At 37.7% G+C, this 144,179-nt stretch overlaps 1 protein-coding gene and 2 long non-coding RNA genes across 4 annotated transcripts; 1 reads left to right on the top strand and 2 right to left on the bottom strand.

Moving 5' to 3' along the window:
- The first annotated feature begins 32,991 nt into the window (after positions 1–32,991).
- On the top strand, positions 32,992–121,858 carry LOC108134810 (unextended protein). Its single transcript, XM_041707195.1, has 8 exons — positions 32,992–33,606; positions 49,934–50,267; positions 53,557–53,745; positions 53,797–54,012; positions 90,756–90,929; positions 90,994–91,639; positions 91,698–91,964; positions 120,937–121,858. Exons 1-8 carry the CDS (start codon positions 33,248–33,250, stop codon positions 121,494–121,496), a joined length of 2,745 nt encoding a protein of 914 aa, XP_041563129.1. The 5' UTR covers positions 32,992–33,247; the 3' UTR covers positions 121,497–121,858.
- On the bottom strand, positions 83,410–85,149 carry LOC121466792. 2 transcript variants are annotated; one of them, XR_005976981.1, is made up of 3 exons: positions 83,934–85,142; positions 83,659–83,858; positions 83,410–83,599 (listed from the first exon to the last, which is right to left on the bottom strand). It is a non-coding gene; the product is annotated as an uncharacterized LOC121466792 (long non-coding RNA). The 2 variants fall into 2 exon arrangements; XR_005976980.1 differs by having other exon boundaries at positions 83,659–85,149.
- Positions 110,067–112,055, bottom strand: LOC121466794. The gene is made up of 2 exons (XR_005976982.1): positions 111,974–112,055; positions 110,067–111,916 (listed from the first exon to the last, which is right to left on the bottom strand). It is a non-coding gene; the product is annotated as an uncharacterized LOC121466794 (long non-coding RNA).
- Positions 121,859–144,179: the final 22,321 nt, after the last annotated feature.

Below are 144,179 nucleotides of genomic sequence, written 5' to 3'. Positions count from 1 at the left end.
ATTTCATAAGAAATAAGAACCATCAATATCTTCCACCTTGAATTCCTCAACCTTCTTTATGTTGTGATTTAATTGTGTCCTTAAACTCGCGATTTCATTCCTCAAAGGACTCAATTCATTATTAAATATTTGTGCTATTAAATCGATTACATTAACCGTCTGGCTGCTAGAAGCCATTGCAGGTAAGGGTGGAGTCATGTTTAGAATTTTTTTAATGTCGTTGATTAATTCTTCCACCTTGTTCGTTTTTATTTAAATTTTTTGAAGTAATTTCTTATATATATAAAACTAATTAAACAGCTCACTAATTGTTCTTCTTTGTTTCCTTGGATATGAGATGTCTTCTTTTTGCCTGATGATCCTGTTTGGGGTCTTCGTATAGCGAGGGATGGCCCTCAGCTCTTCCTTTATTTTATTTCTCGGCACTTCCTTTTTTGTTGAATTTGTATTTGATTTTTAACTAATTTTTTATTTATCCGTTTGATTTTTTCAATATCTGTTTTTTTCTTATTTTTGTTTAATATTTGTTTTTGAGAGTAATAGTTTTTTGAGCAGTGTGTTGGATTGTTGTAAACAAAGGGGGATTATTGCATTTATTGTATTTCTACTATAGCTATTTTCACGAAGTAAACACTTTTTATTATGTCATCGGTTAGGTTTTTGAGCGGCGCGAATTCCCTTTTTGGTTTCGAAAACTGTTTTGTTTTAAAACTTATTTCAGGAATTTTTTTAAAATAGCGCCCACGTTGGCCACCATTTAAATTTTCGCCTAGTAAATTTTTAAAAAATATATATTTTTATTTTTCATTTCTTATTCACTAGCTTACACAATTGTTATTATTATTATTAGTATCGGGGTGTTTAGTGTACCGCGACCTGTAAGATCATTGTACCCCCATTCAGAGCCTACAGCTCAGATATCAACCCACTTCCTCGAATAAAGCCGACGAGTTTTAGTGGGCTGATTCTTCCTTGAACCTCTTCTTGTTGTAGTTATTTATTTGAATTTTGGCTTGCCTTAGGCCTGGGGTATTCCTCCAGTGTTCTTGTCTCATGGCGCCTTCCTCTTTCCTAAGGTATTCTTTTATAGTGTGCCTCCCTATGCCACAGTAGGGCTCTGGTCCTATCAGGGGCTGTTCGGCTCCTAGTTTTGTCATTTTATCGGCAAGTTCATTTCCGGATATATCCTTATGTCCCGGAATCCATCTGAGGGCCAGCCTGTTTCGGCTGCCCAATATATTTAGCTTACTCTTCACCTCTAGGACTAGCTTCGAGGTGATTTTGTTACTATGTAAAGCAGTAATTGCTGCTCGGCTGTCCGAAAGGATCGATATGTCCTTTTCCTTGTATCCACGCTGTATGTTGAGCTCTGCACAACATCCAATGACACATACCTCAGCCTGGAATATGCTGGTATATTGGCCAAGGGATTCGTGGTATTTTATGCGAGGCCTACCCGTGCCTTGTTGTGTCAGGGATCCATCTGTGTACCATGCTATAGTGTGTTTAGCCATAGGGTGCACTTCAGACAATGTGGACCAATCTTTCTTATTGCCTAGGTGTGCTGAGAAATTCTGCTCGAAGATTAATTCGGCTGTCATTTCATCCCTAGGGTGGAGTATTAGGGGCACCTCACCTAACAGATTAGTCGCATCCCTGTTATTTAGAATGCAACCACTACCTGTGCCCTCAGTTCTTATTCTCAGGAGTGTAGCTTTGAGTTGAATTTCAATTACACAGTGGAGTGCTGTTAGCTCCATCAGAATTTCTGAGGCAGCTGTAGGACAGGTCCTTATTGCCCCTGTCATGCATACGCAGGCAAGTCTTTGCAGCTTTCCTAGCTGGTTTTGCATGCTGGTGAGCTTAGCTCGTTTGCCCCATGCAAGTGCTACGTATGTGAGGATTGGTCTCACGATCATTAAGTATAGCCATCGTATTATCTGAGGCCTGGTTCCCCAGGATTTCCCAGCAATTTTTCGACAGGTATAGAGTGCTTTGTAAAACTTTTCCAATGTCTTTTGGACATGGGAAGCGAAGTTTAGCTTACTATAGGGTGGTTCCTAGATATTTAACCTCTCGGCTAGTTTATATAGGAGTTCCTTGCAGTGAGATTTGTCTCATTCTCTGTAGTTTGTACTTCCTTGTGAAGGGAACGATGACTATCTTAGCAGGATTTAAGTTGAGTCCAACCTACCTGCACAAGTCTAGCGTTGTCCTTAGTCCGAGTTGGACGATGTCGCAGAGTGTCGCTTCAAATTTGTCCCTGGCGATTATCACTATGTCATCGGCGTATCCCTGACTTTGGATTCCTTTTCCAACAAGTTTGCTGAGAAGGTCATCTACTAGCAGACTTCATAGCAAAGGGGACAGTACTCTTCCTTGCGGGCAGCTTCTGCTGGTTGCAATTGTCACTATCCGAACCCAGTGTACATGTTGCTTGCCTGAATTCAAGTAGGTTGCCAATCCATTTGCTCGTACTGCATCATGTGATGTGTTGTCGAAGGCTCCCTCTATGTCTAGAAAGGCACAGATAGCTATTTCTTTGCTGTCAATTGCCCCTTCTAGGGTGCGACATAGTTGATAAAGTGCAGTGTCTGTTGAACGGCCTGCTCTGCTGCACCATGCACTTGGGATGTACCCAAGGGCTAGGCTGCTCACCATTAGTCTTCTTAGGCGGGTTAGGAGTAGTTCCTGCCCCTGCTGTAAGAAAGCTGGAGAGATCATGTCTAATCCCGCTGATTTAAATGGTTGGAAGGTTCCAATAGCCCATTTGAGTTTCTCGGGCGTAACTATAGACTTGGCTGCTTCCCAGTCACTAGCTACTGTGCTAGCGGTTCTATGTTGATCACGCATTAAGTTTCCCGTAGTGGGAGTACTCCCCGGGAAAAGCGTGTCAAATAGCAATTATAATTTCTCCCGATTCGTGGAGGTGAAGGTGTTATTCCCTTTCCTCAGGGCTATATTACTATCCGTTGCACTTTTAGCCATTGCTTTTTGCAGTCTCGCGCCCTCGTTGACGTTACTTATTGCCTCACAGAAGTTCCTATAGTTTTTCCGTTTGGCCTTCCTGATCTCTTTGTTGTAGAGCGTCAGGCTTTGCCTGTATAGTTCTCAGTTCCTATCAGTTTCTGGTTTGTTGAAGAGTTTCCGAGTGGTTACTCGTAGTCGTTCAAGACTAGCATTCCACCATGGTGCGTCTGTTACTCGCTTCTGTCTGCCTAGAGGACATCTGCCTTCAAAGGCATTCACTATTTCGTGACCTAGGTTGTCTACCGCTCTATCTAATTCCAAGGGATGTCTAAGGTATCCTGACGGTTCGTTGGAAAGATTGAGCTCTAGAGTTTACCTTAATTTGTCCCAGTTTGTTTTCCTGTGGTTTCTTTTAGGGTTACATCTTTTTGTATTGAAGGCTACCTCAAACAAAATTGTCCTGTGGTCGGACATGGATTCTTCTGGTGACACATGCCAGTTCCTAGTGTGGGGTTTAAATGAATTGGTTGCTAGAGTTATGTCTAGCACCTCTTCCCGTACCCTAGTAACAAATGTCGGCCCCCACAGATCTCTAGGTTATTGTTTAAAATAAATTCTAGTAATTGCTCTGTTGTTGACATCCGTGCTGCCCCAGATCACATGGTGCGCGTTGGCATCGCATCCTATGATGAGGGGGATCTTGTTCGTCCGGCAGTGGTCCACGAGCCCGGGTATTCCTGGCGGTGGATAGGCCTCCTCCACGGCAAAGTAAACGGAGGCCACTGCTAGCTTTGGTGCAGCTCCTGTGCCGCTGATGGCTACGGCGACGCAGTCTCTGCTCATGAACTCTGAAAAGATACTGTAATTGATATCTTTCCTCATAACAATGCATGATCTGGGAGGTAATCCTTCTGGATCGCATATTACCTTAGTGTCTTTCGTGTACAGGCCTTTTATGCCATGGTGCCACCATGGCTCCTGTACAAGGAGGTGTTGGTGCCCGAGGTGTTGGGACTAAACATCCTCGCCAAGACAGCAGATACTGCTTTGGCCCGATGGATGTTTACCTGGGCTAGCCGAGTGCTGCTTGTTGCAGCCATCACTCTGAGGTTTGGAGCTCCGTGATGTCTGGAAAGAGAGAGAGCAAGTCTCTCCACCACCGTCTATCACGGTAACCTCAGCCTCCTCGCAGCTGTCGTCCAAGAGGAGCTCCTGGGCCAGCTCCTGGGATGCCATAGGGTGTCGATCCCCTTGGTCGTCCCCAATGTCCATGTTTCCGTGTCCGTGTTTCTTCCCACTCTGCGACGTCGGCTCCGCATTCAGTGGTTCGAGGGTATCCTCGACAGCCTCGCAGATGTCTTCACTGGGCGTCTCTTCCGGAGCTTTCTTGGTCTTTTTCATACCGCTCACGGTGACGTGGCCAAACCGAAAGTTGAGCTTGTGGTCACGCTCCACTATCTCATCTCTTCCGGTCTGGTCCATCCCTACGACCAAAAGTGCACCAGCTCCGTCGTTCTTCCTGGAGATGACTTTCCAGGCGCCCATCTCGACACGGTTTTGGAAACCAATGAAGGCTAGTATCTCCTCATTGGTCTGGTCTGAGCTCCTCGGGCAGAACAACGTGGCGTTGTAAGCTGCCGGGATGTCTGCTCCCGTGCGGGTTTCTAGAGGTACTCCCTTCCACGTCCGCAGCTGAGGTACGGCAGTCTTAAGCCACTCAGCCAAGCCTTCATCCAGGCAGTCGATAATCAGGTAACCCACCCTGAAGTGGATTCCCCTGAAAACGACCGGACCGCTCCACGCTGACGTGAGCATCTCGTCCATGACCCATTCCTGAAGCCCGGATAGTTCCTCTGAGGTCAGACTGGCCGCCAGGAAACCCTCCGGGAGTATGGCCACCCTGATAAGCGTGGCTTTCTTGGCAGCCTCCGCGTATGTCGGACGGGGTCCGATGACCGGTGGTGCCGAGCTGGAGGGTCGTCCTCCGGCGGTTATCGGCTGCTGGTTTTGGCGGGGCTGGGAAGGTATCTCACTAGAAGACGTCTCACTAGCCCCTGTGCCGTGCCTAGACCTCTTGGGGGTATCTGTTGGTGGTGTGCGGCTGGTGTTCAGCCGATTGCCAGCCGGCGCTGCCCCAATGCCGGCTACTCCCTCGGCTCCTTTGCCTTCTTCAAGGCCTCCTCCGGTGTCATGCCCTGCATGAGATACCTAAGGTACCACGTTACCTTCGACTCTGGGCTGTCCTAGCGTCCTGCTTCTTCAGCTGTCTGATAGTGGTTGTCCTATTTAAGTTGTCGACCGATCAATTCGGATTCAAAAACGGACGGCCTCAATAATCAATAATCAAACCTCGACTTAAGAGATTTATCTCAAAAATCTGTTTAAGAGAGTCATCCAAGAGAGTCGAAAAATAGGATGATGAAATTTGTCATTTAAATTTGAAATTGATATTTTGCAGAATAGAAATTCTGCCGAAATCTGGAGTTTACAATATCGGCTGAGAGTGTGAAACTGATATGGGTTGGAATCGATTGGAGGCTTTGTTTAAAGAATGGAAAAAAGCTCTTGGCTTAAAGTTGTTTATAATTTGGGCAAGGGCCCCTAAGTAATGTGTCATATAACATATATGGAAAAAATTTTACTGGTACCACTGATTTGAATTTGTAAACAACAAGAAAGGAAGCAAACTTCGGCAAGCCGAAGTTCATATACCCATGCAGCATTTGCAAAAACTAAATATTCTTAAAAAACCTTAAAATTATGATTTACTTGCGTATATGTCTAAAAACATTGAAGCTATGATGATATGCAGCTCAATTATTAGATTGATTTTAATGAAATTTAAACCGTAATTCTGAAATATTTAACTATTACTATATGTCGGCGTTTGCCTGATCGTCCTGCAAGAATAGTACAGGTCCTGGTGCGACTAGCCCAGAAGGACGCGCCTTTGTTCAGCTAGTGTCTCGAAAGGCGTATGCGTTGAGAGCACAGCAGTCCTGGAGCAGTCTGGAGTGCTACGTCGGCAAGGAGCGGAGCCAATCAACATATCCGGAAGCAGAGCAAGGACGACGAGGACATTAAGGACGAAGAACGACAAGCGCCGTGCGAGCAGCAGATACTTTGACTTCTAAAGTCTGCGGCAGAGAGGTTAGGCGTTCGTCTAGGACATGGCGTTTGACCCAGGGACTGCGTTAGCGGCTTCCGGCGTACGCTTGAACCGCCAGGTCCGGCGTCCGGTGCGACCGGCAGGGACAGAGCAAGGGACAGGATGCTGCGGCTGCGAAAGGCGTACGCCTTGAGAGCACAGTGCCTGTTCACCCTAGTCTGGGAACTGTGACATATCCCTAAGCCCTGTTAGCCCGCCGAGCCAAAGGCAGCAGAAGGCGCCACAAGCATATCAGGCGACGGAGACATCACTCCGGAGCAGTCATAACCCAGCAACCTGTTTCTACACTGTCAATACCAAACCTAACCCGAGGGTCAAGTCGACGAATAAAGATCCTTGTGTACTCCTAATCTTTTCCTGCGTTTTTACTGATCAGTAGGATGGTCACGTTTATATAAATTTGGTGGGATGAACACATACATCTTCTGAGCTAGCCGCACGATATACGTAGCGAGCAGATAACCAATAAAATCAGTTCGTAACAAGTCTATCCTCATTCACTTAAAAACCCTAGAAAAGCCGATAGAAACCCACATTCGAACTACACTAAAGAAAGAAAATGCATATCGATCGCTGAATCGATAGCAAGACGCATTCTCCGTAAATCCGTTTAAAAACCCGAAAACACAACAAAACCCGGTTTAAAAATTATCAACTGCTAAGTGTGGGAATATAAGATCCTTCCTTCTGAAGCATACGTTTTTAAAAAAATAATTAACTCTTATAAGCAACAACAGAATACCGAACACACAATAACAGTAACTCACAAAAAACTTAAACAAACCACAAAATGATAAAGCAAAATAAAAACGTATAAACAAAACACTCAGAACAACGTAAAGCGTTAAATGAGAAAAAAAACAAACACCACAACAACATCAAGTTTGTAGCAGCGAAGCGGTCAGGAAAGAAACTCAGTCAGATCTGAGGGGAGCCCAAGATTTAGATGAACAACTTTTGCGATTGACCATACATTTTCCGAGTTAAAGGAAAGTCATTCGAGGGAGATTCGAGACGGCGAGGCACGTGTTACCGGCAACCTAGGGGAGAAGTTAATGTTGATGTCAGCTGAATTCAATAAATTTTGTCAGCGAGTAATCCAACTGGAGAACTGGAGAAGCGGGTCCAAGAGCTGGAGTCCAAATCTCCCTTCAACTGACCCCACCGCCAAAATTACGATCTATTTTTCGGGTACGGCCCCGAATGCCGTCCCAATGAATTGTAGATCCAATTGTTATTATAAAATTGGATCACGAGCACGATAAGGCAAAAACACTGCCTGCGATCGGGGCTTACTGGCGAAAAGAGAAATCGCAACTGAGCTTAAAGCTATGGCCCTAAAATCGCCATCGTTTACATACATAAAAGTACAAAACCCAAGATATTCAAACGTGCAATGCATCTCTCAGCTGTGTTCTCACGGCGTGGTTTCGGAACCGATATGTGTGCAGAGCTTGGATGAACTAGCTCAAACGGAGATAAGCACCGAAGATGAACCAGCCGCTTTGGAAGCTTCACGTTCAGGCGGTCCTAGCGATAATACATTTCGCTCTTAAAATACATTGTTTATCTATTCAAAAAATGTTATTAGAATGCTAGAAATATTAATACCTAGGATTACAATCAGTCGCTTTAATAGTTTTATTGTCCTACGTGCACAGCTAATTTCAAACAATATTAATTAAATATGGGAGATTATAAAGATTAAAATTGGTCAAAAAGTCATGCGCTATTGCGAATACTTGCAAAGCAATGAAATGGTCTTAAACTTTACCATATAAACGCACAAGGTCTCACGCGTAAAATTGAAGAATTAAGATATATATTTGTCATTTCGGGCGTAGATGTTATATGTATATCTGGTTCGTCCCGGATTTGTTTGATGTTCTTGTAGAAACTGATGGTTGTAATTTGTATCGTTCTGATCGTGATAGTCATGGGTGAGGGGTTTGAATATAGGTAAGCAGTAGACAAAAGTCCAAGTTTATTTGTAAGCATGCAATCGGTAGTGCAATAGAACATATAATATATTTGTAGAAATCAAATATAATTGTAATGCTGCAAAGCTGCTGGTTGGGTGCTTTTTATCAACCCAATTGTCGCATAAACTATGATAATGTTCTATATTTCATTCTCGAAATATCTCTAAAGTATAAAGAATTTATTTAACAGGAGAACTTATTAGTGATCTTATTCGAGAGTCTCACCTTACGTTGGAAATGATTATGACCTCATTTTCCGGACATACTCTTTCGACCTACAATACGATGACAATACATTAGTTTTTATGGATAATAAACACATAAACTATGACCTTTTAAACATAACGCAGCAGTTGATGAACAAGTAAACCAACTAAAATATATTATTCTCTACAACAACGCTTGCATACATGTGCGTAGCAGAATGATCCGAACCTCGGAGAAACCATGGTTTTATAGAAACATTCAAAAGGCAAAAATACAACGGGACAAGGCATATAAAAAGTGGAAACGGTACAGAACACCGCAAGCTTACTCTTTATTAAAGTCTTTTAGACAATCAGTAACTAAACTTATTGACGCAGCTAAAGCCAGTATATATTCCCGTTTAAGAATGCCAACATTGGACAAACTTGGAACGTTATTAAGAGTATGGAAATAGTAAAACGCAAAGCTAAACTTGATCGGAATATTAATATCACAGAGTCAAACAAGAAATTTATAAATTGCCCGTACATCAGGTCACTTAAAATAATAATTTGAGCCCAGAACTTGTAACTGAAATCGTCTGTGCTAATAGGTTTTGGCGCATATGTGTAACTTTAAAGTATACTTAAAATTAAGAGTGACGCCACTGCTTTATGGGGCCACCGAACACATTTTTTGGCCAAAACCAATTTTTTAAAAGTCGCTAAATATAATTTTTTAATCGCGATGGAGAGGAATAACCCTAATCTTAAATGTTGCAGAAACAAAATTTAAACAGGGCTAGCATCTCTGCCGGCGGGCAATGTTTCATTACTAATTCAAGCTGCAAGTGCAACTGCTCGAAAGCGCGCTCAGCCCTACTTTGCCTTAACTTCTCCCAAAAGAAAAAACCTGTTATATCCTAACACAAATTTTCAAAAAAAAATGTTGCTTTCTGTATCATAAACTTAATTTAAAAAACAAATCCCGAAAAAATTGCTTCATTTTTAAGTTATTAATTAATGCCACAAAAAGTAGTTGTTTGCCCCCTAGTGCACTGAACTTGACGACATTAATCCAAAATTTATTAAAGTACTATTATCCAAGATGTTACCACATATCGTGCACATTTTTAATACGGCATTGACCATGTCTATATTTCCGAATTGTTGGAAATCGGCTAAATAATTCCGATTCCAAAATTGAACAATGAATATTCTTCCCTACCTGTTAAAAGTCTTTGAAAATGTAATGGCGAATTAACCACTATGTTTGCGCACTTGGCGCGTTTATTTAAATTGAAGTCACTAGTTGTGGGGCGAGAGCGGGAGCCAATAAAGCTTTCGTCCGTTCGCTCTTGCGAATTCGCCCGGTCTCTCGCCACCTTAGCATAAGTTAGGTTCTAAGAGAAATTATTGGAACATTTAATTAAATGATCATTTGAACTCCATCGAAACCACTCCCTTTCGTCGTCGCATTTTCGCAAGCTTTACACAATTTATTATAGCAAATAAATCAGCCGAATCCTAATGCAGTCACACAAGTTTCGCGTTCATTAATACAAACTAGTATAAAATTTTCATGGTGACGCCGACGTGATCACAGTATAGTTCGCGATTTGTATGCCAATTTTTTTCGGTGGAAAACTAGAACAATTACCAACAAATACACACAAGCAAATTATTCGTGTCGGTTCGGCTTTATATGAAATATTTAACTATTACTATATGTCGAAGAAAAAACAAAATAATTAAAAAACAGAAAAGTTATAATTTTTTTTTATTTATTTTTCCGATTGTTCCTATGGGAGCTATATTATGTATTTGTCCGATTTTGATGAAATTTAAACCGTAATTCCGAAATATTTAACCATAACTTTATGTCGAAGAACTAAAAAAAAAATTAAAAAACAGCAGTTATAGTTTTTATACCCCTGCAGAGGGTATTATAATTTCAGTTAGAAGTTTGCAGTGAAGGAGACATTTCCGACCCTATAAAGTACATATATTCTTGATCAGCATCACTAGGCGAGTCGATCTAGCCATGTCCGTCTGTCCGTCCGTTTCTACGCAAATTACTCTCTCAGTTTTAAAGCTATCTGCATGAAACTTTTCCAAAAGTTGTCTTTCTATTGCAGGTATATATATATTATATAGTATATAGCTCCCATAGGAACAATCGAAGAAATAAATACAAAAAAATTATAGCTTTGCTGTTTCTTAATTTTTTTTTAGTTTTTCGACATATAGTAATGGTTAAATATTTCACAATTACGGTTTAAATTTCATCAAAATCGGGCGACTATAGCATATAGCTCCCAAAGGAACAATTGAAAAAATATATTTAGCTTACTCTACACCTCTAGGACTAGCTTCGAGGTGATTTTGTTACTATGTAAAGCAGTAATTGCTGCTCGGCTGTCCGAAAGGATCGATATGTCCTTTTCCTGTATGTTGAGCTCTGCACAACGTCCAATGACACATACCTCAGCCTGGAATATGCTGGTATATTGGCCAAGGGATTCGTGGTATTTTATGCGAGGCCTACCCGTGCCTTGTTGTGTCAGGGATCCATCTGTGTACCATGCTATAGTGTGTTTAGCCATAGGGTGCACTTCAGACAATGTGGTCCAATCTTTCTTATTGCCTAGGTGTGCTGAGAAGTTCTGCTCGAAGATTAATTCGGCTGTCATTTCATCCCTAGGGTGGAGTATTAGGGGCACCTCACCTAACAGATTAGTCGCATCCCTGTTATTTAGAATGCAACCACTACCTGTGCCCTCAGTGCTTATTCTCAGGAGTGTAGCTTTGAGTTGAATTTCAATTACACAGTGGAGTGCTGTTAGCTCCATCAGAATTTCTGAGGCAGCTGTAGGACAGGTCCTTATTGCCCCTGTCATGCATACGCAGGCAAGTCTTTGCAGCTTTCCTAGCTGGTTTTGCATGCTGGTGAGCTTAGCTCGTTTGCCCCATGCAAGTGCTACGTATGTGAGGATTGGTCTCACGATCATTAAGTATAGCCATCGTATTATCTGAGGCATGGTTCCCCAGGATTTCCCAGCAATTTTTCGACAGGTATAGAGTGCTTTGTAAAACTTTTCCAATGTCTTTTGGACATGGGAAGCGAAGTTTAGCTTACTATAGGGTGGTTCCTAGATATTTAACCTCTCGGCTAGTTTATATAGGAGTTCCTTGCAGTGAGATTTGTCTCATAACAAATAAAAAACAGCAAATTATAACTTTGCTGTTTTAATTTTTTTTTAGTTCTTCGACACATAGTAATGGTTAAATATTATAGAGTTACGTTTTAAATTTCATCAAAATCGGACGACTATATCATATAGCTAACATAGGAACAATCGGGGAAAAAACACAAAAAAATTATAACTTTGCTGTTTTTTAATTTTTTTTTAGTTCTTCGGCATATAGTAATGGTTAAATATTTTATAATTACGGTTTAAATTTCATCAAAATCGGACGACTATATCATATAGCTCCCATAGAAATAATAAAAATATGTCGGAGATGTATAAGAAGTAAAATGTAAATTAAACTGTAAAGCGTTAAGAAAGAGAAAGAATATAGAACAAAAGCAACGAGTTATTTGTGGTTCTTTTTATTTGAATAATTGCTGAGAGCGAGGATTGAGAACGAGAGAGAGTGTCGTCTCAACCGAGTGTGGCGCGGTCGCGTGTTGGTTGCCTTTGAGAGAGAGAGAGATCAAAAAGGAATGGATGAGGCAATGCTGCATGGCGCGTGCCATGGAAAGGGTGAAGAAGGAAGAAAAGGCAATTTGCTCTGACATCTAAGATAGAGAAGTACACGTTGACCGCGACTAACTGCGCATCAGTACCAAATAACAACGGGAAGAACAAGAAAAGTCTCAGCCTCTGACATCAGAAGTGGGATCGGCTCAGGCCCAGCGTGATAGTGAATGGCGATCGCTGTTAGAAGCACAAAATCTACGATCGAAATACTAAAAACAATGCAGCAGCCTGCTTCAACAAATTCAAGTGAAAAATTGATTAGATTGCCAAAGTTCCATCCAGACGTGGCTGAAGCTGACGCCAGCGCCTGGCGCAAAACAGCCGATAAGATTTTCACGGAACATCCCCTGGAAGGCAGTGCGCTAGTTATGTCGCTGAGCGGAGCACTAGAAGGGAGCGCTTCCCAATCGCTAGCACAGATCAGCTATGCTGACATAACCTGGCCAAAATTCCAAGAATTATTTGTTCTTCGCTACGACGACTCCGAGACGCCGGCCATTATGTTAAATATTCTCAACGGACGGCCGAAAACAGGCGAGTGCTTGTCAGCATACGGTAGCCGATTAGTAACGTCTCTTCTGACGAAATGGAAGGCGATGGACATCGAGGAGATACCTGTCTCTTTCGTACTTGCACACACGTCGCAAATCGACACTAGACTGCAGGGTCTGCTGTTTAACACCAATAAAACGAACAGAAATGAACTGCAGCAGCAGTTGAAGGCGTATGCATACAGGAAGCAATGTAAGCATCTGGCTTCAGATCATTCGATCGGCCCCGACAGGAAGAGATTCAAGGCAAACACATCAATGGAATTTTCGGACACAAAATGCTGGAATGCCGTAAGAGGAAGGCAGAACAATCAAAACCAAGTCAATCTTTTGGAAAACCACTGGCGGGACGAGACAGGATTAGAATGACTTGCTTTAAATGTGGAGTCGTCAGTCACATTGCATCCGCATGTATGAAGGGGACAGCAGCAACGAGTATCAGAATGAACGAGAAGCGAGTAGATGTCTGTGCAGTGTTAGAGCCCAAAGGAATTTTATATCAATTTGGTGGGGCCTTTCCATTCTTTTTCGACTCAGGTGCCGAATGCTCCTTAATGAAGGCAAAGCTAGCAGAGAAATTCGCGGGAAAAAGACTTAATAATTTAGTCATTCTCAAAGGAATTGGCGCAAATACTGTACACTGTAATTTACAAATACTGTCCACCATACAATTTTGTCAATTTAATTTGGAAATCATGTTTAATGTAGTTGAAGACGAGTATTTGAAACATGACATAATGATTGGTCGTGAAATCTTGGCACTAGGCTTTGGTATAACATTGAAGCTGATAAATTTAATATTTTTAAAAACTAAAGTAGTCAATTCAATATCTGATGAAACTATTATAAGTTATGATGAGCTATTTGATAAAAATTATGATTTAAGTGATAATGATAAGTTGAAGTTGAAGAACATTATTGATCCATACACTGAACATTTTATTATTGGAATACCGAGTAGGCATGTCACGACTGGAGAATTAGAAATTCGTTTATTGGATGCCAACAAGACTGTGCAGAGACGCCCATATCGACTTGGCGTAGATGAGAAAGAATTAGTTAGAGATAAAATCAAAGAAATGTTGGCGGCATATATAACTCGTCCAAGTAATTCTCCATTCGCGAGTCCAATTTTGTTAGTGAAAAAGAAAGATGGCAGTAATCGGTTGTGCATAGACTATAGAGAGCTAAATGCAAATTCAGTGACTGACAAATATCCATTGCTTCTAATATCAGATAGGTGAACGTTCCTGGCAGGATGCACTTAGTGAGGTGCAGTTAGCCATGAATTGTACGACGAACAGGGTGACAAAGTATAGCCCATTGGAATTATTGATTGGAAGAGGGGCCAGACCGATGGGTTTATTGCCAATAAATGGAGAAACTAAAATAGATTGTAAGCAAGCCCTCGGGCTCAGGCCAAAGAAAATATTGAAATTAATGCGAAATATGAGAATAATCGAGTTGATAAGAATAAGGCCAAGATTGTAAAACACAAGGTTGGGGATCATGTCTTGCTGAGAACTGAAGAGCGGCATCATACCAAACTGGATACTTAGTTTAAAGGACCTTTTGTGGTTGCCGAGTTGTTGGAAGGTGATCGATATCTGTTAAAATCGTTGAATAGCAAGCGAACGTATAAGTATTCACACGAAAGTTTGAGAAGGCTGCCAGACGAGCAAATCTCTAATGAGACCATTGAGAGAGGTGACGGTGGTGAAAAAGACACTCGTCGTGGGTCATCAAACACAAGGGCTGATCAACAATAGTCATGCCTGGTATGGATGATATTGTGTGGTGCAGGTTGGATCTGAGTAGATCGTGGCACTAAAGGTGCAAAGGGTCGTGTGAGGCGGCAAGAGCCTGTAACTGTGGTTTGATGACGAGGATAGCCAAGTGGGCGTGTTTGCGCAGGAGAGTACTAGCTACTGAGAGAGAGTTATACCAGGTTAAGCCGAAAGCACAAGTGTGGAACCAGGGGTGTTCTGTCATGGCGTGTTTTGATAAGAATGATGTTGAGAGATAAAAAGAGAAATGAAGCAAGAATGGTACCAACCTAGTGTCACAGTACGCAAACGAGGACGTGAGAAAGTCAGGAAGGCCGTATCGGAGATGTATAAGAAGCAAAATGTAAATTAAACTGTAAAGCGTTAAGAAAGAGAAAGAATATAGAACAAAAGAAACTAAGCAACGAGTTATTTGTGGTTCCTTTTATTTGCATAATTACTGAGAGCGAGGAATGGGAACGAGTGAGAGTGTCGTCTCATCCGAGTGTGGCGCGGTCGCGTGTTGGTTGCCTTTGAGAGAGAGAGAGATCAAAAAAGAATGGATGAGGCAATGCTGCATGACGCGTGCCATGGGAAGGGTGAAGAAGGAAGAAAAGCCAGTTTGCTCTGACATCTAAGATTGAAAAGTACAAGTTGACCGCGACTAACTGCGCATCAGTACCAAATTACAACGGGAAGAACAAGAAAAGTCTCAGTCTCTGACAAATATTTAAAATAACTATCTAATAATTGAACTGCAAATCATCATAGCTTCAATGTTTTTCAACATATACGCAAGTAAATCGTAATTTTAATGTTTTCAAAAGTATTTAATTCTTGCAATAGCTGCAAGGGTATATGAACTGCGGCTTGCCAAAGTTTGCTTTCTTTCTTGTTTTAAATTTATTTTTACGATTGTTCCTATGGGAGCTATATACTATAGTCTTCCGATCCGTCTCGTTCCGACTCATACACTACCTGCAATAGAAAGACAACTTTTGGAAAAGTTTCATGAAGATAGCTTTAAAACTGAGAGACTAGTTTGCGTAGAAACGGACGGACAGACGGACGGACAGACGGACATGGCTAGATGCTGATCAGGAATATATATACTTTATAGGGTCGGAAATGTCTCCTTTACTGCATTGCAGACTTCTGACTGAAATTATAAAGGTATAAGGGTATAAAAATAAATTTATAAAACATAGTCGATACCAACAAAATACAAATAAACGCATTGGAAAACAAGGATATCGAAGATGTTTGCATGAAAAGTATTAACCGAACGTATCGCCATTTAAAAGAAGCCAAATTATCTGATATCCAGTTGAGCTTGAGTGTCGATTTCAGATTCTAAATATGCAAATTGAAAATGCTTGACTTTTGCAAAACAAAATAGAAGTGAAAGATACAAAGATGTATACCGCGAAGAGTTGGAAGTGAAGGCCGTATTGACAAAGTCATTGCTGATTTCTATTTTAAATGAATGCAAACAAAATAATATCGAGAAATCAGCTCCGTTAGCAAATCGCCCGCCTCAATGCCGCCTGCCGAGCGTTGCTCTTCCAACTTTTAGCGGAAACACTCCGAATTTAAAAAATTTATACGCCTTTTTGAAACTGTCGTTGACGAAGGCGACACTTTACACGATATTGAAAAATTCAATCATTTAATTTCGTGTTTAGCTGGAGACGCTTTAGATACAGTTTGGGCCTTTCAAGTCACAGCGAAAAAGTAACCCAAAGACCTTGCTAACCTGAAGCGGGTGTACGATAATGATTTTCATATTTTTTTGACTACATATCAACACTTATTAATTTGCAAAAAATTTCCAAGCTTTCAGCTACAGCCTTGAAAACCCAGATCGACACGGTCACAACCTTGTATGGCTCCTTGCTGTCTATTGGGGATGATAGACGCATTAATAATACTATTTTAATACATATGGTAATGAGCAAGGTCGATGCAGGAACTAAAATAAAATGGAAAGAACTTTCGATTATACTTCGCTTCCACTTTGGAGCGAATGTGAGGCGGCCCTCAACAAGCGATACCAACACATGGTAGCGGAAGAGGCTTCCAAGCCCAAAACTGTTCAGCAGACCCAATCTAACCCAAAGAAGAATGGAAAAGGAGTTTTTCGTTTGTCGCTGCCAGGAACGACTCTGCTCAATGCGTGTAATGCAACTCAGCTGAACAACAGATTGGAAACTGCGCTTCCTTCCCAGCCCTAACAGTTCAGCAAAGATTCGATTTCGCTAAAAGAGCACCCTTATGCATTAATTGCTTATGAAAGGGTCACGCGGTAAAAAATCGAACAGATGTAGAGTGTGCAATTCCTAACATCACACGTGGCTACACATTTATTCCCCAATCACAAATCTCGCGTTGCCACCCCCTTCTCAGCCCACTCTCCATCCACTTCGCATGTGTTGCATGCGACTGCATCGGATCGAGTCATTCTGGCAACTGCTGTTGTGATCGATCAAACCAAAAGTGACGAGTTTGTATTAGCTAGAGCGTTGCTCGACTCCGGTTCACAAATAAATTTTGTGACCGATGAGCTCACTTAGAGGCTCAAAATTACAAGAGAGGACGTGTGCATGAGCTTGCGAGGCATTGGTGGATCTAATGGCCAAGCCACAAAAAAATACACACGATTGTGAAGTCGCGATTAGGGAACAGCCAGTTGTCGTCCGATTTTTGGATCATAAAAAATATTTTTGGTTATCATCCGGATCAAGCGGTGAACACCAGCGGGATGAGGGTACCTGAAAATATACAGTTTGCGGATCCATTCTTTTCAAGCCCCAAAAATAGATATGCTTATCTATTCATGCTTATCTATTTCATTCCGCACCAATGCGTTCTACGGCCACAAAGTACTTCAACTAAGTTAAGAGTAGTTTTCGATGCATCGAGCCGTACTTCCACGCAGGAAGCGTTGAATGACATCTTGATTGTAGGGCCAACTATCCAAGAGGAGCTCGACTCTGCTTCGGTTTATAATACATAAGTTTGCCCTGGCGGCCGACGTCAAAAAGATGTATCGCCAAGTGACGGTGGACGAAGCTGACCGAAACTCCAGCTCATAGTATGGAGACAAGATCCTTCCGAGTCCCTGATGCGGCTAGGAGAGATGGTGCAAGCAACTCATCCAAAAGCCGCAAAGGTTATTCAGAATGATTTTTATGTTGACGATTTTTTGACTGGCGCCGGATGCTTTGAAGACCTGCAAAGTCTTCGAGACGAAGTTTTTCAGGTCTTACAAGAGGCAGGTTTTGAATTGGCAAAGTGGTTTTCAAACTGCCCAGAGTTCTCCGCATCTGATAGCGCTGTAATGCCACTTATGGCAGACTCAGACGTAACTAAGACCCTTGGCGTGGTTTGGTTATCGGTTAAAGATTACTTTAAATTTCGGTTGGATGATATTGATGAAATTTAAACCTTAATTCCGAAATATTTAACCATTACTATATGTCGAAGAACTAAAAAAGAATTAAAAACAGCAGTTATAATGTTTATACTTTTGCAGAATGTATTATAATTTCAGTCAGAAGTTTGCAACGTAGTGAAGGAGACATTTCCGACCCTATAAATTATATATATTCTTGAGCAGCATCATTAGTCTATCTAGCCATATCCGTCTGTCCATCTGTCCGTCCGTTTCTACGCAAACTAGTCTCTCAGTTTTAAAGCTATCTGCATGAAACTTTCCCAAAAGTTGTCTTTCTATTGCAGGTAGTATAAAAGTCGGAACGAGCCAATATCGGACGACTATAGCATATAGCTCCCATAGGAACAATGGCTGTCCTTTGGTCACAAAGGCAAAGATGTTGTTGCAGGAACTGTGGCTTCGAAAATTAGATGGGGACGAGTCGCTACCGATGCAGTTGCTTACATCGTGGGAGACGTTTAAAGCGACGAAAATTAAGGTATCGCGATTCGTCAACTCCGATCCACAAGTCCCGATTTAAATACACGTTCGTACTCAAACTGCTGAAGGTTTGAAAGTGTCTGTATTGACCGTCAAATCGAAAGTAGCTCCCCTCAAGGCGAAAACTTTGTCTCGCCTTGAGCTGTGTGCAGCTTACCTTTTAGCAGATCACTATAATCGTGCCAGGCCATTGCTAAATTGTCCCATTGAGAATGTTTTACTGTGGATAGACTCCGAATCACTTTACACTGGATCAAAACCCATCCCTCGTCGTTGTCGAAAGTCAACTCAGAAGACATAGTGCCCCGAGGATGTGAAGTAGAGGAGCTTACAACATCCATTTGGTTCGGTGGGCCTTCAATCTTGCTAGATTTAGAAAATAATTGGCCTGTAAATAGACATTTCGAACTGCCGGCTGATGTAGTGTCGATGGAACTACGCAAATCGGCACTAGCTCTCGTAGTCAGCCCAGAGCCAAATTATTTGCTTCAGAAAATAGAGTCCTTTTCGACGCACCTAAAGCTTCTGAGAGTGTGGGTTTTCCGTTTTATTCAAAGGTGCAGAAAGGTGTCGAAGCCCTTTGAAAAAAGTATTTCGCCAAGAGAACTGGATTTAGCTTTTGAGAAAATTGTTGAAGCTCTCCAATTTCACGAATTCAGGGACGACATAAGTAAAATTCAAAACAATAAACCTGTAGCAACATATATTCAAAAGCTAAGCCCTTGTCTTCAAGAAAATAAATTAGATTGGTGTTTCTCGACATTGCTACAAGTTGGGGGTCGGTTATTATACCCTTGCAGAGGGTATTATAATTTCAGTCAGAAGTTTGCAACGCAGTGAAGGAGACATCTCCGACCCTAAAAAGTATATATATTCGTGATCAGCACCACTAGGAGAGTCGATCTAGCCATGTCCGTCTTTCCGTCCGTCTTTCCGTCTGTCCGTCCCTTTTCTACGCAAACTAGTCTCTCAGTTTTAAAGCTATCTGCATGAAACTTTCCAAAATGTTGTCTTTCTATTGCAGGTAGTATATAAGTCGGAGCGAGCCGGATCGGACGACCATAGCATATAGCACCCATAGAAACAATCGAAAAAATAAATAAAAAAAAATTATAGCTTCGCTGTTTTTTAATTTTTTTTTAGTTCTTCGAAATATAGTAATGGTTAAATATTTTAGATTTACGTTTTAAATTTCAGCAAAATCGGACGACTATGTCATATAGCTCCCATAGAAACAATCGGAAAAAATACAAAAAAAATTATAACTTTGCTGTTTGTTAAATTTTTTTTTTTAGTTCTTCGACATATAGTAATGTTTAAATATTTTAGAATTACGGTTTAAATTTCATCAAATTCGTACGACTATATCATATAGCTCCCATAGAAATAATAAAAATATATAAAATAACTATCTAATAATTGAACTGCAAATCATCATAGCTTCAATGTTTTTAGATATATACGCAAGTAAATCATAATTTTAAGGTTTTTTAAGAATATTTAGTTTTTGCAAATGCTGCATGGGTATATGAACTTCGGGTTGCCGAAGTTTTCTTCCTTTCTTGCTGAATGCTCCTATTCTGTACGAAGCCGAATTCCCGTTTTTGCTGTCTAAAAGCTCACAGTTCGTCAGATCCTATGTGTCATACCTGCACGGTACGAATTTTCACGCTGGCCCACGAGCTCTCGTTAGTCGTCTGCGCGAGAAATTATGGCTAGTCCAAAGCGGTCCACTTAGAATTTTTGTCTGACCTAACCACTAATGAGTTTTTGTTGGCATTTCAAATGTTCGTGAGTCGTCGCGGGATTCCGGAGAAGGTGTGGTGCGATAACGCTACCAACTTCGTCGGCGCTGAGCGGCACATGAGGGAGTTCCGGAGCCGTCTGGAGAGGCAGGGGGGCGGTATCGAAACATTCCCATCAAAAAAAGGATGCGAGTTTGCGTTCATACCGCCCAGAGCACCGCACTTTGGCGGATTATGGAAGGCAGGTGTGAAGTTTGCAAAGCACCTGTTCCTTCGGACGGTAGGCCAAGACCTCTTGACCGCGGAGGAGCTCGGCACTCTGCTCACCAGCGTGGAGGCCGTGCTCAACTCCAGGCCCTCGGAGCTCTACGCAGCGTCCCGAACGACGGTGAAGCCTTGACCCCCGGACATCTGCTCATCGGCGGCCCTCTTCTGGCCCCACCATCAGCGGCTCTCCCGGACCAGATCAGCCTGACCTGCTTGCGACGATGGCGAGGTGTCTCGTCTCTCAGGCACAGGTTTTGGCGGCGATGGTCCCGGGAGTACATCTCCAGCCTCCAGCAGCGGTCCAAGTGGCACCAGGGGGAGCCCAACATCGTCGTGGGAGCGCATGTCGTCGTCGCCGAAGACAACTTTCCGCCCCAGCAGTGGAGGATAGGCCGTGTGGTAGCGGTGAACGCCGGAGCCGATAGCAAGGTTCGCGTGGCGGACGTCAGGTCGCAGGAGGGGGAGTATCGACGAGCAGTCCACCGACTGAAGGAAGTCGTCCCTTCAGAGGGGGCGGTGTTTGCGCACTTGGCGCGTTTATTTAAATTGAAGTCACTAGTTGTAGGGCGAGAGAGGGAGCCAATAAAGCTTTCGTCCGTTCGCTCTTGCGAAATCGCCCCGTCTATCGCCACCTTAGCATAGGTTAAGTTCTAAGAGAAATTATTGGAACATTAAATTTAGTGATCATTTGAACTCCATCGAAACCATCGAAACCATTTCGTCGTCGCATTTACGCTAGCTTTACACAAGATATTATCGCAAATAAATCAGCCGAGTCCTATTGCAGTCACACAAGTTTCGCGTTCGTTAATACAAACTAGTATTAAATTTTAACTGATAATGCATTGCTTAACAACAATCGGTCTGGATTTAGTAATAATCGAAGCCATTTTAAAAATTACTGAAAATATTATAAAGCAATTAGACGGTGATTGTGTTACTTTTTTAAATATACTTGACTATGGTAAAGCATTTCATACAGTAAACCATGATGTACTGTGTGCTAAGCTACATAATATATTTAACTAAGGCTAAAGGCTTAGTCAAAACTCGTTACCGGATTATCGGAAACAAAAAATGTATATGCATTTTAAAGCTGATGTATTTTTTGAGCACTTTGAAGTAAATCACACAATTTATTCATTGTTTAAAAAAAAAAAAATGTTCGTTACCTGCTGATTTATGTGTTGCTTCTTCACATGTTCAAATTTTTAAAAATATCTGTTCAGTAAATTTAGAGTTCTGATTTTCACGATCTGCAAAAAAGGTTTTCGTACGTGAACAATAGGGCGGTTTTTTATATAGAATTTTAATCTAACCATTTTAAATAGTATTTATTGGTTCAAAATAAATTTAATAAATATCCAAACAATTTTAAACTAAGTCTAAGGCCTTGCGCAAAGTTTCAATAAAGTTTCAAAGTTTCCATAAAAATTACTCATACGGCACGTAGCCAGTGTGAGTTTTGGGCAAGCAAATCTTTTTCCATTTCTATGCTTGTCAAATTTTTGATGTCGTTCACAAAAGGTAACAAAATGAAGAACAGAACAAAATGTTTTTGGTTGGAAATCTCAATTCCATTTTTGAAGAAACAACGGACCGTCCTTTGCTTTATAGGAAACTTCTTCTAACGCGAACCGTGTCTGAAAGTGCTCAAATTGCTGCCAAGATTTTACTTACGCGTACGACCATTCATCACATTAAGGAGCGAGTTTACATAAAGAATATTTTAATATTAAAAAAATATTAATTATACAAGCGCAACGCTGCCCTTCACCTCTTCAAAAATTCCAAGAAAACTGGTTTTCACATTCCAAGATGCTGGAAGCTCATTCAAAAAAGAAAAAGAGCAACTTCAAGACGGACAAAAACGGAGCGATTATAAAGAACTCTTGAATTTATCAATTTTATTCTTTAATGGAATTTGATACTATAGTCCACGCAGTTGTCCTGAATTTGCTTAAGAACTACAATAATAACCTCAAGTAAAACAATTGCGTTTTAATATAACCTTAGCAAATGTTTCTTTTGGCCACGATAGACACTTAATTGGGTCACCAAACGTTATATATTTTAGAAAATTTAGCATATATTGTAAATATAAGATAATAATAAATAAGATATATAAGATAAATAAGAAATAAAAGAAATTCGAATTCAAATGGATTTCAAATTTCTTTAGCAGTTTGCAAAAAGGACTAGCTTCCTCGTCGTTTTAAACGGATTGACTTGAAATTTTTACAGAATATTCAATATTCAAATATTAACTAAACAGCCACCTAATTTATTTTAGGTCCTATTTAATAATAGTAAGCATTTTGAAACACTTTGTGACTAGCGCGCTAATTTATAGGTTTTAAAAATTGTATCGTTAGGATTAAACCTTTATAATAAACTAACACACATAAAGCAGCGATATTATCCAAAGAACACGGCCATGCACCGGGTAGTTGATGACAAGGTGGATGAGCTTTTACGAGGGGGTAAGATGGAGCAAGATCTAGGAGTCCACATAGCGCCCCATTGGTGCTGGTCCGTGAGAAATACCTGCGCCTAAATACACGGACCGTTTAAGGTGATGAAGTTTCTTTAGCCGTACGTCGTGAGCACATGGAATAGTGGAAGAGACGAACAGCGGAAATTGGCGATCCGAAGGAGTACCACCAACGCGTCAAAAGAGAAGACCCCAGCGCACACCGATGAGGAACGGCGGTAGAGCTCCCAACCTCACCTCTATAGCAGACGTAAGTGAGGCGGAATAGCGAGGTAGGCTAATTTCAGTGTTGGGGTGTATCTAGGTACTTGTACCTAGGTATGTACCTAGGTAATTTTTTTCGGTATCTTTTACCTTACCTAGGTAAAAAAATATTTGGCTACCTTTTACCTTACCTAGGTACGAATTTTCGTTTACCTTAAGTTTTAGCTATGTAAGGTATTTAGGTACTTCCATACGTGTGTGTAAATATTGTGCATATTAGAAATAGCCCTGCTTCACAGCAATGCAATCGAAAACTTAGAAATATGATAGTTCCACCACTTACTCACAGAGGTCTTTATGGTAAGAATGCAAAAATATTTTTCGTTGGAATTTGGTATAATACTAAATTAGCAATGCCGTTGCTACCTAAACAGTGCACTTTTGTCGATGACATTGGTTCCTAGAAAACGTCACAACAAATCTTAAAATGAGCAAAGAAGACGCAGAAAAAAAGGAGCTACCATTAATTTTAAATGCTACTTTCTTTTTACCGGACGGGAAGTGCAAACTGTGTGTGAACAAAACTATCAAATTTGATGAAAAGTCAACCGGCAACTTGCATAAACATCTGAAGGTAAGTGAACTGTGAAGTGAATTGATAAATTAATTTTCGCGCGAAAAAATGCATGTGCGTAGACATGCACATGTGCTTTTAAACATATGTATATACATATGTGCTTATTCATACATTTATGTGGTGCAGTCATCAATGTGAATATGACCATATGTATGTATTTATGTATAGATTGTGCCTATTTCATTAAAACATTTAAACAATCATAGCATGAAGCAGCACGATTCCCGCAATTTTTTTTAATGCACCTTCGAATTATTTGAGTATGTGAACAAGCACATATTTATGTATGTGTCGGCGCACACTAAGAGTGTGTGGATGTTGGTATGAGTGTATGGGTATACAGTCTCTAGAAAATTCCAGAAGACTAATTTCATCAGTAAAGTAATATTGCATCGGCCTCTAACGGTGCTTTGTTTGGTTGTATGCGTGTTGTCGCTTAAGAAGTACCGTTTTAGCGGGGCGACAGCGTTGTGCCGCTGTCGCCGAGTGTGGTTCGGTGGAAAGCACAGAAAGAGGAAGGGATGACGCCAGTAGTTGCGTTCAGGATTTCGTGCGTGTAAAACCGAAACTCGCTGCGCTATTACAATGTCGGAAAATAATATCAATGCTGCAACATCAGAAGTGGGATCTGGCTCGCTGCCTAATGAATCAGATGGACCATGGCGAATTTTAATGGAAATGCAAAATAAAAATTTGATCGAGCTTATTAAAGCTGTACAATCATCGACACCTGAAACAACAAATAAAAAACAATTGTGCTACCAAAATTCAACGCGGATCTTGATGGCGCTGATGCATCGGCGTGGTGTTCTACAGTGAATATAATTTTGACAGAAAATACCATAAAAGGCAGTGCGTTGGTGATGGCCTTGAGTGCATCGTTGGAAGGTAGTGCGTCGCAGTGGCTTGCACAAACATGTTATCCTGACATAACATGGGACGAATTTAAAGAACTCTTCATGCAGCGTTTTGGCAGTGTAGAAACGCCAGCGGCTATGTTTCTGTCAATGTTAGCTAATTCTCCGGCCGATGGCGAATGTCTCTCTAATTATGCTAGCCGTATGATGACGACACTTCTCACAAAATGGCGAGACATGAATGTGGAGGAAATTGCAGTTTCGGTAACGCTTGCCAAGATGGCTCATGTTGATAACAGATTGCAGCGCCTAACCTTTACTTCAAATATGCGCACCAGAAGTGAGTTGCAAACCGAGCTTAAAGCATTCACGTTCAACAAAAGAAAGAAAACTTTGCAAGAGGAAATATCTTCAGCTGACGTAAAGCGTCCGAAACTTTCAACAATCAAGTGCCATTTTTGTGGAAAATTAGGCCACAAAATGATGGAATGTCGAGTTAAACAGCAACAAAATCATCCTTCGTCTCATGGAACATTCTGGAACAATAGCGACAGGAGCGCACTTGCTCACCATAAAAAAGTGAACGTAACCTGCTTTAAGTGTGGTGAACTTGGCCATATTTCAACACATTGCAATAAGTTCAAGATGGATAAACACAAGGATACACACCAGATGAAAAGAGTGGAGCTATGCGAAGTGGTTGAGCCCAAAGGAGAGATGGTTCATCAAGGCGAGACGTTCATAACAACTTTCGATTCTGGATCGGAATGCTCATTGATTAAGCAGAAGATAAGTGTCAAATTAGTTGGTAAAAGAATTAACAATGTAGTGATGTTGAAGGGTATTGGTAGTGGTGGCATATGTAGCACATTACAAATACTTAGCAACGTAAAAATTAACCAACACTGTATTGAAGTTTTGTTTCATGTTTTGGACAATGAGTATTTGAAGAATGATATTGTTATTGGTCGAGAAGTACTGTATCCTGGATTTAATGTTATAATATCACCAGGAAAATTTGAAATTGTTAGATCAAAAACTGTAAATTATTGTTCAAATGATGAGAAATTTTGTGAATTAAATACCGATCTTGTGGGAGAAGATAGAGATAAATTACAAGATATATTAGAAAAATATTCAAAAGCTTTTATTAATGGAATTCCGTCGTCTAGAGTTAGTTCGGGTGAAATGAAAATAAAATTAGTAGATCAAAGAAAAATTGTTCAAAGAAGACCATATAGGCTTAGCCCAAATGAAAGAGAATTGGTACGAGACAAGATTAAGGAATTATTACAACATAAAATCATAAAACCAAGTTGCTCACCTTACGCCAGTCCCATAATGTTGGTTAACAAAAAAGACGGCACTCATCGTTTGTGTGTTGATTACCGCGAATTAAATTATAATACAGTCGCAGATAGGTATCCCTTGCCACTTATATCAGATCAGATAGCCAGACTTTATGGAGCAAAATATATTACATGTTTAGACATGGCAAGTGGGTATTATCAAATTCCCATGCACAAAGAATCGGTAGAATGTACAGCATTTGTCACACCAGACGGGCAATATGAATTTTTGGCAATGCCTTTTGGGGTCAGAAACGCACCTTCAGTATTTCAACGCACAGTCATGCAAGCTCTTGGAGACCTTGCAAATACGTTTGTTGTCGTTTATATGGATGACGTAATGGTGGCTGCTGCAACAAAAAGTGAGGCTTTGGAAAGGTTGCAAATTACTCTTAATTGTCTCACGGAGGCTGGATTCTCATTCAATGTAAAAAAATGTTCTTTTCTCAAGTCAACAGTTCAATATCTGGGGTATGAAGTGAGTGCAGGTGAAATCCGCCCGAATTCGCATAAAGTTACAGCGTTAACTACCTTGCCACCTCCTAAGACAGTATCTGCTTTACGCCAATTTATTGGATTAGCGTCTTACTTCAGGCAATTTATGCAAGGATTTTCCTGTTTTATGAAACCGTTATATTTTTTGACTTCGGAGAAGAATGATTTTGTTTGGAAATCGGAACATGAAGAAATTAGACAAAAAGTTATTTCTATCCTTACACAAAAGCCAGTTTTAGTAATTTTTGATCCGAACCATCCGATCGAATTGCATACTGATGCAAGTTCTCGGGGATACGGTGCCATCTTGTTACACAAAATCAATAACAAGTCTCATGTCATTGAATATTTTAGTAAGGCTGCTTCTCCGGCTGAATCACGGTATCATTCTTATGAGTTAGAAACTCTTGCTGTTGTTTTGTCTATAAAACATTTTCGCCATTATCTATTGGGTAGAAATTTTGTTGTCTTCACTGATTGTAACTCACTTAAAGCATCAAGAACTAAAAAGGATCTATGTCCCAGGGTACAAAGATGGTGGGCGTATTTACAGTCCTTTACATTTGACATACAATATAAAGAAGGCAAACGAATGTCTCATGTTGACTTCTTTTCAAGAAATCCGCCTTCAGCAGAATTGACTTGCAAAACTCTAGAAAAACGAGTAAATTTGGCGGAAATATCTGACAATTGGCTTTTGGCCGAACAGCGTCAAGATTCTGAAATAGTTAATATTGTAAATAAATTGAAAGAAAATTCTCTTGCTGAGGACATTGCTAAAACTTACGAATTGAGAGCAGGAATACTTTATCGAAAAATTCAGCGAAATGGTAGAACTCGAACCTTATCAATTGTTCCTCGACCATTTAGATGGTCCGTAATAAATCAAGTTCATGAGTCCATCATGCATTTGGGATGGGAGAAGACTTTAGATAAGGCCTATGATTATTACTGGTTCGATAATATGTCCAAGTATATTCGGAAGTTTGTTGATAACTGCATTACATGTAAAATGTCGAAGTCTTCTTCGGGTAAAGTTCAAGTAAGTCTTCATCCAATACCAAAAGTAAATACACCTTGGCACACAATTCACATTGACATAACTGGAAAGTTGAGTGGGAAGTCTGATCAGAAGGAATATATCATTGTTCAGGTGGACGCTTTCACTAAATTTGTTTATTTAACCCATTCGCTTAAAATTGATGCCGAAAATTGCATAAATGCTGTCACGTCCGCTATTTCTCTATTTGGAGTACCAAATCGCATAATAGCGGATCAGGGCAGATGTTTCGCCAGTACTAGATTTAGTGAGTTTTGTTCACAACAAAAAATTAATTTACATTTGATTGCGACAGGTGCAAGTAGGGCTAATGGTCAAGTTGAACGCATTATGAGCACCTTAAAGAATTTATTAACGGCCGTTGAAACTAGCAATCGATCTTGGCAAGATGCATTAGGAGAGGTTCAATTAGCCTTAAACTGTACGGTTAGTCGAGTGACAAAAGCAAGCCCCTTGGAATTGTTTATCGGCAAAGTTGCTCGCCCGTTGGGGTTGCTTCCACCCTGCGATATGGTAGAAGAGGTCGACTTGGCAGAAGTAAGAACACGCGCAGGTCAAAATATTTCAGCTGCAGCAACATATAACAAGGAGCAATTTGATAAAAACAAGGCTAAAATTGTTGGATGCAAGGTTGGAGATTTCGTATTGTTAAAGAATGAAGAAAGGCATCAGACAAAGTTAAGTCCAAAGTTTAGGGGGCCGTTTCAAATAACTGAACTATTAGAGGGGGATAGGTATATGCTCAGGTCTTTGACAAATAATAGAAAATATAAATATGCTCATGATGACATAAGAAAAATGCCAAATGCTCAAATACCAGTTGAATTTGAAAGTTGTAATAAGGATTTAAATGTAATTGAAACTGAAACTGTTGAAAGAGACAGTAATAAAAAAGTTGAATCAGAAACTGTTGAAAGAGACAGTAATGTAATAGTTGAAAAGGACACTGTTGAAAGAGACAGTAATGTAGTAGTTGAAAAAGACACTGTTGAAAGAGACAGTACTGAAATAATGTAAAAATAAACTGTTGAAAGAGACAGTAATAAAGAAAATGAGTTGAATCAGAAACTGTTGAAAGAGACAGTAACGAAGTAGTTGAAAAGGACACTGTTGAAAGAGACAGTACTGAATAATGTAAAAATAAACTGTTGAAAGAGACAGTACTGAAATAATGTAAAGATAAACTGTTGAAAGAGACAGTACATTTGTTTTTAAGAGTTAATAATAAAATCTGTTATAATAATGTAAGCACAAGTGCAAAACAATTGTTTTGATCATGGCGTGTGGCGCATTAGATAATATTTTTGAGAAACCTGAGTGGTTAATGATAATGTAAAAATGAGCTGTATCAATAGGAAGATGTTATTTGTAATGAAAATAATAGATTTAGATGATAAATTAAAAATTATATTTGAATAAACTTTTATAAGGTGTTGAATGGTAACAAAGCATTTTTGGTAAAATTGCACGAGGTCGTGTAATAGTCAGGATGGCCGTGTCGGCGCACACTAAGAGTGTGTGGATGTTGGTATGAGTGTATGGGTATACAGTCTCTAGAAAATTCCAGAAGACTAATTTCATCAGTAAAGTAATATTGCATCGGCCTCTAACGGTGCTTTGTTTGGTTGTATGCGTGTTGTCGCTTAAGAAGTACCGTTTTAGCGGGGCGACAGCGTTGTGCCGCTGTCGCCGAGTGTGGTTCGGTGGAAAGCACAGAAAGAGGAAGGGATGACGCCAGTAGTTGCGTTCAGGATTTCGTGCGTGTAAAACCGAAACTCGCTGCGCTATTACAATGTCGGAAAATAATATCAATGCTGCAACATATGCATCATATATGTATGAATATGTGCTTATTGGAGTGTATGTTTAAATGTAAATGTGCATATCTATGCACATGCATTTTTTCGCGCGAAAATTATTTTCCATAAGTTTAAATAATCTAAAAGTGCATTTTAATAAGAAATTGACGGATACATAAATACATACATATGGTCATAATTTTATGGACATTGATGGGGTGGTCATTCTTTATTTTTATTTTTTATTTTCCACCAAAAAATGTAAAACTATTTTTTTTATTAAACCACATTTTTATAAATATATGTATGACTAAGCACATAATAATGTTTAAATTAAAGAAGTATAATGAAGACATTAAAACATTATGAAACTTTTTTTCAGAGGGTTCACCCGAACAGTTATTCTTCGTATGAAGCTTTGAAAGCGAAAAATTCAAAAATAGAAGTGAAAATTTCCGGTGATCTCAAAAAAAGAAACCAATGTGACTTATGTTTATATCTTTGTATCTCAGAAAAAGAAACTGATAATAAAAATTTCAAATTTAAAAAATTTTTAAGTTGTATTTTTTACCTTTTACCTTTACCTAGGTACAGAAGAAATTGCATACCTTTTACCTTACCTAGGTACAAATATTTGCAACTACCTTTTACCTTACCTAGGTAAAAAAAAATGGTACCTGTCTCAACACTGGCTAATTTACGAACTAGGCTAATTAGAATAGGCTAATCTAATATAGACCTAGCCACACGTTGAAGCACCCTGCAAACATTTACGATGGACCCATACAATTAATACGACGTCGAGGAACCCTATGGTAGGAAGCAGCCACGACTCGGTCATCTTCGACACCCCCAAGATATAGCCCTTGGCTGGGCTTATCACCGCCTTAAGGTCTTTCCGAGAACACGCCTCCGCAAAACACGTACTCCACCTCCGCCGTGCCCCGCTCACCGGCAGCCATCGTGGTCATCCGCGCGGAGCCCCCGGAAAAGTTTAAGGCAGGGACGGAGCACGAGGTCAACAAGCCGACCGCTCTCACGGTGGCCCTGCTAGCCCGACTCTAGGTCGTGAAGGCAGCGGATCCCGAAACGGTTACGGCCCACTAAGGGTTCGCACCCGAACACCTGGAGAGGTGCTTCCACGAGACCTACCAACGGGCCAATGTTAGCCCGTAATCGTCGGACGACTCATCCGTTGGGACAGACGTCCGGTTTGGGCCGGCGCGCCCACGAGCAAATAACGATATCCGCGGCTGCTACGTCGAACGAGAGCCGGATGACTCCGGGCCAGAAAACGGGGTCAGCTCCCAACACGGTCATCATAAACCTCAACCAGCCCGACGGACCGTTTCCACCTACACCTGATGCTCCCGAGGTGGAAATACCTGGCGGCGCTGCTGGGGAAGGACGCGTCTCCCCCCACTCCACCACGCGCAACACCACTCGCACTAATCCGTGCATCACCAAGCGCATCGCCCGAGACGCATGAGTAACCCCGCACTCATTTTTTGTGTTATAATATAAAATCTTAGCTACGAAAGCAACATGTACATATTATGAAGTAAATTTGCCATGCCCTAAGCCCATATACTTCTTCAATATCGGCGCGCACTCACCCAGCGAAACCCACCTAGTGTTGGCCACCGCGGTATTGGCTGTTCGATAGCGATAACGCTACCATCGGTAACAGGAGTGTTGGAAAACGGATGAGGAAGTCCGAACCGAGCTTACATGCCGCGAGGTCTGAAGCTCAATCTCTTTGATTGGCGGCAGTGAGGAAGAGCAGTGGTAAGGTGAAAACGGAAAAAACAGCCCATGGACTAGCTGGGTAAGTCTACGGTCCTGTAGATGATCGAAGAGAATAAAAACAAAGAGAATAAAAGTCTGCAGAACGCCAAGAAACGGAACTCCCGCCCTTCTGGGTTTTCGTGCACCTTATTTTACGCAATTGGGACGCCTGGCTAGACACTAGCCGAGCAGCTTACTCTGTGTAAGACGGGGGTTTCACTGCCCGTTTTCCCAGAAAACTTTCCGGCAGCTCACTCTCCGAATTTCATTTCTGTATTTCTACAATTTTAACTGTAGAGAACCCTGGCTGGACTCGGTTCCATCTAAGTCTAAGAAAAGGTCCTTTATACGTATTTAAAGTATATAAATACCTGTCAGTTTGACACAAAGTAAAAGAACGCGCATACGGGCAACAGCGAGAGAGCGCGAGATAAAAACACTTCTGCCGACGGACCGTGGCTTGTGACACACTAACAACTATGTACGTCAAGGCGGAAGAAACACAGGTAAGCTTAGCTTGCTTATAAGAACAAACCTTTAGGAAGTTTATTAAAACTGAATAATCGATAACAAGCGATGCTAAATCGCTACTAGCCATGCTACTTATTAGACTTTGTAGTATAATAACAATAATAAGTCAACCACTTATCTCTTTTTTGTTGAGAAGCAACAACTAAACTTAACTGAGTAAAATTTTAAAACTAAAGCTAACTGAAGCGATTCAAAGTGGCCAATATGCTGTGATCGACAGCTGTGGAAGACCACCTGGTCAATTGTTACACAAGCGATTTGGCCTGTTGACTTGTGTTAACTTACACATGAGAGTTCTGTCTTGAACAACTGAAACCTCCACTCTAGCAATGTGCTGTTTTATAAATAATATCTACAAGTTTAAAATTGTAAGCAAATTTGCCTGCTCCAGTGCTTTAAGTTTGTTACATTGCGTCTTTTTCGTTGTGGCTGACAACTTTTTTAAGTAATGTGCTATAAATATACACAAAATACTCTGTGAAACTCGGTTGAGATGGGAACAGCACACTGTTTTGAAAAAATAGCCACGACAAGTTTCTATGTTCTATCATTGACAGGAGAAAATAGGTTGGTAATAGCCCTATTCCACAGGGCCCGTGGGTTGGGATTTGTAATAGATGCGAAACTCTTGCTCCCGGAAACCCAGCAGCCATGATCCCCTATCCTATCCTATCCACCATCGAAAAACTGCCTTTAGCAGTCATAATGGAGTGAGTAGAATGTTTAAAACCAATGTATGGCCTTGTCCCACAGAGCACCATCCACCATTCATAATCTCTTTCAAAGGTGATCCGTAAGGATTTGCCTTGCTAAAAATTTCCCTGTTATTCCTTAACGGTGGAATTAAATAAATCAAAATATAAGTCAGATCCAATCAATTTTAATTTTTTTAATAATTTTTGGTTGAATTTCACTTTGTTTTGAGAACTCGGAAGAAAAAGACGTTGACGGTAGTGTGAACTGGAGTTTCACTTTTTCACCGTCTTCCCATCGTTCCCCCAAAAAATTACTGTACTGTGAATTGGCTATAAGCAAGTACACCGGAAGTACTGCATACATATCTGTTAAAAATGTGTTTTAGCTTATCATTGCTATTCTTTTTCTTGCTATAAATCATAATTGTTGCAAGATTTACTGTTGCTTTCCTAGATTTTGTTGGTTTTCATTTACAAATCGAAACTACCATCGCCCTATTTTTGCAGGCAGACGGATATACTCTCGACTGCCCAGTGTGAGCGATAAATCTGCGTCATTGCGTCTAGTCCGATATCAATAGGAACCTGCAGTGTAACAAGGCTATTATGTAGGATTTGGTTATTATGGACCGTCCCGTTAATGGATGGTGCTCTGTGGGACTAGGCTATACTAAATACTGAGCTTTAGCAGGGATACTAAAACTTAAAATAGAGAAAATTTAAGAGAAAAAAATGAGAGCAAGGTATAGGTAAAAAGAGTGTAGGAAAGGGGCGAACTTAAAGTATTTAAACAACAAGCAATACCCGAAACCTGCGTATTTGTTATTTTTTGTTCAAACGCTGCTGTTGGATTCGTTTTCTCTCGTAAAATAAAAATTTTTAAATTCACGTGTTTTTTTATTTATGTTACGTTATTTTACGCAACGAAAAAAACAAAGTGTACGGAATTAATAAACGCGACAGTGAATTACAGTAACCGGTTATTCCCAAGAGCGTAGAATGGAAAAGAGTAAACATTCTTTTGGCCAGAGTCAGAAGCGGACTAAATGGGCAGAACGCCTTATATTTGCTAACAGTGTTAGTATCTTGGAAAAGTTTCTGAAAATTGTTCATTGCTTGCTCCAAGAAGCAAATTGCATAAAAACACGTTTAAAAAATGATACAACAATTGAACGAGTATTTCTGGTGCTTGGTTGTGGATCTATGAAAACCACTTATATTGCATCTTTACTTACAATTATCCTTTTTGCTAATGGTGTAAATGGAACTTCCTTTGATGAAACTAGAAACAAAACCCTCCATCAGAAATCTTATGACTTTAATTTTGAATTAGTGTCGACCTCACAAAATCTAGCAAGGCAAGTTTTTCGCATCAACAAAATTTATAACAATTTTTAAGTTTGTCTGTACAAATTATTACTATTATATCATAATCCAATACAACAGTTTTATATACATATATTATCGTTTGTACATATTCATGTACGAACATACGCAAATACGTTTTCTTTATCTACATACATACATGCTAACGTTTAACTATCCAGATATAACTGGTTGTGTGCTACTTATAAGCAGCCTGAGACATTGTGCATACGGCTGACTCACTAAAGTTTTACCTCATGATTGACATATGTACATATGTATGTTTTCTAACATTTTTTCTTGTCTGCTATCTATATTTTTCGGTAAAAATCTCAAAAGAAAAAGATTAGAAATGTTGAACAACCAAAAAGATTGCAAGTCTGTTTAAATTAATGCACAAATATATTCAAATGTAATTTCAAGTACCTATGTATGGAGGTATGTACATCACAATGTTAGCAGGTAAAAATATTTATGTAGGTATGCACAATATGTACAAATTACATTATTATATACATATCTAATATTACTTATAGATAATAAATTGCGGCATTTTATTCTATAAAAAATTATATATATAAATAATTGATAAATGTATTTACATATATTAAAAAAATGTTATGAGAAACAAAAATTGAATCATTTGTTAAATAATTTTTTTAAAGGCGCTTTTTGTTCTTGTCATCGGTAAATTATTATAATGGTCTCTAAAGAAAAACCTCATTACTGGTGACTTAAAATTAATTCATTACATTTTCTGTTTTCAGTCAGCGGATTTGTAATTGGTGCTTACATATGTACATTTACAAAATGGGCTTTTAAATTTTTTTTGTTTCTTAGTAACAAGACTGAAAACCCTTTCGGGACCAACTTTGCCTGTAGGCAAGTTTTTAAGTTTAGAGGATAGCTGTAAGAGCGCCGTTTGTTTATATCTGCTTGAAATGTAGTTTGTAGGCTACATTGGACAATTGTCTTCATAAAAAATGTAACAAATTTTATACATAGATATGAAATCAAAAGTGAAGGGCTTGTTAAAAGAAGACCTTGAGAAAATTATTAATTTTGACTGGAATGTCTCTACTGACAAGGAGAGTGATGATAAAATGGAAGACATTTCTGAAGACCTGAAAAAAAATTGGAAGGGATAATGGAGAGTCGAGAAACTTTAGAGATTTAAAACTAGTCATAAGCTGTTATCTAAGAAACATAAATATTTTTGTTTACCACAATGGCCCAACGTTGTTCACTGGCAACTTTCGATAGCGCCCAAAATACTGGCGTGGCGACTTGAAATCTTTTGTAAAAAACCTAAGCCAAAACAAAAAAAATTGTATTCCTGAGGGAAAATGTTGGTCTCGAATGGGTTAAAATAATTGTTTTTTGTATAAAAAGTGTGCGAAATATGTTATAGCCTGATTCCATTGCCGCATTAAAACGCATTTAGCCAAATGCGCATTTATTTACACAGGGAATCCCATAAGGCTAAATGCCGCATTTAAAATAAATGCGATTTTTAAATGCGATTAAAAACCATTCGCCCCGAAAGTTTTTAGAAAAAATACTGGAAAATACCGATGTTTAACGATATTTTGTTCGTGCCACCACTACAACAGCTGTTTTTTATAAGCAAGGTTGGCGCAATTTTTGATTTTTTTTTAATATAAAATCTATTCCGTATAAAAATGACTGAAACCTAGAGCGCACGCTGCAAATTCTGCTCGCAGTACCACAATGCATTACTGCTGGACCTCTGGAATAAAATTACTCCCACATATACGGGGATCCTTGCCTTTTTTAGAAACTGTGGTGGCCTTCATTGCAAACCCGTCATAACAACGCAATCAGCTTCTCTTCTTTGTCGTTCAAGTTGGCAAATGTTTCGGTCGCAATATGGATGTCCTGCTGAGCATTACAGAGTTTAGTAAACTCACTCATGTTCATTAATTTTAATTTATTTCTTTTGGATTTGCCAAAATTCAAAAGTAAACAAGCCCAGATCAGCTGTTCGTGCCACTCACATGTCGGAGTAGCATTAACTAAATGCTAATGCGCCAATGGAATCAGGCACATTTAAAAAGTCCACTAATGCGGCAATGGAATCAGGCTATTATCCTAACTTGATTGTATTTGTATTCGGTACTGCTATAAAAGCAAAATGCGTAGTTTGAAGGTCAGTCGAGCCCCAGCTCGTATTGCTCCGATTGTGATGATTTCTATTCCAAAATTTTTTGCTAATTTGGTGCTAGTTATGACCCAAAAAAGCGAATTTGGTGCTCGACGGGAAACCCTTTTTTTTAAAACGTAGAAACTGCGTGGGCTCCTTAAATCCGTAAACACAACTTTCTTACTCAACAGGAATTTTTTTTTGCTTAAATTTCGAAAATGCGGTGTGCAGCTCGATACGGGCTACACCCCGCACTCTATAACTTTGCTTCTGGGAAAGATCGATTCTAGACTTTCGCATTTTAGCAATTCCGCCGCCCCTGTTCAAGTTTCCGAACGAGTGGAAGGGAAGGCTGCAAAGGTTTTTTAGCACGCTTTTTGTGTTCGATTAAATATGGTAGATAGGCATTTAATGAGTGTAAAATTTAAAAGTTTTTTTGTTCTTATTAACGCTTAATTTAATGTTCTTTTTCTGCGACACGTATCTCGTTGGGATCTTTTTTATCGCCTTTGGCAACTCTGGTTCTCAACAGTTCTTGTGAATATTTCACAACACTGACACCACAGGTTTCTAGCCCTGGCGGCATACAAAAATTTGAAAATTTGTATTTGTGGCCGTCAATGCCAGTTTCTTCGATTTTATGCGTTAATCTTGTATAATCTAGGGACACCAGGGTACCAAAACTCTGAAAAATCAAATGACTGTGTCAATAGGGGACAGCTGCCAGTCAGCTGGTTTTGTTCAAAAACAAAAAGGACCAAAAGAAGGAACATTTTCCTTGTTTAAGGGAAATCCGAAAATCTTATCAAATTCACTTCCGATTGAAAACTGGAACAGGCCTGTATATTCCCGTTACCCATTAATTTCAAATAAATATGCCCCCAGATAACAATCGGCTTTTAGGTGGCGACATCTGCCGAACTACAGGGTCGAAAGTACCATCAAGGACCGCCGCCCCCGCTAACAGTTCTTTCGCCAGTATCCTCTTGAATCAATAAAATAAATTGTCGATAAATATTCAAATCATATATACACATCATCACGTCACTTTCCGCTAATTGCTCTAGAAATTTGTAAAACTAATTTTGAGATAGACCCTTGACCAGAGCTGGAAGAAACATCGGTTTTTTTTTTTTTTTTTTGTTTATTTTCCATCACTGACAAACGTGCTAGGAAAAAGCTACTTAAGTAGGAAATAGGACTACTATACATTTTTTTTATAAATTTGATAGTAAGCATTTGCATTAATTTTATTTGATGAGGATTTATTAAGTAGTATTTGTGTAGCCGGCCCAAGAATGGAGTAATTTATAAAAAAGTTTAGTTATTTGTCCTTAGGCGAGGATGGAGAAATTTTTAAAGGCGTACAATGGAAAAGGTTAATTTACTTTTTATTCATTTCCATTGTACGCCTTTAAAGATTTCTCCATCCTCGCTATTTTAAACTATTACGTTTAGTTCATTTGTAATGTATGTATTCTGTTATGCCTTTAAATTAATAAAAACCATCTTTACGATCTTCCTCAACAATTTTTAAAAAAAATAACATCGATGTATCGATACATCGAAGGTTTTTTTTTTGAAAACATCCAAGCAAAGATGTCTGCAAACATTGATGTTTCTCCATCGCTTCGTAATTTCCAACATATATTTTTTTCAAAACATCGGAAATAATGATGTTTTAAAACATCGATGCTCGCAAAATTTTTTTGCCAGGAAAAAAATTAGAGCCTCAAAAATGTTTTTTTTTTTTTTTTTTTACGTTATGAAAATACGAAAACGGTTGACATATTAATTTTGGCCCGGAAAAATCATTAGAGGCTTAAAAATTTAATTTATGGTTTTTTTTGTTATGTTTTGAAGGAATATTAACTGGATCTCAACTTTCTTGTTAAAGGGTATATATATTTTATCCCATTCTTTTTCGATTTAATCGATATTTTTCACAAAAGATCGAAAAGAATCGATGATTAGTGAATCGATTTTTGCGCAGCTGTAATGTGGCAGAGTGACATGACAGGATTTCGCGATTCGTGGACCTTAGTGTGGTGGTGGCCAAATTTGTGGGTATGCACAACTAGAATCTGAATTTTAGTCCCCAAGTCCAAAATCTGTACGAGTAACAGGTTTGATAATTTTAAAATCTATTTTTAAATTAGCCAAAGCTTATGGTTTATCGATATTCAAAATATTAAAAATATCATTGTAAACAAATAGTTTGTAGAGGTTTTTGTGTCAAAATATAAAAAAATCGGGGCCCAAACTCATCTCGATAAATGTAAACTGAATACAAAAAACCCAACTGAACTGATGACTTGAAATAAACTATTACTAACTACAAAACCGGTTTCAAAATCGTACACATAAATGAAAAAAATTTACTTAAGAAAATTAATAAGTTTAAATTAATTTTTACCCAAATAAATGTAGATGTGATATGTGTGTCGTTTTTGCCCGATTTATGTAACTTGACAATTGTTTGTAATGGTTATGTTGTTTATCGTAAATGTCCAATAGAATATCATGCCTTTTCTGGTTTTCACTCTGAAGTGAATTTGATGACATTTTCGGGTTTCTCTTAACATATCCCTTTTTTTGGTCTTTTTTGTTCCCAAACAAAATCAGCTGACTGGCAGCTTTCCCCTATTGACAAAGGCGTTTGATTTAACAAAGTTTTGCTGCCTCAGGGCTAATTAAATTTTGGCCAGCTTATGTCCATCAGCTAATGGGATTAATGGTATACTAGTTTAGCGCATGAAATTGAAAGATCTGACATTGGCGGCCACTAATACAAATTTTTAAATTTTTGTTTGCCGCATTAAGCCAGTTCTAGAAAATGCTGGTGTCAGTGTTGTGAACTTTTCACAAGTAGTGTTGAGAATCAGAGCACAAATAGAACATTAAATTAAGCAGTAATTAGAACAAAAGCACTTTTAAATTTTACTTTGATTAAATGCCTTTCTCACCATATTTAAAGCAACACAAAAAGTGTGCTAAAAATAAGTCCCTTGCAGCCTTCTCTTCAATTGCTAAAATGCCGAAGTCTAGAATCGAATCGACTCTGAGACGCAATCACAAAATAATTTTTAATAGGTCAAATATGTTTTTATAACCCAAATTTGTAAAGCAATATTGTTCTTAAACCATTTAAGAAAAAGGAAAAATTAACATCTGCACTTTAACGCAAAGTATTTTAAATCAATTAATTTCTGTGCTTGCTGAATTGAATCCGCCAGCCAATTGCTTGGCGGAAAGTTTCCATGAAATTTTTATGGAAGTTAACAGAGAATTAAAAGAGTGAATTAAGATTTCGTGTGAATATGGAACAGGACTGGGAAATTCGTATCCTTGTGAATCTTTCGGAAGTGAAAACTGGAACAGGGCTGCATATTTTCCTAGAAATAAAAGGTAAAGTACATAAGCAAATTCTACTTAGTTGTATATACCGACCCAACTGTATCATCGACTATGGGCCAATATTCAATATTATCTTTTATATTTCGGTGTCCTACACTGACATCATACTGGCAGGCGATTTAAAAGCAATCTCTTAAAAGAGAGTCCCATCTTGTTAACACACACTTGGAAAATATCTGTGATTCACTTCTTGACTTATTTTTTAATAATAACCATGTAAATCTACCAGCTTTGAAGTATACAAGTTAGGTATAAGGAAATCCTTACTAGGGACTGAACTTACAGATGTTGAAAAACTGAACCACAAGTTTATGAAAATTTATCTACCTGAATCGATATAACAGTTTTAAGTGTGAAAATCCATGTGTTGTCCTTGCTAGTAATTTCAAGGTGAAATCTAATGGTAAAGACCTCGATGATATGAGCCCTAAACTTGTAAAACTGTTAGTTCCTTGCTGTTCACCCACATCTCAAATGTTTTTAACACCATATTAACTACGTGCTTATTACCAACAGTATGGAAAAAACAAAGATAATGATTTTTAGATAATGATTATTAAATATCAATATTTCCAAAAGTTTTCTAAAACCTTATGTCTTCGTCTTCTCAAATTCATATATACTTTTTTAACAACAACTCACAATTACAAAAAAAAGTCTGGTTTCCGGAAAAATAGAAGTTGTATAAGTGCGATAACAGATATTGTGAAAGACGATAGGCAGCAACTTGACAACAACTTTTTACTTTTTTAACGCTTCTGGATTACAGTATAGCCTTGGTTTCGGTGAAACTAGTGCATTCATACACTTACTGTGCACAAAAATTCAGAGTTTAAACAACTTCACTAGCACTAGCAACTGATCGCCTCAAAATTATTCGTACCTGAAGAAATAAGGTCATTAATCTTTAAAGTCATTTTAATTCTCACTCTCTTCTATGGCATATCAATTTTTGGTTACTGTGTGTGCGTAACATGCACACTTTTAACTGAATTGTTATGACCATGTTTCACATTTATCTTATGGAATTCTTGACCTTAAGTATATTTAAAAAAAATTGTGACGACCCGAAAACCGATTTACCTTTATCAAAAACTTGATCCTTCTACATCTCAAAGGACAAATGATTACAATTGCCCTCGTACTCAAACGTTTTCTTCGAAGAGACCTTTTTTTTTATTAATGGATTTTGTTTATGGAACCATCTCAAAACAATTAGGAGCGCAATTCAATTCTTCATTAAAATCAAAGAATTTTTAAAAACCGAAAAGTTATATAAGCAAACTAAAGCTAAAACTAAAATATTTTAAAACAAGAAAGAAAGCAAACTTCGGCAAGCCGAAGTTGATATACTCTTGCAGCTATTGCAAGAATTAAAAATTTTTGAAAACATTAAAATTATGAATTACTTGCGTATATGTTTAAAAACATTGAACCTATGATGATTTGCAGCTTAATTATTAGACAGTTATTTTATATAATTTTATTATTTCTATGGGAGCTATGTGATATAGTCCGTCCGATTTTCATGAAATTTAAACCGTAATTCTAAAATATTTAACCAATCTATAAGTCGAGCAATTAGAAAAAATTAAAAAAACAGCAAAGTTATAATTTTTTTGTATTTTTTTCCGATTGTTTCTATGGGAGCTATATGATATAGTCGTCCGATTTTAATGAAATTTAAACCGTAACTCTGAAAAAGTTAACCATTACTATATCTCAAAGAACTAAAAAAAAAGAAAAAAACAGTAAAGTTATAATTTTTTTTAATTTATTTATTCGATTGTTCCTATGGGATCTATATGCTATAGTCGTCCGACCCGGCTCGTTCCGACTTATATACTACCTGCAATAGAAAGACAACTTTTGGGAAAGTTTCATGCAGATAGCTTTAAAACTGAGAGACTAGTTTGCATAGATACGGACGGACAGACGGACATGGCTAGATCGACTCGTCTAGTGATGCTGATCAAGAATACATATACTTTATAGGGTCGGAGATGTCTCCTTCACTGCGTTGCAAACTTCTGACTGAAATTATAATACCCTCTGCAAGGGTATAAAAAAATTAATAAAATACAATACAACAAAATACAATATAACAAAACACAAAATAAAAGAAAATAAAATTAAATCAAATCAAATACAATAAAATAAAATAAAGAACCCCCATAGGTATTACTAGTCCAAAAATCAAGTTTATCAATTTATAATTTTTTATCTTAATACTATTAAAAATTGTTAGCTTTAAGTATTAGATTTAAATGATTGGAACTTATGTCACTGTGATAAGCGCTTATGCTTGCAGCGCTGGGATATCATATTAAGCAAATAAAATTAACATTTCTGACAAAATTATTAAATATGTTTGTACACTGTACACCGATCATGTTAAAAAAATTTGAGGACTGACGTCTATATCCTATAGCTGCTAAAAGGAACGATCGTGTAAAATTAGCTAAATTTTAGTGAGCGAATGTTTTGCTGTTTTTTTTGCCTAGCATGATGGTGCTACACCATTTCGAATCGAACCTTTATTTGACTATATACTGTAACTTTTATATTGTTATACGTATGGGTATAAGCAGAATATAGTTTTGTATGACTGCAAGGAATAAAAACTTTGGCTTGCCGATGTAAGCTTCCGTTCGCATTTTTCCATTGTATGCTTAAAGATAATTTATAAAACTTTGTATATAAATACATACATTTATATGTGAAGTTCAAGTAAACAAGTGTTCATAGCTTTGTATTGCGTTCCCTGAGTTTTAATACGTCATACTCATCCAAAAATAACTGGATTTTGTTGGTCAAAGCCGATTTGGTTTGTTGATTTATGATTGGGTCCGGGCTATTCGTTCACTCATCATTTTCTTTTAATCGATAAGAAAGAATATGTGTGCATCCATACAAATGTAATTAGCTAGCACTCGATATCATTCAAGTTATAATTTGCGTTGATGAGCTGGAATCGTTCTTAAAAAACTAAATTGTTGCAAAGAACCAGGAGAAATGACCTTATAAAGAAAATAACCACTTTATGTTTAGTTCGACATGCCCTATGGTTTTTACTTCTTTCTCAACTCCCTGTCGCTTAAATAAATATGTTTGTCAAAAAAGTCGTATCCAACTGCAATATGTTGAAACCAATAAGTTCCAATAAAAGAAAAATTTTAAGGCCACATTGTGGTATTTAAAAAAAAATTACTTTTTATACTTTACTTTTACTTTTAATTTATCATAATGCTTACTAACCAACAAACAAAATAAGACTTAAATGACCTTTGATCTTTTTTTAGCTTATCAAAGAAATGGAAATGGAATATACTTTAAAAAAATACTATTTTTACAATTTAAGAAAATAACCACAAATAGTCGTTCATATGCAATGTTTTTAATATATGACCTATTTTTTAAATTAAACATTTTTTGTTTTCAAACTTTTAAAAAAATATTTAAAAAATAATTATACCAATGGTAAGTGGAGATTTTTATACCCTTGCAGAGGGTATTATAATTTCAGTCAGAAGTTTGCAACGCAGTGAAGGAGATATTTCCGACCCTATAAAGTATCGTATATGTATATATATTCTTGATCAGCATCACTAGGCGAGTCGATCTAGCCATATCCGTCCGTTTCTACGCAAACTAGTCTCTCAGTTTTAAAGCTATCTGCATGAAACTTTCCCAAAAGTTGTCTTTCTATTGCAGGTAGTATATAAGTCGGAACGAGCCGGATCGGACGACTATAGCATATAGATCCCATAGGAACAATCGAATAAATAAATTTAAAAAAAATTATAACTTTGCTGTTTTTAAATTTTTCTATTAGTTCTTCGACAAATTGTAATGGTTCAATATTTCAGAGTTACGGTTTAAATTTTATCAAAATCGGTCGACTATAAAATATAGCTCCTATAGAAATAATAAAAATATATAAAAGAGCTCTAATAATTGAGCTGCAAATCATCATAGCTTCAATGTTTTTCAACATATACGCAAGTAAATCATAATTTTAATGTTATCAAAAATTTTTTATTTTTGCAATAGCTGCAAGGGTATATCAACTTCGGCTTGCCGAAGTTTGCTTTCTTTCATGTTTTTTTAGTTCTTCGACATATAGTAATGGTTAAATATTTTAGAATTACGGTTTAAATTTCATCAAAATCGGACGATTTCTATTAGTTCTTCGACATATAGTAATGGTTAAATATTTCACAATTACGGTTTAAATTTCATCAAAATCGGTCGACTATATCATATAGCTTCCATAGAAATAATAAAAATATATAAAATAACTCTAATAATTGAGCTGCAAATCATCATAGCTTCAATACTTTTAAACATATACGCAAATAAATCATAATTCTAATGTTTTCAAAAATGTTTAATTCTTGCAATAGCTGCAAGGGTATATAAACTTCGGCTTGCCGAAGTTTGCTTTCTGTCTTGTTTATTCTTCGCGTAGATCATCCTTATAAATACATTTTCCATATTTAGAATCAGCTGTCCAAACTAGAATGTTTCTCCAAAATACACTTACGTTGCCCATTGGGCAAACATCTTATTTAAACCTTTTTTGCATTTTTGTTTGATATTATATTGAGAATAGTCTGTACAAATTTCAAGTCAATCCGAGTAAAACTAACGGAGTGTCAGTGTTTCAAACGACCGGCTGTGATACCAGATTGTTTACGTATGATAAACTTTAAATCGATTATCGATTTTATCCCAAAAAATATATTGAACTGATACTTTTGAAAATTGGAACATTACTTCCTCACATAAATCAGAAAAAAATAACGCTGGTACCTCGAAAAATTTATCAGCTTTAAAATGCATATCGATTTTTTTTTTCTGATAATCCAGTCACGAGTTATGATGTTCACCGCAACCAACTTTTATTTCAAGGCGCCTCCGAAGATTCGCGGTCACCGCCTTATTATTCATTTTTTTCTTTGAAAATTTTTCTTACATTCTTTAAAAGTTGTAAAATAATATGTAATTAAATTTAAAAAAATAATATTATAGGCCGCAAAAAAAAACGGAGCGGAGACTTGGGGGAGAACTAGAGCGGGAGAGCGTAGGGTCAGCGGATAGAGAGTTTTAAGGAATTGTCGCTCTACACGCTGCTGTTCCTAATCTTTGTGCATACTTGTGCAAATAACGAGTTGAGAAGACAGTAACTCTTTGACATAAAACGCAATAACCAAAATTTGAGATGCAATGCTAATATTTTTTATTTGCCAGATCTGTCACCTTTCACAAGCCCCCGGGCAATGCCCACGTTCTCCTCCATAAACTACATAAATATGACGTCTTGTTTGTTTGGTTTATGTTTCCTCCTAATAAAATTAATATTAAAAAAAAAATAAAAAAAATTCGTTTTTACATTTTGTATTTTTAATTTTGTGTGTAAATCAGCTGCTTGGCAATAGTGTTGGGATAATAAGAACAAAAACACTTTTAAACTATACTTAGATAATAAACTCTTCTAACCATATAAAAAAAACCGAAAAGCTCTTGCTAAAAATAAGTTCGAAGAAAATAATAATAATTCTGCCACTGCCATAGTTCAAACTTTTTTGTTGTTGTTTATTTCGAAGTAATTCGGAGCAGCGGCTGATGAAGGGAGAGGGTTGGACGGAGAGAAAACGGAGAAAAAAATCAAAATGTCAAGAAGAAAAGGAACTGTGTAGACTTTTGAATACCCTTTTTTCGAAGCGATAGTATATTTATTAATTTTTAAGATGATATATAAATGATTTTTATTGATTAAATGTAATAACATTTTGGAAGTTATTGTAAAGTTGCAATAGACGCCAAAATGTTAATATTTGATTATCTGCCTTATGTGATTTTAACTACAAGGCATTGTTATGGTCGGATATACCCTGGCACGCGTCAGGCAGAAATTTCGGTTTCTTTTTTCGTTCTCCCCATTCCCTTTGCACTTCAATTCGAGTGCAACAGAGTTAGGAAGTGTTTTTAAAAGTGAAACTTTTAGGCAATTCTTAATTAATCAGGTAAGTGCATAAATATAAATAAATAAACAATAAATAAATAAATATATTTGCACATTAGTATAAGTTGACGGCCGTGCTGCAGATTTTCCTTAAGGGAAAGTCCAAGGTACAGAGGTACCTGATTCCTTCCCGATCGAAAGTGAGGAGGAGCTAGTGGCGTTAAGTAAAATATTTATGAAGAAGATGAGCGTGCAATTAATTCTGTGTTTTTTCTACAGATTGAGACCATCACCGCAATTCTTAGGCGAAATAATTTGCCTAAGTCTATTAAAGGAGTTTTGGCAGAGCCCCTTCTTATTCAGTATTAATTGCAATTTTTCCCAGGAATTCCTGGGGACTTTTAAGTATTTTCTTCAGGAATTCCTTGCGAATTTGCTATTGATTAAGTTCCATATTCCTGAGAGATTCCGGGTGGAATTCAATAAAAAAATCCCAAGGATTTTGAACAAAAAATTTAAGGAAAAAAACTTAAATGCTTGTAACTTGTATGAGCTGACACGAAATCTATCACTTCATTTTAAAAAATGACTTGTTTGCTCTTTCTATGAGTGTACTAGACAGGACTCTTAACGATTCTTATTCATTATAGCTGTATATATGTATACTTTGCTCAGAAGTTTGCTTCCCAACTTTACACAAAATACACTATAATTTAAGTTACTGTTAGTTACTTCACCTATAATAAATCATATTTTATGAAAAAAAAAGTTTAAATTTTAAACCGAGCAGAACAATATTGACGAAATTAAGAATTTTTGAGCATATTTTGTTTCATATTTCTTTCATATTCTTTCATATTCTTTCTGATAACAAAGGATTAATTTGTCTATCGAAAAAGGAGCTTATAACATATAAGTTCATTTGAATAACATTCTCATAAGTTATTTAGAAGAGACTGCACTTGCTGCGGAGAAAATTGTATTGTAAGATTTAGCAAAGGTATTTAAGTTCCTGATTTACAAATATTTAATTGAAATCTATAAATTAAGTATTTATAAACATAAATATTTCAAAATTAAATGAACTTTCGGTAGCGCCCTAAATAATGGGTGTGGTCACTTCATACTTTTTCAAACATTTTCTTAAATTATTACCACCAAAAAAAAAGCAAAAAAAAATATCAGTCTAAACGAAAAGATTTGTTCCCGAAAATGGGTTAAGCTAAAGAAGACGTCAAATTAAAAAATATCTGAATTTCAAGTTCTTACATCAAAACAAAAAAAAACAAGAGTTCCCCGTCCAAGAAATTTCAAAATAAATATCCACCAGAAAAAAAAGTGTGCTTTCGGTGGCGCCATCTGCCGAACTGCGTTGACAACACTACAACCAAACAGCGAGAAGCCACTCCACCAGCTGCTACAGCGACCCTATCTTATGCAGAGCAGCGGCAAAGCACACTCGAACAGTATAAAACAAAGTTAGAACAAATTAAGTACGAGCATTTAATAGTATGTGAGCTCTCCGGTGCTCTTCTTGCTCGAACTCCGTTTTCCAAATATGTAGTGTTGTCATATCAAAACATAATTGCCAATAACTTCTAAAATTATAGCTTGATCTTTAAAATGTTTGTGCCTACCAATATATATGGCCGAAACACACTCACAAAGTCTAGTTATTAGGTCTAATCTGTCTCAGAGTTACATGACAGCCTTTTGCAATTTGTGGAAGATAGAGTGGGCGTAAGAATTACTAGAATCTGATAGTCATGTCAAATCCGAAAGCTTTTGAAGTTTCCGAAATCTCGTCGTTCATACGGTCGGACAGACAGTTGGACATTGCTAAATCGATTCGTCTTTTGATCCTGATCCAAAACGCTTCTTTCTTTCTGTAACAAACTTTTAAGCGTATACAATATACCCTTTTACTCTACGATTAAGGGGTATAACTAGATGAAGCTTATTAAAAATATTATAAAATTTTTGTTTTTATACCTAAAGATATTTAACCATTCCACACTGGGCGAAATAAACCATATTATCTTCATACAAATAGTAATATTTTGTTAATTAAATAGAAAATAAATTGTTCTCCTATGCTGAGATTTGAACCCGACCCTGTATTGCTAGCCAATGTGGGCTATAAAGAGCATTGACTAAAATCTCGCAAAATTATCGCAAACGGGCTCAAAGTAAAAAGTGGACATAAAGGTGAAATGATATGGTCCGGTATTAGTTCACTACACATACTTTTCTAAATATGTTTAACAAACGGTAAACAGTGGCCTAAATAAACAGGCCTAGTGCATGAAGCTGGAACAGTCGTTTGTTACCAATCAACAAGCACCAGTCTTACAGTATTAGTGGATCAGTAATAAAGTAACAAAGTCAACAAGAAGCAAGCTCGCTACTTCGAAACGATCGGGTCTTAGAGTTTGAAGGTTCCGAATTAAGACACAGGTAGCTGGGTCCTTAGGGGGCAACACTCGGTTAAGTCTAAACGCTTTGTTACAACTTCGGTTGCACAAAAAGATTCCTTCGACAAGTAATCGTGAGTTCGAAAGGGAAGTTGCTTAAAAATAGCTTCTCGCCACAAGGATCGTATTGGCGAAGTCCGGCTTACGCCTGAACGTCCATCGAGAGTTGTACAGGTCCTAGAGCGACTAGTCCGGAAGGACGGGCGTTAGATCGGCTGTTGTTAAGAGCCCAGCAGTTCACCGCTAGAGTCCAGCGGCCGCTTTAAAGCTACCTATTTGTCATTATCAGCCCCAGGCCGAGGGTCAAGTGGGGAAATAAAGATTCTTTCGTGCGTTCTTGTTGTGCTATATATATTATTCGTTGCAGTAATATTTAATGAAATTCTTAGAAGTGTTAGCATAAATTAGCTTAATATATATTAAAAAGGTCCCAAAACTAATTTTCTCAAACAGAAATAGGACTTTTGACCAAAATCTGGCCCAGTGTGCATTGTATTAGTTCACTACACATACTTTTCTAAATATGTTTAACAAACGGTAAACAGAGGCCTAAATAAACAGGCCTAGTGCATGAAGCTGGAACAGTCGTTTGTTACCAATCAACAAGCACCAGTCTTACAGTATTAGTGGATCAGTAATAAAGTAACAAAGTCAACAAGAAGCAAGCTCGCTACTTCGAAACGATCGGGTCTTAGAGTTTGAAGGTTCCGAATTAAGACACAGGTAGCTGGGTCCTTAGGGGGCAACACTCGGTTAAGTCTAAACGCTTTGTTACAACTTCGGTTGCACAAAAAGATTCCTTCGACAAGTAATCGTGAGTTCGAAAGGGAAGTTGCTTAAAAATAGCTTCTTGCCACAAGGATCGTATTGGCGAAGTCCGGCTTACGCCTGAACGTCCATCGAGAGTTGTACAGGTCCTAGAGCGACTAGTCCGGAAGGACGGGCGTTAGATCGGCTGTTGTTAAGAGCCCAGCAGTTCACCGCTAGAGTCCAGCGGCCGCTTTAAAGCTACCTATTTGTCATTATCAGCCCCAGGCCGAGGGTCAAGTGGGGAAATAAAGATTCTTTCGTGCGTTCTTGTTGTGCTATATATATTATTCGTTGCAATAATATTTAATGAAATTCTTAGAAGTGTTAGCATAAATTAGCTTAATATATATTAAAAAGGTCCCAAAACTAATTTTCTCAAACAGAAATAGGACTTTTGACCAAAATCTGGCCCAGTGTGCATTGTATTAGTTCACTACACATACTTTTCTAAATATGTTTAACAAACGGTAAACAGAGGCCTAAATAAACAGGCCTAGTGCATGAAGCTGGAACAGTCGTTTGTTACCAATCAACAAGCACCAGTCTTACAGTATTAGTGGATCAGTAATAAAGTAACAAAGTCAACAAGAAGCAAGCTCGCTACTTCGAAACGATCGGGTCTTAGAGTTTGAAGGTTCCGAATTAAGACACAGGTAGCTGGGTCCTTAGGGGGCAACACTCGGTTAAGTCTAAACGCTTTGTTACAACTTCGGTTGCACAAAAAGATTCCTTCGACAAGTAATCGTGAGTTCGAAAGGGAAGTTGCTTAAAAATAGCTTCTTGCCACAAGGATCGTATTGGCGAAGTCCGGCTTACGCCTGAACGTCCATCGAGAGTTGTACAGGTCCTAGAGCGACTAGTCCGGAAGGACGGGCGTTAGATCGGCTGTTGTTAAGAGCCCAGCAGTTCACCGCTAGAGTCCAGCGGCCGCTTTAAAGCTACCTATTTGTCATTATCAGCCCCAGGCCGAGGGTCAAGTGGGGAAATAAAGATTCTTTCGTGCGTTCTTGTTGTGCTATATATATTATTCGTTGCAATAATATTTAATGAAATTCTTAGAAGTGTTAGCATAAATTAGCTTAATATATATTAAAAAGGTCCCAAAACTAATTTTCTCAAACAGAAATAGGACTTTTGACCAAAATCTGGCCCAGTGTGCATTGTACCACATTTCTTTAAAACAATGTTCTTTTTCAATTATCAAACTTTCAGTATCGGATTGAATTCTTTATAACAAATTTTTGGGCATTGTTTAGAAATATCTTACAACCTTAAGCAATTAAAAATATTAACCAAATGGAAATTTCTTTTGAATACTTTAATAAGTAATAATTAAAAATTGTAATTCACATTATACATTTGATTTCGCTCATGAAAACTAACATTATTCCTACTTTTATAATTATAATTTATAGTATAATTCTTAAAGAAAAAGAAACATACCATTAATTTTAACTTAAACTTATTTATTTATTTTTGCTTTACAGTTCACGTTTACGTCGGACCGTCGCAAGTTCAATTAGAATAGTGGGCATTCGCTTGGAAGACGATACAGTAGAGACAAATGAAGGCATACCAAGTGTGTTGATAGACCAGCAAAAAACTTTTCGAGTTTTCGGTAGCGGTTTACAAAAAAACACTGCAATAACGTTTACCACCGAAAATAATGATTATGGTGGTGCATGTTTAAAGCCAGCAACTGACCTGTTTACCCCTATAGAAGTGGCCAGCGATGGATTTTCAGCGACGTACTTCGTAAGGTTTCCGTCATTTATAAATGAATTTTACATTTGTGCAAAATCTGCTGAGGAATCAACAAATGTAAGTGCTTTACTTTATTTAATATTGGCATGGAGACCCAAAGCTCTCACATTTAAATGCATTAAGGGGGGGTTCTCATTCAAATGACCACAATGTAAGCGAAATTTTAGAAGAACATATCAAAAACGGTTTCAGGATTCAAAAAGCGTATAGTTAGGTCTTCATTGAAAAATTTTTTCATGATGAAAAACTGAAAATGGCGCCCTTGGCATTTCTTAGATTTTTCCAAACATTCTTCTGGCCTTGGAAGCTTATTCCGATAAAGAATTCCTTTAAAAGAAAGCCCATCTGGGTCAGGGTGGCTTTCATGGATGCGAACTAGCGCCCATCGACCTGGCGGTGAGTTGTCCTTTGCAATCAACACAATTACTAGGTATAAAATGAAAGTTAATGGAAGGCAGACTACATGGATTTTTAATCAGCTGCTTGCTGTCTTAGTCCTACACATTCAGTTCGCTTTCAGAAGTGGCCAATTCCCTTGAACCTTGTGTCGCGTTATCGCAATAAAGCTCAGCACAAAATCAGTGTGTGCTGAGATCAAGTACGAGCTCCAGATGGCAGGCCTTTGTTAGGAAACATACGAAGATGCATAAGTACACTTTCATAGGCCTCCGTCGTCCCCTCTGGTTAAAATTCATCCAAAAAGGTTCAGTCAAATCGAGACCAGTCCATTCGAATGAGTGACTCCTCCTTGTACCCCGCTTGCTGGTAATGTTCTCATTATCTGACGAGCTGAGACTGGGCGCCGGCAAAAGCTTGAATGCAATTTTACACTGTTCTGCGAGCTAATTTTTTCGCAGAAATGCTCACAATGCATGCGCATTTAACTAAAAAGTGACCTTTCAGCAACGTGATCTTTTCGCAATATGGGTGTTTTGTATCAAATGGTACATTGGCTAAAGATAATCGGCCACCCACTCTAATAGTTTCTATACCGTTGATCTTGTCAATAAACGGAGCTACCCTTTTATTCTTGCTGATCGAACAGCTTATGGATTGTAAATTAAACGCTATATAGATAAGACTGCCCTGCACTTCAATGCCGTCAATGTTTGGCTATTTTATATATTAATTAACTTGCAAGGAGACCGCGAGATAGGCTTTGCTTCAGGACTTCCATTTAGCGACCAATTCAATTGTCTTACAAAGTTTAGTTGGCATCCTGAGTCTAGCACGCACCTGCAGGGGAAAAACCGGCAATCTTTTGACTCAACCAAATAACAACGCACTATGCACCGAACTGGAATTGGGTTGATTGTCAACAGAAGGGCTAATTTCACTTTTCCTCTTTGTGGCTTATTACAACAAGAGAAACGCTCACCAGTACACTCCTTTGTTTTGTGCTGTTTGCTATACATACTAGGTATAGTCCATTCCTTTTTACTTCATAGTATCTCTGCATAGGTTTAAAGGATTTAAACTACGGACAGAACGCTCTTCTTCACTTCGCGTCATGCTTAATGAATGTTCTAATATCAATAAAGGTGCAAAGTAGCCGCTATGACGGCCATTTAAATCAATTGAATTTGCTCTCCCACCTTTCCAACGTTTAGTCATATTGTTTACTGCGAGCCAAGTGAAACACAAGGTCATCCAGAATTTCGGAGTCGGAATTCGGCATTGGACTGCAAGATATTACCGTGTTTTCGAGCCGATCCTTAAGAAGCTGAAGCTCTTTTTATACCCTTGCAGAGGGTATTATAATTTCAGTCAGAAGTTTGCAACGCAGTGAAGGAGACGTTTCCGACCCTAAAAAGTATATATATTCTTGATCAGCATCACTAGTAGAGTCGATCTAGCCATGTCCGTCTGTCCGTCCGTCTGTCCGTCCGTTTATATGCAAACTAGTCTCTCAGCTTTAAAGCTATCTGCATGAAACTTTCCCAAAAGTTGTCTTTCTATTGCAGGTAGTATATAAGTCGGAACGAGCCGGATCGCACGACTATAGCATATAGCTCCCATAGGAACAATCGGAAAACTAATTGAAAAAAAATTATAACTTTGCTGTTTTTTAATTTTTTGTTTAGTTCTTCGACATATAGCAATGGTTAAATATTTCAGAATTATGGTTTAAATTTCATCAAAATCAAACGACTATAGCATATAGCTCCCATAGGAACAATCGGAAAAATAATTGAAAAAAAATTATAACTTTGCTGTTTTTTAATTTTTTGTTTTGTTCTTCGACATAAAGCAATGGTTAAATATTTCAGAATTATGGTTAAAATTTCATAAAAATCGGACGACTATAGCATATAGCTCCCATAGGAACAATCGGAAAAATAATTAAAAAAAAAATTATAACTTTGCTGTTTTTTAATTTATTGTTTAGTTCTTCGACATATAGCAATGGTTAAATATTTCAGAATTATGGTTTAAATTTCATCAAAATCGAACGACTATAGCATATAGCTCCCATAGGAACAATCGGAAAAATAATTGAAAAAAAATTATAACTTTGCTGTTTTTTAATTTTTTGTTTTGTTCTTCGACATAAAGCAATGGTTAAATATTTCAGAATTATGGTTAAAATTTCATCAAAATCGGACGACTATAGCATAAAGCTCCCATAGGAACAATCGGAAAAATAATTGAAAAAAAATTATAACTTTGCTGTTTTTTAATTTATTGTTTAGTTCTTCGACATATAGCAATGGTTAAATATTTCAGAATTATGGTTTAAATTTCATCAAAATCGGACGACTATATCATATAGCTCCCATACAAATAATAAAAATATATAAAAGAACAATCAAATAATTAAGCTGCAAATCGTCATAGCTTCAATGTTTTTAAACATATACGAAAGTAAATCATAATTTTAATGTTTTCAAAAATATTTAATTCTTGCGATAGCTGCAAGGGTATATGAACTTCGGCTTGCCGAAGTTTGCTTTCTTTCTTGTTTATAATTCGGCGTAGACAATTCCAGATACTCAACCGTTTTTAATGCGACAAAATTTTAAATGGATGAATTTGGTGAGCACATAAATGCTAGTATCCGATTCGATTAAAGTGGTAAATGAATTAAACCAGCTGGTCCTCTCTGTATATTTTCCGCAGAACTCCGGTAATTTCAACGAAAGCAACTTAGTTTTTCGAGGCGTGGGGTTCGGCCGTTATTTAGAATCAAAGCGTTTCCTGTTGGTTATTCTCTTCTTTTATCAATAAAAGAAATTAATTTGATAGTTTAAATATGTTGTGAATTATGATTTGGGTCCTAAGCTAATCATCTATAAAAATAAAAAATAAAACCTCAAAATAAATCGATATTATTTCCTATTTTTAGCATAGCAAAGCCGCAACAACAAAGCCTTTAGAGCATCAAGGAAATTCTGATTGTTTGAAAATAAAAACACACGAACCCTTATTACCGGTATGGGTGGCAATAATCATTATTGTAACATGTCTATGCTTTTCGGCTTTATTCTCTGGACTTAACTTGGGTTTAATGTCAATGGACCGCACAGAGCTAAAGGTGATAAAAATAACTTAATTTATAGCACCTTATAAAATTTTAAAGTACTAGATACTGCGGAACACTGGCACAGAAAGAGAAAAAAAATATGCATCGAAAATTGCACCGGTTCGAGATCAAGGTAATTATCTTTTGTGCAGTATTCTCTTGGGTAATGTGTTGGTTAACTCAACCTTTACCATTCTACTGGATGGTTTAACTTCTGGACTGTTTGCTGTTATATTCTCCACGTTGGCCATCGTACTTTTTGGTGAAATTACGCCACAGGTAAGTTTTAAAAAGTCAAAAAAGCTTACTAACTTTAGGGGTCCAAGTCTATTATAATATTATGTAATGAATTCATAGCTACTTTTAAATAAAACACTTTAAGAAGATACACTTGTTTTGGTAAATACCTTTTTAGACCTTTGCAGAAAGGATTTTAATTTTGGTCGAATGTTTGTAAGGTAGTGAAGAAGATAATTGCGCAACCTTATAGTATATATATTCTTGATCAGATTAACTAGGCGGCAATAAAGTTTTGACCGTAGAGATTACCTTAAAAGCTAGATACTTATAACTATTTATTTACTTAAGTGTTATTTTTTGGGTAAGTGACAGAACGCACATTGTTATAACGTCTTTTGAAAATGTCATAAAATCAATTCAAATCTATTTAGGTTAAGACACAGGCAAAAAAGATTTTTGGACCCGGTACTTTTGATATTATTTTAATAATGGAAGAGACGAACCTAGTCAGTTCCGTCAGTTCCAGGGTCTAAGAAGGTTATTCAAACCTACAGTCATTCTTGGAAGGTTGATTGTCTTCATGTATCAGGACAAACTGGTCATTTTCCTTCTCAGCTATTCATTTAGGGCAGTGATCAACACGGCCCTACGCCAGCAGTGATCAGCACATGTCTCGGAGTGACATGACAGACTCTAGCGATTTGTGGACGTTTTGAAAAAAAACTTGCGCTGCCTAAGATTAACTAAAATCCGAATGTCAACTCGCAAATCTTTAGCTTATATTGTTTCCAAAAAAGTACTTTAATTGCGGACATGTCGGGGGGTTACTTAATAGGGTCGGAAACACTTCCTTACACATGTTACATACCTTTCACCTAGCGAAAATACAGAAAGTTTTTTTCGACACCCTTATTCATAAAACTACAGGGAAATTATAATTTTCGATATAAATTACATAATGGGTAATGACCTGGAAAAACTTCGGAATTGAGAATCTCAGATTTTAACCTGGTTTTTTTGAACACAATAACATGGTATTAAAAGGGAAAACTATCAGAGAACACTTAAGTCAGCTTTCCAAGTAACCCTCTTGTGTTTTGATTGGAAAGAAGAAAGGTTTTTTTTGCGACAAAGGGGATGTAAAAGGCGGTGGAGATGGCACTTCAACGGTATTAGCTTCGTATTCTTGCACATAAGGCGAATCTATATTATCATCCAATCTTAGTACCATTGTAGCGACACCTAGGATCGGCAGTTTCGGTGCGGGAGCGGGTTCCACGGCGATTGCCAAAGACCTACGTCGACTTTTTTCAAGCGGAAATCGGGCTCGGATAGCATAGGGCTGGAAAGCTGCGATTCGGACGCAAAAAGTAAATTCATATTTTATTTGCAGTTATGGATTACTTCCGCAACACAGTCCTTTCTGAGACACTTAATTTCAAATGCGATGCTTTCATCACTGAAGTAGCATAAGCCACTTTTCTTTTTGCGATGCCATGCAAACCATGGTAGAATAGCCAAAGCACTTGGCATGAAAATTGTTTTCACATGAATGGCAGGAAATACAAGGCAGTCCAGTCGAGATAACTTTAACATGCACAAAATTATAACTACTATGGAACCCTCATATTTATTTAACAAGTTTACTCCACCATTTTAAAAAGGACAAATAATTTTTTGTTTCCAAGGATTAAATGTTTAAATTCAAAAAGGCAATTTATTATAAACGCTATTTTCCTGTGAAACAATCTAGTATTAAGCCAATCAGAAGCGCAAATCAGTTTTTGGCAAAAATTAAAGAATTTCTGGAGAATCAAAATACAGTTCATATCAGAATTATAAGACAGTTCGATTTTTTTTTAGATATTTTATATAATATCAACCAAACAACATTTTAATAGTTTATGGCAGAACCTTGACAAATACCAACACCAAAAAATTGTTTTTTCATTGAATTTATGAGGTTTTTCAAATAAACTTGGCTCAAGTTGGCTCCATTCAGACAAAATAGCTTTTTTAATGTCCTGAACGCGCTCATACTTGGCCTTATCTTTATAAACTCGTTTTACTCCCCAAATGTTTTCTATAGGCTCAGATCCGGAGAGCACGCTGTCCAGTCCATAACTTCGACCGAACAATCTCACGAAAACTGTGTGGTTTGACGGCTCGTATGGATTCGGGCATTGTCCTGCATAAATATATGCGGCTTTTCCCGATGTTCCATCAAATATGGAAGCAGGCTATTGTTCAGTACCCGTATGTACTCACTGCCGTCCATCCTGGAGCTTGTGAACTACAAATTAAGAGTTCCAAGCTTATTAAAAGCGCCCCAAACCATGACTGATCCGCCCCCGAAAATTCTCCTTGAAAAATTAAGGGGCTCCTTTCTCAAATCTTGCCAATAATGTCTAAATCCATCTGGTCCATCGAGATTAAATTTTTTTTCATCCAAAAAAATTACCTTATGAAAAAAAATGATAAGGGTAATATTAAAGATATATGTTAAATTGAATTTACTGAGTTCCAGTTAGTATCTTAATTGCGGTTAGCAAAACTAGTGCGAGCCATATTATGACGCTTAGTAATTTGAGGTATTTTTTTTAAATACTTCTGACAATATGTCCCCTAGTTTTTTAGAGTCCTCCACACAGTCATTTGAGAAACTTTTCGACTGCTGAGAGCAGCTAGCTGGGAGCACAACGCGTTAGAATTACTGGCTTTATGTAATATACGCCTTTTTTCGCAGTCAGAAAGTATTGGCTTTCGACCAGTGCTTCGTTTTTTACCATAATTGTCTGGATTCTAGAAAAAATTTGTTGGAACGGTTCGACTCCTACCAATATTTCTAGATATTTGGCTCACATTCAAGCCGAGCCGAAAATAGGCCAGACCCTTTTCTTGGTCTGTCAAGAGCGTATTTTTTTTTTATTTATTGATTTATAGTTAACAATGAACTGCTAACTTACACATATATGCTAAAAATAAATATAACTTAAACTAACTAAATATTATATGACTCAAGAAAAGCATAAATGTTAGATGATATCCGATCAATAGAATTTTCCAAAGATATTGCAGGGTATACTGCATTATAATTGGAACAAAGCACCCGAAAGGGCTCATGAAGGGCAAAGTTGGATCTACAAATTGGCAAGTGAATAGGTCGAAAAGTACGAGTAAATCTTGAGGGAACAGCGATGTCAATAATGCTTAGGAGGAGGCCAGAATTCACCTCACCTATGAGAAGCTTATACAAAATAATTACTCCGCTGCACATTCTACGATGTTTTAAAGACTTTAGATCAATTAACATTAACCTTGAAGAGTAAGGTGGCAAACGCCTCACCGGGTCCCAATTCAGCTGTCGGAGAGGAAATAATAAAAATTGCTTTTGGACTGAATCGATTAATTTTTGTTGATCAATATATTGAGGGCTCCAAACACATGCGCAGTATACCAAAATGGGGCGAACCATGCAAATGTAAAGAGTCTTTGTTGTACACGGGTCGTCAAACTCCTTGGCCCAACGTTTTATGAAGGCTAAAACACCCTTAGCTTTACCAATGATGAAAGAAATATGGCTTTTGAAACATAACTTGCTATCAAATAGGACACCAAGATCAGTTCCTTGCGTAATACGTTCTAAAGTAGAGTTTCCAAGATGGTAAGAGTGTATGTGGGCTGCAGTCCGGTAAAAGGACATACATTTGCATTTAGTGTGATTAAGAAGCAGTAAATTGTTGGAACATCATAATTGTAATTGATCAATGTCCGACTGTAGGCGAAGGTATGACATTTGGTTAAAGAATGATAGGCAAATTTTTACGTCGTCCGCATACATTAGAGTAGATGCAAATGACACTACTTTTGGAAGATCATTAATAAAATTAACGAAAAGTAGTGGCCCCAGATGACTTCCTTGGGGGACACCAGAAAAAACATTTACGACGAAGGAAAGTTGATTATTGAAGAGAACGCGTTGAGTTCTGTTTGAAAGAAAGGCAGACATCTATTTAAGTAAATTAGGTGGAAAACCAAGAAGAGATAGTTTATGAAGGAGAAGGCTATGGCTTACTGAATCAAATGCACACATATGTTGAAGTTGACAAGTGACCAGCTGACCAAAAAGCTTAGGTATGGCAGAAAGTTTGGCTATACCACGATAATTTTCGACATCGGACCTTGAGCCTTTTTTATGAATTGGAATAATAAAATTTTCATTCCAAATTCTCGGGAGCTCTGCAGATAATAAAGATAAGTTAAATAGAAAAGTTATTGGTCAAGACAGAGCTTCGGCACAGTTTCTTAGAACACAGCTAGGGATGTTATCAGGGCCCGTGGAATATGACGTTTCCAGCGACAGAAGGGCTTTAAGAACATCAAATTAAGGAACATAAATATTATTGATGCAGGGCAGATCATAAGGGTAGGGAGTGGAAAAGTCATAGGATTGAAGAGCGTAGGTTGACTGAAAAAAGTTTGCAAAAAGATTAGAAATGTCTAAAGATGATGATTCAGTTCGGGTGTGTAAACGAAAAGATTTAATGACGACTGCAATGTCAAATTAAAGGATGACACTCCAGTTTCTATGTCATTACATGATTTTAAGAAGGACCAATCGATAGCACTCAAATGATGGTGTAAACCAACAAAATTGGCATTGCGGAAACATTTTACGCGTAAGGTCGCCTTAGTCTGAATTTCTGCAACGATCTCAACATTCAACAACAGGGTTGGATGATAGGGGTCTTCAGGCAGAGAAAAGGGAGGGCTTCTGAGGACATTAGCTAGAGTGTCGTTATTAACAAATATTAAGTCGAGAAGTCTATCCAAATGGTTCTTTACAAAGTTTATCTGGCCCAGAGACAAGTCCGTCAGGCCGTCGATAAAGTCGTGCTGGAAGAGATCCAAGACACGTTAGATATGTTAAAATCTCCCATTATAATTAGGTGGTCCTCATAGGCAATAGAAGAGGATACTAATTGAATGGCAGACAAGTGCATTAAATAGAGAGAAGTATCAGATCTAGGAAGAATGTAAGAGCAAGTTATATAAACATTAATGTTATTGATATTAATTTTAACTGCAACGAATTCAATGGAAAGAGGGTTTTAAAAAGGAAAAATCTCCGCTGAAAGTGAGTTGTGAACTGCAATTAACACGCCACCGCCCAGGGAGAGCCGGTCAGTTCTATAGATAACAAACTTATCAACGAATATTTCTTGATCGGAAACCGAAGAGTTTAGCCATGTTTCAGTTAAAGCAATGACGTCGGCGTCGATGGAAAGACTATTAACATACACCTTATCAGTTTACCCAGTAGGCTGCGCACATTTTGGTATAAAATTGACAGATTTGTTTTTCTTAGTTTTTTGAAACAGCTGAATTTGAGCCACGAGGCTGGTTTTTCTGAAGATACTCATGTACTAAAGTATTAACTGGCCAAAGTGTAGAATCAAGTGCCTCAGAGAAATAAGAATCAGTGATACGAATTTTAAAAGAAGAGATATTGCGCTTTTGCTTAAAAATGAACTTATGTACAGAAATAGCGTTGTCCGGGGCATGCAGTTTCTCACAGAGGAAGATCCTAACATCCTCGGCAGTGGCTTCGGGATTAAGTCTCGTCATGAATATTGATTTTTGAATGACCCCTCTCAGAGGAATTCAAGAGACATCAGAAGTCGCCTCGCTATTCCTTGGACGGTTACTTCTCGGAACACCACTTAAAGGGACATTAGTGCGTCTGGGAGCCGCAAGGCTTGGGCCAGGCATATCGTTGGGAAAGGAAACAGCACCAGATGTAGAAGCGGATGCAGGAGCAGAGTTGGTAGCAACAGGAGCCAGATGTAATCCAAGAGAGGCCATGTTTTCTTCCGGTAGAACATTACCAAGTGATTCCGTAGCCAATGAGGCACGCGAGGAAACAGAAGAAGGTCCAGAAGGGGTAATGTGAGCCAGTGGCAGAGACGGTGTTAAGTAGTTCGGCAAAAGGTCCATATTATTAGCATTAGCAGGCGTCGAGATGGATGGTAAATCACAAACAAGAAGTTGAAGATTATTATTTGGAATTTTCCTTTTCGGTGACTCGCTAAGAATCTTAAGTCCAAGAAGCTGAGATTCCACTGCCAGGAATTTGTCGTTCATAGCATTGAAGAGTTTACGAACTTCAACAAATCCATTCCTAGTTTGCCTCATGAACGTACGCATTTCATCCGTCATCTTGCGGCAAGACGTGCAGGACCAGGTAAAATCAACTCGTTTGGAGATTAAATCCCCAACACGGCCAGCTCCAGCACACTTAACATGCCCAAAGTTATCACATAACCAGCAGATGAGGTAGGTATCGCCACTAATAATGCCATTATACTCGCATTTATTAGCAGTGCAAGCGATGGTCATTTTGGTTAATTATCAGATCACTGTGCACAGAAGAAGAGGGGAGCGCGGGTGTAATATATGAGCATCCGTATCAGCCTCGAGCGTGAGCGAGAAATGTTGGGCAACAGCTGCAAGCGCTTAACAGCAGCGGAGCATATACCGTATAAACGTTGAAGCAGCAGCGGGGTGAATAGCGGTCAGATGTAAGCGTTAAACAGCAGAGCAGCAGCAGGGCAGAGAGCGTGTGAGAGAGCGGTCGGATGTGAGCGTTGAGCAACCGATCGAGACAAGTGCAACGAATGCAGCTTCGTGTAAATGTACGCGGAGAGCACTAAGAGCGTAGTGTCACTAACAGCACCAAACTTTAGGATTAGCGGTAAACACTGACCAAGCAGAGCAATAAGAAAAATAGTCAATTGGTAGCTTGTTTTAATTTAAATAAACCGTCATTAACTTTTAATGTCTATATGTAATACGTATTTATGTAGGTTGTAGGGTTACTGAGAAGACAACTGAGCTAGGTAAAATACGTAAAACTCCGGAAGAACACAGTATGAAAGAGGAGCGTCGAATTACACGTCCGATTAGATGAAAGTCTCTGCCCGAACTTTTATGCAAAAAGTATTAAATTTAAATTACAACTCAATTAAAAAAAAAAATTGTCTCGGTTACGGCAACTCCACTTTTTGCAATGTGTCTTATTTTTGTGTTAAGGCAGAAACTAGGATAATTTCGTTATCTTGGTTGGAAATGTAACGGTTCCCTTCCAAACTAGGCCAAAAATAAAAAGTAACGGTTTGTTATCGACAAGGACTGCATTCACTTTCGTCATAAATTTTTGTTAAGCCTCTAGTTTAAGGAATTAACAATTTTTCAGGATTTCAATAGGCATTTTGCAGATGTCTTATAATTATGATATGAACTGTAGAAACTAATTAGAAAACATGAACAATTAATATTTATATAGGCTGTTGGGTCAGTGAGCTTTTTCACTAACGGTAACCATTGTGAAATAAAGTAAATAAAGTAAAATAAAACCGCACAAATTTCCAATTTATTATGCACAAAGTTTATTCTAAATGGCCAAGGCTAATGTTTAATGCTAATGTTTGAGATTAGTTGGTTGGGCCGGCAGACCGATTTGTCTGTGCCTTTTAACTAGCGAAAGTGAACGAAAAGAATAGCCAGGCGATCAGGGACCGTGCCGTCAGCGAGCAAGTACAAACTTAAACTAAACTAAATAGATTCTTGCCGTGGACAAAGGGCCAGGCAGCGATTGGCGACAGGAATTCAAAAAGGAGTAGCAATAACAGCAATTGACAGAGATCCACGCAGGGCAAATAGCAAAGGCAAAAGCAAACATCGAGAACTTCATTTACGTAAAGATTTGAAGTTATACGAATTTAATTCGACTGCAGCATGACCGAACATTCTCCCCCCGTTGGAAGACCAGGACTTTCAACCAGATCTTGCTTCGACAGCACGCACAACTTGCGGACAACTCTTCGAGAGGTTTCAGTTGATGTTTGTATCACTGCCACACGAGCAACTCCATCAGATTCAAACACCAATTTCTGATCCCTTTAAGAAGGCATGTTTTAAACCAGGTCGACATCGTTGACTTGTAGCGCAGGTTTGGAAATGCGCCACTTTGACCGTTGCTGCAGCAGGGTTAAATATTCTTTACCCCTCCGTGACCAGAAGATTTGTTGAAAATAAGCAATTCTCTGCCAGCAGTCAGCTTCGTGACATAAGGCTCAAGTACAACACCAGCGGAACTGTGCCAAGAAAATGTGTAGGAGTTAGCACCTCAAGATCTCCCGGATTCTCGGAAAGAGGCAGTAAAGGTCGTGAGTTGGTAATTGCCGCAATGTGGCAAACGAGTGTACGTAATTCATCGAAAGATATTAAAGATGGGCCAACAGAACGATGGAAATGAAATTTGGACGTTTTTACTGCAGCCTCCCAGAGGAATCCAAAGTGAGACAAACGAGGCGGAATAAAACGCCTCTCAATTGACTCTTCCAGGAAGAATTCCTTTTAAGCTCGAATGGGGACCAGCCAGCTCGTTTTTAGCTCCATATCCGTGCAGGCTTGCTCTGGGGAGAATAAAACGCTTCAATGCTCCCAAGATTGCTTGCGTGAAAAGATCCTGAACAAGGTCCAGGCTGATCGTTTTTGTCGCGAAACAGATAAATCCGCAAACGTACGTTTTCACAGGCACCTTGCTTCGAACTCCGGCGAAAATTCAAAATAACCTCTACCTCGGGTGTGATTATGCAAAGTTCTTCAAACGTTAATCTTGAGTGCATCAATGTCCTGTTGGGCAGCTCCTTGGCTCTCTACCGCCGCCTCCCAAAGACTTCCGAAATGGGCAGCTCTGGGGGGAACGAAGTGAAACGTTATAAAATCTCTGGCAAGATGGGATGACCGGATTTGTCCTGCAAGAATTTCTGCAGGTCCTCAAGATGATTGGCAGCTCCATCCAAATTAGTGCCATTGTCGCAACAAATGTCTGTAGGTATGGAGCGCCGAGAAAATGAAATGCCTTGGTTGACAACTCTAAAACCACTTCGATATGCACGGCCTTGGTCGCCATACAAACAAAGACTGCTACGTAAGATTTTATAGATCCTTATACACAAAAATCGAAACCACATTTTTGAAACGGTTGTTGGGGCTCAAGCCGTTAGGCAGGTAGGGATCGCATTAGTTGCATCACCAGCGAACATATTCTATGCACGAGCGAACGATTTGGCAAGATAGATCTCTGGCATTGAAAATCCAGTATTCTATGCGGATGAGGGCGACTAGAGCCCAATGACCAGCAAGACAATTATGTGTATGCAAGTGACTCTGTTCAGTGAACATCCTCAAGAGGTGTCAATAAATGGCCAGCTCCTTGGCTCTCTACCGCCGCCTCCCAAAGACTTCCGAAATGGGCAGCTCTGGGGGGAATGAAGTGAAACGTTATAAAATCTCTGGCAAGATGGGATGACCGGATTTGTCCTGCAAGAATTTCTGCAGGTCCTCAAGATGATTGGCAGCTCCAACAAAATTAGTGCCATTGTCGCAACAAATGTCTGTAGGTATGGAGCGCCGAGAAAATGAAATGCCTTGGTTGACAACTCTAAAACCACTTCGATATGCACGGCCTTGGTCGCCATACAAACAAAGACTGCTACGTAAGATTTTATAGATCCTTATACACAAAAATCGAAACCACATTTTTGAAACGGTTGTTGGGGCTCAAGCCGTTCGGCAGGTAGGGATCGCATTAGTTGCATCACCAGCGAACATATTCTATGCACGAGCGGACGATTTGGCAAGATAGATCTCTGGCATTGACAATCCAGTATTCTATGCGGATGAGGGCGACTAGAGCCCAATGACCAGCAAGACAATTATGTGTATGCAAGTGACTCTGTTCAGTGAACATCCTCAAGAGGTGTCAATAAATGGCCTTAAAGTTTTTAAACTACTTGTCACTGTTTTGGCTTTCTGAAGAGAATGAGATTCTTCGATGAATGACTGTTGCTGCACATTCCAAATAATGCTGTACGAATCTCTTCTAGTGTTAAAGATGTGCCTAGACTTTCAATTTTCTTCGATATTTTGGCAAAACGAATTGAAAAGGCAATCGTGCATATGCAGCGAATGTACGAGCTGATGCTTTCTAACCGTTAAAGAATATGGTTGTGCGGAACTGCTGTGCTGAATGTGCTCGTCCTTTGCTCCATTTTGACTGCTTCCGACGATTTGAGGCGAGGTTAGCCAAGTGGCGGATGACAGCGGCAAGATATGAGGGCCTATGAACCATAAGGATCCTTTAAGTTTGGATGTAGTGGCTCCCCGCGGTACAATACCTGGTGGGTTATCTTCACTGAGCACAGATTTCCACTGGCAACTTACAGTCAGATCCTGAATCTCCGATATTCGATTCCTGACGAACGCTGAAGTGTCACCAAATGTTGTCTTAACCAGTGCATAACGATTTGTGAGTCCGTCCAAAGGTATCTGGAATATGTGTTTGATCTTTGGGAGAGATTTTTTCTTTGTCTTAGCCAGTGAATAACGATTTGCGACTCCGTCCATAAGTATCTGAAATATGTGCTTTATCTTGGGGAGTGATTTTTTCTTCACCGTCGCCACTCTAGATTTGCTAGTCGAAAGATGAACGGCGATATTTCGCTTGCGGTTTCCGAGCGTAGGTATATGCAACTGCCGTAAGCTCGGATCGACGAGTCGCAGAAGCCATGTAATTACAGCGGCCGAGGCTTAGGTTGCAAACAAAACGAGGAATGAAGTTGGTGCCGATATACGTTCCTCGACGGGGAATAGTTAAATCGCTAGCTGTGTGGTCACGTAGTCCATAACCGCAAGTCCACTGCCCTCGATGTCAGACTGCACCGAAAGGTTATTTAAGCGACATTGAAGTTCAGCTGGCGTCACTTTATTTTCGTCTGATTGATCTTCGACCATTCCCTTTTAGCGAGTAATGATCCGCCTGATGTTTGCAGGTTGCCATTTCATGTCTTCCAGGGCCATATCAAATATAATGATAATGAGTTTATAACCAAACTATACCTAATCCGCAGATTTTTGCCCAATCGTTAAGTCGGTAAGGGCCTCAGTCATTATTTCGCTAGTAACATTTGAAATATAGCAATTCTAAATCATCTGCGTAGGCAGAGTTGAGTATTGAGTTCTCTTAATATGTTGTTCATGTTGATTAGCCAGAGCAGTGGCGATAGGACCCCGCCCACAAAAAGCGTTGAATGTAATTGCTACTCAGTTCGGCTGTTAAGGGAGCTCAGGATGGATTCGGCGTTTAAATTGTTGAACGCTAGTTCTATATCAAAAAATTTGGGCATCGTGTGCTATTTTTGACTTTTCTATATGGCGTACCACTTCGTGCCTAGCCGTCTCTGTTGATCTGCCCTTTTGGTATGCGTGCTGCGCGTCCGATAGATACTGCTGTTCCGTTTGTTCTCGATTATATTCTCGATGAATATCGATTACTATTCGGCCTAGATTTCTTCTCTTTGATGTGACCTCTTTACTGGTTTTGGTTTGAGTACAACTTTGGCTTCCCTTCATGAAAGCGGATTATGTGTCAGTTTGATGCTTACTGTTGTTTGTAGCATTGCCGGGATACTGGCCCCGGGCTCTTATTTTGGTGAATGAAGTCTATCGATCATTTAATTCTTTCAATGGTTTTGATATCCCCCGTCCGTGTTCTTTGCTCAGCACCCTGGCCAGCTGGCTTTTCTCGAAAGTTTCCTGGAAAATGCGTATCCACCAGTGTCTCTAGGAATTCTTCCACTATCATCGTTGCTGCGCCGTCTTGTTTGTTTTATAATGCTAGTCTGTTTCTTTGCTAGGATCCTACTTAGTCTAGCCGTGTCTTTTATATCTTCGAGCGACTCGTAGAGAGTCTTTCTTGTTACTTATTGTATGCTTTTTAGTACTTCTTTATATGGCTCCTATTCCTTGCATGGATGGTGTTGTACGTTTGGCGTGCTTTCATCCTAAGAATACATAAGTCTTTGGTCCACCATGGTGGTTGCCGTTTCAAAAGTATGAAACGTTGCAAGTCTCCCTGTATGCATTGTTGAGATTGTTGGTGAGCTCCTCTATCTCCTTATCCAGAGCTGTCAAAAAGGACTGTACACTTATCCTTCTTTTTATACCCTTGCAGAGGGTATTATAATTTCAGTCAGAAGTTTGCAACGCAGTGAAGGAGAAGTTTCCGACCCTATAAACTATATATATTCTTGATCGGCATCACTAGTAGAGTCGATCTAGCCATGTCCGTCTGTCCGTCCGTTTCTATGCAAACTAGTCTCTCAGTTTTAAAGCTATCTGCATGAAACTTTCCCAAAAGCTGTCTTTCTATTGCAGATAGTATATAAGTCGGAACGAGCCGGATCGGACGACTATAGCATATAGCTCCCATAGGAACAATCGGAAAAATAAATAAAAAGAAATTATAACTTTGCTGTTTTTCATTTTTTTTTTTAGTTCTTCGACATATAGTATTGGTTAAATATTTCAGAATTACGGTTTAAATTTCACCAAAATCGGACGACTAAATCATATAGCTCCCATAGGAACAATCGGAAAAAAAAGGAAAAAAAAATTATGCACGCTCGCATGGAAGCGTCAGCGAAACCATGTATTTGAATCGGGCCTTGTTGACGAATCGCGATACCTTAATTTTAGGCAGCTGCAGAAGCGTCGCTTTAAACGTCTCCCACGATGTAAGTAACTCCATCGGTAGCGACTCGTCCCAATCTAATTTTTGAAGCCACAGTTCCTGGGACAACATCTTTGCCTTTGTGACCAAAGGACACAAGAGGCCAAGTGGGTCGAAAATTCGAGCAGTCACCGACAAAATATTTCGCTTTGTCGCGCGAAGATCCAGGAAAGAGTCACCCAACCGAAATTGAATGTAATCTTTAACCGGTAACCAAACCACGCCAAGGGTCTTGGTTACGTCTGAGTCTGCCATAAGTGTCATTACAGCCAATTCAAAGCCTGCTTCTTGAAAGATCTGAAAAACTTCGGCTTTGCAGGTCGTCAACGCATCCGGCGCCAGTCAACAAATCGTCAACATAAAAATCATTCTGAATAACCTTTGCCGCTTTTGGATGAGTTGCTTGCGTCATCTCTCCTAGCCGCATTAAACACCGAATCGCCAAAACAGGTGCTGGCGAAGTTCCATATGTAACGGTGTTTAACTTAAAAATTTTTAGGGACTCAGAAGGATCTCGTCTACATACTATGAGCTGGAAGTTTCGGTCAGCTTCGTCCACCACCACTTGGCGATACATCTTTTTGACGTCGGCCGCAAGGGCAAACTTATGCAATCTAAACCGAAGCAGAGTCGAGTACAGCTCCTCTTGGATAGTTGGGCCTACCATCAAGATGTCATTCAACGCTACCTGCGTGGAAGTACGGCTCGATGCATCGAAAACTACTCTCAACTTAGTTGAAGTACTTTGTGGCCGTAAAACGCATTGGTGCGGAATGAAATAGTGCGGAGTATTCAGAATTTTGTCATTGGTGGAGGACATGAAACATATTCCTCCATGAATTCAATATACATCTTCTTCAGCGAAGTGTCCTTTTCCTTTCTAGCGACAAAAACTACGTTTCGCAACTTCGTATGACGAACCAAGAGTATTTGGGTCAGATTTAAACGGCAAACTAACCGAAAATCTACCGGACGACAATCTTTTGGTATTTTTCTCAAACTGTTTTTGACAGAGTTGTTGCTCAGGAGTATGGACTTTAGCCTTGGGCGGCAAGTCCTCCACAGACCAAAATTTCTGCAGGGTTGTGTCAATTGACTCGAACGCTTCCTCCTGGCAGCTAAGATGTACCATTTTTCCAGCGTTTACATTATTTTCAGAAGCACATCTCCCTGACACTATCCAGCCGAGAACTGTCTTTTGTTAGATGGGGAATTCAGGCCCCTGCTTTATCTGGCCAATAGATAAAAGTTCAAAGAATGTATCAGCGCCGATAAGCATATCTATTTCTTCTTGAAGAAGAATGGATCTGCCAACTGAATATTCTCAGGCACCCTCCACCCGCTGCTGTTCACCGCTTGATTCAGATGATAACCAGAAATATTTTTCATAATCCAAAAATCGGACGACAACTGGCTGTTCCCTACTCGCGACTTCACAATCGTGTGTATTTTTTTTGTGGTTTGGGCATTAGTTCCACCAATGCCTCGCAAGCTCATGCACACGTCCTCTCTTGCAATTTTGAGACTCTGAGCGAGCTCGCCGGTCACAAAATTTATTTGTGAACCAGAGTCGAGCAACGCTCCAGCTAATACAAACTCGCCGCTTTTGGTTTGGACGCTCACAACAGCAGTTGCAAGAATGACTCGATCCGATGCATTCGCATGCAAAACATGCGACGTGGATGGAGACTCTTGCATGAGCGTGGGCTGAGAAGGAGGTGGCAACGCGAGATTTGTGTTTGGGGCATATATGTGTAGCAAAGTGTGATGTGAGGAATTGCACACTCTACATCTGTTCGATTTGCATTTTTGGACAGTGTGACCCTTTCTTAAGCAGTTAATGCATAAGGGTGCTCTTTTAGCGAAATCGAATCTTTGCTGAACTGTCAGGGCTGCGAAGGAAGCGCAGTTTCCAATCTGGTGTTCAGCTGAGTTGCAATACATGCATTGAACAGAGTCGTTCCTGGCAGCGACAAACGAAAAACTCCTATTTCCATTCTTCTTAGGGTTAGATTGGGTCTGCTGAACAGTTTTGGGCTTGGAAGCCTCTTCCTCTACCCTGTGTTGATATCGCCTGTTGAGGGCCGCCTCACATTCGCACCAAATTGGAAGGGAAGTATAATCTAACTGTTCTTCCCATTTTCTTTTAGTTCCGGCATAAAATTTTTAAATTCGGAGTGTTTTCCGCTAAAAGTTGGGAGAGCAACGCTCGGTAGACGGCATTGAGGCGGGCGATTTGCTGGTTGAGCAGATTTCTCGATATTATTTTGTTTGCACTTATTTAAAATCGAAATCATTAATGACTTTGTCATTATGGCCCTCTCTTTCAACTCTTCGCGGTATACATCTTTTGTATCTTTCACTTCTATTTGGTTTTGCAAAAGTGAACCTTTTTCGATTTGCATATTTTGAATCTCTAATCGACACTCAAGCTTAACCGGAGTTACAGATAATTTAGCTTCTTTTAAATGGCGCCAAGTTCGGTTAATACCTTTCATGCAAACATCTCGTGGGTGTTTAAGCTCTTCGATATCCTTGGTTGCCGTTGCGTTTCTTTGTATTTATTTTGTTGGTATCGAAGAGGTGTTAAATTTTTATTTTTATTAAATTATTTATTTGTTAAATGATCCAGAGAGCTCATATTCATAAAATAAAATAAGGTATAATACAAATTTAAATAAAAAATTTGTATAACATGAGTTCGCAAAACAACACAACAAAAAGCGCGAAGACGAAAACACATAAAGGCAAAACTACAAGGCAAAGTAGTTGCTTCGCAGGGAAAAATGGCGTTGTAGCATATTGAATATTGTGCACACATCCGCAGGTCTCGTCAACCAATTCTTACACAGTATTACCTTAAAGACAAGACGCACACAAATAAATTAAACAAAACAAGGAAGGGAGCAAACTTCGGCAAGCCGAAGTTCATATACCCTTGCAGCTATTGCAAGAATTAAATACTTTTGAAAACATTAAAATTGCGTATATGTTGAAAAATATTGAAGCTATGATGACTTGCAGCTCAATTATTAGATAGTTATTTTATATATTTTTATTATTTCTTTGGAAGCTATGTGATATAGTCGTCCGATTTTGATGAAATGTAAACCGTAATTGTGAAATAATTAACCAATACTATATGTTGAAGAGCTAAGAAAAAAATTAAAAAACAGCTAAGTTATAATTTTTTTTTTCCTTTTTTTTCCGATTGTTCCTATGGGAGCTATATGATATAGTCGTCCGATTTTGATGAAATTTAAACCGTAATTCTGAAATATTCAACCATTACTATATGTCGAAGAAATAAAAAAAAAAATTGAAAACAGCAAAGTTATAATTTTTTTTTATTTTTTTTTTCGATTGTTCCTATGGGAGCTATATGCTATAGTCGTCCGATCCGGCACGTTCCGACTTATATACTACCTGCAATAGAAAGACAACTTTTCCGAAAGTTTCATGCAGATAGCGTTAAAACTGAGAGACTAGTTTGCATATAAACGGACGGACAGACGGACATGGCTAGATCGACTCTGCTAGTGATCCTGATCAAGAATATATCTACTTTATAGGGTCGGAGATGTCTCCTTCACTGCGTTGCAAACTTCTGACTGAAACTATAATACCCTCTGCAAGGGTATAAAAACAGCAAAGTTATAAGTGTTTTTTATTTATTTTTTCGATTGTTCCTATTGGAGCTATATGCTATAGTCGTCCGATCCGACTTATATACTACCTGCAATAGAAAGACAACTTTTGGTAAAGTTTCATTAAGATAGCTTTAAAACTGAGAGACTAGTTTGCATATAAACGGACGGACAGACGGACATGGCTAGATCGACTCTGCTAGTGATCCTGATCAAGAATATATATACTTTATAGGGTCGGAGATGTCTCCTTCACTGCGTTGCAAACTTCTGACTGAAACTATAATACCCTCTGCAAGGGTATAAAAACAGCAAAGTTATAAGTTTTTTTTATTTATTTTTTCGATTGTTCCTATTGGAGCTATATGCTATAGTCGTCCGATCCGACTTATATACTACCTGCAATAGAAAGACAACTTTTGGTAAAGTTTCATTAAGATAGCTTTAAAACTGAGAGACTAGTTTGCATATAAACGGACGGACAGACGGACATGGCTAGATCGACTCTGCTAGTGATCCTGATCAAGAATATATATACTTTATAGGGTCGGAGATGTCTCCTTCACTGCGTTGCAAACTTCTGACTGAAACTATAATACCCTCTGCAAGGGTATAAAAACAGCAAAGTTATAAGTTTTTTTTATTTATTTTTTCGATTGTTCCTATTGGAGCTATATGCTATAGTCGTCCGATCCGGCTCGTTCCGACTTATATACTACCTACAATTTAGAGACAACTTTTGGGAAAGTTTCATGGAGATAGCTCTAAAACTCAGAGACTAGTTTGCGTAGAAACGGACGGACAGACGGACAGACTGACAGACTGACAGACGGACAGACTGACAGACGGACGGACAGACGGACATAGCTAGATCGACTCGCCTAGTGCTGCTGATCAAGAATATATATACTTTATAGGGTCGGAGATGTCTCCTTCACTGCGTTGCAAACTTCTGACTGAAATTATAATACCCTCTGCAAGGGTATAAAAATAAAGGGCGGGATCAAAGGGATGGATAAAGCGCGCCCGACTGAACTTGCCTTCCGCTGTCTTTCTCCTTGCTGATATTCCCTGCGATTTTTCTGGTATCTGGCTGGGTTCCGCTATTGTTGTGGCTGTTGTGTGAAGTGCTGGTCTAGCAACTCCCTCCGATCTCATCGGAGCCGTAGCGAACTGGCTGAGTGTCCGTGGCTCTTTCTCGACGATCTCAGCAATTTTTTTTGGGTTTAACCTTCACCTCGAGGTCCTAAGCTTGGTTTTTTTGTGTTCATATTTCATTTCATTATCACCCGATTTGTTAACTAGGCAAGTGCGGCGGGCCTGAGGGTTGTTAATTGATAATAGCAACTGACTTGTTCTCTTTGTCAGAAGTTAAAATGAGTATATTGTTTCGTTTAAAAATTTCTATGTCGAAACGCAGCCAAAAAATTGTTGATAAAATTTAACCTCTGTTCTTTTTTTGCCTTAAGCCGGCCAATAACTAAAATAATAATAGTAATGGATAATATATATACAAACACAATTTGTTAATCCAGCCGTTCCTGATGCTTAAGTGATCGTTTTAACGCAAGGTGCTATAAAAGCCATTTAACTCGTCGATCACAAAATCCGATAAAGTTTTATCGTTTTGTTAAAATTAATTAAGTCCACGTCTCACACAACATCGCAATCATTGATCAGGCAATGTCCGATCTTTGCGGAGTTTTTAGCTTTCACCCGTCCAAATCAGAATTATTCATACGTGTTCAAGTCCAACTACAAGTTTTGTATGGCTTAAGCGATAGGTCCCTTCTTTTTAATCTTCTAAGGGTTAATTGAGTACTTTCCCGCCGGGTCCAGACTGAGTTCTAGGCTCTTTGGCTAAGATACTAAGCTGGGACCCTCTAAAGACCACTAGAAAAATGAATTACCTGTCCCTAGTGTAAGCGTACGCTAGCTTTATTCATTTAATATTAAGGAACCATTAAATGTATAGTGAAAACAAACTGTAAATACCACCGTTTCGTTCCATTCCATTTCATTGAACATTATAGAAATAGTTTCCCCAGTTTCAATCATCAAAATTAATCTAAAAAGGGCTTAAAATCTAGGCCAATATACGGTTACTCGATATGTTTGTACTAAAACTACTACATTTTGTTCTTACTTTTTTCTCGTCATCATCATCATCCGATCACTCATTATCATTCCGTCCATCTTCATATAGACCTTGCGTTGTTAAGAGTTGCATTTTTAAAAACCTATAAAAATAACGGGAGCATCAATTTCTAATATTTTATATAACATTGCGGCTTTTTGGGGGAAACCCACTTCATTCATATGGCTCCCACGTGAGGCCTTTTAGAAGGCCATCCGACTCTCACAATTTTCCAGCACATTTTCGTTAGTATGGTCTTCAATCTTGTGCTTAAGGTCTCTGGATGTTTGGAATAGCACTCGTCCTTGACGACAACACACAAAAAAATTTTCAAACGAGGTCATATCGGATCTGCGAGGCGGCATCGCTTTTTCGGGTGATTAATCGATTTTCGAACGCACCTCGCAGAATTTTGACAGTTCCGTTGGCTGTGTTGCACGTAGCGCCGCGATAGCGGTCGCCGTTGACGGTTACGGCTACTCGTGAGTCGATTTCGAAATAAAAACGGGTCAATGATGCAACCTGACCACATACATCCTGCACCAAACAGTAGAGCTGGGAAAATATTGATGTTTGGCGCAATCGATGTTTTCGATATTTTGAAAGCAAATATTCGATTGTGTGATAGTATCAAAATTAAACAAGAAAGAAAGCAAACTTCGGCAAGCCGAAGTTGATATACCCTTACAGCTATTGCAAGAATTAAAAATTTTTGAAAACATTAAAATTATGATTTACTTGCGTATATGTTTAAAAACATTGAAGCTATGATGATTTGCAGCTCAATTATTTGATAGTTATTTTATATATTTTTATTATTTCTATGGGAGCTATATGATATAGTCGACCGATTTTGATAAAATTTTAACCATAATTCTGAAATATTTAACCATTGCTATATGTCGAAGAACTAAACAAAAAATTAAAAAACAAAAAAGTTATAATTTTTTTTCATTTATTTTTCCGATTGTTCATATGGGAGATATATGATATAGTCGTCCGACTTTGATGAAATTTAAACCGTACATCGGAAATATGTAACCATTACAAAATGTCGAAGAGCTAAACAAAAAATTAAAAAACAAAAAAAGTTGTAATTTTTTTTCATTTATTTTTCCGATTGTTCCTATGGGAGCTATATGATATAGTCGTCCGAATTTGATGAAATTTAAACCGTACATCGGAAATATGTAACCATTACAAAATTTCGAAGAACTAAACAAAAAATTAAAAAATAGCAAAGTTATAATTTTTTTTTATTTATTTTTCCGATTGTTCCTATGGCAGCTATATGATATAGTCGTCCGACTTTGATGAAATTTAAACCGTAAATCGGAAATATTTAACTATTACTAAATGTCGAAGACCTAAACAAAAAATTAATAAACAGCAAAGTTATAATTTTTTTTCATTTATTTTTCCGATTGTTCCTATGGCAGCTATATGCTATAGTCGTCCGATCCGGCTCGTTCCGACTTATATACTACCTGCAATGGAAAGAAACTTTTGGTAAAGTTTCATTAAGATAGCTTTAAAACTGAGAGACTAGTTTGCGTAGAACGGACGGACGGACTGACGGAAATGGCTAGATCGACTCGTCTGGTGATGCTGATCAAGAATATATATACTATATAGGGTCGGAGATGTCTCCTTCACTGCGGTGCAAACTTCTAACTGAAATTATAATACCCTCTGCAAGGGTATAAAAAAAGTGAATGGCTTTTTTTTTGTTTGGGATATTGGAAACTCTGAATATAAAAATAAAATTTATTCTAATAAAATAATCACACTAGTAAAATGTACTTTCTCCATAGCTAACTATAAAAAATATTTAAAAAGAAGTTTCAGGCTCAATATTTTTTCGAGACCCAGAAGTTCTTGTTGAGAAACGAAATTATTATGAGTATTTACCAAAGCTCGCAAATAACTGTCAACCGTTTTTCGCTTTACGGTCTCTGCACTTAAACATTAGAAAAAATCTTGCACGCTTGCTTTCGCTCTGAGCAGAACACTTAGTTTCTCTTTGTTATGGTTTTCGGTTGACTGATCTCAATTGAGTTGTTCTTGTTATGCTCTTTTAACAACTAAGGAGTGTGCCGCCTGAACGCTCACATATTGGGACTTAGCAGAAGAGCAAATAAATGAAAGACTCAGCGTTAACGGTCTTTTCCGTTGGGTTTGTTTTGGTTTTCAGTGGTTTCTCGTTCTCGCGCTTAGGTGTGAAAAAAAAGCAAAATATTCGAATTTAATGGCAAGTGACCATGTCGAAGTTATCTATGAGAGCATAGCTTTGTACAAGTTGGTCATTGGTCTGGGCCAGTGTCTACGCCATCCAAATAGGCCGAAAACGGAGACTCTTCTTTAGCAGCACAGATATAACCGTCGGAAGAGGGCTCCTTCTTCTGAAAATGGATGCCAATTTCGCATGATGTTGCACTTTGTATTGAGGCATGCACCTTAATTAGAATACATTTTTTTTTGCAAATTTATCCATTTTTGCAAGTAATATTTTTCCTTAAGACTTGATCAAAAGTTATACCGTGATCATGTATGATCTCCGTAATATTCTCCTTGATGTACATTGTAGCTGTATCATGACCAAAGTTCACGCCTAATATAGCCTTGTCCATCCTGATAGCAACATCAATTTTAAGTTATACAAGTTTTCCTTTTACAAGAGCTCTAATAAAAAATTGGGTCTAATATCTGCCCCAACCCGAGGAGACGATTGACTCTACTAGTTTCATATGCTATTTTTTGAAAGTAAGGAATCTCGCTCACAAGCACAAGCAGGTGAAATATAACCACTCAAACGTAAAAGACTTTTATTTTCATCGCTTGCGATGAACAAGACGGAATGAAAATACGAAATCGATTTTGGTAGAGCACAAACCGATTGTTTCAAGAGATAGTTTGAATGGTTCAACTCTGACACTTTGGGCAATCGGTCCGAAAATAACAGATATTTTTAGATTTCAAAAACTGTTATTTGTATTTCGGGTATTTACACATAATCATAATTTTCTTAAGAGAATTAACTTGAATGCTTGCGCCTTGCACGAATTTATCCATTTTGAGACTCCATTTTAATCGCCAAATGTAGTGATGTACAACTTTTATTGCGTTTACCACTATTGATTACTATTGAATTTAAGACCTCGATAGTGTTTCTAAACCCAATTATTCGATATACCGACACCAGCATGAGAAACAAACCCAGCTCTACCAAACAGTAAACGTTGTGGATGCATTGGCTTCTCCAAGAAGACGCGCGGGTTTTCGAAGCCCAAATTGAAGAATTCAGCTTGTTGACGGACCCCCGAAGTGAAAATGATGATAACTAAAATATGATTTTTCAATAAAAGTGGTCATCTTCCACCAAGCGCTTTGAAACCCATTGCGCAAACTAAAAGCACATGCAAACCGCAATATAAACCGCAATATTTTTAAAAATATCCACCCATATCTCGTGGACCATCCTGCAAAATCATGGTCCTTCGAGGCGGATGCTACACCAACAGCCTTTTTTTGTTTAAATCCTTAAATCTTTGTGTGAATGTTACTTATATAAAACTGGATTTTCGAAAAAAAAGATTGTCTATTGGGACACGCTCTAACTTTTTGCCCCTTACCTATACCTAAAATGACATAGGAAAATTATATTAATAAATTATTTGTAAAAATAGATTTTAAAGGTCGTATATGCAAATGTGTGCTAACGAAGCCTTTGGCCATAACAAGAACATTAAATTTTGCATGAAATTCCCGTTTTTAGGATATTTGCTTACATATTCCGTCCAAACCAATCAGCAATTATAAACGATTTCTAACTGAACACAATTACGTTCGGCGATCACACATTCGAGGGCACTGAATATGCCCAGAGCCAACTCATTGCAGCGGTTAGATAGCGACTTTTTGAAGGTTCCCAAAGCAAGTACGCGTATAAATATGTTATTAGACCGCGAACTCCATGCAAAACGGTAACAAAAATATCCATGCTAATTGCTTGGATTCTCCGACGGATAAGAGAAGCATACTATGCTTAACTCTAAGCCATGCTGGATAGCATGTAGTAAACAAAGTTGCGCTTTTCAAAAAGAAAAGCCTAAACGGGGCGCATTAATTGCATAATTAGTATAACAAACCTTTAAAACGACTTAACTTCCTGAGTCAAAAACGTTTTTGTTGTCAGATTCCATTATCGTTATCGCATGGCTGGAGAAACCCTCAAGTACCTCAAAAACAATTGCACTGTCACAGTCCAGGCTAAAATACATAATTGGTGGGTGCTAAAATTCTCTAGTTTGTGATGGCATAGACCAAAATGGCGTTAATGCTCCAATCTCCCTCCACCTCACCTTCAGAAAAAAGGGGCGAAGCTGAAAACATTACTGAAGCTGAAAACATCGATGTGTGTGACGACTTACTCGCGAGCATTGCGAACAACAGCCTCTTCTGCAATTACTCAACAAGCAAACAAATTCTAGTAAAAGACTAAGCACGCTGTGTTTAATCACTACGAAGAACGGTTTTCACTTGCAGTGTTCACCCAGATCTAATCTGGCAGCTCTATCGAGTTTATTTTAAGCACTTTACTACAAGCTGAAAATCAGCTGATGATAAAATCATTTCTTTATTCCAAGCTTAAGATGTTTATTTGTTCAATTGTTTTATTTGCTGACTAGTTCTTTTCTTATATTATTTAAATGAATATGTATATGATTTCAGGTACTACGCCATTTGACATGTACTAATTTTAAAATATTTGATGAGAGGGATGTTAAGGGCAAATAAGACAGTATTAAAACCAAAAAAATTGTCAGCGACTGAAACTTGGGAGCAAGCTGATCAACTGAACAACTAAATAACTGAGCAAATAAAAAACTGAACAAATGAGCAACTGAACAAGTGAACAAGTGAGCAACTGAACAATTGAGTAGCTGAACAACTGAACAACTGAGTGAAAAAAGTGAGTTTGTTCAATCAATAAAAAGTGAGCAACTGAACTTGTTCACCAAAGTGAGCGAGTTTACCCAACACTACTATAAAGAAGCTATGAGCTCTATTGGCAGTTCATTCCCCCCATAAAAGAGTTCGCCACATGACTCGCAAATATGTAAACAGTTCCTAACTCAAGCCCCTTGTGTATAGCCAAATTCAATGATAATAACTTAACGACGATTTTTTAAATGAATCGAATATCTTTCAGTAACAAACCGCATCAAGAATTAAGCGTAGATGGCGACATAAGTACCTGCACCGAAGGTATCAGAAGAAACATCAAAATGCCAATTTTGCGATTGATGACGTTGTCATCATCAAGGATGATGCTTGTCACATCCCGGCATGTCCCTGTGCACAAAGTTTTTTTTTTTAAATCGAATACGAGCAACTACAGAGATAGTTTGTTTGAACATCCTTACAGATGAAGTATATCTCCATGTCAATATAGATTTAAAAGGGGTACGTCTACGACTTCAAACCTATTGCCAACACTGCACCCTTGGCACAAGTTGTCACTGTATTTATTTAATTATTTGATATTTTATCACTACAAGTAAAACCTATCATTTAATGTTTTTGCCGTAACGATTATGATTTTCAACACTTATTTATGCGCAAGCATATGTATATGTTGCAGCATTGATATTATTTTCCGACATTGTAATAGCGCAGCGAGTTTCGGTTTTACACGCACGAAATCCTGAACGCAACTACTGGCGTCATCCCTTCCTCTTTCTGTGCTTTCCACCGAACCACACTCGGCGACAGCGGCACAACGCTGTCGCCCCGCTAAAACGGTACTTCTTAAGCGACAACACGCATACAACCAAACAAAGCAGCGACACAACGCTGTCGCCCCGCTAAAACGGTACTTCTTAAGCGACAACACGCATACAATCAAACAAAGCACCGTTAGAGGCCGATGCAATATTACTTTACTGATGAAATTAGTCTTCTGGAATTTTCTAGAGACTGTATACCCATACACTCATACCAACATCCACACACTCTTAGTGTGCGCCGACACGGCCATCCTGACCATTACACGACCTCGGCAATTTTACCAAAAATGCTTTGTTACCATTCAACACCTTATAAAAGTTTATTCAAATATAATTTTTAATTTATCATCTAAATCTATTATTTTCATTACAAATAACATCTTCCTATTGATACAGCTCATTTTTACATTATCATTAACCACTCAGGTTTCTCAAAATATTATCTAATGCGCCACACGCCATGATCAAAACAATTGTTTTGCACTTGTGCTTACATTATTATAACAGATTTTATTATTAACTCTTAAAAACAAATGTACTGTCTCTTTCAACAGTTTATCTTTACATTATTTCAGTACTGTCTCTTTCAACAGTTTATTTTTACATTATTCAGTACTGTCTCTTTCAACAGTGTCCTTTTCAACTACTTCGTTACTGTCTCTTTCAACAGTTTCTGATTCAACTCATTTTCTTTATTACTGTCTCTTTCAACAGTTTATTTTTACATTATTTCAGTACTGTCTCTTTCAACAGTGTCTTTTTCAACTACTACATTACTGTCTCTTTCAACAGTTTCTGATTCAACTTTTTTATTACTGTCTCTTTCAACAGTTTCAGTTTCAATTACATTTAAATCCTTATTACAACTTTCAAATTCAACTGGTATTTGAGCATTTGGCATTTTTCTTATGTCATCATGAGCATATTTATATTTTCTATTATTTGTCAAAGACCTGAGCATATACCTATCCCCCTCTAATAGTTCAGTTATTTGAAACGGCCCCCTAAACTTTGGACTTAACTTTGTCTGATGCCTTTCTTCATTCTTTAACAATACGAAATCTCCAACCTTGCATCCAACAATTTTAGCCTTGTTTTTATCAAATTGCTCCTTGTTATATGTTGCTGCAGCTGAAATATTTTGACCTGCGCGTGTTCTTACTTCTGCCAAGTCGACCTCTTCTACCATATCGCAGGGTGGAAGCAACCCCAACGGGCGAGCAACTTTGCCGATAAACAATTCCAAGGGGCTTGCTTTTGTCACTCGACTAACCGTACAGTTTAAGGCTAATTGAACTTCTCCTAATGCATCTTGCCAAGATCGATTGCTAGTTTCAACGGCCGTTAATAAATTCTTTAAGGTGCTCATAATGCGTTCAACTTGACCATTAGCCCTACTTGCACCTGTCGCAATCAAATGTAAATTAATTTTTTGTTGTGAACAAAACTCACTAAATCTAGTACTGGCGAAACATCTGCCCTGATCCGCTATTATGCGATTTGGTACTCCAAATAGAGAAATAGCGGACGTGACAGCATTTATGCAATTTTCGGCATCAATTTTAAGCGAATGGGTTAAATAAACAAATTTAGTGAAAGCGTCCACCTGAACAATGATATATTCCTTCTGATCAGACTTCCCACTCAACTTTCCAGTTATGTCAATGTGAATTGTGTGCCAAGGTGTATTTACTTTTGGTATTGGATGAAGACTTACTTGAACTTTACCCGAAGAAGACTTCGACATTTTACATGTAATGCAGTTATCAACAAACTTCCGAATATACTTGGACATATTATCGAACCAGTAATAATCATAGGCCTTATCTAAAGTCTTCTCCCATCCCAAATGCATGATGGACTCATGAACTTGATTTATTACGGACCATCTAAATGGTCGAGGAACAATTGATAAGGTTCGAGTTCTACCATTTCGCTGAATTTTTCGATAAAGTATTCCTGCTCTCAATTCGTAAGTTTTAGCAATGTCCTCAGCAAGAGAATTTTCTTTCAATTTATTTACAATATTAACTATTTCCGAATCTTGACGCTGTTCGGCCAAAAGCCAATTGTCAGATATTTCCGCCAAATTTACTCGTTTTTCTAGAGTTTTGCAAGTCAATTCTGCTGAAGGCGGATTTCTTGAAAAGAAGTCAACATGAGACATTCGTTTGCCTTCTTTATATTGTATGTCAAATGTAAAGGACTGTAAATACGCCCACCATCTTTCTACCCTGGGACATAGATCCTTTTTAGTTCTTGATGCTTTAAGTGAGTTACAATCAGTGAAGACAACAAAATTTCTACCCAATAGATAATGGCGAAAATGTTTTATAGACAAAACAACAGCAAGAGTTTCTAACTCATAAGAATGATACCGTGATTCAGCCGGAGAAGCAGCCTTACTAAAATATTCAATGACATGAGACTTGTTATTGATTTTGTGTAACAAGATGGCACCGTATCCCCGAGAACTTGCATCAGTATGCAATTCGATCGGATGGTTCGGATCAAAAATTACTAAAACTGGCTTTTGTGTAAGGATAGAAATAACTTTTTGTCTAATTTCTTCATGTTCCGATTTCCAAACAAAATCATTCTTCTCCGAAGTCAAAAAATATAACGGTTTCATAAAACAGGAAAATCCTTGCATAAATTGCCTGAAGTAAGACGCTAATCCAATAAATTGGCGTAAAGCAGATACTGTCTTAGGAGGTGGCAAGGTAGTTAACGCTGTAACTTTATGCGAATTCGGGCGGATTTCACCTGCACTCACTTCATACCCCAGATATTGAACTGTTGACTTGAGAAAAGAACATTTTTTTACATTGAATGAGAATCCAGCCTCCGTGAGACAATTAAGAGTAATTTGCAACCTTTCCAAAGCCTCACTTTTTGTTGCAGCAGCCACCATTACGTCATCCATATAAACGACAACAAACGTATTTGCAAGGTCTCCAAGAGCTTGCATGACTGTGCGTTGAAATACTGAAGGTGCGTTTCTGAGCCCAAAAGGCATTGCCAAAAATTCATATTGCCCGTCTGGTGTGACAAATGCTGTACACTCTACCGATTCTTTGTGCATGGGAATTTGATAATACCCACTTGCCATGTCTAAACATGTAAAATATTTTGCTCCATAAAGTCTGGCTATCTGATCTGATATAAGTGGCAAGGGATACCTATCTGCGACTGTATTAGAATTTAATTCGCGGTAATCAACACACAAACGATGAGTGCCGTCTTTTTTGTTAACCAACATTATGGGACTGGCGTAAGGTGAGCAACTTGGTTTTATGATTTTATGTTGTAATAATTCCTTAATCTTGTCTCGTACCAATTCTCTTTCATTTGGGCTAAGCCTATATGGTCTTCTTTGAACAATTTTTCTTTGATCTACTAATTTTATTTTCATTTCACCCGAACTAACTCTAGACGACGGAATTCCATTAATAAAAGCTTTTGAATATTTTTCTAATATATCTTGTAATTTATCTCTATCTTCTCCCACAAGATCGGTATTTAATTCACAAAATTTCTCATCATTTGAACAATAATTTACAGTTTTTGATCTAACAATTTCAAATTTTCCTGGTGATATTATAACATTAAATCCAGGATACAGTACTTCTCGACCAATAACAATATCATTCTTCAAATACTCATTGTCCAAAACATGAAACAAAACTTCAATACAGTGTTGGTTAATTTTTACGTTGCTAAGTATTTGTAATGTGCTACATATGCCACCACTACCAATACCCTTCAACATCACTACATTGTTAATTCTTTTACCAACTAATTTGACACTTATCTTCTGCTTAATCAATGAGCATTCCGATCCAGAATCGAAAGTTGTTATGAACGTCTCGCCTTGATGAACCATCTCTCCTTTGGGCTCAACCACTTCGCATAGCTCCACTCTTTTCATCTGGTGTGTATCCTTGTGTTTATCCATCTTGAACTTATTGCAATGTGTTGAAATATGGCCAAGTTCACCACACTTAAAACAGGTTATGTTCACTTTTTTATGGTGAGCAAGTGCGCTCCTGTCGCTATTGTTCCAGAATGTTCCGTGAGACGAAGGATGATTTTGCTGCTGTTTAACTCGACATTCCATCATTTTGTGGCCTAATTTTCCACAAAAATGGCACTTGATTGTTGAAAGTTTCGGACGCTTTACGTCAGCTGAAGATATTTCCTCTTGCAAAGTTTTCTTTCTTTTGTTGAACGTGAATGCTTTAAGCTCGGTTTGCAACTCACTTCTGGTGCGCATATTTGAAGTAAAGGTAAGGCGCTGCAATCTGTTATCAACATGAGCCATCTTGGCAAGCGTTACCGAAACTGCAATTTCCTCCACATTCATGTCTCGCCATTTTGTGAGAAGTGTCGTCATCATACGGCTAGCATAATTAGAGAGACATTCGCCATCGGCCGGAGAATTAGCTAACATTGACAGAAACATAGCCACTGGCGTTTCTACACTGCCAAAACGCTGCATGAAGAGTTCTTTAAATTCGTCCCATGTTATGTCAGGATAACATGTTTGTGCAAGCTACTGCGACGCACTACCTTCCAACGATGCACTCAAGGCCATCACCAACGCGCTGCCTTTTATGGTATTTTCTGTCAAAATTATATTCACTGTAGAACACCACGCCGATGCGTCAGCGCCATCAAGATCCGCGTTGAATTTTGGTAGCACAATTGTTTTTTTATTTGTTGTTTCAGGTGTCGATGATTGTACAGCTTTAATAAGCTCGATCAAATTTTTATTTTGCATTTCCATTAAAATTCGCCATGGTCCATCTGATTCATTAGGCAGCGAGCCAGATCCCACTTCTGATGTTGCAGCATTGATATTATTTTCCGACATTGTAATAGCGCAGCGAGTTTCGGTTTTACACGCACGAAATCCTGAACGCAACTACTGGCGTCATCCCTTCCTCTTTCTGTGCTTTCCACCGAACCACACTCGGCGACAGCGGCACAACGCTGTCGCCCCGCTAAAACGGTACTTCTTAAGCGACAACACGCATACAACCAAACAAAGCAGCGACACAACGCTGTCGCCCCGCTAAAACGGTACTTCCTAAGCGACAACACGCATACAACCAAACAAAGCACCGTTAGAGGCCGATGCAATATTACTTTACTGATGAAATTAGTCTTCTGTATACCCATACACTCATACCAACATCCACACACTCTTAGTGTGCGCCGACATATATTTAATTGTTTATTAAAAACATGAAATATCGCTGATGCAGTAAGATCTGCATTGGTTAGAGACTGTACGCATGCACCACACCTCTTAACACAAAGATGCGTAATAGTTTTGTGCGGGTTGTTGCTGTCGCCTGGATCTGTCTTGTTTTTCTTCCAAAGATAACGCCTGTGCTTACAGCGCTGCTCACTGTCGGCGATGTTGGGTGAAGCCATTATTATCGATTGGTTCAAAGGCTGTATTTTTACCTGGAATGATTTGAGCTCTCGATTGAGGAGCAGGTCTTCTGGCAAGCGTCCCATAGTCGAGTATGGTGTGTAATGTTGGCTAAACAGATATTCGGTCATTCTTCTTAAAAAGACTTTTGTGCTTTGAACCGTTCGCTCAGCTTGTCCATTGGCCGCAGGATGAAAAGGTGCCGTTCGGATATTACGAATAGTAGCACGATCTGTAATGGTAATTCGTACGGACTCAAGAAAATTGCTCGTCTCAGCATCTGATTTGTGTGGAAGTTTATCAGTACCTTTGTTTCGGTAAATATGCCTAGAAGCAGGTTATAGTCTGTCATCAAGGTGAATTCACGGCCATAAAGATAGTTATGGAATTTGTTGACGCCGAAAATAAGCGAGACCGCCTTATGAACCGAGAGGTTAAACCGCTCTGCGTTAAACAACGTTTGTGAATAGTGCGCTATTGGTTTGACGATTCCTCCTTTCATTTAGGCCGGCCGTCAAATATGCTCTCCTGCAGCTAGTGTAGCCTAGCTCCAATCCGGTCGCTTTCATAAATTGTTTAAACCTTTATGGGCTTGTTGTTCCCAGTTCGGTGAGACTGATCAGGAAGGGGCAGCCTTTGTGATTCAATCCAGTACTGCATAGAGTCGAGCAGGAATAGAAAAGGTGTTTCACCATGTTTTCTTCCTCCTCTGATAGCATGCATGCCTACAAGCCAGTTGCGTCTAAGATGGGTCACGTGGGGCGTGTGATACGACGGTTATCCCAAATTGATATTACGTAAAGTAGAAAGTGTTATACTACTGCTTGTGTAGATCAAGTTTACGGTATTTGGGGAAACTCCGCATTTCGTTGCTTTCCATTGATTACTGCTGAGCAAGAGTGTTTTCATCTTTGCGCAGATCCCAGATTTGTTGTGGGAATTTACCGGAGAAGATGATGGCAACACCATCCGCATATGTTATGCCCTTGCATTTCCCTCCTTCTAAGTTACAAAGCAGTTTATAGACTCCGATGTTTCACAGCTGAAGAAAAAGTACGCCTCTGTTCACAAACCTGGTGTGGGTCGAGATGTCCTAAGGTGGAAGATACCATTCTGCTTATAAGCAATCTTCTGTTGATATCCACAATTGGGAGTTTAACACCCAGATATGTAACAGATTCTGTTATGACAAGAGATAGTACCTTGTTAAAAGGTTTTCCTTAAAGTTGAGTAACTTTTCAGTTGGTTGACTATTGTTTGTTAAGCTTATTCTGTGGACCTACCCTTTGAGTAGGCATGCTGTCCTGTTGAGATTAGCTTTGGGTCCTAATGTGCAGACCAAAGATCCGCTCAAATTTGTAAGGAAAAAGGATTTCCGACTTATAAGATGTCGCTTGTAAAGCTTTAGTTGCTTGAAAGATAAAGACAACTTTTGTATCCCTCCAGGTGGATGGTATCGCTCTTACCGCCAAAATGTCTAGCTCATATGCTTATATTGCGTTGTTGTTGTTTTTGAATATTGTTTTAAAGTTCTTCGAGATACAGTAATGGGTAAATATTTGGGAATTACTGATTTAATTTCATCAAATTATTAAATAAACATATACAAAAAAATTAACTTCTCCATTTTTTAGGTTTTTTAAAAAATGCTTTTTGAAATAGTAATAACTTAATAGTTCAGAATTACACATTTAATTTTATTCAAATCGGAAAACGATATCATATAGCTGCCATAGGAACGATCCAATAATTGAGACGAAAATCTTCATAGCTTCAATGTTTTTAAACAATACGCAAGTAAATCAAAATTTAAATGTTTTAAAGAACATTTCGTTTCTTAAATAGCTGCAAGTGTATATGAACTTCTTTTGCCAAAGTTTGTTTCCGTTCTTGTTTTATTTTAATCGCGTTGAAGCCTTGAGCAGCCTGTAATGGGGGACGTGATTTTTTGTTCACACTAAGAACCTTAAATTCGTGCGTGGGGAGGTGTGGGTTGTATCGACCCTTTGGAAACCTCTTTGACCTGTGGTGCCCCTTTCTTGTAAAATATTCATTTTTTCAAAATGGTGTTGGTCCGGATAATTCGCACAGTAGTGCTAATCAAGTGATTGCTAGCTTTTGCACGATTGCACGAAAGATGGCAGGTTAAGCAATCGATCGTTCCTGCACCGCTGTTAGAGGTTTGCTTATTGATCTTTCTTATTTTTAAATTTGGCCCCACAAGTTACGGATAAGAGAAAGGTAAGGCAATAAACGGAACAATAGGTTGCAATCTCCCTCTCACCCATAGTTAGTTTTCTACCCGGTCAAACTTACACCCGAGCCCGGGTTCAGATGTGTAGGTGGGGATGGGGGTGAAATGCGGCTCAACAACTCGTGTCGTCCGGTGGTTGTCTGAAAACGGGATCCATCTGACTTACAGTAGTGACAGTAGTTCTTATACTCTTGCGAGGGTATTATTATTTCAGTAAAAAGAAATATATATATATTTTTGATCAGCATCACTAGGATGAAACTTTCCCAAAAGTTCTCTATAGCTCCCTTAGTGAAAGAGTATTTTTGTATAAAGAAAAAACAACCTTCACTTCTTAAGTTCAAAATGTAATCACCACAAAGATCGTATTAAACGGCTCTGGATAGACTTACAAAGTAGCATAAACCGAGTTCGTGAAATCTTAAATATATGATAATAAGAGAAATTCTTTAGCACATAGGGGAAATATATTTAAAAATTATAACTTCGTTGTTTTTCAATTTGTTTGATTATTTTTTGAGATACAGTAAAAGTTAAATTTTCAGAATTACGGTTTCATTTTATTAAAATCAAACGATTATATCAAAAGGCTCCCATAAAACGAATTGGAAAAATATAAAATAAATACAAAAAATCCGTTAAAAATGGTCAACAAATTATTTGTTTCATGCCCGTAGAATACCGACAGTAGTTTTTTATGCTCTCTAAGAAAAGCTTGATGAAGAAAATCGGTTCTTATTTTTTGCAATCCTCTATGCCAATATGGAAAACATGGTTTTGAGAAAATGAAAATAAGGCCCCAGCAACCAGCCATCTTCCATAATTTTTAAGATCGACTTTTCATAATTTGCCAGAATTTTCTTAAAGCACATAATTAAGGATTATGACAATAAAAAAATCGATTTATTGAAACGGCTTTGGGTACCTCACCCTTTAAGAATTAAAGAGTCATAGAGACAAACCCTTTGTTCCGGCCAAAACCTATCATGCTTTTAATTTAAAAGAAAAATAAACAACATAAATGTTTTATAGGTAAAAAACTGTTCTCTTGCCGCCGTTTTTAAAGTTGGGAAGAGCGGAAATTTTTTTTTTCCATAGGAACAATCGTAAAAATAAATTTAAAAAATTATAGCTGCTGTTTTTAAATTTTTTTTTTCTTTTATATATAGTAATGGTAATTTATTTCGGACGACTATATCAAATAATAATTCGGAGCGCACAAAAAAAACAACGACCGTTCGCTTTGAAAGTCAAAGAAACTTGGGCAGCATATGTGTTTTCGATCATATTACGTCTATCGGTAAATCGATTTAAAGACTCAAATTGGGCTATTCTTTTAGAAGTTATTGAGTTAATAAGTCCTCTGCAGTCCGCTGCTCTGCAGGCACAACACTATCACACTAAATTTTGCTAGAAAACTGATAGGTAGTTCAGCATATCGACAAAGTCAGTTTTTCGCGAACCTTCCTTTTTTTTTCTCTCCGTAAGATAGGGATTGACTCAGTGTTTGCGTTGGCGTCTTTTGTTACGTCCCGTTTTTTTCGCAACAACTCCGCAGTAGCCAAGTTATTAATCGCAAGCTGCACTAAAATTATAAATTAATAAAGTAAGTTGTCAACACCATTAATACTTACCAATTGTCTTTTGTAAAAGTAAACATACTATTATAAAACGATTTTGTCGTTGCAGTGCTCCTGGAGCACACAAAATTTTTTAACAGTATTTTCCCAGAAAATGTAATCGATTATATTATAAAATTTAATACTGTGTTGTAAAGATACCTTTGTTAGGATGCTCTCTGGCCGAGGTACAGATCTCAGACAGATCCAGAAGTCCTTTACATTTGTAAATCACCGAAACACCGGACTGAAGAGTTTCATTCAACAAGTGAATGAGTCGTTTGGGGGTCACAGCGAAGGTTCTTATGGATGTCGTCAGAGAGAGTTTACGGAGTTGATCGCATCGTGTCCTGTTCCGGAGTTAAAAATCCAACGGGCTAGAGCGAGGCCGAACCGGGAGGAAAAATTTTGCGGGCGTCTAAGCCTCGTATTAGAGTCGTAAAATTCACCGGGCTAGACCTTCGGGCGAGGCCCAGCCGGGAAAACGTGCGGGTCGTGCATGCACTACGGGGAGGAAAACTAGGGTATTAACCCAGACGGGACGGGTGTCCACTTAAGGGTCGCATGCAATACGAGGAGGAAACTACTGATCAACTACGAATAAAATCACAAACGAGAGATTCCACTTTCACACATTTCTTTATTTTCATAGATTTTATTCATTTAATATCCTCCTACGAGTCCACTTCACCGTCTTTTCTTGAGGGAGAGGAATATTATATACACTAACCCTGGAGCACTTATCAATCCACTTGTTTGTTTTTGTAGCGTGCAGTCGCGCGATCGCGGCGTGGTACCTCGAATTTCACGAAAAATTACCGCGGGAAACGCGTTTGCCCGTGTTACCATTGCTACACAAGAGGCAGGAAACTCTCACGTTGTGTGACCACCTTCCCCAAGCTCGCGTTTACTTAGCTTCGGGATTTGTGGTATATTCCTTACATTCTAGTATTTTCTATGACCATGCTAAACATCGGCTAGCGTTGCCACTCGGGTTTGGAACTTAGCTATGACTTAATGTTCTGTCTCAACTTAATATTTATTATTCATAATATGTCGTTTACGACTACAACCTTACATACTACTAATAATTGTAACGTACACCTTCTAGGTGTGTACGTTACAACTTTAAGCTAAATTCGCCTTTAAACCTGATCAAATCTAAAAAAAAAAACACATCTTAACGAGGTGAAAAAGTCGGGACGATCGCACCTCTAACATACAAGATATCTGATATTAAAATTTTATTACGAAAAATTAACAAGCATTCGACTAAATAAATACACTTTTTAAATGTTCCCAATCGGACCACTTAATTCAGGTATTTTTCCTATACAGGCATTTTTTATCTCAGCGTGCCAAATGGGAACATTTAAAAACTGGATCCACTTCCAATAGCCCCATAATCAATTGAATTATACCGTTTGGATGATATTTAGATTATCTTCTCAAACCCGCAATAATCTTTTTTTATTGGGTTGCTCAGAAATAATTATTGTTCTTCAGTTTTATTATATTTATCAAAAATTAATCATTATTTGTAAGCAAAAAAATATCTCTCAGAAATAATGATCATTTTGCAAACAATATTATTTCGCTTAAAAATATCACTCAAAACTCGATTGCAGCCATTCTATACGGAATTATTACAAGATTGAATGTGTACTTGTAGAGGTTAACCCACGGAGTACATATACATGATATAAAAAGTAGTTGCATTTTTTCAAAATATTTGATTTCATATTAGTTTGCTTAAATTAGGAATAGATTTAAATTTAATTTCTAGAAAATAATTAATATTTTAAAAATATTAAGTGAAAATGTTTCTTCTTTTAACCTGAAACCTTTTTTTTTATAACATTTTCCCCATCAAAATGATGGTGCATACTTTTAGGAGGAAATTCTGGCCAGGGCAGCTTAAACTGCTCTTAACTCTCCTTCTCTCTCATTGCTCTTTTAGTTTTTGTTGCATAATAACTTTTGAAAATATTCATGCAGAACAACTTTTAATACACCAAAAGTTGAAGCTATGTACGTAAAAAGTTAAACAAAAATGGGCTCTAAATATTTTTAAAATTAGCAAAAAGTAAAAAAAAAAATATAAACCAGAATTTTTATTTATGCACAACCACCACAAAGAATTAAAGACACATTTGTTCAGATTATTTTAGATTTTCTTATATGTCTCGTTATTGTCATGCTATTGTTCTCTTGCGATTGATTCTAAGCCAGCAGCGGAGAGGCCAGCCCTTATGTAGCTATGTACATAAGTCAGCGCCAACGGACGGTAGCTGCCGCAGAGATGATGTGTTATGTTCAATTGGTGACAGATCAGTCGCGCATGCCAGACATGCCAACTCGGCTTTTTCAGGTCCCATGTATTCATGTGTGGTTATATTACCGGGTACTTGGGGCATTGCTTAAGACTTATATTGAAATATAAACATTATGGCCAAGTGCTATATTATTTATGCATAACACTGATTACAGTGTGCGTTCGTATGTGACACGGAAAAATTATCATTTTCAGATATACCAAAACAAATGTTTATAGTTACGATCGAACCATCACAGCAGATTTTCAACTCTGCGGCTACATATAGTAGTCTCCTATGCACACGCTCTTGGTGCGCATCGTCAATACATGTGCTGCCGTCTAAAGTGTTCAACAACAAGAAAGGAAGCAAACTTTGGCAAGCCGAAGTTTATATACCCTTGCAGCTATTGCAAGAATTAAATATGATATATTCGTCCGATTTTGATGAAATTTAAACCGTAATTCTGAAATATTTAACCATTATTATACTAATAACTAATAGAAAAATTTAAAAACAGCAAAGTTATAATTTTTTTTGTATTTTTTTCCGATTTTAAACTGTAATTCTGAAATATTTAACTATTACTATATGTTCCGACTTATATACTACCTGCAATAGAAATACAACTTTTGGGAAAGTTTTATGCAGATAGCTTTAAAACTGAGAGACTAGTTTGCGTATCCGTTTCGGACAGACGGACATGGCTAGCGGGACTCGGCTAGTGATGCTGATCAAGAATATATATACTTTATAGGGTCGGAAATGTCCCCTTCACTGCGTTGCAAACTTCTGACTGAAATTATAATACCCTCTGCAAGGGTATAAAAATAAATGGTTACCTTTAAGACCTTTATATATTAAGCTTTCATAAGCACTAACAACTCTTATATCGTCCAATCTATCATTTTACTCAATTGTTTTATTTTTAAATATTACAGGCAGTCTGTTCAAGACATGGCTTGGCTATTGGAGCAAAGACCATATTAATAACGAAAACCGTAATGGCTATTACAGCACCACTCTCTTATCCAGTTTCGCGTATTCTTGATAAGTTGTTAGGGGAAGAAATTGGAAATGTTTACAACCGAGAACGTTTAAAAGAACTGGTTCGAGTGAGTAAATTTTTTTTTTTTTTTGTTTAATCTGATTAATTATTTATATAAATTTATTATTTAGGTTACTAACGATGTAAACGATCTCGATAAAAATGAGGTAAACATCATATCTGGAGCTCTAGAACTACGCAAAAAAACTGTTGCTGATGTAATGACGCATATAAATGATGCTTTTATGCTGTCACTAGATTCATTACTTGATTTTGAAACAGTGTCGGAAATTATGAATTCTGGTTATTCTCGTATTCCGGTATACGATGGCGACAGAAAAAACATTGTGACGTTGCTTTACATCAAAGATTTGGCATTTGTTGATACCGATGATAACACGCCTTTAAAAACGCTATGCGAATTTTACCAAAATCCAGTTCATTTCGTTTTTGAAGACTATACTTTAGACATTATGTTTAATCAATTTAAAGAAGGAACGATAGGGCACATCGCCTTTGTTCACCGCGTAAATAATGAGGGCGATGGAGACCCTTTTTATGAAACTGTCGGCTTAGTTACTTTGGAAGATGTAATTGAAGAATTGATTCAAGCTGAAATCGTCGATGAAACCGATGTTTTTGTTGATAACCGGACAAAAACCAAACGGAACCGATATAAAAAAGCAGACTTTTCTGCGTTTGCTGAACGCCGTGAAGTGCAAACCGTTCGGATTTCTCCTCAATTAACATTGGCTACTTTTCAGTACTTAACCACTGGTAACTTATATTTTAATTTATCAACCCAAAAACTTGACTATAACAAAACGATTTTTAGCTGTCGATGCTTTTAAAAAGGATGTAATTTCGGAACCCATTTTGCGAAGATTACTTAATCAAGACGTTTTTCACAATGTAAAAACAAAAGGAAAAAGTAAGGACGACCCAAGCCTTTATATTTTCACTCAAGGAAAAGCTGTCGACTTTTTTGTACTTATATTGGAGGGTCGAGTGGAAGTAACAATTGGCAAGGAAGCCCTTATGTTTGAAAGTGGCCCTTTCACCTATTTTGGAACACAGGCACTAGTGCCAAATGTTGTCATCGGTGAGTTTTTAAATTTAAATATTCTTTCAATTTTAAGTAGAATGAAAGTCGGAACGTGCTAAACCTGCCGACTTTATAATATAGTTCCCCAAGAAACAATCGGAAAAATAAAATTAAAAAAATATAATAACTATGCATACGCAGTGCCAGTTTATTTTAAAATGTGACAACGCCCATATAACATACACCGTCCAATATCCGACCTATCAGTTTTTTTTTGTGGAATTTTCTCTCCTAGGGGACTGACAAGTTATAAAATCTTAAATATATAAATTTACTTGATGCCCATTAAAATTATCATTCGGTTTAATTGTGGCTTAATAGTTACCAGGCTACAATTTGTTTACGGAATGTTTAGATCGCTCCAGGGCTATGCGGATATAGTTCCTAGCACTTTCGACTGTGGTCTTTGAATCAGCTCTATATTACTGTGTTGCTATATGTCTAAACAGTGTTGTAGTGTCTTACTCTAACCGAAGTGGAGTCGGGACTTATGTTTTATTTGTTCACACTTCGCTTCTATGTATTTCCTCCGAGATATACGACTTATTTTGTAGATGGTATCAATATGTTGTTAATTGATAATTGTGGACCATTTTTTTTGTTAAATAATCACTCGTTCACTCTTATACGTGAATAAGATAACCATTTCTACAATGGGGTAGGTGAGCAGCTAATAATGATGATGCCGTAAGTGGACATTTTGAGCAACTTAAGGTGTTCATGGGTATATCTGCCGTGTATAGGAAGTAAAGACTGTGTCCGAGGACGCTGCCTTGTGCCTTGTGGAAAGTGACCAAATTTATTAATGGTGAACTGATATACTTTTATATTTTAGCGAATTAATTTTTTTTTTGGTTAAGAATAAGTGGTCAGATGACAAGTAAGATAGACTTTCTGCATCTTTGATTCCTATATTATATTTTGCTGTTTATTTAATTTAATTTAATTTATTTGTTTTGCTATCCCAGACTACGTCTTTTCAGATTCATCGATCACTTTGTGATTGTTACCTTAAAACTTAAATACTCTGAGAATCGTACAATAAAACTTAAATACTAGAAGTACAATTACATTAAATTACGTTACAATAACAATACTCATTTTAACATTTACAGATTAATACATTTACTAGGTTTTGGTGATATGGGTAACATAAAGAAATGAATGAAACAAAAGGAGATTAACATTAAAAACAATAAATTAAAATATAAGTAATATAAGTATTTAAATTAGCTTCTGCCCTTTAAAAAGTTCGCTTTTAAAGTTGTTTGGGAGGTTATTCCAACAGCCTGTATGAAAAAGTGTTTTTCCGTCATCGCCAATTTTAATCTTTTGCAGACAATGTTGTTTGTTCTAGCAGACGAAGCCAGTTGCTTATGTTCAATTAAGTACTGCGACTCTTTTTTAGTCAGAAGTTTATGCAGAAATAAGATGTTTTTTAACTTAATCCATGACTCAAGGCTTAGTTCAAAAATTTTATTTGAGTAACATGTTATGTGCGCCCTGCGGTTTAAATTAAAAAAATATCGCGCAATTGAGTTGAAGGCAACTTTTAGTGTTCTCATGCTTATGGCGTCACAGGAACCAAATACTTCAATACCGTAAAACAACGTTGGAATTATGCAGGTTTTCGCTACAAGCATCCTGATATTCTGTGGTATAAGGTTTCTGGATATGGAAAGCTGGCTGAGCATGCCATATGCTTCACATGCTCATCCCAAGTTAAGGTGGAATTAATTTCTATTCCCAGATTTGTGGCTCGTTTAACAAACTCTATTACAATATTTTTTACCTCAATCTTTGGAAGACAGCTAGAGTCAATTGATTTTTTATGAATTAGTATGCATTTTGACTTGGATGGATTGAGCCTTAACCCGATCGCATCAGCCGAATCATTTATTTGTTTAATTTCATTGTTGCTAATTCTAATACACTCACTAATTTGACTTAGGGGACGGCTAATATATAACATCATCTGCACATCACATACAGAAATACATTTAGGGAGATCATTTAAATATAACGAGAAAAGCTGTGGACCTAAAACTGAGCCTTGTGGGACTCCTTGTGTAAGAGGCAGAAAGGAAGATTTTAGCGACCCGGATACGACGGTCTGCACCTTGTTTGTGAGATATGTTCGGATGAGGTTTGAAGATAAATTGTACAGTGTGCGAATCTTTGTGCAGAGTATTTCGTGGTTTATCGAGTCAAATGCTTCGCTAAAGTCAAGAAGTGTTAGGAGGGTTACTTTGCTGTCATCGATTTTTTAGCGAATGTCTTCGGATATCTTTAAAATGGCAGTTGTACAACTTCTTTGTTTTTTTGAAACCTGATTGCTTACAACTTAGAAGATTATTGTTCTCCAGGTGAGTATGCATCTGCAGGGCAACTAATTGCCCAAAAGACTTTGCAAGGAAAGGCAATATTGAAATTGGTCTAAATTCATTTTTAGAGTTCGGGACGGGCAAAATTTTAGCAATTTTCCAGCAATCAGGAAACATTGACGTGGTAAAAACTGTATTAAAAATATGGGTAATATAACAAATGAGTTTTGGGAGCAACATTTTCATAAATTTGGAACTAACATTATCTAGACCTTCTGCATTTGATTTTACTTTAAGTATTCATTCAAGGACATCACATGGATGTACACACATAAAGCTAAAAATAATATCACAGGATGTTCTTGAGTTCAGGTACAAATTATGTGTAGGAATGACGGAAGGAACCACTGAAAATTTCTTATTAAGGGCGTCTACATCAATCTACGTCATAGCATTTTGTTTTTCTATGCCTAGGCTTCTCAAATCCTTCCAAACTTGACCAGGAGTCTCTGCATTAGCAAATTTATCATTATAAAATCTACGTTTGGAGGAAGAGATCGAGTTTGTGACTAAGTTTCTCAGTCGTTTAAAAATTATGTGCAGGCTTTCAGTTTTATACCTTTTCCAGCGTTTGTAGGCATTATCCCGCAGGCGAATTTGTTTATTTAATTTCCAAATTAAACCATGGCTGTACGGCAGGTGTTTGTGTTTTTGTTCTCTATGGAACACAGTGTTCAAATAACCGCTGAATGTTGGAGTTAAATAACAGAAGTTGATCCTGTGGCGAAGTCAAGTCATAAATATTTGTCCAGTCATAATTGTCAAATTCAGTAAGTAGGTTGTTGAGATTGTTTGATTTAAAGTGTTGAATTGTCAGAAATAAAATCATGTGTCATAAATATCAAGTCATGTTTAGAGAACGCTGGCACATACAACTAGTCATAGAGAAGGATTTTTGACGGTTCACTAACAGAGAGCTACAGGTACTTGTGAAATGCGTAGGTAGTTGGCAGCTTACCAAGCTTTGGCCTAGAGAGTTAAAGTCATTTCGTACACTTTGTTCTCTGATCATATTGTTGTTAAGATCTCCAGCCAGGATTACGTTTTCGTACGCCACAGATATGTCTGATACGGACTCTAAGAGATCAGTATATTCGGTCATTCGATGGGGTCTATAAATACAACAAATTAACATTTTTGACTTGAAACTAGGATCTACGACTTCCAGAAACAAATATTCAACTCTACGTAGCCATCAGATTCAAAAGGGACGTCACTGTAGCCACTTACAAACCATGTTTCTGAAACACACACTATATCAACATTTGATCCTACAAAAAATTCCCTAAACTCATCGATTTTTCTGACAAAACTTTGAGCATTTATGTGGACAATCTTCAGACCAACTTTTTGTTTACACAGAATTCTCAGCAGACTGCTCGCTGTTGCATTATTTGTACTGACCTGCATTATAATAAGGTAAGGTAAAATGGGAAACGCACATATGAATTGAGAAGGCACAAGCTAGATTTGAACGAAAAAAGATTACTATTTTGGGCAGAACGAGGGGTAACTTCGGCAACCAGTGCGCTGGATCCAGAGGGGGAAGAGCAGACTCAGCAGCCGTGATCGCTGGGAGCTCATCAAGCTGCCGGATAATGTAAATGTCTCCTCTGACACTGCACTTCACGTGCACAATTCCACGGCGCGTAAAAACAGCAGTAAGAGATTTCTGCTGTTTCAAACGCATGGCTTCTTTAAATATAAGGAAATTATCTCTCGAGAGCTGCTCATTAACGTAGAGAGCGGCCGGCGAGTCAAAGCCCAACAGGTTTATGCTCAGTGGCTGTTTTGTTGTTCGTCGGAAATCAGCCAGTGCGCGAAGAAGGGAAACTTTTTCCCTAGTAGTTTCCAATTTTATCAGAATTGGCGGGTCAACTAGTGAATTTTGCAATTTTTCGGACCCTAAAAAGGAGGAGTCGGAACAAGGTTTGCCGCAAGGCAGAGCTTGTTAAACAGCGGCCTTAGTTTCTCTCCTTCCACAAAAGGAACGCCATGCATACACAGTGCGCACGCCTCGCTTTCGGCACGCTGTGCGTCAAGCTTACCTTGCACCGTGCCAATTTGGGATTTTAGGGAGCGCAGCTCATCAACCTCCTGTTGCTCCAGCTGCAACATACGATCGGCCATCTGCTTCATCTCCGTGGTGACACCCAAGAGCCGTTCCTGCAGCACCTCAAGCATCCTCTCCTCGACCTCACGGATGGTAGACTTGATCAGCTGGGCCTGTTCATCGAAACGGCTATTCATTGCCGCGATAACCATTGGTGAGGCAGTGTCATTGGCAGCGTCAGAGGGTTACCGAGTTACCGCTGATGTCTTCCCGATGACATCACCTCCACCCAAAACCCCCTCGGGCATTGTCCCACTAACGGCGATGCCGTTCAACCCGGACATAGGATCGCCAACGCAGCGGTTTCTGGATGCCGGATCGTGTAAACAACTGGGTCTCGGGCATCCGGCCGAAACCGCTGACCTAGGAGATTTCGCAAACTCAACATATGTACCCCACCCGCAAACGAAGCTCTCATTGTACTTGAAACCAGAAATAAAAATCAGTCTTAGAGCGACACTTGGAAGTATAAGTCTTTCATTCTCGAAACCTCCTAACTCGACAGCCTACACCAGGCAGATCCGACCTCTAATTACACCAGCCAGATCCGACCTCTAATCTACACCAGCCAGATCCGGCCTTCGACTATAATTGGCGCAGCCGGTTTTTAAAAGAACCAAGGATGAAATTCAGCGAGATCATCATAGTAGTTACTATGTAATAATTCGGGTAAGCCAAGGGGCAAAGTAAAATAAAATATACCAGTGGAAATGAAAGTGCAAACATTTATGTGTGCCCACAAAGAAATGTGGATAATAAAGAAAATATATATATTTGAACAAAATTTTTCTCAACGATCTGAGTCAACGAGTTAGTGACGGTTAACAAAAATGTATAAAAAATACCCATTTGGTGTTTATCAATTGTTGACCAGCACAGTATACACTGTACATTAAATGTGGTTATCTCAATCTATCTAAATGTGGCCATCTAAATCAAACTATGTATCTATACGAATTGTGACCATCAATCGCTGATCGGCACAAAATGCATCGCGCATTGTTATAGATATATAAAACGACATGTTAAAATAAAAAATATATATAAATAAAATTTTACACAAGACAAATTTTTATTATATAACTATACCAATTGTGACCATCAATCGCTGATTGGCACAAAATGCATCGCGCATTATTATAGATATATAAAACGACATGTTTAAAAGAAGTGTAAATAGAGATTTTTATACACATTTTTATTATATATCTATATCAATTGTGACCATCAATCGCTGATCGGCACAAAATGCATCGCGCATTATTATAGATATATAAAACGATATGCTTAAAAGAAATATAAATAAAGATTTTTATACACATTTATATAAAAATATATCTATATCAATTGTGACCATCAATCACTGATCGGCACAAAATGCATCGCGCATTATTACAGATATATAAAACGACATGCTTAAAAGAAATATAAATAAAGATTTTTATACACATTTTTATTATATATCTGTATCAATTGTGACCATCAATTGCTGATCGGCACAAAATGCATCGCGCATTTCTACAGATATGTACAACCTAAAATACTCCAAGTAAAACGTACACTGAAAATTTGATTTTCACACCCACATCATCAAAAGCTAAAAAAAAAAAAAATAAACAGCTACAATGCTGCAGAAAAGAATACAAACTCGTCGATGAAATCGTTGAAAGGAAAAAAAAGCCCTAAACTACTTACATTGTTGGCATTTCAACTATAATTTAAGAGTAAAATCAAATAACAATTTGCAAAAGAAGCACACAGTAATCTTAGTAATCATTGCCTCACCAACGGATTGAATAATTACTTTGCCCCATGGTCACCATAAAAAAAAAAGTTAACACACACACACTAATTATGTCAGTTTTACAGATTCTCAGCGTAATACAACGACACAAATTTCCGTAACTATTAGCATAGACTAAGCCATACACCCGTATATATATTTACACGTAAAATTACCTATATACAAGAAAAAATATATATATTTATTTTTTTAATTACACATACGACATTTACACAAACGTTTTCTTATTAAGTTAGCTACACGAGAAAATATAGATAATACGATTTTTTTTCCTTTTCCACACAATTTATAATTTTACACCTCTCCTTTTAAAGCACATAATATCTACCAAAACATATAATTCCAAAATTCACATATATATCTCCTAAATCTTTAATTACGCAAATACGTATTTTCCCCACATAATGTCAAGGAAAACAATAGTAGAGAAAACTAGAACTAGACTAGGTCTCAGGAATAGTACTAGCCTACCCAATATTAGGGAAGAAGAAATTATAATCATGGATTCGGGAAACGCATCGGGCTCTAGGACCACTAGCCCCACTGATAGTGCCACTAACAATATAGGAAATGCTAGTACCATTCTAAACACTTCATCAACCACAACCCTAAATACCACTCTTAACCCAACCGATATATTAGCCTTCGTCAAACAATTGCCTACTTGCGAAGGGACCCCAGGTACCCTCCAGAAATTTATTGTAAGCGTTGAGGAAATTATTATGCTAATAAGGGGAACGGACCAGACCCCGTACGGACAATTACTACTAAGAACCTTGAGAAACAAAATTATAGGAAAAGCGGACGAGACCCTGAATATCTTGGACACCAAGCTAGAACGGGACAGTATCAGGGAAAATCTGAAGCGTATGTATGCCTGCAAAAAGACAGAACCAATACTCATCGCCGAAATTCAGAACCTTCCCGCTAGTTTGACCCTGGGTAAATTATTTTTCGAAATCACAAGACTCCGTAGCGAACTTTTGTCACTCCCCGCAGACCCAGACCACGGTGTAAGTGCAGCATCAAAAAGAGCTCTTTATGATGGAATTTGCCTTAACGCCTTCCTCGTCGGGCTACGAGACCCACTCAGAACGGTCATTCGAGCCCGGAATCCGACAACGATCGAGGCGGCTTACGAGTGGTGCCAAGCTGAGCAGAACTTCATTTATCAAAAACAAAACAAACTACAAAACAATAGATTCAACTCAGACCGCAATAGACCCTATCAGAGGGGTTCGTACCAGAACAACTCCGTTGGTGGAAATAATTACTCTTCCAATAATTACGGGCAAGATTATCGTGGAAATTGCTATTCCTCGGGAAACCCGTTCCGCCAAGGCCCCAACCAAAGCCAGCATCGTTTCAATAACAACAGGCAGAATAACGACAATAGAATGGGAGGAAATAATACTGATCAAAATCGTAGCAGTACCTCACGCAGGCCTGCTCCCAATTTTAACAACATTGACGACAGCTCAAATTTGCAACATGAAGCCTCGACCGACAAGTCGGTTACATAAACAAAAAAACGCACGGTCTATCTCTTCCCTATATAGTTATCACTCTATCCTATTCCCCAAAACCACTAAAATTCCTCATCGACACCGGTTCCACTTATTCTTTTGTAGACCCAAGCCTTATTCCGCAAGGTGCCATACAAAAATTAGAAAATGATGACCGAATCACAACAGTTCTGGAAAGTTATTCGCTGACCTTTAGGGCTTTACTACCCATACCAATAGAGTTTAAAGAACATGGAGAAATTCAGTTACTACTTTTCAAATTCCACCCATACTTTGATGGTCTTCTTGGAATGGATTTCCTAACAGACCGGAAAGTTAAGATTAATATTGAGGAACTTAAAATTGAAACCCCATTCACCACAATCAACATTATTACAGAAGTTAATAGAGGAACAGACGAACTTTTTATCCAGCCCCAAAGTAAAACCATAACAAACTACCAGTAAATCTAATGGAAGGTGACTTTCTCTGTAATTCATTAGAGGTAGACAGCAACCTTTCTGTTTCCGGGGGACTTTACACAGCCTCAGACGGCCATAGCTTCTTCGAAATAACTAACAATTCCGGGACTGGACAGATCCTATGCCTCGACCAACCATTGAAGGTACTACCATATAACAAAGAATGTTACGACCAAATAAACGGGGTAACACTCAACCCAAGCTACCAACAAATAAGGGGCAATCTTAGCGAACAAATTTTAATGGACCATCTAACGGACGAGGAAAAACAAGGGCTGGTTAAAATTTGCAAAAAATTTCAAGATCTTTTCTATGATGACGCGACACCTCTCACATTTTCCAACACGGTCAAGCACCCTATCCCGACCACCGACAACATACCAATACATGTCAAAACGTACAGATATCCATATATACATAAGGAGGAGGTCCGAAAACAAATATCCAAAATGCTTGAACAAAATATTATAAAAAATAGCCACTCCCCTTGGGGTGCCCCCGTGTGGGTATTTCGAAAAAAATCTGACTCCCCCGAACAAAAGAAGTGGAGATTGGTAATAGATTTCAGGAAACTGAACGAAAAAACCATCTCCGACAGGTATCCGATCCCCAATATTAACGACATTCTTGACAACATCGGTAGGGCCAAATATTTTTCCACTTTAGATTTGGCTAGCGGGTTTCATCAAATCCAGATGGACCCCAGGGACATGGCCAAAACAGCCTTCTCGGTGGAAAACGGACATTACGAATTCACGAGAATGCCCTTCGGACTGAAAAACGCCCCAGCTACCTTCCAAAGAGTAATGGATAATGTACTAGGCGAATTAATAGGAGACATCTGCTTAGTCTATCTTGACGACATCATTATATTCTCTGCCTCCCTCCAAAAACACTTAATGGACATAAACTCTGTATTTCAGAGATTACGCCAAGCCAATCTAAAAATAAAACACGGACACGTATAACGGAACCATCTTATACCTTAGAAGGAATCACAGATATTTTAAAACAAATTTTAACACCAAACAAGACCTTGGCAGTTCACTCACTCGACGAAATTTTCGATATAACTCAAAATGCTTATACCAAATATTTCGCAGACTCCGGTTTGTATAAGATTTACAGATGTCTCATTCTCTTACACGAGCCTATCGACCCGAACGAAATTAACTGCCTAATAAAAACTCATCATTCTAACAACAATCATAGAGGTGTGGAAGAGATGTACCAGCATCTGAAAAGGGAAATTTACGTACCCCAACTAAAAACTCTAATCTCACAAGCAATCCGGGATTGCGAAACCTGCCTTACACTTAAGTACGATAGGTGTCCACAAAAACCACCATTTGTTTTACCAGAAATACCGAACAGGCCCCTAGAAATAATACACACGGACATATATACTATCAATAATAATTATAACTTAACAATTATTGATAAATTCTCCAAATTCGCTCAAGCCTACCAGTTAAACAACAGAAACTCAATTCTTGTTATCAAAGCCTTTAAAACCTTCTTTTGCCAGTGTGGAATACCCAAAAAAATAATATTTGATCAGGGGGCCGAGTTCTCTGGTGCTATTTTCAAAGACTTCTTGGCACAATACGAAATAGAACTTCATATTACTTCCTTTCAACAGTCCAGTAGTAACTCTGTAGTAGAACGTTTACATTCCACTCTAACAGAGATTTATAGAATCATTTTAAGTAAGAGAAAAGAATTAAAATTAACCATTGAACACGATGAGATACTTTCCGAAACCATAATAACCTACAACAATGCGATCCACTCTAGTACAAATTTAACTCCATTCGAACTTTTTAGTGGCCGCACTCACATCTTTGAAAAAACAATCAAATTCGACAGTGAACACGATTACCTTAAAAAAACTTAACGAATTCCAAACTGAACTATACCCGACCTTAAAGAAACACATGACGGACGCAACGAAAAGACGAATAGATCGCTTAAACGAGAACAGGACAACCCCCCTGACTTACCGGTTGGAACTTCTATTTTTCGTAAGGAAAATAGGAGAAATAAAATCACACCTCGTTTTAGTAAGCACAAGGTTTTACTGGACAGCGGAGTAACATTACGAACAATAAGGAAACAAAAACTACACAAGCAAAAAGTTAGGAGAGCTGTAATACAGACAAATGACACATAAGCATACTTGCGAAACTTGGTTAATCATACTCCCAATGTAATTTTACAGATTGACCTTGGGAACAACTCAACGGCTCGTTAGCGAAATATTGGATAAAGACCAACCAAAGTGGTAAAATCATTTAAAATATTTAAACATGTAATTCACCTAAAAACTTATGAGGAATCGGCAGCTAAAATACAGGAGGTGATAGGAAACCTACCCGACGAACAGGGTTTTGAAGATTTGAAACTCACTTTACATCAAAAATTATCTCAAGTTCAACAAAGACTAAATTCCTTGCTTCCCAACAATGCACACTGGTCCCAAAGTCCAAAATTTGTGCAGTAATTAGAAAAATGGAGATATACGCTTGAAACTTGGTACAGTTAATGGTTGTTGGATATAAAAAGCCTGTGCAAAAATTGTTTGCGATCGGGCCACGCCTTCCTTACCTCCCCTTATAAACAACAAAATTACTCATACGTCCGTTTGTCAATTGATATTGCTTTCAGTTTTACATGGCTTAGATTTTAGTTTCTTATCAGAAAATAAATATTTTAAATGAAAAAATAACTAAAATAGAAAATGAGGAAAGTTTTCGGCTAATTTTATTTATTTTTTTTATCACATATATTTATTAAATTAATCATTTTCTACATCTAAATCAAAAGAATAGTCATTAGTAAATTCAGTTGTGTCCAAGTCATCTCCATCATCATGTGCATCATCTGTATTAATATTATTATTTAAGAAATTGACATTTGGTTGTCTTAACAGGTGAATAACCTCTATTGGATAACTGTTGTATTTTTTGTTGGCAAGTAGTCTATCGTTGATGTAAATGCTGGAAACAAATGGATCCGACGAATCGAGTGCTCTACAAAAAACATCTGTCATGGTATTCAGTCGACTATTTTGCCTTGCATGCGAACGTCGATCATTTTTATAAATCTTGTTTCGAGCCTCAGATGCGTTCTCACCTAGACAGCCAAGAGGTAGGGGGGATGCGGCTACGATCTGAGACCCATGTACTAATATTTTATGTACCGTAGCTGACATTGGGTACCATGGACATTTTTTCATGTATAAAAAAGATTAACGTCGTTATTATTTTTAGATGAAAGATCGGCAGGCTAATCTTTGCTTTAATCGGCAACTTTCTGCATCATAGTTTAGTCGTGGGCGTCCTGCATTTTTGGGGGCCTCTTCCTTAAAATCAGATGGTAATAATTTGATTTTGAAACGTAATGCGAGCCAATTTTCATGCTTCTTCTTAAGTCTTGAAACATCCCGGTTACAATTGTTTAACCTTGTTTTTAATGCAGCAACAAAGTTTGCTATTTTCTTGTCTATTGAGTTCTTTATATGTTCCTTTAATGTTTTAATAATATGCTGCAGCACAAAATCATAAATACTTTTATTTTCACGACCATTTGCCAGCCAAACCTCTACCATTTCAGCATAGCTCAAATCGTTGTTGTCTGTCAAAAATACAATATTTCATGGAATCGGGCAAAAACGGGCAAAAAAAATTAGTGTAATCAAAAAATATATATGTTAAAGATAACATCTGTATCAATAGTTTCTTAAATACGATTAAATACTATATACCTTTATTGCACGGAACACGACAAAAGTTAGGTTAGAATTGCTAAAACACATAACATCACAAAAACACATATTAATAAAGAAATTACACATATAACAAATATTGCAATATTACATAATATTTCACATACCTGCACAATTATCATCCATTTTGAATTATTGCAATCGAGATATTAGATTTTACACAATTTGTTTTCTAACTTTGCATTAATTTCACGAGAAAGCAATTCTAAAGTTTGCGGTAAACTGAAGGCTGCCAGCGATCGCAGGGATGCAATTTCAATTGAAACTCTATTACTTTCAATTGCCTTGAATATTACTCTATCGCAATAAAATATTGTTTTTGCCCAACTCTTAAAAAAAAAATTGGATTCTTGCACAAATTTTGGACTTTGGGACCAGTGTGCAATGGGGGTAATAGGCCCAGGAGAGGATTAATTAATGGATTAGGCCGCATAGTTAAAATAGTTTCAGGAAATATGGACGCCTATGACGAGGCAAAAATAAACAAAGACTTAGAGGCCTTACGCAGTAATTCCGAAACGAACCTTATTTTCCAAAACGAAACACGTATAAGATTTGAGGAAATAACTAACCACATTAACAGGGAGCAAGAGCTTATAGGCAATTTTGTAAATTCATACCAGAATAAAATCTTTAAACAAATAGATGAGGAACAGAAAAACATTCAACTTATCCAATATATAGACAGGATTAATTTCAACATAGATTTACTTTACAATCACTTAAATAATATAGCAGAAAGCCTACTATTTGCCAAATTAAAAATAGCCCCGAAATACTTATTAAATTCTATGGAGCAACCTGGAAAATGGATTGGCAGTTTCCAACATAGAAGAACGTGACACTACTCACCTGTCAATCATATACTTACTCGTGGCATCGTCAATCCTGATTACAACTGTGGCTTGGATCTTTAAAAGGAAGGAGATAATTTTTTCCCCTACCCCTGCGGACCCCATTGTCACTCCCGCCATACCTTCATTATGGCCATCGTTCCAAGTTAAGGGGGGAGGAGTTACCGCTGATGTCTTCCCGATGACATCACCTCCACCCAAACCCCCCTCGGGCATTGTCCCACTAACGGCGATGCCGTTCAACCCGGACATAGGATCGCCAACGCAGCGGTTTCTGGATGCCGGCTTAGAACCGATTTGTTCCGGGCAAAATGAATTTTTATGTGTTGTACTCTTATTTATGCTGCTGTAGTAAGCAGTTTTTATTTTTTTTTATTTATTTATTTATTTTTCGGTGTTAAAGCGGAGCTTCACAAAATTGAGTCTTGCCAAACCAAAGTATTAAACCCTAATATACACGAAAAATTACTGTTTTTCGAGATTTCAACGTTAATTCTGTTTGCACATCTATTACTAACACAGCCACCCGAAGCAGAGCATTACTTCTTTCACATACAAATAGACTAACCCTGACACCAGAAAGAGTTTAAAAAGACTACATCCATCTGACAACTGGTTACTTGAACGACCGGGTAATGGAAGACCATTGTTAAGGACTTTCTATTTGTGCACTACTAGAATTTTTTTTCTTGTGTGAAAATGAATTAAGTTTCACACACCACACAACCAAAAAACCAATTACGTTAAATACGCCTTTGTAAATTAACAGTTTTAGTTATGTTAAAAATGTAAACGAAATGTTAATAGCTAAGCTGTGTTTTACGGGGCTGTTATAATGGGTTCTTATGAACTTCGAATGGTATTTAAATCTCAGTATAATGCTTACATCGCCAAAAAATATATATAGAAGACTCCTTACGTTTGAATAGACTGAGGTTCCTCATTTTTCGGCACTCCCACTATGTTAGGCCAGATAAACTTATGTATGTTGTGGCCTTTTTCTTTTGCAGTGAGCGTTTTAAACGAAATGTTTACCAGGGTGCTAAATCTGCAGTGCAATATTCCTTGACGACGCATTGATTGTCAAATGTATAAAATTAAAACGATCTTGCCAGGTGTTCTCGTTTTTCTGTGTATTTCTGACGATCCTATTAAAGCTATTGCTGCGGCTTGGGAAGCTAATCGCTTTCCGATGTGAGGTATTGCTTTGAAAGTAACAACAACCATTATTACCGCCAAGACTTCCGCGCTTTACTTAGCCCCAGAGCAGTTATTTTGGCTGACCTCAGTACAATTTACATATTTGGATACCGCGTTGTTTATGACAACAATGTTCCCACCTGCGTGATGAGTTTTGTCTGATGATCCTTATCTGATGAGTCTTATCTGATGAGCCTTAATAGCACCATGCTCCCTCTGAATATGTTTTTTTTTGTATACAAAGAGCAGTTTTAGCACCAACTGTTTTGGAATAGGAATTACCGCCTTTCAAAAATGGCCTGATAGGCCTTTAGTGCTGCCACAATTAGAAATTTTGTGACATGGTATGCAATTATTCTATTATATATTCTCATAAATGTGCCTTGTTGTGCCAGCTGTGAACTGTTTTATGTTTGTATCTGTAAAAATTTTAACCATCAGCATAGACTAGCAAATAAGTAGGAATTTACCATAAATTTACCATTTTTTCACTTTGTTGTTTCTTTTCGCAAAATTGGGGTTGTCTAGTAACATTTTTTACGGAGCCGTTCTTGATGTATGGGAATGCAAACACCGCTCCGGAAAAGCCACAAAAAGGTAATCATTCGGTAAATGAAACCATGTGGTATATTAAATGGTTTAATGTTGCCATACCTATTTAAACAAATATGACATATATGAAGAGACATTTTCGACTCGTTAAAGTATTCGTGATCAGCATCCTGGCAGAGTCGATCTAGCCTTCTACCACCTCTGTTCAACCGTTCGTCCGTTTCTACAAAAACTAGTCACCAGCTATAAAGCTGTTGTATTTCTGTTGAGTCGGAACGGATGGCACGAATAAACCATATAGCTCCCATAGGAGCAATAGGTGAGAATCACGGTTCAAATTTGATTAAAATTGGACGACAAAATCATCTACCTCCCATCAGTAGCGTAGATAGGGGGGGATCAGGGGGATCAATATAAAATAATTTTTTTATAATGCAACTTATCAATGTGAAAAATGTGACCAATTTCTGTGCAAGACTGTGCAACGCGGATTATTACCGCAGTGTAAAATAAATCTTACAAAAAAACAGGAAAAGCTATCTACGCCACTGGCCGCATTGCTCGGTCGAAAGCCGTAAGCACCGTTACCTGCTAAACGCACACTTGCACGGTTTGCGTAGGAGGCGTGTACACGGAGGGCACCGTTACTTTTAAACATTACACGGGCACAGAGCGGAGAGCGAGTCCCGTTACCGGTACACGTCTCCGCGAATAACGGAACCGAGGATGCGCGAAAGAACCGAGGTTTCGTCAGCGACGGCGCTGCACGGAGCAGGTCTTTCCAAAAAATCATCATGATGAGCACGAGGTGAAGAAGGAGCGCCAGGGAACAGCCAGTGGCGAAATGAAGACGGGACTCCGATTCCGTCCTCCAGTTTCTGGCGTCCCCCCTGGTGTCGCGATCCCCGTTCCCGGTCAGCGAGGCTGACGCGGAGTCCACGGGCGAAATCTCGGACGTAGAGTTGCCGTCCGAGGAGGAGGACGCAGGCCCGAACGCGACGGAGATCGGACAGGTCGTCGCAATCTCCTCAGGAGGAGGAGGGGACGAAGACCGCCAGCGCCGAGGTGTCCTCGGACGAGGACGACGCGGCGAGCTGCGAGGGACCAATTGATCTTCCGCCGGTTGAGCAGGGCAACGGCAGGGCTCGGGCTGATCTGTCTAGGGCAGATACCACCGTCGGGCAAGCCCACCCCCGGGGGCACGCGGTCCAGGGTCAGCACCCCGAGACATGGCAGGGGCATCATGACTATGGTGTCGCTGTAAAGAAAAAAAGGTTTTAGTTACAAAAAATATTGCAGTTGTCAAATTTACTCATCAGTTTCTCCAAAACAACGAGGCCTTGAGGAGATTAGGGACGGGGGCGCCAGACGATAGGCGGTCGATCGATAGTTGCGAAATACTGGATTTCTCAAGAAACGATCACACGGAGGCAACTTAAGACAACGGAAACGATAACGATAACGGCAACAACGAAGGCAATGCTGGTCCCACTATCGGTAAGTGCGATCGAGACGTGTTCAGTAATCGGGAATCGGAATGGTGATTTCAAACTCGGGGAAATGTCTGGGCGGGAAATTCAAATTCTAGTTCAAGTCTTTCAGGGAACTGTCTGGGGAACAGGCTAACGCAGCACAGCCAGGGGAAAGTTAAAGGTCTTTCAGAGCGCTGTCTGGAGGGAGTCTTACGAGGGCAGCTCAGGGAAAGTTGAAGTCTTTTGGGGAACTGTATGGGGTCACGAGGAGAACGAGTTTGGGCGGGGAATTTGAATGAACGAACAACATGGGCGGGGAGATCACCACTTTCAAAACATTTCCGAAGAAAAGGGGATATGTGAGGAGTCTTAAAACTCCCAACAAATCCCGATGCAGGAGAGCTGCCTAGCAACAGCGAAGGAGGCGAGAATGCCGGAGGAGTTACGGGCAACAACAAGGTTAAACGGTAAACAACGGACCTTGGACCCGGGCAAAGCGGGGGCACCGTGTCCACCACGCTGGACATTGGACTCTCACACGGCAAGGGCAACAAGGGCGAACTGTAAATTGGCGGACTTCGTACCCGCACAAAGAGGGCGCACCGTGAACTAACGGTGCGGCAGTGGACCTTGGATCCGATCACGCGAGCTGGAGAAGGGAAATAACGGGACCATCACAGGCTATAAAAAGGCGGCGCAAGCGCAGCGCACGACGAAGTAATAGTGCGAGAATCAGAGCGAGTGCGTGTACGCGAAACCAGTAGCAAGTTAATCAAGTGCCGAGTACCAGGATCAAGATCGCAAAATCGAGACGCCGAACGACTGAGAGGCTTCAACGCTGAGGCTTCAAAGCTGAGATCCAACGGGTGCTAGGTCGTGGTTAAGTCGAGCTCAGGGAGTCCTTCCGTTGAGTCTGCGATGAAGGTGGTTGGGCGAAGAGGCCAAACCTAGTTTTACCTGCTAGGCGATACACCTTGCCGACACAATCCGGACCAACTTAGGGAGCCTGCGATAAAGGTGGCTGGGCGAAGAGGCAGAACCTATTTCTACCTGCTAGGTGAAACACCTTGCCGGCCCCGGCAGTGAGGTTCACATAACATCCAGAGTCTCGAAGGAGCCGTCCGAGCCAGGTTCCAGCAAGCAGTCGACGACGAAGAGCGACGCCGCAGAAGACAGCGATGAGGAGCGACGCCGCAGAGGACAACGACGAGGAGCAGCAGTAGCGGAAGAGACGAATAAAACCGTTACGATCCCAACAGATTTGGTAGAGAAGTCTAAATTCGTTAATTCGTTCGCAAATACGCAACGGGTCCTTGCATATATTTGAAAATTTATTAACAAACGCAAATTTGACTTAGCAGTGATATGCTTGGCAATTATTCGACAGACTTACTGGCCAATAGTTGGTCGAAAAACAGTAGTTCATACCACCCATCTTAGACGCAACTGGCTTGTAGGCATGCATGCTATCAGAGGAGGAAGAAAACATGGTGAAACACCTTTTCTATTCCTGCTCGACTCTATGCAGTACTGGATTGAATCACAAAGGCTGCCCCTTCCTGATCAGTCTCACCGAACTGGGAACAACAAGCCCATAAAGGTTTAAACAATTTATGAAAGCGACCGGATTGGAGCTAGGCTACACTAGCTGCAGGAGAGGATATTTGACGGCCGGCCTAAATGAAAGGAGGAATCGTCAAACCAATAGCGCACTATTCACAAACGTTGTTTAACGCAGAGCGGAGCTATGAACTAGAGGTGGAGAACTATCGATAGTGGGCGCCATCGATAGTCGACGATAGTTTATTTTAAACGATCGATAGTGTCGATAGTGCCATCGATAGTGGCACGATAGTGTAGCCCAACAAAAAAATTTTTTTTAAGCAAATATAAAAATATTATGCTTTATTTTAACTAAGTTACGATAAAAAAAAGAATGAAACGAATACAATAAAATATGCTTTATTTCAGCCAAGAGTTGCGATTTAAAAACAAAAGAATGTTAACATTTTTTTCTTTGAGCCGGGTTCGCCTCTCCGATATTATTTGGCCCGCCTTGCTGAATGTTCTTTCAGACTCCACGGACGTAGCCGGAATGCAAAGATATTTGGCGAAAAGGCTCCCAATGGCAGGGAAATCAGTTTGATTCACCTGGAAAACAGTAATATACTTAATTATATGCAATTAATAACTCGGCACTTTTAATTAAGGCATACCTTCATCCATAATAGAGGGTCGATATCTTGTCCGACAATTGCCCTTTCCAGATACTGTTTCTTAGTTAAAATTGCATCGACTCTTGAGTTTACAAATTTATTCATGGAACGCTCACCCAAAAAATCGAACAAAGTATCCAGTAAACTTGAATCCGGTGCTACGGGTTGATTACTTGCGGTCTCTTTAACTGGAAAATTGGCCAGCTCATTTTCAAAACATGTTGCTGCTTGTTCAGCGTTTGAGCTATGTTGAAATCCACTTTTTTTGAACCGTGGATCCAAAAGCGTAGCCATCCTGCAGACTGTTCTCTGCTCATATACGGAAAGACGTTGCTTGATTGATTCCATCAATATTTTGTTTAAAGTTTTTCAATATCTTTCAGCATAAGTATTTCCTCAGCAGTAAATGGCTGCGGTGCATTCGTTGTTGATTGTAAAACTTTGGCAATGGCATCGTTCATTTTTATAATACGCTCAATCATAAAATAAAACTATTCCACCTAGTGGGCGTTTCTTGCAACAAAGTATATTCTGAGCCTTCTTGAGCTAATTTGAGCTTTTCATTTGATATAGTGTTTTGCTTGAAAAATCGAACGATTGATTTACACTTAGTAAATAAAGCTTGAAGCACTGGGTCATCAACTTTTAGGGCATCTTGCACCACGAGACTTATAGTATGCGCAAAGCATGGCAGATTGCGAATATGCAATAGATCACATGCTTTAAGCATGGAGCTGGCATTGTCGGTAACAATACATACAGTTTTTTCCAGAATGTTCCATTCAATAAAAATGTCCCGCAATGTATCAGCAATGTTTTGTGAACAATGATTAGTTGTGCTTAGAAGTTTTTTTTGTTGCTAAGGATGCTGTTTTTAATTCGTAGTTATATACGAAATGACCCGTCACAGTCAAAAAACTAGCATTGGCACTTGATGTCCACAAATCACACGTAACTGCGATATTCGAAACATTTACAAGGATTGCTGATAACTTGGCAGAAGTTTCGGTAAAATAATTATACATCAGCACATCTCTTAAGTGCGTCTTGCTGGGTAATTTATACCAAGGATCCAATACATGAGTGTATTGCACGAACCCTTCGTTTTCTACAATATTGTAGGGCTGCACATCTTTGGCAACCATTTCAGTTAGAGCTTTATCTATGTCAGTCTTTCTTTTAGAATTTGAATCATACATGACGGCTCTTTTAAAGTATGACGCCACAGAGTTCATGCTCGATCTGCAACTGCTGCTTGTAGATGTAGTGACGTTCCTCTCAGCACGTACAACTTGTGTGCTCGATTCTGGGCTCTTTCTTTCCACGCCAGGATGGAACCTTTTTAAATGGTCGTGCAAGTTAGATGTATTGCCGCTTGTCTTGTATTCTTCGCCACAATCGAGACATTTGGCATATTTCTTGTCGTCAGACCTTTTAAAATATTTCCAAACACGTGAAATTTTCGACTTCTTTTTGTTACTCTGTCGATTTGGTTCCAAATCTTTTTCAGAGTCTGTGCTGGAGGAGCACTCACAGTCCGGCTTGTCGGCACTTGATGAAGACATTTACTCGACGTTTACCTTAAATTTAACAAATTATAGATCAAAACACTTACGTATATAATATAGTAAACATACACAGATTTAAAAAGCGATCCATATTAATTTAACTAATTGTTTCTTGTTTTTAAATTTTTCCTCGTTTTCGCATTTGACGCCGACACGGAAAATGCGCGAACAAATTTTTTAGGGATGTAAGAAGCGCACTATCGATGGCACCATCGATAGTGGATGGGCCAGTATCGAAGGTGTCTGCTGCCATCGATGGTGGCTCGATAGTGCTAAACCATCGATAGTGGCGATAGTGCCATCGATAGTTCTCCACCTCTACTATGAACCACTCGGTTCATAAGGCTGTCTCGCTTATTTTCGGCGTCAACAAATTCCATAACTATCTTTATGGCCGTGAATTCACCTTGATGACAGACTATAACCTGCTTCTAGGCATATCCACACAAATCAGATGCTGAGACGAGCAATTTTCTTGAGTCCGTACGAATTACCATTACAGATCGTGCTACTATTCGTAATAGCCGAACGGCACCTTTTCATCCTGCGGCCAATGGACAAGCTCAGCGAACGGTTCAAAGCACAAAAGTCTTTTTTAAGAAGAATGTCCGAATATCTGTTTAGCCAACATTACACACCATACTCGACTATGGGACGCTTGCCAGAAGACCTGCTCCTCAATCGAGAGCTCAAATCATTCCAGGTAAAAATACAGCCTTTGAACCAATCGATAATAATGGCTTCACCCAACATCGCCGACAGTGAGCAGCGCTGTAAGCACAGGCGTTATCTTTGGAAGAAAAACAAGACAGATCCAGGCGACAGCAACAACCCGCACAAAACTATTACGCATCTTTGTGTTAAGAGGTGTGGTGCATGCGTACAGTCTCTAACCAATGCAGATCTTACTGCATCAGCGATATTTCATGTTTGTTAATAAACAATTAAATATACATATGCTTGCGCATACATAAAAGTGTTGAAAATCATAATCGTTACGGCAAAAACATTAAATGATAGGTTTTACTTGTAGTGATAAAATATCAAATAATTAAATAAATACAGTGACAACTTGTGCCAAGGGTGCAGTGTTGGCAATAGGTTTGAAGTCGTAGACGTACCCCTTTTAAATCTATATTGACATGGAGATATACTTCATCTGTAAGGATGTTCAAACAAACTATCTCTGTAGTTGCTCGTATTCGATTTAAAAAAAAAAACTTTGTGCACAGGGACATGACGGGATGTGACAAGCATCATCCTTGATGATGACAACGTCATCAATCGCAAAATTGGCATTTTGATGTTTCTACTGATACCTTCGGTGCAGGTACTTATGTCGCCATCTACGCTTAATTCTTGATGCGGTTTGTTACTGAAAGATATTCGATTCATTTAAAAAATCGTCGTTAAGTTATTATCATTGAATTTGGCCATACACAAGGGGCTTGAGTTAGGAACTGTTTACATATTTGCGAGTCATGTGGCGAACTCTTTTATGGGGGGAATGAACTGCCAATAGAGCTCATAGCTTCTTTATAGTAGTGTTGGGTAAACTCGCTCACTTTGGTTAACAAGTTCAGTTGCTCACTTTTTATTGAGTGAACAAACTCACTTTTTTCACTCAGTTGTTCAGTTGTTCAGCAACTCAATTGTTCAGTTGCTCACTTGTTCACTTGTTCAGTTGCTCATTTGTTCAGTTTTTTATTTGCTCAGTTATTTAGTTGTTCAGTTGATCAGCTTGCTCCCAAGTTTCAGTCGCTGACAATTTTTTTGGTTTTAATACTGTCTTATTTGCCCTTAACATCCCTCTCATCAAATATTTTAAAATAAGTACATGTCAAATGGCGTAGTACCTGAAATCATATACATATTCATTTAAATAATATAAGAAAAGAACTAGTCAGCAAATAAAACAATTGAACAAATAAACATCTTAAGCTTGGAATAAAGAAATGATTTTATCATCAGCTGATTTTCAGCTTGTAGTAAAGTGCTTAAAATAAACTCGATAGAGCTGCCAGATTAGATCTGGGTGAACACTGCAAGTGAAAACCGTTCTTCGTAGTGATTAAACACAGCGTGCTTAGTCTTTTACTAGAATTTGTTTGCTTGTTGAGTAATTGCAGAAGAGGCTGTTGTTCGTAATGCTCGCGAGAAAGTCGTCACACACATCGATGTTTTCAGCTTCAGTAATGTTTTCAGCTTCGCCCCTTTTTTCTGAAGGTGAGGTGGAGGGAGATTGGAGCATTAACGCCATTTTGGTCTATGCCATCACAAACTAGAGAATTTTAGCACCCACCAATTATGTATTTTAGCCTGGACTGTGACAGTGCAATTGTTTTTGAGGTACTTGAGGGTTTCTCCAGCCATGCGATAACGATAATGGAATCTGACAACAAAAACGTTTTTGACTCAGGAAGTTAAGTCGTTTTAAAGGTTTGTTATACTAATTATGCAATTAATGCGCCCCGTTTAGGCTTTTCTTTTTGAAAAGCGCAACTTTGTTTACTACATGCTATCCATCATGGCTTAGAGTTAAGCATAGTATGCTTCTCTTATCCGTCGGAGAATCCAAGCAATTAGCATGGATATTTTTGTTACCGTTTTGCATGGAGTTCGCGGTCTAATAACATATTTATACGCGTACTTGCTTTGGGAACCTCCAAAAATTCGCTATCTAACCGCTGCAATGAGTTGGCTCTGGGCATATTCAGTGCCCTCGAATGTGTGATCGCCGAACGTAATTGTGTTCAGTTAGAAATCGTTTATAATTGCTGATTGGTTTGGACGGAATATGTAAGCAAATATCCTAAAAACGGGAATTTCATGCAAAATTTAATGTTCTTGTTATGGCCAAAGGCTTCGTTAGCACACATTTGCATATACGACCTTTAAAATCTATTTTTACAAATAATTTATTTATATAATTTTCCTATGTCATTTTAGGTATAGGTAAGGGGCAAAAAGTTAGAGCGTGTCCCAATAGACAATCTTTTTTTTCGAAAATCCAGTTTTATATAAGTAACATTCACACAAAGATTTAAGGATTTAAACAAAAAAAGGCTGTTGGTGTAGCATCCGCCTCGAAGGACCATGATTTTGCAGGATGATCCACGAGATATGGGTGGATATTTTTAAAAATATTGCTGTTTATATTGCGATTTGCATGTGCTTTCAGTTTGCGCAATGGGTTTCAAAGCGCTTGGTGGAAGATGACCACTTTTATTGAAAAATCATATTTTAGTTATCATCATTTTCACTTCGGGGGTCCGTCAACAAGCTGAATTCTTCAATTTGGGCTTCGAAAACCCGCGCGTCTTCTACTGTTTGGTAGAGCTGGGTTTGTTCCTCATGCTGGTGTCGGTATATCGAATAATTGGGTTTAGAAACACTATCGAGGTCTTAAATTCAATAGTAATCAATAGTGGTAAACGCAATAAAAGTTGTACATCACTACATTTGGCGATTAAAAGGGGGTCCCAAAATGAATAAATTCGTGCAAGGCGCAAGCATTCAAGTTAATTCTCTTAAGAAAATTATGATTATGTGTAAATACCCGAGCTCGCAAATAACAGTTTTTGAAATCTAAAAATATCTGTTATTTTCGGACCGATTGCCCAAAGTGTCAGAGTTGAACCATTCAAACTATCTTTTGAACCAATCGGTTTGTGCTCTACCTAAATCGATTTCGTATTTTCATTCCGTCTTGTTCATCGCAAGCGATGAAAATAAAAGTCTTTTACGTTTGAGTGGTTATATTTCACCTGCTTGTGCTTGTGAGCGAGATTCCTTACTTTCGAAAAATAGCATATGAAACTAGTAGAGTCAATCGTCTCCTCGGGTTGGGGCAGATATTAGACCCAATTTTTTATTAGAGCTCTTGTAAAAGGAAAACTTGTATAACTTAAAATTGATGTTGCTATCAGGATGGACAAGGCTATATTAGGCGTGAACTTTGGTCATGATACAGCTACAATGTACATCAAGGAGAATATTACGGAGATCATACATGATCACGGTATAACTTTTGATCAAGTCTTAAGGAGAAATATTACTTGCAAAAATGGATAAATTTGCAAAAAAAAATGTATTCTAATTAAGGTGCATGCATCCACTTTCAGAAGAAGGAGCTCTCTTCCGACGGTTATATCTGTGCTGCTAAAGAAGATTCTCCGTTTTCGGCCTATTTGGATGGCGTAGACACTGGCCCAGACCAATGACCAACTTGTACAAAGCTATGCTCTCATAGATAACTTCGACATGGTCACTTGCCATTAAATTCGAATATTTTGCTTTTTTTTCACACCTAAGCGCGAGAACGAGAAACCACTGAAAACCAAAACAAACCCAAAGGAAAAGACCGTTAACGCTGAGTCTTTCATTTATTTGCTCTTCTGCTAAGTCCCAATATGTGAGCGTTCAGGCGGCACACTCCTTAGTTGTTAAAAGAGCATAACAAGAACAACTCAATTGAGATCAGTCAACCGAAAACCATAACAAAGAGAAACTAAGTGTTCTGCTCAGAGCGAAAGCAAGCGTGCAAGATTTTTTCTAATGTTTAAGTGCAGAGACCGTAAAGCGAAAAATGGTTGACAGTTATTTGCGAGCTTTGGTAAATACTCATAATAATTTCGTTTCTCAACAAGAACTTCTGGGTCTCGAAAAAATATTGAGCCTGAAACTTCTTTTTAAATATTTTTTATAGTTAGCTATGGAGAAAGTACATTTTACTAGTGTGATTATTTTATTAGAATAAATTTTATTTTTATATTCAGAGTTTCCAAAATCCCAAACAAAAAAAAAGCCATTCACTTTTTTTATACACTTGCAGAGGGTATTATAATTTCAGTTAGAAGTTTGCAACGCAGTGAAGGAGATATCTCCGACCCTATAAAGTATATATATTCTTGATCAGCATCACTAGACGAGTCGATCTAGCCATTTCCGTCCGTCCGTTCTACGCAAACTAGTCTCTCAGTTTTAAAGCTATCTTAATGAAACTTTACCAAAAGTTGTCTTTCTATTGCAGGTAGTATATAAGTCGGAACGAGCCGGATCGGACGACTATAGCATATAGCTGCCATAGAACAATCGGAAAAATAAATGAAAAAAAATTATAACTTTGCTGTTTTTTAATTTTTTGTTTAGGTCTTCGACATTTAGTAATAGTTAAATATTTCATGAAAATCGGACGACTATATCATATAGCTCCCATAGGAACAATCGGAAAAATACTTGAAGAAAAAATATAACTTTGCTGTTTTTTAATTTTTTGTTTAGTTTTTCGACATATAGCAATGGTTAAATATTTCAGAATTATGGTTTAAATTTTATCAAAATCGAACGACCATTCCATATAGCTCCCATAGAAATAATAAAAATATATAAAAATAACTATCAAATAATTGAGCTGCAAATCATTATAGCTTCAATGTTTTTAAACATATACGCAAGTAAATCATAATTTTAATGTTTTCAAAAATGTTTAATTCTTGCAATAGCTGCAAGGGTATATCAACTTCGGCTTGCCGAAGTTTGCTTTCTTTCTTGTTGTGTACAAGTTAAAAGATTGATTATGAAAAATCAAACTTTTCTTTATTGAGTTGGATTAAGAACTGATTTACTTAGGTTAAACAATTGTTTTTTATAGCTAAGCGTCGATCCATTGCTGCCGCCGTCTCGGCCGATGTTGGTGATTCTGCTGACGTTCTTTCATATTATTGGTTGCTGCTCTTGGTCGCCGTTGCCGTTGACCAAACTTAATTGTAATTGGCCAGTGCATTTTAATTATTGTTTTTATTGTATGCACTTAGTTGAGTTCGATCAACTTTGGAAATTGGCTATTCTGCATTCCCACGATCGCTGATTAAAAGGTGCAAGCTCAGCACACGTGGCGAAGTTCGTTTGAGCTTTATTGAGGGCATTGCTTTGCTGTTAGTTGTGCAATAAATGCTCTCTTCTTCGGTTTGGGAAATTGTATTATTGAGGGCATTGCTTTGCTGTTTGTTGTGCAGTCGATGCTTACTCTTTTCTTCTTTCTGGGAAATTGTATTAGTTTGGGTGTTAACTTACACAATTCGAAACTCTATTTGGCTTAAGTGGCTGCAACTCACATGAGTTGTCATTCGCAGAATTCCATTGCCAACTTCCTTGCAAATTCTTTTATTTAATTGTCATTTCCGACATTGATTTAAAGTTGATTCGGTCATTATACGATATGTGTCGATCTCAAAATTATAAATTAAATGTTCCGAAGATATGTGAACCATTTACATTTGATCTTCACTTTTAACTGGCAAAGGAATAATTAAGTTGGATGCCTACTAAACAATGAAATGTTAGCTTTTATTATTAATTTATTTTCAATAAACAAACCTCTAGCGGTGAGAAAAGTATATACTTCTTTAGGTTCTGTACCCGATCTTTTTCCTGGAAGAACTTCAGTTTCCGAAAGACTGAGCTTAAGTTTCTTGATGAATTAAAATATAGATATTCGTCGTCATCATGAGAGTTTTGGAATGTATCCTCAGATAATCACACAGCTATGGTAGCTTACTTTAATTTAACAGCAGTGGATATATAAATCTTACTCAACGTAATATATATTTGTACTGGCAATTTTTCGCGAATCACTTCAGCATGTGTATCATTCAAAGTCCTTGAAAATAAAACTGTGACTGATAGATTGTTATTTAGGCAAAGCTTACAAAATATCCAAAATTTTTTAAAGACTTTACTTTTCTGTTTTGTAATATTTTTTTTTTTTTTAATTCTTGTTGACTTATTAATAATTTGACAGTTCAGAATTGCGCTTTTAATTTTATTAAAATCGGAAAACGACCATATAGCTGCCATAGAACTATCGAATAATTGAGCTGCAAATCATCATTGCTTCAATGTTTTTAAACATATACGTAAGTAAATCATAATTTTAATGTTTAAAAGAATATTTAGTTTTTCCAATAGCTGCAAGGGTATATGAACTTCGGCTTGCCGTAGTTTGCTTCTTTTCTTGTTATGCTTTACAATCAGCTATTCTGAAACAATAAAGCATTATTTTGTATAGAAGTATAATCAAATTAATTGAAAAACAGGCAAATTATAATTTTTTCATATGATTTCCCGATTGTTCCCATGGGAGCTGTATGATATAGTCGTCCGATCCGACTCGTTTTAACTACTACTAATAGCTTTAAAACTGATAGGCTAGGGATATGGTTAGATCGGCTCTTCTATTGATGGTGATAGGGTCATGCATGTGTCCTTCTGACTAAAATTATAATACCATTTATAAGGATATAAAAACTAACAAGAAAGTTGTCTGGCTCCCAGTACAACATACAATTTGTCATAACTTCGTTGTTTTTAAAATATTTGCTTGCATCTTGATCACTTTTTTGCAAAGTATCTGATTTCATACTAGTTTGCTTAAGTTATAAATAGTTTTAATTTTAATTTTCAAAAAATAATAAATATTTGCAGTTTTTGTTGCTTAATAACTTTCGAAAACATTCATGCAGAGAAACTTTTTGTATCCCAAATGTTGAGTAATCTCGAGGGCTAAATTCGTAATAAGTTAAACAAAAATCAGTTCTAACCATTTTAAATAATTTGCAATAAAAGCAAAAAATAGAAAATTTAAATAATGGGTGTCATTTGACGCGTGTTTTCAACAAAATTTTAACTGTGCTAAAAAAGTGGAATATTTTACCAACCCTGACTATATGGTGCGCATCGTCACTACATGTCCATTGTGATATAGTAGTCTCTCTGCGCATGCTTTCCGGTGCTTATCGGCTCCAGTGCTCTCGTCTGTGCCAAGCCTTGATATAACTAATATACCTAGTTTTCACATACAGTTATAGTTGTGAAGAACGCTTTAGGATTCTTAGAGTTTCATATTGTGGTTCAATATTAAAAATGTTTTTTATGCAAAAGCATGAATCAGCTGCAGCACCGGTGCCTGGTGTGGAATGTTATTGAATAATTCGAACGTATCCAACTTCATTGAATGTTGAAAATTTAATATTAGTTAGCTTATAACATATATTATTATCGTGCACGCAATTTGGAATAACGTGTTTTACTTTTATCTGCTGCTAAGTAAATTGAGTTTTTCCGTAACAAAAGACACACACCACATACTTACTATAGGTATTTATTTCAACCTTAATTGTTTTTTTGTATATGAAACCGATTTCTATAAGCAAAAATGAAAAAGTGAAATTTAACAACTTTGACACGATTGTTTTAATAATCTATTACAATATATCTAAAACTTCCCAAAAAATTAAAAATATAGCTGTAAAACCGAGAGACTAGTTTGCGTAGAACGGAGGGACGGACGGACGGACGGACAGACGGAGATGGCTTCATCAACATCGTCTAGTCATGTCAATAATTAATATATATATACTCTATTGGTCGGGAATGTATCCCTGACTGCGTTACAAACTTCTGACCAATTTAATCTTAACAAGACCCTCAAGTTCAAGAGTTATTTATGAAAAATATTTTTTCTGAATTTTTTATAAGCAAGAACGAACGCTATATTCGAGTTCCCCGACTGTTAGACATCCGTTACTCAGCTAACAGATTTTGAACTAAACATTCCCGCACAAAACAATCTGGGCTTAGGTGTCACCATGTATTGAACTGTATTGCAAACACTAGAAAGTTAGTTCGTCGTACACCCACACCCCCCGCAACCGGTTCTTTCGCTTTGTCTCTTTACATCAGCGATCTCCAGGCCCTATCTTATGGTTTGCTGGCAGAGCAATTAAATTTGACATCGAAAAAAATACAAATTTTATTTTTTTGTGAATGCTTTAATTGTAATTAATGCTTAGAATGCTTAAAAATATACCCTTAAGAATAAGATATTTTTATATTTATGTTATATATATTTATATACTTATGTTATCTCGGCAATGTATAATACTACATTACAAATATTATATAACATGTATAAAATATTAATGTTATACCACGATTTTTAAATTATTAATTTCATTTGTATATTTTTCCAGACTCTCCAACACAAATGGGTTCTTTGCAGTCTTTAAATATGGATTCGAAAATTCGACAATCCTTTGTACCTGATTACTCCGTTCGTGCTATATCTGATGTAATATACATTGCAATTAAAAGGGTTTTATATCTCACGGCAAAAAAAGCTACTTTGCTGGAAAAGAGCCGTAAATCAGGAACATTTTCCAGTGAGACATTTGATGACGAAGTGGAACGTTTATTACACTCTATAACAGAGGACGAAAAGCCAAGGTTTCTTGCACCAAATCAAAGTACAAGACGCCTATCGAAACCTATACGAAGCTTGAATTCTTCGCCCACGAATATGGAATTATCTCACGATGAGAAAAGCAACAGTGTCAGTGAACCTATTAAAGATGATCAAAAGAGAAGTAATCCTGAGCATACGGATAATGCCTCATTAAGTAGTTTAGTTGCTTCTGAAGCAGGGGATCTGCAAAATGGTGAACATGATGACAGAGAAGCAACAACAGCTTCCGTGCCCCTTTTGCCAAAGCTTGATGATAGATCTGAAAGTTGGCAAAGAAGACCTCAATAACAAAATGAAGTCAAAATCTATTTTGGGAATTATTGTAGATAATAAAATTTCTCGTAATATTCTAAAGCAGTTTTGAATTTAAAACCTTCAAAACTTATAGCAACTTGTAACAAAAAATTTGAAGTTTAATTTACTTTTGTTGTTCCTCAATTTTTGTGTAAATTTAGTTAAAAATATTTAATTACAAAGTTTACAAATAATAATTTATTTTATATTTTTGTATTAATGCATAGATACCTTGCTGTAATGTAATTAATAGGTAATAAATATACAAATACATATATGTACATCAGGTGTTAAAAAAATGCTTTACCATCACCATTAAATACACCAGTTTTTGGTTTACAAAATTTTTTTGAAAACTAAACAGTTTTATTTTAAATTAGTCATTCGACACGTAAGCAGGTTGGCAATTAAATTTAATTATGACGTCACTTCAAATTTAAAAGGAGGACCACAAAATGTTCATACAAATTGATACCACCCTAATGTTCATATATGTCTTTATATATTTGTTTTCTTTATTATATACTTAAATTTGCGTTGCCTCGTAAATAACGTACTTAAGAAGTTATTAAAGCGACGTTGCCTTTATTTCATAGCAATTACTCCCTTTTCCTCAGAAATGGTTTTTGCTTCATTTAATAATATGCTATAGAGTTTGGCAACCAGCTTTAACATAAAAAAAAACTTAAATGTGTTCTTGAACACAGCCAAACTGGTGTCAGTCCTTTGCCACTTGCAAATACGTTAATAAAATAATTTAACAAAAAAGATTTAATCTTTTATTTTTTGTTTAAGGGTTTAACTGTGATTGCGGGTAGGTTTATATGAATAAATATGTAGATGCACTTACAAAGAAGTTGGTCACTATTTCAAAATTATTCTAGAATAAAAATGTTATACAAAATAATTTAATTGAAGGGGATCTACTGGTTAAATACTGCATGTGTTTATAAGTATTCGAGTTTTTTAAGCACGATCTTTACGGTCGTTGTTTATACCCGAGAGCCAAAGACCCCGCAGAAGGAGCCACGAGCACCCCGAGCGAAGCCAACGCCGACGGAATCAACAAGAGCACCCGAAACTAGGCGATCGACATCGAACCAACCAGGAACGACAGCACCAATTTTCATCGAAGAAGCGTCTATGTTAATACATTGCGATTATCAACCCGGCCGAGGGTCCAGTCGGAGAATAAAGATCGTTTGTATATCGCAGTATTCTGCACTTTATTGCTAGTCAATCGTGCGGTCACGTTTTATATAAATTTGGTGGGACGCATGCATAAATGTTGTAAGATAACATCACGACATAACTTGATTGTCTTAACAGTAAAAAAACAACAAGCAGAACGGAAAAGGAGGATTTATCTCCCCAAAAAAGAGGATTTCGCGAAAGTGGCGGCAAAGCTGGACTTTACCATGGAAGGCAAGTGAAAGAACATGCGTAGAGCGCTTTCAGAGGAGAAGAGAAAAGACATACGACATCAAACCAGTCACGGGTTATACACCTAGACGCCGAACAGCTTATAGCTAGTCAGGTCATGGAATGCTTTAAAGAGGCTGACAGAAGTAGGAATACAAGTCAAGACAGAAGACCGGAGCAGTACAGACCTATCGCACCAGACTACGCTAAAGAAGCAAAGCAAATGTGAGAATGGTGAGAGAACAATAAACACTGGAGAAATTTGGAGAATTCAGCGAGAGTTTTCAAACATATTTCCTGCCAAGGGGATTTTTCTCAAAGCTCGCAGAACAGGTGATGCAGCGGAAATAGGGTTTCGGGGAGCCATTTAAAGACTACCTGCAGACCATGATGAGACCACTCGGGTACTCCTTAAGGGAAACTCGCGAGGTTATCTAGGATCACTGCACGCCAGACCTGAGAACACATAATGTAGACGACTTGGAGGCAGTAATCATCCTGGCCGGCGAGTATGAGGAACTCGACAAGCAGCGGAAAGTATTCGTTCAATAAAACAAGTCTTCGCGAAATAAAGCAGCAGTACCCACAAAAACCACGTGCAGGAGATGCGAGGACAGTGGCGGAAACCAAGCACCTATCAACGGTCAGTAGACGCCGTCCAATATGATCCAAGAGGACGCACACCACACAGTCCGGGGCTACCAGAGCGCAAACCCGCATTGTGAACATTGAAGAAGCTTGTCGATAATGTGGCGGGCACGAGGGTGCCGAAACCAGTCGCTACTATTCTGCTGGATGAGCGACAAAATGGGTGTGAGGAGCGTAGAGTGCTGCCAGAGAGCGGAAAATAACCAGCGATCCCAATAGCAGAGAGGCAAGCCGGGTTTGCAAGGTGCGGTCTCTCCAAACTAACTGGCGAATTAATCGGAGAAGAGCAACAATTGTCCGCAGCGGTATAGATTGGTTCAAGCACATACAAAGCCACAATCGACTCCGGCAAGCTTTATAAGCAAGGAGCTATCGGATAAAGTTGCTTGCGAAGGAAGAATTTCAAGGACGAGACGGCAAGTTAGGTTGGCAGATGGCAGATACAGCGGGATAAACACACATCTCGAGGTAGAGATCGAATTCGGCAAAACACGATTGCCATCCTACCATGGGTAGTCGAATCGCTAGAATTGGGATGGAATTTCCTCACAGGAGTCGGCGCCGACATAAGGTATGCCGGACATACAGTGGTGATCCCAGAAAGGAAAATGCACGACGGATGGCTCGAAGAAAGATTGTCAGTGGCGGTTGTACAACACAACAACTGAGGAAAAGGATATGGACATATTCTTAAATACCGAGCTCGCGAACTTTCGAACAATGCGGGGAACATCCAACACAGCCGAGCACCGAATCATTATGAAGGACGAAAAGCCGATTAAGCAAAAATATTACCCAAAGAGCCCGACGAGTTGCTACAAATGGACTGCATAGAGCACTCGAGAATCCCGTACAGCTCCGTGATCGTCATGGTGAAGAAAAAGACAGGCCAGTGGAGACAATGTGTCGACTTTGGACAGATCACTGCTAGGTCAGCAAAAGATGCATGCCCCATGCCAAGAATAAACTTTATCCTAGACCAAATAGGCAAGCGAGATATATAATATAAGCAGTCTGGATTTAATAGATTGGCAAATTCCCTGGAAGTAGGCAGTAGGCAATTCAAGGCATTCACGGTGAAAAGGACTCTCCCAGTGAAAAGTGATGCATGACTGCAACCTTCCAACCAGCGCTGGATCAAGTTATTGGACCAGAGATGGCACCGCAAACGTCCGCAAATCAAGACATCACCGTAATCGGACGCACATTGAAGGAAAACATAACGCACGACGCCTAAGGCAAGGAAGTCTCTGGATAAATACCGAGAAATGCCAATTCTTCGGAAGCGAGCAGCTGTTCCTGAGCGCCCAGTTGGGAACCAAAGGGTAGGCACTGATTCAGAAAAGGTAGCAGCCATAGTCAAATTGGAAACACCCTCACAACTACAACTAGGAAAATAGACATTTCAAATTTAACATAAATACTTTATTTTACTTAAATACTGGAAATCTTATTCGTTAGCCAACACTGCTGACTGGAAATCCATGCGGGGAATCGAAAGTGGTTTTATAGGTGCCGCATTGCTTTTGGCAGCCACGAGCATTACGTCCACCTTGACTTTATGGGTAACTTGCAGATAGCATGCAGCTGAATAAACATTTTCGCTAGCGTCGACTTCGTACTTCAGACAATGATGAAGAGTAGCATATTGGAATATTTATTGCTGCAAGTTGATGTAGCAACCGCTTCCACTAGCGCCAGTCTTCCAATAATGACTCTGGCAGCACTTGGTCCAGAATTATATTTGCGCGCCATATTTTATGGCGAAGTATTTTTAAGCCGACCGTGTAGCCAGAAAATAACCCCAAAGGGACGACAACCGACATAAGAACCTGAAGGACTTCCCTTTTAGTCGGAACTGCACTGCACTTGACTCTCCTCTTATTTTCGGCGTCTCCATCTTTGTTGAGGTACGAAAAGACTGCTGCTCAATTTGACGTCCAGTTTCAAATCTGAAACCCACCTCGTGCGTTATCCTCTCGTACTTGGCTGGAAATGTTAATTGTTACTTGATCGCCACTCGTGCTGTCGAAAAAGTCCGATTATTTTATTTCGGCTTGCATCAAACCATAGAACGTACCGTGGCTGTCGTCTTTACGAATGTTTATTCCGTGAAACATTTCGGCGATAACGCCACACCCGGCGACTATTTCGACTCTGAAGCCTAGTAGCACGTCGATAAGTGGGTTCAACAAACACGGTCCAATAACAGTAAAGGCATATTCCATTTGATTTCACTGCCGCATCCCAAAAAATTCTAATTTTTACTGGCTTACTCGAATTTAAGGCTAAGTACCAGGTCCGATTTTTACCCTCCTCGTCAGACATTAGCATCGCGTTCCTTTAGCAAGAAGATTTTGGAACTGATCGTCGATTTTTCTATACAGATCCGGCTCACTGAGAATTATTTTTTTCAAGCATTTTAGTGCCTTGTGAGCAGTTGTGCGCCAAAGAAGCCTAACTTATAATTTTCCGGATTGATTTTGGCACGTCTGGTCTGGGTCGTTTATCTTCGGTCAAGAGTTTTCGGGGCCACTTACCTAGGCCACTTACCTAGGCGGACGGTAATTTTCCAATTGTTTGTTCCAATTGACAACATTGGCTGCGTGAAATAGGAATTTAACGGAAAATAGATAGCTTAACTTACTCCGTCGACAGTTGAGTTGTAGAGTTTTTTTGAACCGCCGCTAGAGATTTGAATTGATGCTCTCACAGATTTATTTTCCTATTTGGTGGTCTCTCTAGTCCACTGTAAAAAGATCGGCGATGGTGTGCCGTTAATGCCAAGCTTGTCGAAAATGCTTATGTCTATTAAGGTCTCAGACGAACTTTCATCCAAGAAGGCAAAAATGTCTATCCTTTTGCCAGCGGAATGAAGCGTTACGGGCAAGATCAAGAGGAACTGGTTACCTTCGACGTCGCCTGGAGTGTACAAGCATGTCTTTGGGAACCGCCTTTGTTACTTGGTAAAGCCAGTCACTGAAAGCCTTGATAGAAGGTGCATTGCCCAGTACAGATTCTGATTATTTGGAAGTTTATATACCATGAGTTGGTAACCAACATTATATGTTTCGTACTGCCAGTGCGAACTCTATAATGGCTTCCAATTTTTAATTAGGTGGCGGTTACTTCCTCGATCTTTCAATCACTTTTTCCAGAGTAAGAATCGGTGCTCAGGTCTGCCAAAAAAAAAAAAAATGCGCCATCCTTGGATATAAAAACAACCGTTTGTAGTGGTGGTACTAACGATATATCGGTAAGAATCGGTATTTTCCGGTATTTTTTCCAAAAACGTCCGGGGCTAATGGTTTCTGTTCGCATTTAGCTATATGGGATAACCTGTGTATATTAATGCGCAAAAGGCTTAATGCGTCTTAATTCGCCAATGGAATCCGGCTAGTAGCTTATGGCGGCAGCAGTCATATTAAAGACTCTGTAATTGAAGGTACATTGAACACGTTTATTGATTCAGAAGCTGTCAAATAAAAATATTGGCTTAATTTACATTAGGTTTTATTATTATTTACTAAACTCTGTAATGCTTAGCAGGATAGGACAGGCATTTGCCAACTTGGACGACAAGGAAGACAAGCTGATTGCGTTGTTATGACGGGTTTGCAATGGAGACCACCACAGTTTCTAAAAAGGGCAAGGATCCCCGCATATGAGAGAGTTATTTTATGCCAGAGATCCAGCAGTAATGCATTGTGGTACTGCGAGCAGAATTTGCAGCGTGCGCTGCAAAGCTTAACTTACTCCGTCGACAGTTGAGTTGTAGAGTTGTTTTGAACCGCCGCTAGAGATTTGAATTGATGCTCTCACAGATTTATTTTCCTATTTGGTGGTCTCTCTAGTCCACTGTAAAAAGATCGGCGATGGTGTGCCGTTAATGCCAAGCTTGTCGAAAATGCTTATGTCTATTAAGGTCTCAGACGAACTTTCAACCAAGAAGGCAAAAATGTCTATCCTTTTGCCAGCGGAATGAAGCGTTACGGGCAAGATCAAGAGGAACTGGTTACCTTCGACGTCGCCTGGAGTGTACAAGCATGTCTTTGGGAACCGCCTTTGTTACTTGGTAAAGCCAGTCACTGAAAGCCTTGATAGAAGGTGCATTGCCCAGTACAGATTCTGATTATTTGGAAGTTTATATACCATGAGTTGGTAACCAACATTATATGTTTCGTACTGCCAGTGCGAACTCTATAATGGCTTCCAATTTTTAATTAGGTGGCGGTTACTTCCTCGATCTTTCAATCACTTTTTCCAGAGTAAGAATCGGTGCTCAGGTCTGCCAAAAAAAAAAAATGCGCCATCCTTGGATATAAAAACAACCGTTTGTAGTGGTGGTACTAACGATATATCGGTAAGAATCGGTATTTTCCGGTATTTTTTCCAAAAACGTCCGGGGCTAATGGTTTCTGTTCGCATTTAGCTATATGGGATAACCTGTGTATATTAATGCGCAAAAGGCTTAATGCGTCTTAATTCGCCAATGGAATCCGGCTAGTAGCTTATGGCGGCAACAGTCATATTAAAGACTCTGTAATTGAAGGTACATTGAACACGTTTATTGATTCAGAAGCTGTCAAATAAAAATATTGGCTTAATTTACATTAGGTTTTATTATTATTTACTAAACTCTGTAATGCTTAGCAGGATAGGACAGGCATTTGCCAACTTGGACGACAAGGAAGACAAGCTGATTGCGTTGTTATGACGGGTTTGCAATGGAGACCACCACAGTTTCTAAAAAGGGCAAGGATCCCCGCATATGTGAGAGTTATTTTATGCCAGAGATCCAGCAGTAATGCATTGTGGTACTGCGAGCAGAATTTGCAGCGTGCGCTCTAGGTTTAAGTCATTGTTGTACAAAATAGATTTTATATTCAAAAGACATCAAAAATTGCGCCAACCTTGCTTATAGAAATCAGCTGTTGTAGTGGTGGCACGAACATCGTTATTTTCCGGTATTTTTTCTAAAAACGTTCGGGGCGAATTGTTTTTAATCGCATTTATTTTAAATGCGGCATTTAGCCTTATGGGATTCCATGTGTAAATAAATGCGTATTTGGCTAAATGCGTTTTAACGCGGCAATGGAATCAGGCTATTACTCGGTCATGTGATTGACACGAACAGCTGTTCTGGGTTTGTTTACTTTTGAATTGACGCAAAAATAAATTAAAAATCATGAAAATAAGCGAGCTTTCGTTAATCTTTAAGGAGAGATGATAGTGTTGTTTGACGGGTTTGTTAATGAAACCACCACATTTTCTAAAAAAGAGCAAAGTTCGCCGTATATGAAAGAGTTTTTTCCTGTCAGAGATCCAGCAGTAATTCATTGGGGTACTGTAACCACAATTTGATGCGCTTGCCCTTGCTTTCTGTCATAATAGATTTTATATTCAAAAGAATTCAAAAATTGTGCCATCTTTGCATATAAAAACCAGCTGTTGTAGTGGTGTTCGAGGCGAATGATTTTTAATCGCATTTATTTATCGCATTTATTTTAAATGCGGCATTTAGCCTTGTGGGAAACCCTGTGTACATAAATGCGCATTACGTTAAATGCGTTTTAAGGCGCCAATGGAATCCGGCTATAAGATGGAAATTCAGAATGAATTTACGTTTGTCGAAAAATTCAAGGCCAACTTCAAGGAATTCTAAATGTAGAACTCGGCGGCATTAGTGTGTGTAAAGCGCATATACGTCACAAGGTTTAGAGAAAAATTTTTGTTCCTCGTTACTCATCTAGTGCTATTGAGTCTTTGGTTAAATCGCATTTAAAGCCCCTACATTTTTAAGATGTTACACTTAAAATGTTAAAATACGCCTTCCAAAAGGCGGAAATAATTCGCCAAACTAAAAGTTTTGATTTTTCACAAAAAAATAAAGTTTTTTTAGAATTAATAAAATTAATAACTTAAAATTACTATTTTAATTTATATTTCTAACAGTATAAAAATTACCATTAACAAGAAAGAAAGCAAACTTCGGCAAGCCGAAATTCATATACCCTTGCAGCTATCGCAAGAATTAAATATTTTTGAAAACATTAAAATTATGATTTACTTGCGTATATGTTTAAAAACATTGAAGCTATGACGATTTGCAGCTTAATAATTTGATTGTTCTTTTATATATTTTTATTATTTGTATGGGAGCTATATGATATAGTCGTCCGATTTTGATGAAATTTAAACCATAATTCTGAAATATTTAACCATTGCTTTATGTCGAAGAACTAAAAAAAAATTAAAAAACAGCAAAGTTATAATTTTTTTTCAATTATTTTTCCGATTGTTCCTATGGGAGCTATATGCTATAGTCGTCCGATTTTGATGAAATTTTAATCATAATTCTGAAATATTTAACCATTGCTATATGTCGAAGAACTAAACAAAAAATTAAAAAACAGCAAAGTTATAATTTTTTTTCAATTATTTTTCCGATTGTTCCTATGGGAGCTATATGCTATAGTCGTCCGATTTTGATGAAATTTAAACCATAATTCTGAAATATTTAACCATTGCTATATGTCGAAGAACTAAACAAAAAATTAAAAAAAAAACAGCAAAGTTATAATTTTTTTTAATTATTTTTCTGATTGTTCCTATGGGAGCTACATGCTATAGTCGTCCGATCCGGCTCGTTCCGACTTATATACTACCTGCAATAGAAAGACAACTTTTGGGAAAGTTTCATGCAGATAGCTTTAAAACTGAGAGACTAGTTTGCATATAAACGGACGGACAGACGGACGGACAGACGGACATGGCTAGATCGACTCTACTAGTGATGCTGATCAAGAATATATATACTTTATAGGGTCGGAAACGTCTCCTTCACTGCGTTGCAAACTTCTGACTGAAATTATAATACCCTCTGCAAGGGTATAAAAATATTAACAAAAAAAAATCAACCAAAACAAGTCGAAACCATTCGTTTTGGTCACATAGTTTTGATCTTCTTCTTTTTTTATATTTATACCCTTGCAGAGGGTATTATAATATCAGTCAGAAGTTTGCAACGCAGTGAAGGAGTCATATCCGACCCTATAAAGTATATACAAGTATATTCTTGATCAGCATCATTAGAAGAGTCGATTTAGCCATGTCCGTCCGTTTCTACGCAAACTAGTCCCTCAGTTTTAAAGCTATCTGCATGAAAATGTCCCAAAAGTTGTCTCTCTATTGCAGGTATTATATAAATCGGAACGAGCCGGATCGGACTATAGCTCCCATAGGAACAATCGGAAAAATAAATACAAAAAAACTATAACTTTTCTGTTTTTTATTTTTTCTTTTTTTTTTTATCTTTTCTTCGACATATAGGATTGGGAATATTTCGTAATTGCGGTTTAAATTTCATCAAAATCGGACGACTATATCATATCATATAGCTCCCAAAAATCCAGTAAAAAAAAAAATTATTTTTAAAAGTAACTTTTCTATTTTATAATTTTTTTTTAATTTTTTTAGACTTATTAATAATTTGACTGTTGAGAATTACGCTTTTAATTTTATTAAAATCTGAAATCTGCCATAGGAACTATCGAATAATTAAGCTGCAAATCATCATAGCCTTAATGTTTTAAACACATACGCAAGTAAATCATACTTTTAATGTTTTCAGGATATTTAGTTTTTGCAATAGCTGCAAGGGTATATGAACTTCGGCTTGGCGAAGTTTGCTTCCTTAATTTTATTTATATATTTATTTTATTTAATAATATTTATTATTTGTAAATTTCTTTTACTTTTTATACCCTTGCAGAGGGTATTATAGTTTCAGTCAGAAGTTTGCAACGCAGTGAGGGAGACATCTCCGACCCTATAAAGTATATATATTCTTCATCAGCATCACTAGGCGAGTCGATCTAGCCATGTCCGTCTGTCCGTCCGTTTCTACGCAAACTAGTCTCTCAGTTTTAAAGCTATCTGCATGAAACTTTTCCAAAAGTTGTATTTCTATTGAAGGTAGTATATAAGTCGGAACGAGCCGGTTCGGACGACTATAGCATATAGCTTTCATAGGAACAATCGAAAAAATAAATAAAAAAAATGATAACTTTGCTGTTTTTCAATTTTTTTTAGTTCTTCGACATATAATAATGGTTTAATATTTCAGAATTACGGTTTAAAATTCATCAAAATCGGACGACTATATCATATAGCTCCCATAGGAACAATCGCAAAACAAATACAAAAAAAATTATAACTTTGCTGTTTTTAAATTTTTTATTTAGTTCTTCGATATATAGTAATGGTTAAATATTTAAGAATTACGGTTTAAATTTCATCAAAATCGGACGATTATATCATATAGCTCCAATAGGAACAATCGGAAAAAAAATACAAAAAACATTATAACTTTGCTGTTTTTCAATTTTACTATTAGTTCTTCGACGTATAGTAATGGTTAAATATTTAAGAATTACGTTTTAAATTTCTTCGAAATCGGACGAGTGTATCATATAGCTCCCATAGAAATAATAAAAATATATAAAATAACTATATAATAATGTTTTTAGACATATACGCAAGTGAATCATATTTTTAATGTTTTTAAAAATAATTAATTTTTGCAATAGCTGCAATGGTATATGAACTTCGGCTTGCCGAAGTTTGCTTCCTTTCTTGTTTTTAAATAAAGTTGCGCTTCTAGTTCTTTAAAGGTCTTGCATTAGACTGCTCCATAATCGAATAGCAGTTGGTAGAACTGCCTCTACGAATAGAGAGATAGACTGCGAGGTCATATATAGTTATTGTTACGTTGAGATGTTGCAGGAATGAGCTTGCTATTTAGATACATTGGTTTGTGGCTGGTTACAATTTAATAGAAGTAATTTATAGTTTTATATTTAATCTATGAGTTTAAATTAAAGTCAAGAATTGTATTGTTCAGGTGTGATAACGAACAATTGAGTTACATGCTAATTTTATTTTGCTCATATCTCGGGAGTCGCAATGTCCAAATATTTTAACACCCTAGAAAAGTGTAGGAACGAGAATGGCCCTGGCATTTGGCAGCTTTAGGAAAGTTTACGTGGCACGCCATATGCTCGCCCGTTTGCTTTTCCTATGTGCTTGCTACAAGACAATGTGTGACTGAATACAAATAAAAATTCACTGCGTATTTTACGTATTCAATAAGTGTATTGTTTATAAATAATTTATGTTGAATTAAAGTAACAACGGGTCTTTTGCCGATGACAATATATAGATTTTTTTTTGGGTTTATTCCCAGCCTTTTTTTTGCCCATTTGTCAATAATAAATAACATTCTATCGCTTTTACTGACACACACACTAATTGCTTTAACTGGACTACTAACATAGATTTGTACGTCGTCAGCGTACAAATGCACTTCACATTCGGACAGGACACTGGGTAAATCGTTTACATAGATGGCGAACAACAGAGGGCCTACTACGGATCACTGTGGAATTTCTCTTGACACATGCTTAAATTTGGAAATATTATTTCCCGCGGATACGGCTTAAAGTCTGTTAGACCAATACAGTATAATCCAACTGACTGCAGTGCTTAAAAAATTGAAAAGATTTCTTATTTAAGTACTTAGAATGTTGTAATTCACAGAACCGAAGACCTTGCTATGATCATGAGACGCAATTTTGTCCGATTTGCTGGCAAATATCCTCTACAATGTCAGTTATGGCCATGATACAACTTCTTCTTTAACGAAAGCTTTACTGTTTATTGTGCAGTAAATAGTTGCTTTCTAAGAAACATTAAATCTGTAGGTTAGGTTTTAACTACTCTGGAAAGAATAGGTAGTTTGGGTTTTGGTATATAAATTAGTTTTGCTCTTTTTTGGATAAGAAGAAGTAGTTAGAGAAATGTTAAAGATGAAGGTTAAATATGGTTATATTATATAATACAAGCAAAGACTTGCACACATGAAGCTGGATTCAGATACCTGTTACAAGTAGCCTCAGGTACATCGATGGATGAAAACTTGTGGTTAAGTTCTTCAACATTGACGGTTTGATCAGTTTTTGTGTAGCTTTGCCTGTTCCTAAGCAATTCCAGTCTTTCCATTTATATTTTATGGAGGGTAAGTTGTTAAATTTGTTTTTATAATGGTCCTTTTTAGCTGAGCTTTATTTTTTGGTTATTATTTCTCTGGCCATTTTTTTTATTGTTTATGCAAATCGTCAGTACGGTATCGCTTGCATTTAAAGTAAGCGCTATCACTTGGCCTCGTGTTTCGAGAAAATCGGTTTACCGGAAGTATTTTGAAGTGAATAGCTTTTAGATTCGTGAATTTTCACCTTCAAAGAAAAGTGATAAAATTCTTTTATGTTTTTGGGCGTGTATGTACTAAGAATAATTAATTATGTTTTCTGAACTTCAGTTTAAGCAATTTTTCAAACTTTGTCATCTATATAAGTAAACCTATCCTTAAACAAACCTATCCCGTACAAGTTATGGTAAAGTTAAAAAATGATCTATTTCTAGTGAATTAAGAACTGGAGTCAAAAAATAAAATTGGAAAACTGGTGAAAAACGTTACAAAACATTTTAAGTGTCATTTTTTGAATCAGGGAAAACCTTTGGAGTATTTCATCAATTTAAATTTGTAAGCCAGTGTTATTAACAAAGAGTCGTTTGTAAAACGTTTTGTGAAAGCTAATTCCTCCAATAACTTGTTACAATAATGATACAAAAGCGACTTAATTGATATACTTTAATTTAATAATTTGTTCACTTTCTTACAACTTTGATGTCTGTACATATCTGATATCTGAGCAGCGAAGCCGTCGGCGTTTATGATATATATAAAAGTAAATGGTGTCGAAGAGTAGCCGCAGAAGGGAGAAGGTATGATGATCATATAGTGACAGAGCGGTCGCGCATGTCAGACATGCTGACTAAGCACTGTGCTAGCCCGTTGCATTCTTGTGTGGTCATATTACCCTGCACTTAAGATATGCTGGGTTTTGGTTTATATAAACTTCGGGGCTAAGTGCTATTACATCTCCCTTATTTAGAAAAACAACGCACTTCTATGCAGTTACTTTATATTTTAATTTTTAATGATACATATATATATAAGTTAAAACCCAAAATAATACAAATTCCCAGACTCAAGAAAAGAGTAAGCATTAATTGCACAACAAAAGCAATGCATTGCCCTCAATAAAGTCCCAACGAACTTAGCCACGTGCGCTGAGCTTGCACCTTTTGGTCAGCGTTCGTGGGAATGCAGAACAGCCAATTTCCAAAGTTGATCGAACTCAACTAAGTGTATACAATAAAAACAATAAATAAAATGCACCGGCCAATTACAATTAAGTTTGTCCAACGGCGACGGCGACCAAGAGCAGCAACCAATGATATCAAAGAACGTCAGCAGAAACAGCAACAGCGGCAGAGACGGTGACTGCGATGGAGCGACGCATAGCTATAATTAATAATTGTTAAACTTAAGTAAATTAGTTCTTAATCCAACTCAATAAAGTGAAATTTGATTTATTTTTTTATAACAAAATCATATTCAATATTTTAACTGGCGTCCGAACAGGGACCTGATTAAAACCGCGAAATGATAACAAGTTCCGCGTCTAGTGAAGTTCGGAAAGTAAAAATTCTGACATTTCGTTTCGAACCTTCGCCTAATCAGTAAGAAGTGAAAAACCAAAAATCCAGAGACCCGGAAGTGCAAAAGTGCCGTTTAAAAAACGCCGCAAATTATCACTCCTGAAAAAAACAGGACTTGTGCCCAGTGGAATAATCGCCGTGATCCCTTAAGTATCCGTTCGAAGGGAACGTGAATTACGGTACAGAGAAGGCACCTTAGTAAACTCACACTCAGGAGAAATCGTTGCAGCGTTGGATTAAACTGAATCCGAACCTGTCATCAGGAGAGCACGCCGAGATGTGTTACTACTGAAAAAAAATCCCCCATAATAAAAAAACCAACACCCTAATTCTAAGAAAACAACTTCCGAATTCTGAATAACTAAAATTACAATTAAATTCAACTTTTCGCTGCTCATATTGTAGTGCTCACATATCGGGTACACACTGTACCGCATATATCACTGCAACATTGTGGCATTGGCCTATGTCCAAATATTCCCAGCACTTCAAGTGCGGAGTAATTCGACCCACACAACAATGTTATGCACATCCTAAATGCTGAGCCGGCATGTCTGCATGCGCGGCCGACCATTCGGTTACCATGCGTGGCCGCTGCTTGCGCCGCCTATATACACTTACGTATACATTAACATATATATTTTAATACAAAAGCGTTGAACGCGGCGCTGATCGTGCAGCTATATGAATTGTAAGCCAAGCCAACTTTATTCTTAAGTGAAGTGACATTCAATTAATAAAGCCCGTTCTTAACAGACGGATTTACAAAGACTAAAGATGTTAAATACTATTTATTACATGGCGACCGTGACAGGACCGAGAGTAAAGTGCACAAACATGTACGAAATAAATATCTAAAAAAAAAAGTTATTAAGGAAACAAACATGTACGAAATAAATATCTAAAAAAAAAGGTTAATAAGAAAATGAAAAAAAAAGAATAGTTATTAAGAAAACAATTTATTACATGGCAGTTTACAGTTTATGGTAGTGGCAGTAGCATAAATCTAGGGGCACCACTGTAAAAAAAAAATGAACAAATCAAAATTTATAAATCAAAATTAATCAGCCTGTGAGATGACCAGCACCGGCGCCGCCTGAGCCCAAAAGTCCCGGACAAAACAATAATACAAAACCAACACAAAAATAAAAGAAGGAAGAAAAAGAAAGAATAGTTGACCAGGACATGTGTGGAAGGAATGGCAAATCCTTCTACACCAACGATGGAAACTGAAGTGTGGTAGGCAGACCGCCGGCTACACCAACGAAGGAGGAATATGAGTGCGGAAGGCAGTCCGCCCTCTGCACCGTCGTGGGAGGTCCCTGCTCCTGTTGAGCAAAGGGACGCACCAACCTTACAAGAGGCCCTAGAGTTGTGTCCCAACGATGGACCTCGCCCCCTCACAATAGCTGAGTACAGGGCACGACAGGAGTCCAGCAAACCCAACCACAAACGAAAAAGAAGTGGAAAAAGGGTAAAACTCCTGCAACAGAGAAGATTACTTAATGGATATTACTACGGGGATATTGCAACGATCCCGCAGGAGAAGGAAGTACACGCACGAAACATTAAGGAACTGGACAAAATACTTTGCAAACGAGCAAAGTAACGCAACAAGGGCTGCATTTATGCCAATGCCTAAGTTGCTTTTAATTATAAACTTCTGAAACCGAGCCGATGAGCGAAAACGCTGCTCGAAAAATACTAACCACTGTTAGGCTATATACTAACAACATATAACTGATATTGGTTTATATAGAGCAAAATATTGTAAATCAGTTATATATCAGTTAACACAAAATTTTTTTTTTCAATTTTCAATTTTATCAAAATGAAATTTATGCGATTATGCCAGCAGACAATTATTTAATCAATCAGTTTTGAATAACTAAATTCCTAAATTTTTGTTTGATGACGTTATTTTGCTGAGTGCTTCTCAGACCTTAAAAGCTAGGCAGGTATATATGCAAGATAGGAATATTTACGTATTTATGAAGGGAGAAAGAAAACCGCAAGAATATGAGAGTTAAGCTTTTGCTACTTTGAAAAAAGAAAGAAAATACAAAAAACCAACAGCAGAGAAAATGTTGAAAAAATGAAAACAAAACAACAAAAAAAAAAAAAATAAAAATAAATACAAAAAAAAATATGGCAAAACCTATGTAAAAACAGCAAAAAAAAAAATATATAATTAAATGTTTGTCACTCCTGTTAAATAAAAAAATATAACTTTATTTTATTCAACATGTGGTTTACAGAGTTTAAACTTATTTGTGAAGAACACCGACCGATTACTTTGAGGTCTCAAACTGAACTTAACTTGCTGATCTGATTTTGCTGATGATCAAGCCTCGGTCTCGAGCTTTTCGGGATTTGAGTGAGTTGTGAAATTGTTCTGAGAACTTTCAGTTTCTTTTGAGTGAAACTTTAATTACTCTTGGATTCAAGTGTCTTGACTCTTGGATACAAGTGCGCTCTTAGATTTTACGACTTTGAAATGTCTTTGGATTGAAATAGGAGTTTATGTGTTTTTGAAATAGGGGTTTATGTGTCTGCGAGCCGAACTTTGATTATCTTTGAACGTGTGAACGTGACCATTGGGGTGAGTTGTTTAGTCTACATTTTTGGGTGATAACATTGGGGACTTTCCGTTGGCCTTCGATTTTGGGCTCTTGTTACAAGGGTGAATAATTCTAGGGTAGTGTAGGGTATATTGTGGATACATAAAGTAATGGGTATATTCAGAGTGTTATGGGACTGTGTATGTGTTGCTTAAATATATGCAGAGTCTCATAGGAATATGGATATATGGTCACTCCCCCAACCTTTGAATTTGGTCTGTCCTCAGGGCGATAACGTAGGGTATAACATAATATTTTCTGTTACAATATTTTCTTCATTAGTTTTTACATTCTTATTTTCTATGATTGGTTGTTCTTCACGTTTAGAATATTTTACAATAAGTTTCTTAGGAATATTTTTAAATTTGTAAATTAAATATAATGTCAAACTTATTATAGTTATTACAAATGTGGTTAAACATATTACTTGAAATGTATTGTAATATTTTATATGTGATTCGACTATTTCTTTAGTTTGAATATATGACAATGGTTCGATTTTTGTGATATTGTTGTTAACATAAATTGATTGTGTATAGTCTGCTATGTTGTTGGATATTATAAACTCATCTAGCTGAATAGTACAATTTTTTATTTTAACAATATTATTACCAGCGATCGAAACTTCTGTGCTTATACAATTTTGATTTATAATTGATTTTTGTATATTCCATGTTAACAAAATATTTTGTTCGATGTAATTTATTTGGAAATTTTTATGAGTTTTTACATATTTGCATTTTGTCGGTTCTTGTTTTAGGATTCCAATTATGCATTTGTCGAAAATAATTTGACCTGTGTTTTCATTGAATACTTTATCATCATAAATGTAATATTTATCAAATGTGTTTTCTGTTAAGATATTATCAAATTCATCTGGATATGGAATAATTTCATATACAGGAGTTTGCGTTATTTCTTTAGGAATTTGGGAAATTATCAGGATTTCGTTCGTATCTGTTTTAAGCCAAGTTGATGTTTTTACTTTTAACAACTTTTCTGAATTAACCTGTTTTAAATAATCGTGTTTTAATAATTTTGGGTTAAATATACCTAACCTAATTAGTTGCATTCCTAGTTCTATGTCCTCTATGTATTCTGTAAATTGTTGAAGATTCAAAATCAGAACTGCAGCTTGTTCTTGCCTTTTTTTAGATTCTTCAAATTTGTTTATTAGGTCAAGTCCGTTATTGACAACGTCAATAATCATATTTAAATCATGATTCTGGATGGAGTTATCTGCTAGATTATTGATTTTCATTTCGAGTTCTTCCTTATCGTCTTCATCAAGTGTGCCAAACAAATATTTATAAACTGAACCTACCATGTTTAAAAGACCGCGTTTACTTCTTCTGACTATTCTTAACCCATTCATTTCTCTTTTTAATTTTTCAACTAAATATTGGATTTGGACAATGTGTTGGAATTCTTTAGCTTCTTCCAACAGGTTGTCGAATGTTATTTCGGTCTTTGTTAGATTTATACTTAAATGGTGGTATTCAAAATTCGTTGGGATTTCCATTGATCCAGTCTTAAATATCAGATATCCGTTTTTTGCGTTTATTGGACTTATTTCGATACTTTGTGCCTTGGTTGTACTTATAAGCGAGATTAATATCAGGGATAATATAGGGATGATTTGGTTATGTTTCATCTTCCTCGGTTTGTCTGGAATTATCATATTTGCTCTTATTAATCTTCTTTTGTTTTTGGAATTTTGACTTATAATGTGTGATTTTCCTGCCTCTATTTGTTTCTTCAAAGTGTTTGTTGTCAACCTGTCTTATTAAACCTGTTTTCTTGAAAGGATTGGTAATCTTAGTTTTAACTAATGGTGCCTGTCTATATTTCGTATTAACTTCAAAATCATGTCTATTTTTATTTAGCCTGTCTATTTTATTGATTTTATTTTGTTGAGTGTTAATATCTGGTGTTCCTGCGTATAAGAAAATATCTGCGGGAGTTCTATTAGTTGTGTTGTGTTTTGTTTTATGATTGTAAACGTATAAGATTACTTCGAATTTTGTACATCGGTCCTCTATATTGTTTTCGTTACTAATAATTCTTAATTTTTCATTTACTGTCTTATGAAACCTTTCTATATCAGATACACCATTTTTGCTGGTTGTTACTGATATATCTACTCCTTCAGATTTTAACCAATTTTGCAAAGCTATACACATAAAAGGTGAGTCTTTGTCTGCTTTGATTTCCTGAGGCTTTCCCATATCGTTAAATACCTTCATTATGGCTCTTTTTGCTTCTAGCCAATCTCTACTTTTCACTTCAATTAAAGTAGCGAATTTCGAATAAATGTCGATACAAGATAAAAATTGTTGGTTACCGACCATATAGAAATCAATTACATATCTTTCTCTTGCGTTAAGTATTTCTGGAGTTATTTCAAATGATAGTTTTGTACTTCTGTGTTCTGTTTTTGCAATGTTGCAGATTTCACATTCATTAATTATATTTTGTATTAACTTCTGGCTATCTGGATAGTAATGTTCTTCTTTAAACCAATTGATAGTTTTTTCGATTCCTGGGTGTAGAAGTTCTTTATGCATTTTTAATATTATACTTTTGAATTCGGCATAAGTTAGAATATCTTTTAATATAAGCGTGCATTTTAACAGTTTTGTTAAATTGTTGGGACTTATTATTTGCACGAATGCTCTTTGAAATGTTAAGAAATCATCATCATTATGGAAATAAATTGCGCTTTTCTTAGTGCATACATATTCTTTAATGATGTTTTTAGCAAAGTCATCTGTCATTTCTTTGTAAGTTATTTTGATTTTTAATTTGTGAAAATAATGCTTTACCTCAGTTTCATCGCTATCTCCTTTCTCTAATTCTATTTGTCTAGAGAAATAATTGAATGGTCGTTCGGTGATGGATATATAGCTAAGATTATCTTCAGAAGCGCTTAGTATAGTTGCATCTACACTATTGGCAACTTCGCCAAGCATTAGTTCTTCTATTTTAGTACGCGATAATGCATCTGCTACATAATTTTCTTTTCCAGGAAGATACTTAATCTTATAATCAAATTCGATTAATATAATTTTCCATCTTTGAAGTTTCATATTTGGTTCTTTAATATTATTAAGCCAGACAAGGGGTTTATGATCACTAAGTATTTCAAAAGATCTCCCAAATAAGTATGATCTGAAATATTTTGTCGCCCAAACTATAGCTAGAAGTTCTTTCTCTTTCTCATTCAATGTCCTACTAGCATAACAGACGGGTTTATGATTTTGAGATAAGACTGCACCGATGGCAATATTACTAGCATCAGTAGTTAAGGAAAAAGTTTTACTAAAATCAGGGTAGATTAAAATCGGATCTGATGTAATAAGTACTTTTAACCTTTCAAATGCTGCTATGTAATCTTTATCTTCTGTGTCTATTGTTGCTCCTTTTTTTAGTTTAATGGTCATGGGCTTAACTATGTTAGCGAAGTTTGGAATGAACTTGCGATAGAATCCACATAATCCTAAAACTGATTTAATTTGTTTTGGAGTCTTTGGTAGTGGGAAATTTGTGATAGCATTAGTTTTATTTGGATTGGGTTTGATACCATTAGTAGTTACAACATGACCTAGGAATTCTGTTTCTTTTTTCATGAATTCACATTTATCCAATTGTAATTTTAAGTTTGCATCCCTGAGTTTTCCAAAAACTTTCTTTAGAGATAAGATGTGTTCTTCCAATGAAGTGGAAAAAATTATTATATCGTCTAAATAAACTAAACAATCTTTGTAGATTAAATCTTCCAAAAGGTTGTTCATACATCTTTGAAAAGTTGCGGGGGCATTCTTAAGGCCGAATGGCATTCGAGTGTACTCGTAATGACCATGTTTCATAGAAAATTCAGTTTTTGCGATTGATTTGCTGTCCATTTGGATTTGATGAAATCCTTTAGCTAAATCTATGGTTGTGAAATATTGGCATTTTCCTAATTTGTCAAGGATCTCGTCCATTCTAGGAATTGGAAATTTATCATTGATAGTGATTTCATTTAAATTCCTATAATCTACAACCAACCTAAATTTCTTCTTGCCAGATGCGTCTGCCTTTTTTGGAACGACCCAAATTTCTTCTTCATTTCTTTGATTTGCCTATTTACTTCTTCGTCAACGCTCTGGGGGTATTTATATGGTTTACGATAAACTGGATCTTCATGCTGAGTTTGGATTGTATGTTTAATTGTACTTGTGAAAGTCAAATTTTCGCCTTCTCTGTACTGAATGTCACCATATTCAAATAGAACTTTCTTTAAACTTTCAATCTCTTCGCTATTCAGATGTTCGAGCCTAAATTCATTGTTTTCGCGTAAATCATTGTGAATCGCGAAATTTACCGATTGATCTTTTGTAGAAGGTAGATTAAGGCACTCCTGTGCGGTCTTATCTTCTAGTTTAATTGTTTTGTTTTCATAATCAATTTTTGCTTTAGCGGCTTCTAGGTAATTTCGACCTAACAGGATATCATAATTATCGGAGAATTTGTGTAAATAAAATTTCTGTTCTGATGGACATGTTACGCTTGGTTTTACTATGATACTTTTATGTATTTTTACCGGGCCTCTAATTGTATACACTTTTAGATCTTCTTTCGTCTCTTCTAATTTAGCAAAATTTTTATTCATTATATTGATTGATGATCCTGTGTCTATCATTCCCTTATAAAATTTATTGTGGAAAGCAATTTTTACATATGGATTGTGTCTTCGGTCTCCGAGGCAGTTTGATGAAAATTTACATCCATCCTATTTTGGCCACTTTGACTTTCCCTTTGTCTTTTTACTGGGGCACCACTAAATCTATTTGTATTAGCCTGATCATTTGAATTTTGATGGTTATTCGGATTCTGTAATCTGGCTTGATTCAAACTGTTTCTGAATGTTTGGTAATTGCCTTGCAAATGTGGGGGAATGGGACGTTGTTGATATTGATTTTGGTTATTCTGGGAAGTTGTTGCATTAGAATTAGAATTTGAATTTGAATTGTAATACGAACTTAAATTTCTTTGATTATCGTAATATCTTTGATTATTACTCTGATATTTTCCTCTGTTCCTGTGATTTTTAAGGTTACTTTTATTTTGTGCATATTCTTCTTCTGGATTTGCATCATAAAATCCTAATTCCATAGAAGCTTGTTTTAATTTTGGAATACTGGTTATATCTTTTCTTGCTAATGACATATACATGCGATCGGGAAGTTTTCGACCAATGGTAATATGAACTGTTCTATCCAACATTCTTGTATAGTTTATTTTATCTGATGGATCAGATTCTAATTCTAATTTATCGAACACATTTCTATATTGTTTTTCTAATTCGCTTATAAACTTACTAAGACTCCCTTTGAATTGTGTTTCCGCCAGCTTCCTGATGATTGTTTCGTAAGGCCTATGATCTTTGAAGGCGGTGATTAAAGCTGTCTTCATTGTTACCCAGTTGTTGGCTCCAGATTGTGCGACGGTTTCGGCTGCTGTGTCGACTATCACTCTTCGGATGGCTCCAAAAATGACGTGTGCCTGTCTTGGTTCTTGGGTGGGGTACAATTGTAACAAGTACTCGACTTCGTTGATGAATCCTGAGAGTTTTCCTGGTGTTCCGTCGAAGTATTGTAACTCCTTGATCTGACCCAGTAACTGGTTCAGATGGATCTCTGATAATTGTTGGACTGCCATCTTGTCTTGAGTTTTTATTTGGGCTTCTTAAAATGTTTATAACTGTACGAATTGGATTTTTGGATATTTTATGACTACTCGTAGGTTTTTACGTCACGTTATTTTATTTTCAGAATGTTTTTCTGACCGAATTGGATTTTTTCTTAAATGTCTTATGACCACTCGTAGGTTTTATGTCACATAGATTTTATTTTCAGAATGTTTTTTTTATTTCTGACCGAACTGGATTTTTTTAGATGTCTTATGACCACTCATAGGTTTTACGTCACGTAGATTCTTCTGCGGATCTTTTTAAGTGCACTTTGTTCAATTCGCTGATCAAGATAACTAGTTGTGTAGTATATCTTTTTGTTGATCAGTACCGTATTTAAAAGGACTTTTATTTTAGATCCTACCGACTGCGCCAATTAAATGTTTGTCACTCCGGTTAAATAAAAAAACTAACTTTATTTTATTCAACATGTGGTTTACAGAGTTTAAACTTATTTGTGAAGAAAACCGAACGATTATTTTGAGCTCTCAAACTGAACTTAACTTGCTGATCTGATTTTGTTGATGATCAAGCCTCGGTCTCGAGCTCTCTCTTAGATTTTACGACTTTGAAATGTCTTTGGATTGAAATAGGAGTTTATGTGTTTTTGAAATAGGAGTTTATGTG

The sequence above is a fragment of the Drosophila elegans genome, unplaced genomic scaffold (genome assembly GCF_018152505.1).
Source record: "Drosophila elegans isolate 14027-0461.03 unplaced genomic scaffold, ASM1815250v1 contig_153, whole genome shotgun sequence".
Taxonomy (NCBI): domain Eukaryota; kingdom Metazoa; phylum Arthropoda; class Insecta; order Diptera; family Drosophilidae; genus Drosophila; species Drosophila elegans.
The sequence above is the reverse complement of the archived record's forward strand: the minus strand, read 5'-3'. Positions and strand labels throughout refer to the sequence as shown.

What these genes read in the sequence shown, in the direction of transcription:
- LOC108134810 (XM_041707195.1), top strand. Translation starts at nt 33,248, where the DNA reads ATGGAAAAGAGTAAACATTCTTTTGGCCAGAGTCAGAAGCGGACTAAA. An exon ending in TGGACCGCACAGAGCTAAAG is followed by an intron (nt 53,746 to 53,796) that starts GTGATAAAAATA and finishes TTAAAGTACTAG; the next exon opens with ATACTGCGGAACACTGGCAC. An exon ending in TTTTCAGTACTTAACCACTG is followed by an intron (nt 91,640 to 91,697) that starts GTAACTTATATT and finishes AACGATTTTTAG; the next exon opens with CTGTCGATGCTTTTAAAAAG.